The 144,179-nt window shown below is 35.8% G+C and overlaps 4 protein-coding genes across 5 annotated transcripts; 3 read left to right on the top strand and 1 right to left on the bottom strand.

The window, feature by feature from the left end:
* The first annotated feature begins 37,646 nt into the window (after positions 1-37,646).
* LOC117403387 (ATP-dependent RNA helicase DDX18-like) lies at positions 37,647-47,972 on the top strand. Its single transcript, XM_034005504.3, has 14 exons — positions 37,647-37,812; positions 38,200-38,382; positions 39,162-39,335; positions 39,685-39,820; positions 40,044-40,144; positions 40,704-40,903; positions 41,090-41,204; positions 41,397-41,536; positions 42,440-42,601; positions 43,601-43,753; positions 44,098-44,211; positions 44,311-44,367; positions 46,370-46,547; positions 47,251-47,972. The coding sequence occupies exons 1-14, from the start codon at positions 37,707-37,709 to the stop codon at positions 47,394-47,396; spliced, it is 1,965 nt and encodes a 654-aa protein (XP_033861395.1). The 5' UTR covers positions 37,647-37,706; the 3' UTR covers positions 47,397-47,972.
* A 1,212-nt stretch (positions 47,973-49,184) lies between these two features.
* LOC117406599 (5-hydroxytryptamine receptor 5A-like) lies at positions 49,185-54,375 on the top strand. The gene is made up of 2 exons (XM_034010747.3): positions 49,185-49,889; positions 52,850-54,375. The coding sequence occupies exons 1-2, from the start codon at positions 49,185-49,187 to the stop codon at positions 53,180-53,182; spliced, it is 1,038 nt and encodes a 345-aa protein (XP_033866638.3). The 3' UTR covers positions 53,183-54,375.
* A 109-nt stretch (positions 54,376-54,484) lies between these two features.
* On the bottom strand, positions 54,485-75,114 carry LOC117414202 (coiled-coil domain-containing protein 93-like). 2 transcript variants are annotated; one of them, XM_034024007.3, is made up of 24 exons: positions 74,986-75,114; positions 73,497-73,610; positions 72,730-72,824; positions 71,179-71,290; positions 70,968-71,066; positions 70,629-70,685; positions 70,265-70,365; positions 69,535-69,552; positions 68,075-68,111; positions 67,678-67,767; positions 67,484-67,534; positions 66,960-67,046; positions 65,069-65,185; positions 64,510-64,572; positions 62,713-62,786; positions 60,659-60,740; positions 60,415-60,489; positions 60,199-60,270; positions 59,891-59,999; positions 58,242-58,324; positions 57,656-57,693; positions 57,233-57,317; positions 55,968-56,081; positions 54,485-55,202 (listed from the first exon to the last, which is right to left on the bottom strand). In XM_034024007.3, exons 1-24 carry the CDS (start codon positions 75,067-75,069, stop codon positions 55,146-55,148), a joined length of 1,914 nt encoding a protein of 637 aa, XP_033879898.3. In that variant the 5' UTR covers positions 75,070-75,114; the 3' UTR covers positions 54,485-55,145. The 2 variants fall into 2 exon arrangements, with proteins under 2 accessions (XP_033879898.3, XP_033879907.3); XM_034024016.3 differs by lacking the exon at positions 69,535-69,552.
* A 12,029-nt stretch (positions 75,115-87,143) lies between these two features.
* LOC117400217 (insulin-induced gene 2 protein-like) lies at positions 87,144-96,111 on the top strand. The gene is made up of 6 exons (XM_033999815.3): positions 87,144-87,356; positions 89,978-90,327; positions 93,555-93,679; positions 93,986-94,152; positions 94,355-94,454; positions 94,623-96,111. Exons 2-6 carry the CDS (start codon positions 90,075-90,077, stop codon positions 94,662-94,664), a joined length of 687 nt encoding a protein of 228 aa, XP_033855706.3. The 5' UTR covers positions 87,144-87,356; positions 89,978-90,074; the 3' UTR covers positions 94,665-96,111.
* Positions 96,112-144,179: the final 48,068 nt, after the last annotated feature.

The following is a 144,179-nucleotide window of genomic DNA, read 5'->3' as shown; positions in this document are numbered from 1 at the left end:
AACCAGCACGCTTATTTGTTTGTTTATTTGTTTGGCCAACGTGCCCTTTTGTTTTGTTGTTTGTTTAAATCTTTTGTTTATTATTTAATAAATACACTGAGCGCCGTAGCGTTCAGCTTCACCCGCCCATCCATTGTTTTGTTTCTAGTACTTCCTTGTCCATGACGTCACCATACACACGCCACTCATCTGCTGCTCGAACATTGTCATATTTGATTCCAAATTCCCTGTTCCCCCTAAAAATATATATTTGAGAGACATTCAAGTCTTTAGAAGTATACACTCCATGCAGTTTTTAAATTAGTAATCTATACAAGAAGCAGGACTAAATAGTAGGTGGTAAACAGGTCAGGGTTGAGACACGCTTGCAGTACTATGTTGAGGGAAAGCCCCGTGCCATTATCACCCCCCTGAAATAAAAATAAATCCTTTAAACACTGGGGCCTGAGATTAACAGCTGTGGTTATCAACATGGGCAGTTGATTACCTAAGATGTCTGTAGGCACATTTCACGTTTTGTCTACACAGAGCTGTCAGATAAGAAGCTCTCATCTCTGTGCAATTAAAAAAAGCCAGAAGGTATGACTTCTGCCCAGCCCTCAGTTTCCAGTGATATTAACCTGTAATCACTACTGTAGAAGGCAAAGTTACACCTCTGAGCCACCGAGACTGTGACACTGCCATTTCAAATATGCTCTGAACGAGATGGGAATAATGAATCACACTCCTGCCAAGTTTCACTGTATAACACAAGGCCATAACATAAGTACAACGCTACTGGGAGTGAAGGTACAGTAAATAAAAAAAAAAAAGAGCAAATAGTGAGTAGCGGGAGAAGTGGGAGTCGTGTTCATGGTAGACTTTTGTTTCTAATTGTGTTTTCAGTGTTTTGTTTTACTTTTTGTACAATTTGTATATGCACCCATGATCTACCACTGCTGTTAGTGTCACATGTACTTTTTACTGTAAATTTAAAAAAAATGTATTTACTGTAAATAAATCAAGCTTGCATGTGCGGCGTGTCAACGTCAATATCCGTCTGTCAGCAGATAACCCAGCCCCCTATGACACTACTCTTTACTTAGACACAAGGCTTTGTATTTACAGTGTAATTACTACATAACTATTCCATTGATCTAAATAGTGACAGTGAAGGTTTTGTTGAAGTCCACAACTTTAAATCCACTATTGTTTAGATAAACTGACTCCTTAATATTTGTCGGCACTACCTAGAGTAGGTCGACTTCACCATCTGTACATGAAGAGACCGTACATGAGGTTATACAATTCTGACTCATGAAAACACTTTCTGTTGTGTACATTAATCATTATCTTTTTGACATTTCAGTAAAGTCTTCAGTCTACTGTAATCTCACAGTATACATGACAGGTAATGCAGTGTTCTACTGTTTAAAAAGGCTCTTCATATAGAGGTGATTCTGACTGCACACAGATCACGTATTATTACTTTCATGAAGTTTCCAAGGCTGGTAATCATAGATGACAGAAGTTTAATAACTCTGTACTTCGTTAAGACTAAAATAATTTAGCATATATAATTCATGTAAATTACATTATTTCTTATGAGATCTAATTAACCATCAAAGGAAACAATTATGCAAAATATGCAGCTTCTGAAAAGATACACATCTTTGATTTATCGGTAAATGCATTAGAAAGCTTTTGACATCTAGGTTTTAGACCAGAACAAAGCAGTGACTGCATTGTGCAGAATAGGTATGTATCTCCTTCTAAACTGAAATAGTCAATTGATCATGGCATCCAGCTGGACAACTCTGGAGACACATGCTATGCTGCTGGGCACATGTGAGTTTTTGACAATGTGAGTCTCCTTTGCTAACTGTTACAGCCGGAATTGGTTTGCCTCTGGCCTCTATTTTGGGCTTTTGGCTTCCAGAATCTGTCCTTTTGTCAGACAGTATGAGGAATTCTACTTTCTAATTGGAATCTCAGTGAAAATGTAACTGCTTACTGAATATTTCCTTATTATGATATATTGTCAGCATACCATTGACATAATTTAAACAAATACACATGGTTTTATTATTTGCATTTTGTTAAGATATTTACTGAATATCTTACAGTGGCAACTATTTTGCACAACTACAGTATGATGACTGACAAACTGCCAATCTCCTTTCATACAACAAGAAACCTTTTCATGAGTCTGAATATAAAAGTTCCACTTTACATTCAATCATATTTTCTTGGCAGCAATTCAAAGCAGAATGCAAATATATCATAATGACATACTTAACAAGCACCTGAGCCCCCCCATACCAGAATATATTACAAAGCACTTCCTTCAGTCCAGCACAAAGGAATGCAATATACATTTAACACCTGAAAAGAATACTTTGCGTCAATACTATGACCTTGAAAACTGATACTGAATACATTTTTTTTTATTCCATTAATATCAATGTCAATAAATAGTACTTTGCAATTACTTCCTAATGGTACATCAATTAAAGTGAACACATTTTGTAAATGCTGAATTTTTATTTTCTCTCCATGAAATAATGAATCCTATATCTTAGTTTAAGGCATTCCACATCTGAAAATGAATGTTATTTAAGAGAAAAAGGAAAATGTAAAAACAGGGGAGTGTGGTTATTGAATCATTTATGTGCTCTTATAAAATTAGCTAGTCAAGCTTTATCATTCCAGCACAGTGTGAAATAGGGCCCTATGTGAAGCCGGCTCCACACCTTGTGATCAGTTGTGCAGCGTATCGCTCATCAATCAGCATGGCTCCCTCTAATTTACTCGAGTGTACACAATTCTGACCCCTATTACCTGTCAAGGAATACTCCTCAAATATGATTAAACAACAGAACATGACTTGGGTTTCGTATTTTTGTTATCACTACTTTCACATTTTTTATGCACTTGCAAAAACATATCCACATGTCATATTTTATATACAACAATGAAAAACAGAATAGGACTTTTGCTTTAGGTTGTCCATATAGATGGCAGTGACACAATTTCACTGTACTGATTGTAAACAATTACATTTTCTTTTATCTTTATTCCTCGGTGGACATTATTATTATTATTATTATTATTATTATTATTATTATTATTATTATTATTAATACATTTATTTCTTTTGTATTTTCTGTACCCCTGTTGCTTTTCTAATTATAACTTCATAGTCAGACAGGTGTCAAGGCACAATGTCACATTATTTATTCCAAATCATGATGAGCAATTAAGCAGCAGGAGCCCGGTATGGAGTGTCTACTAATCCCTACTCTTACACAGCCTCAGGTTGGAGTCAGGAGAGGATGACCAAGCATAGTTTTTGGCATATAATCAAGATCAATATTAAGTGAACAATGGAGGCTGTGTGGTCCAGTGGTTAAAGAAACAGGCTTGTAATCAGAAGGTCCCCGGTTCAAATCCCACCTCAGCCACTGACTCACTATGTGACCCTGAGCAAGTCACTTAACCTCCTTGTGCTCCGTCTTTCGGGTGAGACGTAGTTGTAAGTGACTCTGCAGCTGATGCATAGTTCACACACCCTAGTCTCTGTAAATCGCCTTGGATAAAGGCGTCTACTAAATAAACAATCCATCCAGATTTTAGAAATGAATGACGCAATGCTCTTCCCTGTTGTAATATAACAAAGTACCAGACATCTCCACAAATGAAAACTTATACCACCAGGAAGACTTGTCATAGAATATATTATATTATTTATAATTATATATATTATTATTATTTGTTTATTTAGCAGACGCCTTTACCCAAGGCGACTTACAGAGACTAGGGTGTGTGAACTATGCATCAGCTGCAGAGTCACTTACAACTACGTCTCACCCGAAAGACGGAGCACAAGGAGGTTAAGTGACTTGCTCAGGGTCACACAATGAGTCAGTGGCTGAGGTGGACTTTGAACCAAGGACCTCCTGGTTACAAGCCCTTTTCTTTAACCACTGGACCACACAACCTAATATAATGATGTATTGGTTGTGCATATAGCATCTAAAACTGGATTGAAACAAGATAATCAAACCATGTATCTTTCTTCAGAAAGATATTGTGTGAAACATGGCCACCAGTTTCAATAAGAAGCAAATAGCTTGAAAAGACAGTTTAACAGTGATCTTACCAGCCTTCTACTGATGCTTGCAATTACTCTGAGTACTGGTAGGTCAGAATGCCGTTGCTTAAGCCTCTAGCTGTTTTGAAATTCCCATCTTGGTCCCATGTTGAAGTTAATTGTCTTTCCTATTCCGGTAAAAGGTGTATGAGGTCACAGACTTCTGTATGAGACCAACGGATTAAAGACCATAAGCCCTGGAAGTTTATTTCTAATATATTTGAGTTTTTTATATATATATATATAAATAAGCACATTCCACCTGGCTGTTCTTCAGGAGATTTTCCACAAATGTTGTTGACACCTGATTTCAAATAGTTCCACTGTAACTGACCATGGTACACTGCAGTATCAGTTCCCATGCCTCCTGCGGTACTGGGAACATTTTCCATGGAACCCTCTGTACCTGACCTGTACATTTGTGCACCCACCTACAGCAAATCATATTAGTTCTTAAATAACAACACAGGCAGTCTGCATATCGAAACCAACCGAGCCTATCATTGAGTCATGATGTATTACGGTATACTTTTTTTTCTCTTGTCTGAGGAATGCTTTGAAACCCAGCATCCTTGGTGAAGCTGGCTGTACTGTGCTGCTCTTTCTCTCTACTCCTGCTGGATTTCATAAGCTGTTGTATATTGTCTGCAGATATTACTCCATTCTATGTACTGACATGTATATTGATTCCAGATACTACACTGTTCTTTGAGAATACTCTGTTTTATTTGTTTGTTTGTTTGTTTTTATCACTGCAAGACTGCAGTTCAATTAAGATCACTGTCAATTAGAGATGCAAAATGTTGTTACAGAAGTAACCATGCAAGGAGGGAATCTATGTAGAATTCTGTTGTTTATCTATTTATTTATTTTTATTTTTGTTTTGTTTTTTATTGTAACTATAGCAACACTGAGTATGAAAAGTCTGGGCATCTAAAACAAAGCACAGGCTTAAATGGTAAAAACAAAGACAGACATTGCTGGTGAATTCTACAAAGGAGAAACATTTGTGGAAAGATGGACACTATACAGTAAATAAATTGTGCCGTACACTCCCTGTACCTGTCAGCTGCTCACAATAGCCACAGTCATCTGCATCAGTGCCCTTCTGCCAGGCATCAAAGAGGGTGTCAAGGTCCTTTTCTCAGCACTAACACATGGCCTTAGCAGCTGCTCCTCCCTCCATCTGTATGAATTAGAGCAGCGGAAGAAGAAGTGGCAAATGGCCACACAACATTGTTATTTCTGTATATTATCACTGGGATTTTTTATTCTGTACCACTTTCATTTAATTGGGCTTCAGTCCACTTCAAACAGGACAAAGACATATTTTACCATGCCAGCCACCAACATTTAAAAAACAAAACAAAAAATAATATCCTGGAACGGCCGTTGTCAAGGTAACAGAGAATTTGACCAGGAAGTCAATGTGCAATATATACTATGTCAAATATTATTAAGGTTTATGTTAATAGTAATTGTAGTTTATTTTGAGTGACAAGTCGATGAACCAGTTACTTATTTTGTTGCTGATCCCTAAGCTGTGTAATGGCTGAAAAAAGATGGCTCTCTGAATGTGTAGAAGGATATAATAAAGCAGTTTACATTTCCTTTAACTCATTTTCTTTTATTTTGTAATTCAGAAAATTAAAACCAATACACTCCTGCCTTGTGAATCTACAGACGATGATCTCTATAATAAATAAAATAAAAACATAAAAGAGTTATCTTTAAAACTGAAATTGGATGATGTTTTATCTATTTCCATTTTCTTCAACATATTTCCCATTAGGTTACTTATCAGAGAGAGTAAGTTCTCATTGCCTGTCAGGGAATTGTGCAATAAAGCAGTTCCTTTCAGCTGTGGATGTTTTATTAGAAACAAGTTCAGAATGATAAAATAAGAAGTGTATGTACTGGCTTATTCTACAGCCTCCCCAGAGCACAATTAAAACAATCCTACACACTTATCTGCCAGATGGTTTATTATATAATAAACTATACTCCTTTAAGGTGCAAAATTAATCAATAAACATTTCCAATACATACTCAACTGTACATCTAATCTATTTGAATAGTCAAAGAAGGTGAGATTTGTATGCAGTCTCTTTAAAAATTGATTCAAAGCAAATGCATTTAAAAAACCATGACTAGAAAATCTTCATACCTGACTAATAGCAGCAGCAAAAAAAAACATTTGATGTTTTATGAGTTGGGACATTATTAAACCGATTAATATGATAAGTGCAGTACATGGTTGATCTTACAAACCACAACAGTGTCCTCCCATGCCATTAACACTCATAAAACATTTTCACTGCAATCTTACAGTTTCATGCAGCTTTTTGTCCCACAATTACAGCTCAAAGAATGTCTACTTCTAGTTAGTTTTATATTCAATCAATCAATATTGTTCATGTAAAGTATTTCGTCACATGAGGCTATTCCAGATGCATGAGGCCAACACTATAGGCAAGTAATATTGTTATACAATACGATATATTTACTCTAAATGTATGCAAAACAACAGTGGGTAGAACCATGCTGTGAAAGCTTGAGTAACATACTCGGCCAACGTGGAAGGGGCACTCACCAACCCGCCTGGCCAGCATGGTGACCCATCAGGAAATGGACATGGAGAGGACCCAACCGAGTGATGAATGAAATTGATTACATACTTACCAACAAGAAACACACTGTACAAGATGTCTCAATACTAAACAATGTTAACACAGGAAGTGACAACAGACTTGTAAGATGCAAAATACACCAAAACACAGCATTGGAGAGAGTGAAACTCGTGATGACGAAATCCAACACAATCCATGTATAAATGTTTCAGAAGCAAAGCCTGGTGTTTCAACTGGAACTGAAGAATAGATCCAGCGCTCTTCAAGATCTGCAAAAAGATGAAGCAATCGAGGTAAACAAAATCTATGAGGAAGTGACGCAAGTAATTGCAGAAACAGCATAAAAAAAACGCTGGAGCACAAAGTACAAAATGCAACCAGAATATCACACAAGAGACAAAAGACCTCATGAAGAAAAGAAGGGAAATGAAACAAACAGCAGCTCTGAAGTCAAAGATTGAATACATTGAGCTCTGCAAGCAGTAAGAAAGCGCATTACTGAGGATATACAGTCATTCAACTGTAGGTTGGTAGAGAAAACTATTGAAAATAACCGAAGCATGAAGAAAGCAAAACAAAGACTAATCGTTGGGAAAAAACAGATTTTAGCAATCAAACAAGAGGACAGGACTGTCATCAAGAACCGCAAATTGATTTTGAAGACAGTCGAAGACTTTTACAGAAAATTATATCAAGATGAAAAGAGCAATGTAGCAGATGAAAAAACACAACCCGAGGAAGAAGATCCAGACGTTCTACCCGAAGAAGTGAAGCATGCTATCAAACATATGAAGACAGAAAAGGAACCTGGAGAAGACGGCATAACAATTGACATCGTGAAAGAAGGAGGTGCAGAAATGACAAAAATTCTGTCGCATATTTTTACAGATTGTATTAAGCAAAATAAAGTGCCAAACAACTGGACCAACACATTGGTGATACTTTTACATAAGAAAAGAGAAAGGAAGACCTGAAGAACTACAGACCTATTAGCTTACTTCCTATAATCTACACAATTCTTACCAAGATACTCACCAACAGACTTCAAAATAAATCTGACTCGGCACAATCAAATGAGCAAGCAGGATTCAGGAGTGGATTTAGCACAATGGATCATCTTCAAGTTGTACAGCAAGTGATTCAAACCAGCAACGAGTACGAACTATCACTTTGCTTGGGATTCATCAACTATGAAAAAGCCATTGACTCTGTTTACAAGATCTGTATTAAGCTCTCTGAAAAAACAAGGAATAGACTTGATCAGTACCATATATAAGAATGCAACATCCACAGTAAGACTCCAAAACAACAGCGACAAAATCAAGATTGAAAAAGGAGATCGAAAAGGAGATACAATTTCCCCAAAGCTCTTCACAGCCACCCTAGAAGATATTTTAAAAACACTGGATTGGGAAAATAAACAGCTGAAGATCAATGGAGCCTACTTGAATCACCTGCGATTTGCTGATGACATCCTCATATTTACAACGTCCCCAGAAGAATTACAAACAAGAATACAAGAATTACACAAGGCTAGCATCAGAGCGGGTTTGAAAATGAACCTGAAGAAGACTGAAGTAATGTTCAATAAAAATACCACTCCACAGGCAATTGAAGTCAATGCGATCAAGCTTGAAGAAGTCAATAATTACGTATACTTAGGACAGTTAGTTTCGGCAACGGAGAACCAAATGTGCAAAATCAGCAGAAGGGCAAAAATGGGCTGGAGTGCCTTTGGAAGATTAAGCACGGTTCTGAAAGGGAAGCTACCCTTATGCCTCAAGAGAAAAGTCTTCGACCAATGTGTGCTGCCTCTGCTAACTTACGGATGTGAAACCTGGACCCTCAATGCAAAAATGACAAAAAAATTACAAAGGACTCAACAAAAAAAGGAAGGAATGGATAAGAGTGCAAATAAAAGTATGCAATGTTATTAGATGAGCAAAAGAACTGAAATGGCAGTGGGCCGGACATATAGCAAGTACAGGCCATCGCTGCACTAAAGAGATACTAGACTGGATCCCAAGCAATATAAAGTGACCAAGAAGAAGACCTCCAGGAAGATGGCAAGATGAAATTAGGTAACACGCCAGAGCAACATGGATGAGGGACGCAGCAGACAGGCTTTTGTGGAAGAATCTTGAGGAGGCCTTCATCCAGCTGTTGATTGAACAAGGCTGAAGATGATGATGATGATTACACCGTGTAACAATTTTTTTTTTTTTTTGGTTCCTGGGTAGTAAGTGTTATTTCCTAATTGCTTATGCCTCAAAAGTATAGAAAATGGCTATTATTCCCCACAAACTTTGCTTTTGTGACCAGGACAGTGATATTTTGAAATTTACCTATTTTCCAGAACATTCCAGATAGATTCAGTGCTGAGTAAACTTGGAGTAACTTCTAGAACTTTCTAGAACTTTCCAGTAATATAAATAGTAGTATAAATACAGGGGCCTTAAGCCCACCAGTTCAGTTTAGTTCCAGCTGCCTAAGTGGATACATATCTGTATTTTTCTGAGATGGCATCAAGGTCATAGGAGACTTCAAAATGGTGGCATTCCTGATGGGTCTCCAAGGCGGTTTTACCAAGTTTCCCTGCTATCTTTGCCTTTGGGACAGCAGGGACACCAAGGCGCACTACCACAGGCGGGACTGGCCACAGCGGACCGAGTTCTCTGAGGGGAGGAAAAACGTCAAGTGGAAGCCACTGGTGGACCACCGGAAGGTGCTGATGCCACCACTGCACATCAAATTGGGCCTTATGAAACAATTTGTCAGAGCTCTAGATAAGGAGTCGGCAGCCTTCAAGTACCTTCAAGACTTCTTCCCTAAGCTGTCTGAGGCAAAGGCCAAAGCCGGTGTCTTCGTCGGACCACAGATAAAGAAGATCCTGGAGTGCAGTGAATTCCCCAAGAATCTCACTAGTAAGGAGAAAGCGGCTTGGAACAGCTTTGTTGCAGTGGTTTGGGGCTTCCTGGGCAATCACAAGGCCGAAAATTATGAATTAATAGTGTTATGAGATCTTTTCAGCAGTGTTTCAATTAACCAAATTAACTGAAATCAATTCATTGGTTTACATATTTGAGACTAGAATGTTTTCATGAAATAGACAGCAATTTCTATTAAGGTATTTATCAAAACGTGATCAGCCTTTCTTTGCAGATTCTTATACAAGAACATACAGAATAGTACATAAATACAGAAAGAATAACAAAGAGTCAATATGAAGAATATGAAGACATAGTCGGTTTTTTGGTCATAGGACCATTTGAACAATTTTACCCTTTTAAGCATTGTAGCAACCCGTTACAGTTCTTCTCCATAAATGGTATTTTCAACAAAGAAGAATGCAATAATTGGCCACTGTAGATAAAACCTCTTTTGAGACTTTAGCAGCTTGCATTTTGTTTGTACCTTTTTATATTCAGCAAACGGTGATATAGTTAGCTATCTAAAAAATACAAAAGGAATTTGATACAATTGTTTGTTTTTCAACTATTTATTTCAAAAATAAATAAATAGTCTGCTAAACATTAAGGTATTTGACAAAACACACACATATATTTTATATAATTAAAGCCCCAAATCATTGGTACTCCTGTGACACTTGGACACTTGGAATCAGAAGCAAAAGCATGATTACTTTCAATTAAAACCATAAACTAGGACCCTAGACCTCACTTGCTTTGTTAAACCTCATTATAAAATATTATACGAAATGAATTTACATCATGTAGTGTGGTAGATTGGATTGAAGGAGCCACAAGTGAGTTAATATGTCCTATAAATGTTTAAACCAAGGCACGGCTACCTATACCTACCAGTCTAGGTCTTTGTTCAAACCCTGTATGCCAAGTAATACACATTTAAACTCGAGAAACAACAAGAATTAAAAAATACTGAACACTGCATTTTAGAAATAGGACACTTTGGTCCTGGAGTGGCCATCCATTTAAGTTTAATTGGTTTAATAAATGATTAGGTGCTAATTAAGTGTCTGGAAGCTTTGACATTGCATCCCCATGTGCTACATCAGCTCATACACTTTGAATTTCTACAAATTAAATCTTGTTGTTTTAATAACCTGCTGATCTCAAATACTCTTTCTGCTACTGCAACATTATGCACTCATTTACAGACCTTTCAGATCCCTTTATAGTCTTTTCCCCCTCCACTTTTTAATCATTCACCTCAATGAACACTTATAAAGGTAGCTGTGATGCATCATTAAGATGAGCTAGTTTACATTCTAGTTTATAAAAAGGAAGGAACGCTCAATGTTCTAAGGTGGATGATGAAACCTCTAATAGCCCAAACAAATCAGACAGTATACTTCATATATGAATAGGCTGTGTTGTATATGCAGATGGAGCAATTCCTCATTCATTAGTGATAAGTCAACAAGTCACACTGGTCTACTGTAAGTGTGCAGACGCCTGGGGGAATAAATAACCTGAAAATACATTTTAATGCAAGACGGACATTTTAATAAATAGATTTATTAATAGCATGTTAAATTATACCAAATCTTTTTATTTATAATGAAGGGAATACATAATACATGTTTTCATTATAAGCATTTGGGCGACACAGTACCCTTCATTGCAAATAAAAACATGATTTGGTATAATTTAATTAACACACTATAATAAATGAACCATGGTTGTAGAAGCACTTTTTAAGTATTCTTTAAATATTTCGTCTAATAGTTAAAAAGTACAATGCTTATGCTGTCAGGGTTTTCCAAACATGTTGGCACAGACATTGTATACAAACAATGGAATGTCGTGTGTGTGTGTGTGTGTGTCTATATATATTGTAAACCGCCGTCACTCACGGTCGTTCGTTTGCCCCTTTCAAAGCAGACCCAGGACACCAGAAATGGATTTTCAAGCGCGGTTGCTCTAATTTTTTAATCAACACACAAATAAACAAAACACAAAACAAAACCTAACTCCGTTTTGGAGCACTTACTACACAGGTTATTCCCCTGACTGACTTGCAGGACGGCTAAGCCGTTTACCTGTCACCACAAACAAAACACTAACACAGCACATACTTCATATATGACTGCTCGGAAGCAGAGCACTTCTCTTCTGCTTCCTTCTACTCAGCAGCCATGTGCAGCCTGACTGCACATCTGAAATACCCCTGCACCTAGTACTAATTGATAATAACTACCAGGTGCGGGTGACAACTAAACAAATAAAACAATTAATTTAAACAAAATGTGCATTTGCACATGTTTTTGGCAGGGAAGATTTTAACCCCCTCCCTGCCGTGTTACAATATATATATATATAGTCCGCACTCTTATATATGACACTCTAGATACATGTCAGTCGAGTTTTACCGTCCTTGTATGAAGAAACAAATTAATTCCCATTATATATATGTAACCAATTAAGGCACTTACCTGTCACACTCGATTTCCGACTCCGTCACCAGTTTTCTGATACAAAACCCATCTCTTCAATTTATTTGCTTATCCGTCACTGCCCGTGTTTTTTTTTCTTGTATGCCAAATCAGTCTGCGCTTCTTTCAATTTCACCTGACGAAAATGCAGCAAAAACTAAGTGAACGAGACAAGCTATGGTAATGAAAAACAGTTAATATACTGTATTTTTTTTAAATCTGTGATCTTTAGTTGCTTTTCTGCATTTTCATTTGCAAGTGAACTGTGACATTAGGGTCTTATCGAGAACTATATTCTGCAATTTTGAATACTGACAGCGCCAAGTGTAAAAAAAAAATATATAATATTTTAACAATTATTTTTTTCCCAGATTTAGCTTAAATCTTGTACTTTTTCACAGATTTAAACATTTATAAATCTCGTGAAAACCATTTTAATAAATGTTTACATGTGGACTTTGAAATATAATTTATAAATCTGAAAACATTTAGCAACATTTCAACATTTAAATCCAGGATGTGAAATAAATGAGAGAATAAAGCTCCAGTTTGTTTACACTTGGCGAGTAGAGATTTAGCTAGCTAAATCTTTGCTGCTAGCAAATAAATCAGTTTTCTGTAAAATAAATATGTAATTTCAAAATAAATAAGTTGACTGCTAAATCCGGACGCACAGGTTTTCAGATTTATAAATCTCTTAAATAAAGGGCACTGTGTTCCGGGCTTAACTGAGAAAGGTTGTGAGTCTGTTACAGCAGAACAGAGGTGCATTGAAACACTGCTTCACATCTACTTCCCTTGATACAGTGATATGTAAGAAAGATTTTCTTTGGTTTATTATTTACACAATCATTATTTCTGTAAAGTTTCAGATTTAATTTCCAGTGTTCTGATAGATCAAAATAAAACACTTAATATTTCATTTTAAAATACATTCTACAGTACAGTATATATATATATATATATATATATATATATATATATATATATATATATATATAGATAGATAGATAGATAGATATTGTAGCATGTACGGGAGTAGGGGTCAGGGCTGGTAGGTGACACAATCTAAAAATGAACACATAAGCCTGATATCTGCTCCTGCAAGGGAGCTGGCTCTTTTGTACAGCGGTATCGGCACTATATAGCATTTGACCCATATGGACTCCCACATTAAACAGCTTTACAAGTATTGTATCTTCTGTTGGGAGAAGGTGACATCATGGTTGCAATACTAATTTTAATATTATAAACCAGATGGAAAGCATTTAGAATAAATAAGACTTTGACACTGAGGAATGGAGAGGGCTGGTATTTGGGTGGGGTTTATCTTGCCTTGGATTTATATATATAAATAAGATGCACATTTTGATGAATAAGCATGAATAAGCGTGAAAGACCATTTCAGTTTAAATAGATTAGAAGTCTCTCAACCTATGTAAATAACAAAAAATAAATGATATATACTGTTACTGCAGCTTCCCAGTTTCTGGTGCCAAATGTACAGCATGGATTTTCTTGTGGAAATTTGGCCGAGTGCCTTGATAGAACAGCATTTCTCTTCAGGGTAATGGTTTAGACTAAGAACTCCAAGAAAAATACGATCAATAGTAAGCCATTTGTATAAATGTTCAGTGACTCAGTTGCTGTGTGACCACTGTGATTTTTTCCACTTTACACAGTCCATATACTATCTTTTACCATCAACTTGAAGTGGCACCAAACCCAATGAGTGTGTAAAGTGTTTCTGTTGAGCTAAGGTAACAATTGCAAACCTCTTACCTATTTAAAAAATTTAGGAGCTGTTGAAAGCATCTATTTTCCGAACAATGTGGCCTCATTTAACATCATTTCCTGAAATGAATGGTACACGTAAGTGGATGTCACCATATGCAGAGGAAGTGTTTTAAAAAAAGTAATGAGCAATTTAATTAAATGTATCTCAAGAAAAATGTGTGGTACATGTTGTATTTCAGGAAAAGTTAGTTGAGGAAAATAGTGGAAATGTTTCGAAGACTTTATCATCTGTGCTATCAAAAATACAAAATTCATGATATGTGTTCTTAATCATCATTAATTACTGTTACTGGACTATTACTGGATAGTGGGGATGTTTATCACCTGTGAAGTTTCTAAATGGAATATGTGGTGGGATACCAGTATAACTTCTTCAACCCCTAAAACCAGTGTCTGTTAAAAGTTTGCGATGGTAAAATTCTATTACCGCAGCTTACCCCCAGTGGACGTTTTTAAACTGGCCTCATTACACAATTCAACCTTGCTCAGGCTTGCTCAGAGACTTGCTCAGTGAATATCCTGCACTGTGAATTGCTACTATGGCTAACAAGATATATGGATTATGGATTCTGTAACAAATCACATTCAGATTTCATGTCAGTAAATGGAACAATAGAACTGTTTTAACACACCCTGTAAAGATAGTGAGAATGCCAATTATTCAAATAGCATTTTTTGCAGAGAAAAAAGGTCTTAATATCCTATGTGCCTTAAGCTGCAGACAATTAAATATATTTAACAATGTACTTCAGATGAACTGGGTTGATTTACCGTAATGAGCTTTTAGCAAAAAATCTGTGGGCCTTTAATAACTAATATAACTAAAATTCAAGCAAAGTCTTATTGTAATGACTACAGAATCCTGTTGCCCATTGTTTCTAATAAGGTACAATGAGAGTCCTTCAGTATGAGGTACAGCTACACCATGAAGTGAATAGTTTAATTCCAATGTTAAACCACAGCATTAAAGACTTTTGAGATCATAAAATACAAAGTGCTTATCAGGAAAGGGAAATATTTTCATATGTGTAACCCGAGAACAAAACACTGGTGTTTTTAGCCCACGATTTCACTGTCCATTAACCTCTTAATACTGTATGATATATCATATACAGAATAGCTCATGCCCCCCACACTTATATTTTATGATGGGAGGAATTCAATTGGTATTGTGAATTAATTCCTAATTGATTTACTCCAGTACAGGTGCGATATAATTTTTCAGATTACAGCAACAGACAACAACGCATGGAAAATAACCACCTTTTGGACACAAGGATAGATTTTATTGTATAACTGTATCGTAGTTTGAGTTTTGAATATGACACGTGGCAGGTATAATGGAGAGGCCTATAGGCTAATACAGTAAAAGATGGTGTTTCCAGGTTCATTCATTGTTGAGGTACAAGTTTCAGACTTGTTGTATGATATATCATATGATAGTCTTTCATGGGTGTGCAATGGCCTCAATTTACAAGCACCTTGACTTGTATAGCCAGCTTCTTCACCTCAGCTTGTTACCATTATATATTATTATTATCTCTAAACTAGTTTTGCATCTCCTTTGGGGGTGTCATCCAATGTGATCGCTTGTTTCCCACTCTTTGAAGCAATTCATTCCAGGAAAGCCTATATGGTTTGGCCTCAGGTTCTGGTGTCTTTGTCGTCCAGGTGGTTATGGCATGAAGCTCAAGTTGAATAAGGGCAGAGAGCAGCAAGCAGGTCACACTCTTGGAAGTCCTGTCACCCAGCAAATGGTCATTGGCTTTGTACCTCCAAAGAGCCAGGGGTTTCCTTCTCAGAACATCAGAATCACTGGAAAAACAACAGCTGATTGTCTGAAGAAAGCTCCACTAAAGGAGGATATTCCTTTGTGCTGCAAAACAAAACTGCTGGAATAACTTCAGTAAGATGGCATGGTAATAGCCAGATGACCTTGCTTAACAACCAGGTCATCATACTGATAGAGATTCAGAGTGGCATTGAAACAACAGATGGATGTGCCTCGGCCCTCCATTGTTGGTACAATAAGGGAATCAGTGGAGTTGACCTGTTTGATCACAACATTGATGTTTTTCAATCTGTTTGATTTTCATATTCACCCCATAAATATTCAAGGAAAAATCATAAAAGGGAATCCTAGGTAAAACATATCTGCCTTTGCCTCCCACCTCTCGCTCGATTTCCTTGCTCTCACTGAAACCTGGCTGTCCCCTGATAACACTGTCCTCTCTCTACGTCCTGTCCCATACCCCGCGTCTCACTGGACGGGGAGATGGAAAGGGTCTTCTCCTCTCTCCCTCCTTACTCTTTTCTGTCCCCTCCGATCTCTCCTCACTCTCTGTCAATACCTTTGAATTTCATGCAGTCCAACTAACCTCTCCCTGTCAACTCCTGCTCATTGTTCTGTATCGCCCCCCTGGGCCTCTCACTCACTTTCAACATCCATCTCTCCAACCCCAGCCACTCTGCTGGATTCCTCCCTCTCCTCCACTCCTTCGACTTCTGTCTCTCTCCGTCCCCTCCTACCCACAAAGCTGGCCGTCAACTGGACCTCACCTTCTCCAGGGCCTGCTGCCCCTCCACCCTCTCTGTCACCCTCCTGGACCTCTCTGATCACTATTTCATCTCTTTTTCTCTGTCTCTCCCCCCTCTCCCTGCTCCTCCTACCCCCACTGTCACCTCTCGCCGTAACCTCCGATCTCTCTCCCCCTCTGTCCTTGCCTCCACTGCTCTCTCTCACCTCCCTCCTATCGACTCCTTTTCACAACTCTCCGTAGACTCTGCTACCTCCACCCTCTTCTCCTCACTCACCTCCTCCCTTGACTCCCTCTGTCCCCTCACCTCCCGACCTGCTCGCCCCTCCCCTCCCCATCCCTGGCTCTCCTTGGCGCTCCGCTCGGCAAGAATCACACTGCGATCTGCTGAAAAGAAATGGAAGAGAACCAAACTCCCTGCTGCCCTAGACCTTTACCGCACTCTCCTCTCCTCCTTCTCCTCTACTCTCTCCTCTGCTAAATGTGCTTATTTCCAATCTGTAATCCAAGCCTCCACTAACAACCCACTTAAACTATTCTCTACCTTCTCCTCCCTCCTAAACCCTCCCCCCTCCTCCTCCCTCCTCTATCTCCCCTGATGACTTCGCCTCCTTCTTCTCTTCTAAAATCTCAGATATCCGCAAACTCTTTAACACCTCTCCCTCCCCCGCACCCCCTCCTGCTCCAACCCCTACACCCACTATATCCCCTACTAACTCGCCCTCCTTCTCCACCTTCTTGCCCCTCTCAGACTCTGACCTCTCCTCCCTGCTCCAGGGTCACAAACCCACCACGTGTGCCTTGGACCCCCTCCCCACTCACCTCTTTCAAGCTGCTGCTCCTGCTCTACTCCCCTTCATCTCCTTCCTCCTCAACACCTCTCTACTTTCTGGTATCTTTCCCTCTGCCTTCAAAAAAGCCTCCATCACTCCCCTCCTCAAAAAACCTACCCTCGACCCCACCTCCCTCCAGAGCTACCGTCCTGTCTCCCTCCTACCCTTCCTCTCCAAAACCCTCGAGCGGACTATACACTGCCAGCTCTCTGCTTTCCTGTCCAACCACTCTCTGCTTGACCCTCTCCAATCTGGCTTCCGCTCTGCTCACTCCACTGAAACCGCCCTCCTGTCTGTCACCAACTCACTAAAGTGTGCCCGAGCTGCCTCTCTCTCCTCTGTCCTAATTCTCCTCGACCTCTCTGCTGCCTTTGACACTGTTGATCACTCTATTCTACTATCATCTCTCGCTGACCTGGGGATCTCTGGCACTGCTCTGGCCTGGTTCTCCTCCTACCTCTCCAACCGCACTTACCAGGTAACCTGGCGTGGAGCAACCTCCACACCTCACCCTCTCTTAACTGGAGTCCCCCAAGGGTCAGTCTTGGGTCCTCTCCTATTCTCTCTCAACACCCGCTCCCTGGGCCCCCTCATCGCATCCTATGGTTTCTCATACCATTTCTATGCTGATGATGCTCAGATTTTCCTCTCCTTCCCCACCTCTGACTCCACCATCTCCTCCCGTATCTCTGTCTGTCTGCTATTTCCTCCTGGATGCACTCGCATTACCTCAAACTCAACCTCTCTAAATCTGACCTCCTTTTCTTTCACTCCTCCTCCCCCTTCTCTGATCTCTCTATCTCTGTTCCTCTGGAATCTACCACACTCTCTCCCTCTTCCTCCGCTAAGAACCTCGGAGTCACCCTGGACCCCTGCCTCTCTTATTCCCAGCACATCTCCACTCTGGCACGCACTTGCCGATTCTTCCTGAGCAACATCCGAAGAATCCGACCCTTCCTCACCAACTACGCTACCCAGCTCCTGGTCCAGGCCCTGGTACTCTCCCGCCTAGACTACTGCAACTCCCTCCTGGCTGGCCTCCCTGCATCCGCCACCCGTCCGCTCCAGCTCATCCAGAACTCTGCTGCCCGCCTGGTGTTCTCTCTGCCTCGCTTCGCCCACGCTACTCCACTACTCCGCTCACTCCACTGGCTCCCGATCACCGCTCGCATCCAGTTCAAGACTTGTACTAGCCTACAGATGCCTTGACCAGACTGCACCCAGCTACCTCCAGACCCTCGACCTCTCCGCTCCGCCTGCACTAGAAGACTGGCTCTACCTCCGCTAAGCTCCCCTGTCTCCAGAGCCCGCTCCTTCTCCACCCTTGCTCTGCAGTGGTGGAATGACCTTCCTACAGATGTCAGGACTGCCCAGTCCCTGACCACATTCCGGTGCCTCCTTAAGACTCACCTCTTCAAACAGCACCTGTAGAACTCTTCTGTTTGTATCCTGGGACACTATCACCCTTCATTTAAATGTGCTTTATTTTGCTCTTATCTGCCCCCTATTTTACTGCATTTAATCCTGTACTTCAGAATACTGTAATCTGCCAAGTGTTTAACCTGTAGTATTTTGTATTTAATCATATCCTGATGTAACTATCACTATTATCTGCTGTATTATAGAATTGTGGTTTATCACACTTGTACTTTGCTTGAACAATAGTTATTGTATTTCTTGCTCTTATTGTATTACTTGTATTGTAACACTTAATGTATTTGCTTACGATTGTAAGTCGCCCTGGATAAGGGCGTCTGCTAAGAAATAAATAATAATAATAATAATAATAATAAAACAACAGCATGTTTTCAATCCCCACAAAGGACTATCATGTGATCTATTATAAGTTAAAAAGCTAGGTTGTAGTTACCGTACAATACTTTTTTGTTGATGTCTTCAAAAATATATAAAATATGTAAAAAGGAACTGTCTGTCACAGCTTAGCCTTTATGGGTTTAGAGCCATGTATCTTCTAATAGCATTTAATCTAATGAATATCTAAAATCTCAAAACACTGGAATGCACTTACTGAAACAGCTGTATGTCTTTTTCTCGTGTTTCAGAGCTTAGTTTGACATGAGTCTAACTTGAGTCCGGATCTGAGTCATGCAACTCTGACGCACACAACCCTAAAAGGTACTGCTGAATCTATTTCTGAGCTCATGAATGGTACAGTAAATCCTGCATTTCTCCAGGAGGGTGTTCATGTAATAGTGTGATTGGTCTATTCTCTGTGGATTGTGTTGTTATACAGACCCAGAACGGCTGGTTCAGATCACTAAATCCCTCTGGCTCCCCTCCACTATGTCCTCAGCTGTAACTTGCCAGGAATTCTGGTTTGTGAGTAACGCAAATTCAAATAGTCCAATAACCCAATACTCGTCTCTAGTGTTCAGTCAATTATGTTGAAAGTGAATTTATTATGTATATACTGTATTTAGATAGTGCGGTTCTTTTTTTTTTTTTTAATCTACAGAGGTTTATAATTGCAGTTGACTGGTGATCTTTTCATTTTGGTTGCCTATTTTGACTTGTACAAAGGGGTTGCTGACAGATTTTAAAATGATCCCTTTTAAAAAAAAAAAAAAACATAACACAAAAAAAAAAAATGACTTAAATCAACTCCAAAACTCAAATATGAGGTTTCTGTAATCTGCCGAGCTTTTTCAAAATCAAATGACAGCTAAAGAAAAGACATGGATCCCGTTCACCCAGGCCCAGCTGTTCAGGGTTACACATCATTGTGTCTAGATATTGATCACACAGTGGGTTATCAGTCACCCTTGACAAGTCCACCACAGGTATTTGATTTAATCATTTTAAAATCATCAATCTTTGTTTTTTGCTTCCACTTCATCCTGAGAATCCTCTGAGGGCCTCTGTGACTCACACTATCCTCCCTCTGCTCATGCGTGACAGGAAAATGCCAGGTCTCTGAACTACAATTCTGTGCTGCACACACATGTTTTTGATTGACTGGTTCTGTTCCATTTTTAAAGTGCTTTCCTTTTTTACAAACAGCTTTATCCAGTTTTTTTTCTTTTTTAATTTTGTTGTATTATTAACATTGTATTTTGTTATATATTATTATAATTAACATTGTATTGTGTCTTTACATATATTTGAAATATGCATTGTTGTCATGTTTATTGTTATGTATTTTTGCAATCCAGTCAGTTTTCAGGCAAACATAAATCCTCACATAAAAAACAACTAATCAAACCTCGAAATTAATTACTTCTTTCATTGTCTATATCTATTGTACAGCTATGGCCAAAACTTTTGCATCCCCATATAGAATTAACAAATTTTGCTTCATAAAGTCGAATGAAACCTGCTGAATAATGTTACGTTAGCATATTGAATTACACACTGCTTTGTAGCTTTCCATGTACTCAATGAAAAAGTGACAAAAAATTAAAAAATGTGACATTTCAAAATCTAACATGAAATACTGTAGTACTATTGTGGCTTCTGGTAGACTTTTGCAATATAATTTTGTAGTTAATTTGCTTACATGATGTTAAATAAAGTATGTATATATTTTTTTCAATTATGTATCAATCCTAAAATTCTAGGTGATGCTAAACTTTTGGCCATACCTGTAGATGGACACAAAACATGTCACTTGTAAAAAGTAGACAAACAGCACCACCTACTGGGGAGCATTGAAAAATATTTATCCCATGAAGTTAACCTGGTAGCTCCTGTACATCTACACAAAAGCAACTGTAAGTGATTAATTGTGCAGTTTAATCCAGTGATGTGTCAATAAATTTGCAGCTTGTCTAATTTTCCTGGAAATTAAGTATCAAAGTACCACATTTATCAATACCAGGTATATCACTTTATCATCATGTCGTGATTAGATGAATCACTTGTATTTGTATTATAAATCAAAACAGATACTGGTAGGTTTTCTGTATTCATGTGATGTTAAGTAATTTCTGCTTACTTTAGAAATCTGTTAATAAATATTGGTGACATATTTCCCTTCAGGTGATTTATATTACCTGCCAAAAATACCCAGTAATTACAGAGTAATTGTCTGAGATTGTCACTGTTATGCAATAATAATATTTAGGGGCTGAGGCTAGGGTTAGGTTAATAAAATAAAAGAATACAAACATGTTTTTTTTTTTTGTTTTTTTTTTTGCCTGGAAACCAAAATATCCAAATTTCATTTATTATGAAACAAAATATAATTTTACTTCTCACCTGCTTAAACACGATGTATATCTGCTGTACTCTGCTGTCCCTCTCTCTCTCTCTCTCTCTCTCTCTATATATATATATATATATAGTATGAATAATATAATTGGAGTAAATACATCTTTATAAAAGTACAGCAGATATACATTGTGTTCTGTAAGCCTCATTTAAAATGTGAACCTTTATGCACTGATCATGCCTGTCTGTCTGTCTGTCTGTCTGTCTGTCTGTCTGTGTGTATGTACTGTATGTCTGTCTGTCTGTCTGTTACAATCTACATGGTGACCATGACAGCGGCCTTGAATTTTCATTAATCTTCTCCAAACTTATACCCTTCTATAGATATTTTGGATTGCATTTGTGTATAATTTCCATACATTAAAGAAAAACGGTTTGGATTAATGTGTGTGTTCAGTGCACTGTTTAATATTTGTTTTGGTTCTCTACTACCTGCCATTTCTATTTAAATGCATCAGCCTTGAGAATAGAAACTGTTTATCCATTTTCTGGATGTGCACACAACTTGTTGCAGATCATTTGAGAAACGATGTTGTGTTCATTAGTTTTGTCAGCACACCACAGCAAGACAGATTGATTTACCAAATACCGGTATATTGAGATATATTGTTAACATGTCTCTGTCCAGGAAAAATACATTTGTCCCTGGGACCAGTATATAATCAGTTGCATAAACAATTCCTTTTGCTTCTGTGGGTTAATTGCTTGCTTTGCATGCTTTAGTGGGCTCTTGATCGGAAGGCAAAAGTCCAGTAGTTTACTTCCCTAAAATGACTCCCGGCCATTTGGCTTTCTGACAAGTGGATCCCTCAGAGACAGCCCAGGTCAATAAACCCTGCTTGTTCATTTCTGTCACCCCTTTAAGGGTTTCGGTGTTGTCCATTACACATGACTGCTCACAGTGCAAAAAGTTCCATTTGAGTCTGTGTCAAGTTTTCCCGTTGCATGATATGTGTCAAAGGACAGAATCTTATGATATCTGAGACTCTCGGAACAAATCTAGAAGTCAGGTCATTGTTGGATATAACACAAGTGTATTGTTCAGCCTAGACCTGTTGATTTTAGATCATATCAGAACACCCTGGGTGTGTTATTGCACTTATAAAATGGTTGTCAAGTGAATTAGGCAGAGTGGTTCCATGCTCTGCTAGTATGCACAGGTTCCAGCATATATTAGCCCTGAGATTGCTTGCTCTATTCTTGCAATTTTAAGAAATATATTTAAATAAAAACACCTAAATGTTTTCAGAATCCTCCCACGGAAGTTGTGAATTAATTAGAACCAGGCATTCATTTTTCTAGGGTGACAGGCAGGAAATGTTATCTGGACTGAGTGAACGTTTTCATTTTCCCAATATTCCAAAGCATCCTTTATTAAAAAAAAACACAGCCTTATAACTGCTCTGCTGTAAGGTATGAGAAACCATTAATCATACTTCTACCACTCGAGTTTGAAATGGCCAATTCAAGTAATGTCAAATTAATCAATCGAACAGGATTCAAGATATAAAAAGATGTTCCTAAAAGGATTTTACTTTAGCACTTGTTCGTTATGGCATGTCTGGTTACAAAATGTCATAACTGACAGTGTCCCAATCTCTCTGTAGTCACTGATTTAGAAAAGCTGCGATTGGCATGTGTTAACCTGGTTCCATACTGTTAGGGACCCAGTGCCCTGCCAATGATAGTGCATCTGTGGCACACAGCGTTTGTGTTACCACTGGCAGGAAGAATGCATCGTGTAAGTGTGTAAATACATACCAAGATGTGATGTTTAAAATTGTTAATACAGATTTTAATTTAAGGAAACTAAGCTTGTTTATAGCAGGTATTGGGTATAATATTTATTTTGCTGTTTGGTTATAGCTTACAGTTTACAAGAAATGCTAATGTTAGGCTTAACACACTGAGTGCAGACACACTGAGTGACTGTTCCTTATTTAGATTACTGTTTGTCTTACATTCTGGGCAAAAACATATGAAAATTATATTACTGTATATGCGGTAAAACTGTTCTATAAACTGAATTTGCCAAGAGGAAGAAATAAGACATATGCTCTCTAGACAGCATGTAGGTTATTTGTCTTGCAGCTGTCCTACATATACTGTAAACAGACAGCAAGCACCATCTGCAGCTGATCTCTGAAATGGCTGCTAAACTATGTGTACTTGATCCACAATATGAATAATTTACATTACAATTCCCACAATATTACCTCCCACCAGACCAGCAAGCCAGCTAACCAGCCCCAACAATTCCAGACCTCAATATACACACTTAACATTATTTCTAACACATTTAGGCCATTTACAACAATTCAATATAAGTTCAGCGGTCTCCATAACCACAATCCATTGACTCAGGGAGTATTCATCACCCCTGAAACAATGCAGTACGGATGTATTTAGAATCAAGCCTTTTTATAAATGAAAATGGCTGGATTGTTTATGTCAGTGCTATAAAAAATGAATTATAAAAAGTGTACATTCATACAGTATCAAGGGATAATATACTGTAATGGTAAGATTCATTAAACATGAATGGTGTTTTCCCCATAAATTAGAAGCAGAATCATTTTCCTGGTCCTAAAGTTTTTTCAGTTATTTTCTGACAGACATTTACAAGCCTTCCTTTTGTCAGAATCACTTAATGACAGTAATTAATGATTTTGAGATCGCCAAACAGGAATGCATACATTCTTACTAATAAATAGACACTTTTAGTTTTAAATGTTGGAGACGAAAGAGAAGTAAAGGAAATTCACATTTATGAATGAGTTACCAGCTTACAGCGTGTAAGGTTTATGAATGAAAGTAAACATGGAATTAACTTTTAACAATGTATTAGTTCCAAATAGCCACATTACATTCTACATTGAACGTTACTGATTCGATACAATACGTATTAACAGAGATAGGCAATTGATCAGATGACCTGAACCCCTGGAGAGACAGCCTCAGACGTTACACCGATGGTCCACGATGATTCTGGAGGTATTGAAAACTTTCTCTATCTGCCTCCATGCCTTATACTAGTCTGGGATCAGGACATGCGTGACTACAGTCTGTTTTTGTTATCTTACTAATTTACAATAGAAATTAACCATTCAGCTGTTACTCCATTGAAGTGCAACCAACCCCTATCTACTCTCCTTTACCAGGCTACTGTGGTGTATATATATATATATATATATATATATATATATATATATATATATATATATATATATATATATATATATATATATATATACACACTGAAAAATAACTAGAGTTTCAAATTAAATCATCAAAGGAGAATATTCTTTATGATAATAGGGGTGTGGGTGGAAATTAATTATTTTTACTAGAAAATGTAAATGTTATCACAATGCTTGCTCAATCTTATGAGCAATTCCCATATAACCTTTTAATATGGGACACTGCTAATAAGAATCAGCACAAGATAGTGTGACATTGCACTCAATTATGAGATTATTTGATTTGCAAGTGTGCTGAAATTCAATTGTTTTTTAAGCCTGGTGGGGATAGTTTATACTTGATGGGTTTACAGTGTTTTCTTAAACCTCTTCAGTGCAGTACTACTGAGGCTGCTGTTGAGTTTCTGCACATTTTCCTGGCAGGTTTTCTAAGGATCCGTTTGTCTGGTCCCCAACACATTAATATGGCCTGACAACACCAGATTGACACCTTTTAATACAAACAGTCAGACCACCTATAGCAACATTTAGCAACCTGGATAAGGGCGTCTGCTAAGAAATAAATAATAATAATAATAATAATAATAATAATAATAATAATAATAATAATAATAATAATAATAATAATAATAATAATAATTCATTACAGTCAGACCACCTATAGCAATATTTCATTCATCTTTGCTCCTGAGCAAACTAAAAACTGCTAGGGTCCCCATTTTCTTCACAATAAATGGTATCAGCAAAGCTGAGGCAACACAAAACCACTTGTTCAGGACAGTGGCTTGATACCTGGTTCCAGGAGACTGGGAGACCTAGTTTGAGGTGACTTTGCTGCATCAAACCCCATGTCTCCCATGGTGTGCCAGACAGTGGCCTGAAACCTAGTCTCCTGAAACCAAGTTTCAAGCCACACAGTGTCTTCATGGTCCCTTAGCTTAAGTTGCAATACATTTTTTTCCAGAACTAAAGCAGGGTTTCACTTTCTATCCAAATTTTTTTTTTGTTGTTGTTGTAAATATTTGCCTTTTATTTTTTAAAAGTGAAATGAAGCATCACTGCCTGGTTCATGTTGACAGACCACTCTGTCCCGTATACCTTTATGATAAAAGGGGGGGGTAAGAGCTTTCTTTTTATTTTTAAAAATAAAACCAAAGTTCAGGCTCTTGTGGGATTGTGTGGGAAACCTTTTATTTTATAAAATATTTATAAGCCAAAGACTAAGCGAAGCCATGTGTTCTTTCAAGCTTTCAAACTCATACTTTGAAGTGAGATGACTGTGCATGAATGGAGAACCAACAGTAACAGAGGTCTTGGTTTTGTCTGATGATCAATTCTTGCAGACAGACAAGTTGTTCTTTAAGGTCCATGTCTGGGCTTTGTGAAAACCGGGCAGATGCTGTAGTGTGTTGACTGTCAATGCACCTGTTATTCTGGCAGTGGGACAGAAGCATTCTTCCTGAAGTACAGAAGATACTTTTAAAACTCTTCTCTAACCGAACTTGGTTCGGTTGGGCAGTGAGAAGAACGTTAGATGTGTTTTGTGAGGAGATCAGTGGTAAGCAGCAGCTATGTTAAAATAAACTGTAAGGTTGAGGATATGGTGATTGTGTCATGGCACAATCTGAACAAGATCTCTTGTTGAATATCAGTGAATTACATCTGTGGTTAGGAACCCATATGGAAAGAAAATATATTTTACATATTGCTTTATAGTAGGTTTGGCGAACCAATTATATGAAACACATATAAACATATATGTTATATTACTTAAAGATGATATTCTTATTCAGTGTCTCTAATTACTGTGTATTTACTTAGTAAATACATGTGTACTTACACATCATTACATTGTTATTGTGCCTAGTTATGCATGCTTAATGTGTATTGTTTTACACAATATAACCCTCACACTAACCCTAACCCTGTCCCATTTTCTGATTTTCTGATGCTCTTACATATATAGTGCAACAATATTTACACATTAAGTACATTGTAACTGTGCATAACAACATTTAAATTATGTGTAAGTACACATGTATTTTCTAAGTAACTACTATGTAAATACACAGTAATTAGATACACAATGTTAACAAGTCCATTTCAATCCCCTCTAATTGTACAGATGTTGAAAAGAGCACTTGTCAAACAAGTCTGCACCACAAAAAAGTATTCTATGGGTATGAGCTTATAATTCTTCAAAGATATATTTTCATCCTCATTATATACATAATGCAAGACAGAGTGCAGATGATTCTGTGAGTGCTGGCGTTTTACCAGTTATGATGTACGGCAGATACATTTGTCTCTGCACTTTGGCCAGATTACTGAAACCTGGAAGATTCTGTAAGAAGAGACTTTATATTAAAATATGACTGTAATCCAGTATAGCAGTTATCCTCTACCAATATATATTCGCCTTTTTCAAATGATTCAGCCACCCCCTCAAGCACAGGGCAATTTGAAAGGAGAAAGATTTTTTTAAACAGATATGTCATAACCAATAACATCAAACGCTAGTCTTTCACATTCACTCACTCTTGGAAAATGCTCTATGCATCAGCACACAATATGAAGTGTCTGCAAGAATACCCATCACCGTGTCCTATATAGCTTCTTTTGAAAACTGTACTACTCTCTGGAAATACCTCCGCTATCTTCTTTTTAAATCAAAGCCTTTAATCCTTTATCCTCTCCTCTGCCACTGATTTTTGTCAAGAATTGTTAAAGAAACCATGCCCACTTCTGTCATTTCTCCTCCAAGTTCCCATTTTGTACAACAAATTTGACAGTAAAAAAAAAAAGAAATTGCAGCGTATTCTCGTTTCACACTTGGGTAACAGAACCACTCAGCTTTGCTTTACAGTCCTCTTGCCTCTAGTGCTCACGGGAAGAAACACTAAAACCAGACAGGGTCCACTGTACATATTAACTGTTTAAAAATATATTTATGCACTGCTGAGCAAGTGAGTTCACTAAGCTAGTGTGGCACATTATTAAAGTATAGAGGTTTTAGTGAAAATGTGCGTCCATTAATAATAGATTTCAAGGAGACAGCTGGGTTATGTAAGGCCCAGAGCCTAAAATAGGATTCAGTAGTGACATTAAGTTATGTTTTTCTGAAAACCTACAATTACCTAGGTCATTCATGCTGCAGCAATCCGACTCTACTAATGTCCATTATTCTGACTTTAACCAGTTTTGGCGCTTTTATCCTTTCATGACTTATCATGTAAGTCATGTAAATCATTGTGAGCAAAAGCCTTTCATTAGAATTTATTTTTAAATTCCCCCCAAAAGTGACTGTCATTAAATATATTAATGAATTAGAGCAATCAGAAGTAACATGCAACTTACTCTACAAAGATCAGATATCCAATAAGAACCTTTGCTGGCACTCTCTGCATTGGAATTTAAGAGATCCTGACATACCATCAGTGACTACACCCAATAATGTTACTAGTGCTTATGTCACTGACCACCATACTAGCAAATATATAGAGAGCAGCAGCCAAGAAAATCTATCTGTGACCTGCTTTTAAAGTAAAAAATCCCAAGTCATGTAAGCTTGAAGCTCTTTATAAATTACCAGAGGGACCCAGCATTATAACATTGCCGCCAACAGCTTAAGGGACGAGCCCGAGACACAGCATGCCTTACTGCCTCACCTCAGACATCATCATCGATCAGCTATTCATTTCTGAGCTGAGCGAAGAAGCAAACTCTGAACGCAAGCAGCAACAAACGTCTCAGGATATGTAAGAAGGAAGAAATGTGGTTTGTTTTTAATGGTCACAGCGTGAGATTTCCAGGCATAATGAAACACTCAAATAAAGGGCAACAATAGTTATACATTTGTCATGCAGTTTTTATTATTTTTATACACAACAGCTCTCTGGGGTACACAGTATAACTATCAAACATAGCAGTTGGATAGTCTATTTTTTTTATAATACAACGAAATTACAATCATTAGATAGCAAATAGATAACTGAAAAAAGTTTTAAAGATGTAAAGTTCTAATTCAAATCTGAAATCTTTCTGCAGGTGATACACAATACACAAGCTATGCCATGTACAGGCCCTTACCTATGAAAGAAATAGGAAGATCTCACCATATCAAGTGGTTTGTGTTTAACAGAATTGTTGGCAGAGCACAAGTAAATACTTGCATTTGCAGCTTATAAATTGGCAACTGCAGTGGCTCGAGTTTTGATAATAACTCTCGTACCTTGGGTAGGTGATGTGTGATGCACACAGCCTTACTTCAGAAGAACCGATGGGGACCAACATCTACATGCATCTACATGTGGCGTGCTGTATATCAAAATCAAATGCTATTAACTAGATGGCAATAACAAGCTTGACACTACTTCCACTATCTTTTGAGTAGGAGACTATAGATGTTATGGACTGGGCAGCAAGATGTCAAGACATTAATTTAATACCATAGGGACCTTCTAGGATGTCCTGTATGAAAAATTGATCTCCAGAGACCAAGTCTATAGGCATTTTGATTTCCATGAGTCTTGTGTTCAGATGCATGTCACTGATATTGCACACATAATAAAATGACTTGACCTGTTAATTTCAGTGTGTAAAGAGTGCTCCCTTGAAATACTCAAATTTGATTCTTGTTGTTAATTGTGCTTTGGAGAAATTCAAGTTTGAAATGCTGTTCCTTTAATTTGAAATAGTATAAAATGGCATACATTAATCAATTTTCCAATAACAAAAGAGATCAAGTATACTCTGATTAATTCTCAAAAAAAGTCTTCTTTATCTTCCCTCTTTTCCCAGGTCACTGTGAATAAAAACATGTTCTTAGTCTGTCCTTCCAGGTTAATGAATAACCTCATAATGTAAAACATCTTATTATGAAAAATGACCAGAATCAAGCTGACTTCCTATGAATAAATCCAAATCTGACACTTTAGTATTTACAACAAGCAGCACAGACTGTAGAATTTGCGCAGACAACCACATTACTTTTGTTGTAATAGCATTCCGGACTCATTTATTTTGAACACGGCCTGTGCAGTTGATTAATCTGATTTGAGTTTAACTTAAAGCTGTGGAACAGATGGACCACTGGTATAAGCTATTGCATGGCATACAGAATCATCACTCACTGGAAACACAAGAGTATCACATAAATCATCAAAATAAAAGCAGAAATTCCAGTCTATGAATTAACATGGAAGATAATGACCTTTCCCTCAGTATAATCTGACATACACTGTAATCTAAACACAAGAAGCAGTTGGGAATAATATAACTGACAGGATATCAATGTTTTACAGAAAACAATAACACTGCGAGAGGCAAGTACACCTGAATAATAATAACTGCGATGACTATTTTCAGGAAGTAAATTGGAAACAAAACAACAGGGCTCTACAGTGCGACTAATTTGGTCGCATATGCGACAAAAAATGTGCTTGTGTGAACGTAAATTTTAAATTAGGCGCACGTGTGCCACTAGAAATTCCTAAAGGTTGACTATGAAAAATATACGTGATTTTGTTTTCTAGCTGACACTGTCCACAGGCCACTGTTAATCACACATTAAAAACTACAAATCGCACACCCCGCCAATTTCACTGATTTATCAGTGCGATGTCTACTAGTTTCCAGACAGTCTGAAAACTTGCCAAACGAAAGATGAGGAAAATAACAAATTATTTTCATGTGATGGAGAAGTTTCAAAAGAAAACCGCGACAAACAAAATTCAGATATGTTGGCATCTTTACAAGAAATGAGTAATGAAGGTATTTTATTATTATTATTATTATTATTATTATTATTATTTCGATATTTCCAGTACTAAAAAGGGTTACACAAGTCTACAGATCTGAAGGAACTAAATATCGAAATGTTAAATATGTATAGTACAAGGCACTTAAAACATTAATATATGTGATTTATTTTTTTTTAATCATTACCCAAAAAAGATCCGGATACCCGAGTATTTTTCACAGAGGGTGCCCGGTTCCGGATTCGACTCGTGCCGACCTCTAATTATTATTATTATTTATTTATTAGTAGACACCCTTATCCAGGGCGACTTACAATTGTTACAAGATATCACATTATTTTTACATACAATTACATTATATATATATATATATATATATATATATATATATATTACAATTTGGAATTTGTAATAAAAAAAAACTACGTACACAAAGAAAATAGCTGTGCCACCTCCAATTGGTAACTACTGTGTAATTACATTGAAATTGACTTGTTAACAGCATACCATGTGTAATTACATGGTAATGCCATGGTAAATGCAATTGCCATGTAATTACACACATATTCCACCAGTAGTTACGAGCAGGAACAATTGGTAGTTATTACTGTGTTATTACATAGTTAAAGTAAGCTAACATGCTACCACAAGACTTTAACATAATGTTTCCATCGTCCTAGCACATAGTACTATACTAAAGTGACAGTGCACCTGAAAAAGAATACTGGCCCTGTAAGTCAGAATGCGTCAGAGCACTGAAAGATTGTAGTGTCAGTTTGTATGCAGCACTGCAAACTCCCTATGTTGTCTTTACCTCTTGTCTTCAGTCCTTTAGCTTTTTCGTGCAACCTTTCGTGTGCATTGTTTCATAGCTATGGGAATCTGGAAGAACAATCTAAGAGATGCAATAACAGTGGCATGTATGATTGCAGTATATTATAAAAATGAAATTGTATACCATGTGAGATTTTTTTTTTTGTCGTGTATCCAGCTAATGCATGATCTATGCCAAAAAAATGTTACCTATTGAAACTAAGAACAATAAAACTCTTCGGTTCTTTTGTATACTGGTTTTGTGTCATGCACTCAGTTAAGACGTATGATTTATGTTTCCAATTTAAAAATGAAATATGAGGACCTTCAAACAGATAACAATTGTGTCTGGATTTGAATCAATGTCTATTTGCTACGTATGCAGAAAGTTCATGAAACAATGAATGAATTCCAATTGACCAGCAGTCACCAGCCACTGAGATAATCCATGTCAGAGCAAATTTAATTTAAATAGGAAGTGTAACAAATAACAAAATGAATGAGGAAAGAAGGAATTAAAAAAAAAAGACATTAATCAATCAATCAATCAATGACTAGCAGGCTGAGGATCGACTCTGCAGTTATTTTCAATTTATATTCCACCACTGCAAATTGTATATAAAAAGTAACATGAAATCATAGAAAAAAAGATACCTTGAGGAACCAGGTGAAGTGAAAATGTCTCTATAGTCGAGTTGTTACAGTACGTAGTCTGGCTGTAATTCTGACCTCATCCATTACCAGGGTTGAGAATTATTCTTCAGTATATTGATAATTACTTAACTAGATGACTATTGTATATTGTATGTTGTATTTTACAAAGCTCAACCTAGTTGTCAAGTAATGAGCATCAACACAAGAGGATAGACCCGAGCAATTGTTTCTGCACAAAAACCATGTTATTTTAATGCACTGTGTTACTTGAGCTATTTGGATGGTGTGGCAAGATGGCGCCGGTGGTGGACGGTAAACAAACAGGTCAGAGACACAAAACAGTACATTTAAATACTACTAATACAAAATAATACAAACACATAATACAAATACACAGGGGCAGGGTGTACCCCGTTGCAGATGGATACCCCTTACAGTATTCATATGTTAGGATCATTTCTTTAGATCAGGGCAAACTGTCGTAGATGTCCCCTCTTAACCTAGGATACTTTACAAGACTAACTGCCACCTTTCTTCTGTGTTAGACAAACACTCAAATGAATACAATGCAATAGTGTGAATGGCTGTTACTGTCTCTGTTACCTGCATTGTATAAGCAGCTTGCCTGGTATAAAACAATGAAATGCACAATGGTTTGGGACAGGCACTAAAACTAAACATGCATTAAGCACACACTGATTCATTGTACTCATTATTATCACAGCAGGTATTCACTTGATGATGATACTGCTAACAGTAACCAGAAGCACTTAATTACACGAAGATCACATCAGACAAAGTGAAGTGAGCTGGGATCATTCACACACATTAAACAGAAATTACAGTGAACATTCAAAAATACTGATGGTAGAAAGTATTTCTTTAATAAGATTATTGGTTTGCCACGCTCTGAAAGTGAAAAGTTTCTCCTGTAAAGTTTGTAGTTTCAGCTGTTTGCAGCAAGACTTGTTTGTCTCTGTGTCTGATGTGTTTGAAAGACAGGGTATGATTAGCTCATTAGCATGCAGCCGTTAGTACCTTGGGGATTCACAGACCCAAGGAGGACCTCTGAGAATTCATCAAAAAAGAATCTGGCAATGCTGCCATGTATGTAAGTAACAGACGTTTCACCTGTGCTCCTTGCTGCACTCAGTCCACTGTACTTAGATCTGAAGGTTCCCTGCCACTGCCTCCAGTTGTTTGTCTATGTGAGATGAAAATGAGACCTGCTTGTTAGTTGCTGGGATAATCGATTCTTCTGTAATTGTGACAGGAGTAAGAGAAATAGCCCAAGCAGACAACGAGAAAGCAGGACAAAGGTCCCAGCAGTGCCATTAACCACCATACCTGCTTAGAGAATGGAATCAACCGCACCTACAGTGTTAAAGCAAAGTAAGCACACGTGTATCATACATTGTGTAATTTAACAGCACAGCTTAATCTGGGTCTAGCTAATTCAACATCTTACCTGCAATGTGCTTCAATTCATTAAGCAGGTCCCATATTACCTGCATCTTACCTGCCAAGCACTTCAATTCCTTAAGCAGATCCCATATGGGCAGTTTTGAAACAAGACAAACATGTATTTTATGAAACATCAGGGTTTTCTTTCACCAATCTAGGTTAAATAAATTGCAGTTTACATTCCTGGCTTCCACATACAGTAGTTTTGTACTTGTGAAACTGAGCCCACCTCTTCAATGTCTTCTCTTCCGTCATTAACTGACCTGCTGCTTCCCCTAAAGACTGACATGCTTTGCAGCCGGTGAAATGACCTAGGAATTTAAACAGCAACAGACTAACTGCAGCATGTAAACTGTGCGCTTGCTTATTTATTTATTTATTTATTTATTTATTTAATGATTTATTTTAAATCTAATATTATGGTACAAGATTTTTTTTTACAAACTGCACATATGACATCTGTATTGTGAATTCATGAAATTATTGCATTAACTATGACCACCTTAAAAGCTTTAAAAGCTACAACCACTTTGAAATAAAAGCTTTGAAACCAAAAGCCAAGAAATATATCAAAACTAGGTGTGAAAGGCTTCAAATGATATAAATCAATTCAAAGATGTTTTATAACATTACAATACAACAGTGATCTATAACTAAAGGACTTGCAGTCAACAACTTGAACATGGTTCATAATGGTACTACAATATGTATTATTAACGTCAACTAATGAAGCTCAAACATGAGTAGAAAGGTCTATCTACAGTCTCTCCCCTAATAATGTGCACCACAAGTATTACAAACTTAAAACAGATTTTTAAATATAGTGGTTCTGCCTCTTCCATACGTGGCATCATTCAATGTATTTTGATAATCTTTGTTTTATGTTTTACCATACGACTGGCTTTTCAATGCTTACCTATGCTTTATTACACATTGACATGCTTTTAATACGGAAAACCTTTTAAGGGATAAGAGGTTCTCTTTCTCAGAAGGCAGTATTGTGAATCTTGAAAGTGAAAGATATAAAAGGGAAACTTTAAGAGAAACTATTTTTGACTCAGGCAGGGTTTAAAGGATTTCCTGCATGTTTTATAAACAATTGAAACAAAAGCGGAACATGTGATCTGGTCCAAGATACAAATAAAGTACTGCTGCAGCATAACTGAATGCTATGTATTTGTGTTTGCTTTCTTAAGGAGTAATTTAGTGTAGAGCAATATCAATAAACCACAAAAAGTTGAGCTAACGCTTGTTTGTAAAAAGGTTACAGTCTTACAAATTATATATTTTATTATGTATGAGCTGAAAACAGTTATAGGAGGCTGTGTGGTCCAGTGGTTAAAGAAAAGGGCTTGTAACCACAAGGTCCCCGGTTCAAATCCCACCTCAGCCAGTAACTCATTGTGTGACCCTGAGCAAGTCACTTAACCTCCTTGTGCTCCGTCTTTCAGGTGAGACGTAATTGTAAGTGACTCTGCAGCTGAAGCATAATTCACACAACCTAGTTTCTGTATGTCGCCTTGGATAAAGGCGTCTGCTAAATAAACAAATAATAATAATATAGAATGTTGCTTCCCTCTGGTGGTTGAGTTGTACAACTACACATTGTATATAGTTTATATTAAAGTTCCTTTATTATATTTTATATTAAATGCATTATTGTTTATTAACTGTTTTCAGATTTTAGTAAATATATGCTGCTGTTATTTAGCTCAGTGTAAAGCTATACAGTATACAGTTTAACAACTATGCACAATGTGTCAGCTTTCAACTAAATCGTTTTATGATAAATGAAAAACTGGTATGACAAAGCATCAGAAGTTACAGTGTGCTGAATTTTATTTACTCAATATCAGTTTTTGTGTGTCTTTGTCAGTAGGTAACTGTGGACATTGTTTGATCCACATTTCATTTATTCATTCTGTGCAACAAGGTAAATGCAATACCCAGTCCAATTAGAGAGGTCCTGTAGAGCTCCCATTGTGTCCTTGAAAGATTCCCATTGTTTAAGACTAGATTGTCTTTAGTCCTGAGATGTCAGTTTTATCATAGAATAAACCCTGCAAATGTGTGTAAGTCCAGCTATAATATGAAACAAGTCTAGGATACATAATACAATTGAACTGACCTTGGTTTTCAAAAAATGTTATTACATAATGTAAACTAGATTATGATTAAAAACTAAAATGGGCACCTCTGTTTGAATGAAGACTCTTAAGTCTGTTTCAAAGCTCTTTTCTGGTGGACTGGGGTTTGAGATCTGTCCTCTAAATCACTGCAGGGAGAGCAATTTAATAAAAAAAAAAAAAAAAAAAAAACCTTTCAACAAATGCTCTGGCTTTTCCGTTCCGTACCACATCATGGATCGTTATTGCTGTGTTACCTGTTTGACAATGTGGGAAACAATCCTTACACTATCAGGAGGCTGTGTGGTCCAGTGGTTAAACAAAAGGGTTTGTAACCTGGAGGCTCCTGGTTCAAATCCCAGCTCAACCACTGACTCACTGTGTAACCCTGAGCAAGTCACTTAACCTCCTTGTGCTCCGTCTTTCGGGTGAGACGTGGTTGTAAGTGACTCTGCAGCTGATGCATAGTTCACACATCCTAGTCTCTGTAAATCGCCTTGGATAAAAGCGTCTGCTAAATAAACAAATAATAATATCAGTGTACTGAGTTCAAATTAATCCACCGCTAGGCCACCCTGCCAACTTGAGAATGTGAAGCAATATATTTCAGTGGCTAAAATACTTGATTCAGTTTCAAATGAAAGGCATAAGGCATTACTTTTCCGCAAGACAACAGGTACATGAAAAATGCATTGACTAAAGGGAAGTTAAAGTTAATTTGCACAGCTTTTGAAGTACTGTGTTTTTTTAATAATACATTTTAATTGAATGATATTTAGAAATAAACATAATTGTTACATATAAAGAATTTAGAGGGTTTCTCAATTTCACTTTGTATGGAGTCTTTAATAAATCAAGGTGGTAAGGCAATTTCATGCTTGAGCCACTGAGCTAAACGATACATGTGTGACACATCAATGATAATAAGAAGTGGGCTTTTGAATAAAAATACATATCAGAAAGCCAAGTATTCTTTCACATTGATACAGTACTTTAAAGTACTAGCATCCATGACTATTAAACACTCAATAGTGCTGAATTAAGACATAAATGTACTTCAGAAAGGACTTTTACAAACTAGGGTCATTCCTCAAATTGCATTGCAGCATATGTGCACTTTTCAGTCCATTAACCTAATCCTGCTGTGTGATGAAACAGCAGAAATAGATTTACCAACTGAAGTGTTAACATTAGCTTACCCTCATTAAAGCACCGCTTGCCAGTCTGCATTGCTGCTGAGATGAATGACTGTTTTCATTTAAAAGACTGAATACTGATGCAGTCAGAAACCTTAAGACTAGTCTTGCAGATGACAAATAAAAAAGTATACCCTTTCTTTGTTGTAGTTTATGAGATAATCCCTTGCCATGCACTTTTATAGGTCTCATGTGTACAGCTTGTTACTGTTTCAAATCCTAGGCATGTTCGTAACTTTATTTAAATATAGATGCTCGGAAATCATATCCTGCGAATGAGTAAATTACAAAAAAAAAAAAAAAAAAAAAACTGCAGTGGAGCTTTGAGAGAGTAGCTCATACCTAAACGGCAATGAACAGTAGTAACCCTAGCATCCATTGACGATTATCAAATTCAGAATAACAAACGTCCACTAATACAGAGTAACACTGTTTAATGTAATTTAAGGTAGTTTACTGGGTCCGGGTTCTTTGCGCTCCTGGTTGTTTGAATGCGTGAGTTATTTAACGTTGCGCTACCTTTCTCTCCCTGTCTGCACACTGAACGCACAAGTTATACTCAATTTTGCGTGCAGCTTCGTAGCCAGTTTCAAAGCCACGATTCTGACTCAGTCCGCCAGAAATACGCATTTGTGAAGTATTATAGTGTTATAAAAGCTGCATGAAGTATGCGCAGAAATCCTGCGAGTGCGCTCTGTAGCACTGGCAACTGGTAATAAAGAAAGGGAAATGCATTAATGAATCTCATTTGTCATGATATTACTAAGTTAGTGATACGGGCATTGCGAGAGACAGACGTTTTGTTACTATTCGGAATTACTCCGATGGGGGTCCTGAATAATCCGGCAGTTTGAGAGGACACCTTTTTGGGGCCTTTAAGTCCTGACGTGAGGGCGACACGTGTGTGAAATCTGCCAAGATGTCTGATTTGCAGATGAGACTTCTGCGGAAGAAAATCCAGAAAAGGAACGACAAAATCAAGAAACGAAATCTTCAGGTCAAACAAAAGCAAGAGAATGATGATGGTAACGATCAATAACTGTTTTAATTTCTAGTTGTTAGTATTTTGTCACGCAGAACAGACATGTGTTTTCTGTCCGACTCAGGTGTGTGTTTTTGTATATAAAAATAGTGAACCATTTAAACATACTTTTTTTTTTTTAATAAGTAAAGGTTGTAAATAATTGCTATGGTAAACTTGTGTTACTACGACATTTTAGTTAATGTTGACGAGTATTTGTAGTATTGTAGTCCAAATAACTACAGACAGTAGATCTTGTTGATAATAGTAAGGTCAGTGTAGTCCGGGAGTTGTGTAAGGTACCAGTTTCAAACACCATAACTGAGCCATTACCAGTAATTTAACTTAATATTGAGTTAAATCACAGTCGTACTAACATATTTTTTTACAGAAAGCAATATTTTGGCAGAGACAACCCCTGAAGTGAGCGACGTTGCAGTGGAGTCGACTCGGGAGACAGTGGCTGTAAAGAAGCATAAAAAGTTGAACAAAAACAAGCCTAGTGTATCTGCAGATCCCCAAACGCAGAAAGTAAAAAATAAAAGAAAATGTAATAATGGTTTGGATGAAGCTGGTAAGCTGTTTTGATATTTGTATTATATATTATTATAGTAAATATAAATGCCGTGTGGTCCAGTGGTTAAATTCCAGGCTTGTAACCAGGTGGTCACCGGTTCAAATCACACCTCACTGACTGACTCGCTGTGTAACCCTGAGCAAGTCACTTAACCTCCTTGTGCTCCATCCTGCGGATGAGATGTTAAATCAGTGTCCTATTGTAAGTTACTCTGCATATAATGCACAGTTCACAGCCTATCTCTGTAAAGCACTTTGTGATGGTGGTCCACTATGAAAGGTGCTATGTAAAAAATATAGTATTAAATATGCACCGACTCTCCTTAAATATTTACTGTAGTTCATTCAATGCCAAAACAGTGAATCCTAACATATTTTTCAAGTTTTCCACAATTATGGTTATAGTATGATGGCTTTATTTCCAAATCATGATTTTGTATGGGGACCCAGGAGCCATTCTGCTGGTTTGACATGGAATGACGCAGTGCTTATAATGTTCAGGTTGAATTTAACAAGGCTGTAGTTTTTTGGTGACCATCTTTTCGCTCTAAACATTGGTGTTCAGCAAAGCCATGCAATTGCCATGTCAATCAACCAGTGGCATATTTGAACATTGAATTGCTTTTTGTGCTCACATGGCAAGCCTGTTTTGCCAACTTTCTGCCCCAAATATATCCTGTTTGTTAAAACCATAGTGCATGTTGACCAGTATGGCATCATGTTTGATTGAGATTAATTTTAAACACCCCTTGAACACACTTGTGTATTTCATTCCAGAAACAAAAAAGGCTAAAAAGGAGGAGGAGGAGGAGGCGGCAATGAACACGGGAGATGCGCATGAAGATTCAGTAGAAGCAGAACCTCAGACAGGAGCAGAAGGGAACTCTGACAAGGAAGAGAAATCAGAAGATGAAGAGGAGGATCAGCCGCAGCTACCATTAGGGCTAACGGGTACATGTGCAGCATTTACATATTTCATATTGAGGTTTGAAAAATGTAAAATAGGCATGAGATTGTTGGATAAAAGCTACTTCAATTATGTTGATACAGTTCATAACTGATTAATCATTGCATGCACTGTTAGATTTGAAATAATCTTTGTTTTATTGGGGGGACCGACCGTCCGACTGAAAATAACATAGCTATAACTCGAAGCCTTTCCACATTAAGTAATGCATTACTGCAATTGTAGGTTTGGTATCCCTGTTCTATGAACTTTGATATTTGTGACCCCACATCAGTTACTATATATTTTTCTAATACTGTCTTTTAACGTAGTTTTATTTTGTTCCCCCTTCAGGTGCTTTTGAAGACACATCATTTGTCTCCCTCAGTAGCGTTGTCAGTGAACACACACTGAAGGGAGTTAAAGATATGGGTTTTGAACATATGACTGAAATACAGCACAAAAGTATTAGACCACTGTTGGAAGGCAGGTGAGTTCTGAAAAATGCTTTATTTACCAATAATTTATTGGTATGTGTCATATGATCTATTAGACCTATGTAGGTTTAGTTATGGTTTTTTGTTCACCAGGGGTATGATGTTGGGTGGTCATGCAAACATCTCTCCCTCAAAGCAATGGCTGCATTGACCATCGTGTCCATGCTAAAATCTTGGCAAGACAATGTGTATAATTGTTTTTCTGTTTTAATGCAGAGATGTTTTGGCAGCTGCTAGAACGGGAAGCGGAAAAACTTTGGCATTTCTTATACCTGCCATTGAATTGATCTATAAATTGAAGTTTATGCCTAGAAATGGTAAGATATTTCTTTACAGGTACTTATTTGACAGATGGTTTAAGGTCCTGTCATGAGTCTGCTTTAAATTTTGAGATTAAGTTATTTATTGCCAGTGCTGAAATTAAACGCTGGTATATGATAGTCAAACTCTCGATTTATGCTATAAATTGTGTTAGAGAAGAAACTTGATTTGCTCCCTTTTTAATTAGAAGTATTTTCCATTTTGTTGAGGAAATACATTATTGAAGTGGCTGTCTCCCCATATCCCCTAGGGATGGAAATAAAACTCCCATTGCAGAGCAATTTCTTTCATTCTGGGTTTTACTGGATAAATAAGTTAAAATGTGTCCAACTTGGCACATGGTAAAACCTGCATGCTATCTCGCCATCACCTGTCATACAGTTAAGATGTATTATCTGTTATTAGATTTGACTACTTAATGTTACCTTAGATAAGAGAGTCTGAAACCTGACTTAATACATTAATGTATTTGTAAGATATCCCACAGTCATCTATATATATGCGTGTGTTTATGTAATATCTATCTATCTGTCATTGTATTTCTTTATTGTACAGGCACTGGGGTCCTCATCCTTTCACCGACTCGTGAGTTGGCAATGCAGACCTATGGGGTATTGAAGGAATTGATGACACACCACGTTTACACCTATGGCTTGATTATGGGAGGCAGCAACAGATCAGCTGAAGCACAGAAACTTGCAAATGGAACCAATATTCTCGTAGCAACTCCAGGCAGGCTGCTGGACCATATGCAGGTACGATACCTCGGAATGTGTGTCGGGGCATGACCATGTGTACTTGCTAACAGGATTTAAAACAACTCTTCACCTCTAGCATATATATTTACACTGCCCCAGCACCTTGTAAATGTAACTTGACTTCAAAGTAACACTTCATTGGTTTGCATTGATTTTGTAAAGTGAAAATGTTTTCCCCTCTAGAACACACCAGGTTTTATGTTCAAGAACCTGCAGTGCCTGATCATCGATGAAGCAGATCGTATTCTAGATGTTGGATTTGAAGAAGAACTGAAGCAGATTATTAAACTTTTGCCAAGTAAGTATATCAAGCTCTTGTGTTGCTACATAAAGTGTTTAACTAATTGTGGCACAGCTGCAACTTTTAAAATGAAAACATTTGAGTACTGTGTTGCATTTGCCATTTTTTGTATGGAAGTTATGTCCAATTGTCAAGTGTTTCCAAGTAATCATCTTTTAACAGTTAATTTATAACTGATTTTCATTTTAGAACGGAGACAAACTATGCTTTTTTCTGCCACACAAACTCGCAAAGTGGAAGATCTAGCCCGGATCTCCCTGAAGAAAGAGCCTTTGTATGTCGGAGTTGATGACAACAAAGATACAGCAACCGTTGATGGGCTGGAGCAGGTGAGGGCTTTGGGATAACCATCATAAAATCTGAGCAATTGTGTGTGGTTTTTTATTTATATATTTTTTGCAGGAGAAAATTATTTATATTAACGTTTAAAAATGGGGGCTGGAGGGGGTCCGCCCGAGTGGCTCATCCAGTTAAAGCGCTGCCGCTGGGAGTGCAGGATGAGTCCCACAGCTTGGACGGCGCCGGTTCACGTCCGGGCTATGGAAAAAGGCCGAACTTTGCTGGGGACTCCGAAGGGGCATTACATTGGCTCTGATGCTCCCGAGGTGGGACAACCAGCAGGGACTCTTTCTCCTGATCGCACAACAGCGAACCTCACTGGCCAGACACCAAGCACATTCACAATAGATAAAAAGCAGGGCTAATGTCTGTTCTCTGAGATCAGTAGCCCGCCCACCTCTTCTCTGGATTGCTCAGCGTAAAAGCAATTCTGGCTTTAGGCTTGCGAGATCGGAGGACACTCGCACGCCCTCAGAACATCTGTGCTTTGTGGGGACTCACTGCAGAGAGGAGAAAAAGCATAATTGTACATTCTAAATTGGGGCGGGGGGGATAAAAAATAATTGCTCACTCTAAATTAAAAAAAAAATTATAATAATAAAAGAGAAAAATGGCAAATGCCAGAATGTAGTAATGTGGTCGTTTTCTTGTGTTTTGGCTGGAAAATGAAAAATTTGTCAGTTCCATGTCGTTCATGGAAAGTAATAATGTGATGCTTGTCTACAGCTTTCCTATAGCATTGGAATTGAAACCAGGCATGCATGGATTGGCTGCCAGTTTTATACATGCAGTACATTTTCTGTTAAGGGGTAAATTGTGAGCAAACAATTGATAGAAAATATAGTTTAAAAAGGCCTTATTGACACTCTCTTCCTTTTGGATATCTGTTTCAGGGCTATGTAGTGTGTCCATCAGAAAAAAGATTAATGCTGCTTTTTACCTTCCTGAAGAAGAATCGCAAGAAGAAGCTCATGGTGTTTTTTTCCTCCTGCATGTCTGTGAAATTTCATTATGAGCTGCTGAATTACATTGACCTGCCAGTAATGGCAATTCATGTGAGTAAACGTGTTTTCACTTAAACGGTTTGGGGTTATTTCTTGCTATCATTCGGACAAATCTCGCTTGGTGCATGATGGAACTGGAAAGAATATCCAACTATGGGAATGTAATTAACCCGGCACTACTAAATCCTTATTCATATAAAAGATGGATGATAAGAACCTTGAATAATGGTGTTTATTCTGTGTTACTTTTCTACTTTGATTACATAATAAAATATTTTAGTATAGTTTCTATTCTGTATTGTACACCATCACAACCTTTACAGCCAGTCAGATCACTCTGTTGCTGTGGGCTATGTCAAGATACACTACAGCTTTTTATTTGAGTAGAGAACAAAGCAAAAATGTCTACATTTACTCAGGTATCCAAGGGGGGAAATAACTATTTTGCTTTAACACTTTTTTTTTTTTTTTTTTTTTTTTTTGGAGATGTTTTTTATAAAATATTGATGTATAACAGTGATTTGTTTTTAAGTAAAGTGAACTCGGAAGTAATTTTCCAAATTCTAAAATAAACAAATTATTGCTTAAGTGTAACTTGCATCATGATAAAATCTGCCTTTCACAAGATATAGTTAAGTTGCATTTCTACTGGACACTGTGGCTGGTCATTCAGTGAATGTCATGTTTTGTTATGGTCATATATACTAGACACCTGGAAAACCAATACTTTGATGTACTGGGATACACCCATCACCATGGAAATATTGGGCTTAGGCATTGGTGTGATATCAATGACTTGACAATCTTTATGGAATGAGCGTGAAGCAGCATTGCTTGGAATATACTAATTGTATTTGGTGTTGTGTGCTACGTGTTTAAAGCCTAGACTGGCATTGGAAGGATAATTGTCAAACTGAAAGGAATGTGTGTACACCCAAATTTGTAAATGTACTGTTAGGAATTTTAAAGCGAAAAGATTAGAGCATACTTGGTATGTTTTTTTTAAGAAAGTACAGTAGATATTCAAATGTATTCTTGTCTGTTTTTCAGGGAAAGCAGAAGCAAACTAAGCGAACCACCACGTTTTTCCAGTTCTGCAACGCTGATTCTGGAATATTGCTATGTACGGATGTAGCTGCCAGAGGCCTTGATATTCCTGAAGTGGACTGGATAGTTCAGTATGACCCTACTGATGATCCTAAGGTATGGAATGGAATTGGCAGTGATACAACATGACAAACAGCCTGCCTAAGCATCATTAGTACGTGGGGGTAGTTAGGTGTATCATGAATGTGTTTTTCTTGTGTAATAACCATTTAATTTACATAACATTGCTAACTGCATCATAGTGACGCTCATCCTGCTCAGTGGAGTGGTTGCCTAAAGTGTAAGCATTATGTAGATTAAGGCAATGTTCATTCATGCTATTTCTACTGTAGATTGTAATAACCCATTAAAAAAAGGCTAGGGCTGAGATGATCCCTATTTCATTTAGCTTTGTAATAAACTGCTCACCTCGGTATGTAAAGTTATGATTTTGTTTACAGGAATACATTCATCGTGTCGGTAGGACAGCCAGAGGTATTAATGGCAAAGGACATGCCCTTTTGATTCTTCGACCCGAAGAACTGGGTTTCCTGCGGTACCTCAAGCAGGCTAAGGTAATCATGAAGCTCTTCAAATCTATATTGATACTGTAACTATGTTTGAACCGTTTCTGTGTGTTGTTGATGTGGTGATGTTTTTAATGTTTTTTGCAGGTACCGCTAAGCGAATTTGAATTTTCCTGGAGCAAGATTTCTGACATCCAATCACAGGTTAACCTTTGTATACTTTATTTTTTTTCCATTTAATTATTGGAGGTTTGTTTTGTTATTTTTCTAAGCTCTCATATGGATTGGTAGAATCCTATTTCCAGCACCACTATATTGTAAGTGTGCTATTGGCTGGCCTTATTTTAAATATTGAAATAAATATTAGGTGTAGGCAACATTAGTGATGATGCAGTTTTGCTTTTAAAATGGTGGTGTGGTTACATAGCACGGGATTAGCAATCCCTTGAGTAAGTTTAGTTCTCACCTGTCACACAGTTGTGATAAGTATATGAGGCTTGTTTAATGCTACAGTAGGGCAAGTAGGACACCTTGTTTTCTAATTTGCAGTTTTTGTTATTTTAGCTGATAGTGTACACCGATATTCAAGCTTGAATTTCTTCCAGCACAGAATTTAATGTTTGGTTAGGCGCACTTACTAATGACACAACAACACGAAGACACTTATTTTCCCAGTGCTGTGTAGCATGCGACCAAAATGCAGTAAATACCTCTCAAAATAGCGGTGTTTTTAGTATCTGAAGACAACAATAGGATAGCGAGTTGTGTGCAGAACAGACCTACATTATTTATTTCTTAGCAGATGCCCTTATCCAGGGCGACTTACAATTGTTACAAGATATCACATTATTTTTACATACAATTACCCGTTTATACAGTTGGGGTTTTACTGGAGCAATCTAGGTAAAATACCTTGCTCAAGGGTACAGCAGCAGTGTCCCTCACCTGGGATTGAACCCACAACCCTCCGGTCAAGAGTCCAGAGTCCAGAGCCCTGACCACTACTCCACGCTGCTGCTGCCGATGAATTGCGAGGAAAATTATTATTCTGATGCTCAAAAAAAAAAGTCAAATCCTAAATAACATTGATTGTTTAACCCTTTTGCTGCTAGGGGTTTTTCCACCCCCAGTGCTAGAGGTTTTTCTTGAATTTGGGATTGAATTGTTTTAAAAGTCAAATTTCTCACAGGTCTCTAAAGGAAACAAAGGAAACCTATATATTGTTTTTTTTCAGCACACTCTGAACTTTTAATGATATAATTTACTTGGGCATACCTACTCAACCGACAGAAATATTGCAAATTAAATGGGTGGGGGGGGGGGGGGGGGGGGGAATGAAAAATTACAATTTCTGTGCCACTTTAAAGCCCTAAAAAAGTAATTTCTTAACATGGTAATTAGACAAATTGCACGTGTCTTGCATTGCTAATATGTTAACTATCTATGGAGAAACAAAAATAGGAGTTAGTATGTTTGTCATGGCTGCGTCAACATTTGTATTAATAAATAAAAAACATTTAAAACCGAACAGTCGGGTCAATATGTAAACTATACATATTTTTAAATGTATACAAAAACTAAATTCAAAATATAATTTAGAAAGACTAAATCCCCCTACACATGCCCTAAAATTTTGTAAGCGATTACTCACTTGCAGCCTTTTGAAATTTGACAAACACCTTCTGTGAGTCTGCTAAATGTTGTAGCCACCAGCATTTGTTCAAATCAAACCACGATCCGAAATATCAAACCACGATACGAACTTTGTTTATTTGACTAACTAGATTCCAGACTGAACAACACGGAAAAACCCTATAGGCCAGTTTAGGCATCAATCATTCACCGTTTTGAGTGACATGATCAATCCACCATTCACATGTTTTGAGAGACTAAACCCTCCCCCACATCTCCTTAAATGTCAGAAGCAATTGGTCAAACACAGCATGACCAAGCACTGAGTTACTACCGCATACGCCAGGGTACAACAGAGACAGTAATCAATAGCGATCGATCAGTTCTGAAAAGAAGTAGTGAAAGTAAGGTTGTTTGCAAAAAATAGGTCCTTGGATCCCCTAAATGTTGTATCCAACATGGGTATTGCAGGTGAAAGATTAAGCAATATTAGGTGGAACAGTGGTTGAGTTTTATGGAGGCTTAATAGTTTGTATTGTGATTAACAATGTGAATCATTTTTTTTTTCTTTTAGCTTGAGAAACTGATTGAGAAGAACTACTACCTGCATAAATCTGCTCAGGAAGCTTATAAAGCCTACATCCGAGCGTATGATTCACATTCACTCAAACAGATCTACAGCGTCGGCACACTGGACCTGCCTAAAGTTGCCATTTCCTTTGGGTTCAAAGTACCTCCATATGTGGATCTCAGTATCCTTTTCACTGTGACAATAATTGTACATACATGTGTGTTCAGATTTGTTATTTTATTTAGTGCTGGGACTAACATGGAATTTAATATTTAGATATTTGTTCATTTGCAAAAGGTAATAAAAGCCATTATGTTTAACACATTTATTTAACGTAGAAAAATATCCCAGGTGTAAGAGTTGGCCTTATGTCTGTTATCCCCCTAAATTACAAAAGGTGCCATACAGTTTAAGTTGAGCATTTTGCTTATTCACAAAATAGTACATTTGTGTGTGTGTGTATAATATATATATATATATATATATATATTATAGGTGTGTGTGTGTGTGTGTGTGTATGTATATATATATATATATATATATATATATATATATATATATATATATATATATGCATATATGCAGTAAAACTACAGTTTTGAACTATGTGCAGCATCAGGGATAGTCATGAAGGCACGATTTAAGGTTTAATGAAACATAACTTTGGGTAGACTCTCTTTTTGGAACAGATGCAGATTTTAGATGCGAGTTGTTCAAATTACTGATCGCAGTAGGTACAAAAAGCAGAATCCTAATTGGGTCATGTTTTTAACCCACTAACAATTTTGATTTCATCAGAGGTTTCTGTGTTTTGTCTGTGCTCTGTGTTAAGGTTTTTTTTGTAGTTTTACATTTTGCAGTCTTCCTTAACCAATTGTTTTCAGATGTAAACAGCAGCCAGGGGAAGAAAATGCAGAAAAGGGGAGGTGGTGGTGGATTCGGTTACCAGAAATCCAAGAACGTGCACAAATCCAAGATCTTCAAACACGTGAACAAGAACAGATCAGACAAGAGGCAGTTTTCTCGTTGATATGAAACTGGAAATTTTAAGCAAACACTTAATGCTACACTTTTCAGAATGAAGCTTACCTTGCTATTGATTTTTTTGTACCCTTTATCATATTAGAAACACCTCTTGGATATAATATCAGCAACTTATAAATAACAGGATCATTCCCATTGTCTTAATGTATACATTTGTGATGGGTAACTGCTGATAACTTTTTTTTTTTTTTTTTTTTTGTTCCTCATATATGTGTATTTGATTAAACATACAATCTTGGCAAAAAAATGAATTTGTATCATTGTCTCAGCACTTATTTCAACTGGTACTTCAACCATTTGAGATGCACTCATATCTACAGTGTTTTGAAAAATATTGTGTACATATCTGCCATACTGGCATTCTGTAACTTTGTTTTCTGTACAGACCAGATACTTTGAGAAATTGGCTTTGTATTTGTTGCACAGCTGTATTCAGCAATTCTTTAGCTCAAGTTCAGATGACGGTGTCGTACGATAACACTTGGTACAAGGCTGTTTTGTGTCGATCAACTTACAGTATCTTTGTCGTCCAGTGAGTTACACTTCAATCACAAATTTAACGTTTGGCTGAATGAATGGTGTAAACTACACACTGAGATGCTGTCTTCAGTTGGCACACGTCTCTCTTCTGATTCTCCTGTCATTGTTTTAACCAGGCCTTTTCGAGAACATCTGTGTTGTATGATTTTCTTAAAGTTCCCTTACAGGTGGTGGTGTCCAGTAAAAATTAACTTGTCATTCCCCTTATGCCTCCTGGGATACTTTGTTATTCACAAAAACACCCATTTCTAGTTTGAAATGCTAGGCAAGATGGTGAAAAGCATAGGGAATTACTCATGTAGTTTCAGCCCTAGGTCATTGGATTCTGGCAGATTTAAACAGGTATTCTTGACGTTCTTTAACCATATCCTTGCTAGTAAGAGGGCTGCCATATTGCACGTGGTTTGGTCATTGTTATTTGCTGTGTCATTCAAGGCAAAAACAGCTTAAAGAAGAATTAGAAAGCCAGTAGTCCATAACCACAAATTGTAAACGTAGGTAATTACATCTGGTGGATGTTGACAATCCTCTCGGCACAATAATTTGCACCATAGGGAACTAACCTGCTCTTCCTTGAGTCCATATTGTATAAATTGTTGTCCTCACCTGGCGTATATCCAAAACAATGAAAAATAGAATTCTAAAAGCTCCCAAATTGATATGCAAACACTTTACTTACGTTTTAAACGGTGCACGTATTTATAGCTCATTTTTGATCTGCCACTGGACACAATTAGCTGACTCCAGCTGTGAAATAAATAATTTGCTTTCTGCTCAAAACGTGTCAGAGCCACGACAGCTCATAGGCGTTCATGGATATTGCGAAAAAAAGGAGCTATTATCTCGCAACTCTTGCCCGCTTTAATAGGATTTCCATTATGTATGGGTGATAGCTTTCCCCTACTCAGTATAGCGTATCCTTTTCAAACTGGACGGCTTTGAAATGTAAATTAAAGAGAAGATGCATGCTGTCAGACCAATATGGGTACAGATGTGATCCAGAACAGACGCAGATGAAGGTGAGAAAGCTGACAGGGGCTTCAGTAAGTGTGTTGAAGATTTAATAGAGAAGCAATGAATACTATTTACAACTTCATTAAATAAGTTAAGATGTAAATGTATCGACTTTCTTGCACTTACACTGGAAGAAGTTTTAAAGACATGGCAAACTAATCGAGTTTATCCACCAAAAAGGAGCTTTCATGCTTAAGTGGCAGATAGTGAGTTTGTCATAATGGGCTTTGACATTAACGTTTCTCTGGGGGTAAACGGGAGCTCTGAAGAGGAAATGCTTGAAAGACGGACGTTCACCATCTTCAGCATTCTCATGCTGACTTTCCTGGTCATCTTGATCATCGCTACGTTCTTGTGGAACCTTTTGGTGCTGCTAACGATCTTCCGGGTGAAGACGTTCCACAGAGTTCCTCACAATCTGGTGGCTTCTATGGCTGTGTCTGATGTGATGGTGGCAGCGCTTGTGATGCCCCTCAGTCTTGTCAACGAGCTTTCTGGTCGAAGATGGCGACTGGGGAGACTGCTTTGTGATGTGTGGATCTCCTTTGATGTTCTCTGTTGCACAGCAAGCATCTGGAATGTGACTGCCATAGCTGTCGACAGGTACTGGTCTATCACCAGACATCTGGAGTACACACCGAAAACAAGGAAACACATATCCAGCATCATGATCGCATTGACCTGGGTTCTGTCAGCGGTGATTTCCTTGTCCCCACTTTTTGGATGGGGAGAAGCTTACACGGCAGACGACGAGAATTGTCAGGTTAGCCAGGAGCTGTCTTACACAATCTTCTCAACTTTTGGTGCATTTTACCTGCCCCTGTCTGTAGTTCTTTTTGTTTACTGGAAAATTTATAAAGCTGCCAAATTCAGCATTGGAAGTCGCAGAAGGAACGCTGTTATGCCAGTGCCAGGGGTAGTACAGGTAAGATTACTCAATCATTTGTATTTTTTTTTTTCTAACACATGCTTAGTTTCTTTTCGATGTTGTCTTTTGAAAACTTACATTTGACAATTTTGGGAAATTACACGTGCGTGTCAGTCTGCATATGAACCCGTTCCTTATCAAATAGGCTTGCCATGTCGTGTATAAGAAACATCTGCAACTACTTAGTACTTGGTAAGAGCATGCTCAATTGGTTATGGAATAAAATAAGACGTGTGGGTAGTTTGTACTGTTCTTGCAAACAAATTGTTGATTTTATTTTCATTCCAGCTTTCCCTTGCTCCTCCTAGTTGTCTTTGAAAATGAGCCCTCTAAATAGACTTTGACATGTTCGCATCTAAATAGTAAAACGAAATGGAAGCATTTGTCATGATACAAATGTGCCATTCGTTTTTGTTTTTATATTTTAAAGTAGAGTACAACATTTTTTTGTAATGATATAATATTCTCATAAAAAAAAAAAATATATATATATTTTACTTAATCATTTTTAATAGCAGAAAGTAGAAAGTAAGTGTATATGAATATTACACAGGATACCCAACCCCCCTCGCCACTGTTGTGTTTTTGTCACTAATTATTCACACTACCATCACTAAATTAAAGATTATACAGTAAAACCTAAAGCAGACGAAGTCTGACCAGTATCTTCAGCAATAATAATAAAAAAAATAAAAAAAATACACCCCATCCCTTCATATGAAAGGTAGGGAAACAGTTTTGGTTAATTTGGTAGCTGAAGGTAAAGCTGCTGGCTTTCCTTATGCTCAAGGGTAATGGGAACCGCAAGCATCTTTTAAATACATTCAGGCTATGAAATCCTACATTCACTTTGCAACAGTAGCTTAAAAAAACATAAGTATTACAGACAGTAAATGTATCTCACACACACATATATATATATATCTATATACAGACGTGCTCAAATTTGTTGGTACCCTTACAGCTCATTGAAATAATGCTTCATCCCTCCTGAAAAGTGATGAAATTAAAAGCTATTTTATCATGTATACTTGCATGCCTTTGGTATGTCATAGAATAAAGCAAAGAAGCTGTGAAAAGAGATGAATTATTGCTTATTCTACAAAGATATTCTAAAATGGCCTGGACACATTTGTTGGTACCCCTTAGAAAAGATAATAAAGAATTGGATTATAGTGATATTTCAAACTAATTAGTTTCCTTAATTAGTATCACACATGTCTCCAATCTTGTAATCAGTCATTCAGCCTATTTAAGTGCAGCAGTGTGGAGTAGTGGTTAGGGCTCTGGACTCTTGACCGGAGGGTTGTGGGTTCAATCCCCAGTGGGGGACACTGCTGTTGTACCCTTGAGCAAGGTACTTTACCTAGATTGCTCCAGTAAAAAACCCAACTGTATAAATGGGTAATTGTATGTAAAAATATCTTGTAACAATTGTAAGTCGCCCTGGATAAGGGCGTCTGCTAAGAAATAAATAATAATAATAATAATAAAATGGAGAAAAGTAGTCACTGTGCTGTTTGGTACCATTGTGTGCACCACACTGAACATGGACCAGAGAAAGCAAAGGAGAGAGTTGTCTGAGGAGATCAGAAAGAAAATAATAGACGAGCATGGTAAAGGTAAAGGCTACAAGACCATCTCCAAGCAGCTTGATGTTCCTGTGACAACAGTTGCAAATATTATTAAGAAGTTTAAGGTCCATGGAACTGTAGCCAACCTCCCTGGGCGCGGCCGCAAGAGGAAAATCGACCCCAGAGTGAACAGAAGGATAGTGCGAATGGTAGAAAAAGAACCAAGGATAACTGCCAAAGAGATACAAGCTGAACTCCAAGGTGAAGGTACGTCAGTTTCTGAACGCACCATCCGTCGCTTTTTGAGCGAAAGTGGGCTCCATGGAAGAAGACCCAGGAGGACTCCACTTTTGAAAGAAAAACATAAAAAAGCCAGACTGGAATTTGCTAAAATGCATATTGACAAGCCACAATCCTTCTGGGAGAATGTCCTTTGGACAGATGAGTCAAAACTGGAGCTTTTTGGCAAGTCACATCAGCTCTATGTTCACAGACGAAAAAATGAAGCTTTCAAAGAAAAGAACACCATACCTACAGTGAAACATGGAGGAGGCTCGGTTATGTTTTGGGGCTGCTTTGCTGCGCCTGGCACAGGGTGCCTTGAATCTGTGCAGGGCACAATGAAATCTCAAGACTATCAAGGCATTCTGGAGCGAAACGTACTGCCCAGTGTCAGAAAGCTCTGTCTCAGTCGCAGGTCATGGGTCCTCCAACAGGATAATGACCCAAAACACACAGCTAAAAGCACCCAAGAATGGATAAGAACAAAACATTGGACTATTCTGAAGTGGCCTTCTATGACTCCTGATCTGAATCCTATCGAACATCTATGGAAAGAGCTGAAACTTGCAGTCTGGAGAAGGCACCCATCAAACCTGAGACAGCTGGAGCAGTTTGCTCAGGATGAGTGGGCCAAACTACCTGTTAACAGGTGCAGAAGTCTCATTGAGAGTTACAGAAAACGTTTGATTGCAGTGATTGCCTCTAAAGGTTGTGCAACAAAATATTAGGTTAGCGGTCCCATCATTTTTGTCCATGCCATTTTCATTTGTTTTATTATTTACAATATTATGTTGAATAAAAAATCAAAAGCAATAAATATGGAATAAACAATGGTGGATGCCAATTACTTTTGTCAGTTTGAAGTTATTTCAGAGAAAATTGTGCATTCTTCGTTTTTTGTGGAGGGGTACCAACAAATTTGAGCACATCTGTGTATATATATATATATATATATATATATATATATATATATATATATATATATATATATATAGGAATGGGAGTAATTTAAAAAAAACTAATTATGGGTGAAAGGTGATTAGTGAACTGAAAATCCACTTCCTTCATTTCATATTATTTTGTTTTTTGTTATATCTTTAGGTGAAGGAAGCGTCTCTGGAACCACAGATGGTGTTTACCGTGCGCCACGCCACCATCACGTTCCAGACAGATGGAGAGACGTGGAGGGAACAGAAAGAGAGGAAAGCTGCCGTGATGGTGGGCATCCTGATCGGGGTGTTTGTACTGTGCTGGATCCCCTTCTTCATTACGGAGCTCATCAGCCCTCTCTGCTCCTGTAACATCCCTGCGGTGTTGAAGAGCATCTTCCTGTGGCTCGGCTACTCCAACTCTTTCTTCAATCCACTCATTTACACCGCCTTTAACAAGAACTACAACAATGCCTTCAAAAACCTGTTTTCTAAACAGAGATAAGTCAGTCGGTGTACCTTTCATCTTTGTGTATGTAAAACTGAAAACATAACAGCAAACTGTTGAAAAGCGGCTGCCAGTTTAGCAACTGCTGTCTGTCTGTCCCCTGGACTAATCTGAAAGCACTGTGAAATCTGACCAGTTTGTTTTCTTCAGCCGCATAACAAACTGGGAGACGTTGCCTTTTAAACTCTATTAGTTTCTCACATTGCTTTATATTTACAGAATCTCTCTCAATAAATGTCCATAGAATGTTTAATCACAGCAATTTTGCTTAAGAGCAGATAGTTTTTTTTTTTCTTTCCATCAGTAGTTATGATTAAAAACATACCAAACAAATAGGCTCCTTGCTCCAAAGAACATAATGAAAATTAATAGACGCTACTCAACATAAAATAACATTTGTATTCATGTTATGCCATTCATTAGCATGCTGAACATTGCACCAAGCACTCAGCATATGAATTTATAATGGTACACAGAAAAGCTCAAAAGTATACTCTTTTATTCCTGTCGTACTATTTGGATCTCAAATGCTGCAGCAACAAGTCTTTGTGGTTTTAGAATAGGAGGGCTCAGGTGGACAATGCAGCAGTGTAGGGTCCTAAATGAATGCCAGGACAATAGTGTCCTTTGTGAGAGCTAGCTTTTAAGCAAAATATACAGAAGAGAGAATAGCACTCTAGCTTAACTTTGATCTAAGTTACATTCATCGGCAAGATCAGCATATGTTCAAAAAGTATCAGAGTTTTAGATCAAAACAAGACGCAATAACAAAATGGTTCCTGCTTTTTTCTATTAGATGTTTTGATTATGAGACCGATTTTAAAAAAAAACAACACAGAACTGTTATTGAATATACAGGTTTTTAGCGTCTAAAATATATTATGCTTTGTAATAGAATAATTTAAAATAAAGCTGTTGAATAGAGAACATCGTTTAGTAGATTTGGAAATGATTCTGTTTGATAGCATATTACAGATATTTAGTGTGTAGTATCTGTGTAGAGCTCTTGTTACTTAAATACAACAGTTACTACTCAGGAACACACCTTAGAATAATAATAATAAAAAACATTATCAGTATTATACTACAACCTTTCAGATTTTATTTTAGATTCATTATGTGCAATTTACTGAGTTACTGAGGGGTGTGTCTTGGGATATAAAAATCTATGGAAAGTAGAAGTGGGAGACAGGGATATTGCGAAAAAGGACAACAAACTAAAAGCAAGAAAAGTAATCCTTGGGTGAAAATGTTCTATAGAACAACGTACAATTCTCCATTGAGTAAATAATGAATCAATGCATTCCAACCTTGTTTATTCAGATTTGTACTTGTCGGTTCACAACGGTTTTAACATATTAATGTGTCAGGATTATCTACAGCTGCAAAGGATGTGAAAATCATACAGTATATAAAGAGTTAAATAAGACATATAGTACACTACAATATAATTAAATGCCAATGTGCATATACCTTTCTGACATTTACTATGTAAAAGTAATGAAAAATACAAACATTACTTATAAAAAGAAGTTTCCTTGATATATTTGGGTTTAGTATATTCATAAATGTATAGTACTACACATATAGATTAATGGTAAATGAGAGATATGGTAAATGAGAGATGGACAGACAGAAACTTAATCCATTAAGTTTAAACACTGTTAAATGGGTTCTCGTCAAAAGTTTGTCTAATGTTTTTTAACCACATTTTGTTTTGTTTCAGTGTAAAACATACATGTATTTTGAAATCATTAGTGTAAGATCATATATTGAAATACCCCTTTTGCAAATATTTTAAAATTTCTCTCACGTAGCTTAAACTGCAAAAATGTGGATAAACTTGGCTTAGATGCAACACATAAGGCTTTCCATTTACGATTAGTAGGTCTTGATTAGACAAAAAAATGTATTTCAATTGTTAAAAAAAAAAAAGTAGATTTTGATTTCACAATGGTGTCTAGGGTGCCCCCTTAGCTCTCAACTTTGAAAGCAGCATTTCATTCTTCCGGCACTCCTATGAAAACAATCACATAGGTTATTAAAAATTCTGTGCTGTGAAAACTTCTATTAATTGCTATATAGTCTCAGATCAGTCTCCTACAGTTCTCCGATTGCTAAAATATGCAGCTGGATAAGTTTGAGATTACTGTAATTAAGCCTGAACACCACTTCCTTATAAACAATGATTAGAACCAAGGGTGGAGTGAAAAAAAAGTCATCTGTCATGCAGTACCACACACAGACTTACTAATGTTAAAACCCTTTAAAATAAAAAATAAAATCTTCAGGTAACTCAGAGATATACAACTATAACCTTGCTTGTTTGTTTGATTGATTGATTGACTGAATAGACCTACATATTTCTTAATTCCCAGTTTAGAACTAGGAATCAGTGATTTGTGACCATTTCTGTATGTTGAAACACAGTTATATGGCAGAGCTGAGCCAACGCCTCAACATGCAGTGAGGAGACTACAAGCCTTGGTTTAGTTTACACTGTGGATAACGATTCTATTGCACTCTTTACAAGAACAGGGCTGTAAACCCTGGAGTCCTATTCAAATCCCACTGCAGATCAATACAACTCGTTCCTAGCTTACAACTATTCAGTCTTATTGCTCCTCACTGGATCCCCAGGTAACCGAAATAAAGGAGAGTGTTTTCAGTTCATTATACCAGCTTAAATAAAAGGATTTGATATAGAATAAAACAAACATTCTACTGTTATTACACAGACAATACGGAAAGTGATATCCACTTAATATAAAAGTGATCTTACCTCTTTAAAGTCTTTCACTGTTTTAAAGTACAGCCTTTGTTTCTCTAATAATTCCAGATACTCATCATTTAACTGATCTCTCCTCATTTTGTTTTCTTGTTTCTTTTTCTCCATCTGGAAGAATTAATAAACAAACACATTTTATTTTAGCCTGAAGACGTAAACTGAAATAATTCAAAGAAGCCTTGTTTCGATTCTGAGTTGTTGTGCTGTTAGAATAAAGATTTATCCTGCAATATATATTAAAGTCTTACACATTTTCCACAATGAATTGTATGTATAATCTTTTTTTGTCGTCTTTTTTTTTTAAGAGAGTACATTCTGGCAAGATCGAGAGTGTTAAAATGCAATTTTATTTGTAACAATCTAAATATAATTCAGTTTTTTTTTTTTTTTTTCACATGACAGTTACTGGATGCTTCATTTAAGAATCCACAAGTCTCTTTTTCTCCAATATTTATGCATTCCTTTCACAGCTTTAAATCATCCATAAACATCGAAGGGACAAGGAAGCCCAAATGCAACCTAGTTTCTTGCCTGTAGGCAGCACTGCACTTTTTCTATGAAGGACAGAAATTGCAATTATAAAATTAGAAGTCAAGTGGAGCCATATAGAATGTTGTAAGTTTTTTAAGTGATATGCACCATTGGGCCAAATGCATAAGCTGCTTAATGTTGTCTGAAGTTAAAAACCTGCACTACATTTTCAAATGACATTTACAAACTTTAAATACTGACTCTTAATGAACCTGCCAAATCCAACAAAGCAAAACTCAAATTAAACATTTAATTTCAATAAGACTTCCATGCTGGGTGAGGTCCTGTGTTGAACTGCATGCCCGAAACCCCCTCCGTGTCATATATACTATCCATGAACTGAGAACAGGACATACAAATATGTCCACTGCTTTGATCATTCAGAGTTCACTGCCAACGTTACCCAACGTTCTTTAAAATGGGATTCTGGATATTGCATACAAGTAGAAGGATCAGGCTTAGTATCTAAGAGTAAATGAATATGCATCACAGATTCGTTACGGTCTTCAGTCAAGCACCAACACTCTGCTGCCCGCCTTGTCTTTTCCCTTCCAGTATTATATATAAATGCTTTTGACAGTTTCAGTCAAAATGAGCAAGACAGCAGATCTGAAAAAATGTAGGGGGCATATACTGTATATATATATATATATATATATATATATATATATATATATATATATATATATATATATATATATATAAATTTAAAAAAAAAGATTACTTGCCTTAATTCTGTTCTGTTTGATTCCTTCAACAATTTGTTCCATCTGTCGCAGAAATTGCTCTCGGGCTCCAGAAGATGCCATAGCTCTGGAACACAGCATGCATTACGGCTTGCATAAGGGGCAGAAATTACTGACCCAGACACATCATTTGCAGAAGGAATCACAATATAGCACTCTACAGCTCCCACTGGTATGACTGGCTCAGCACACCCAGATGGACACATTATTACAAAATATGCAGAGAATTAAGGAAGTGGATTACATTGTGTTTTCAGCTGTATAGGTTTAACTGCACAACTATGCCCATTTGAATAATACAAATAATGAAACACTCAAACCACTTAATCTATCCTTATTGTCTAACAAAAAGTGTTTTCTAGCTTGGCTGTAAGGAATATAGTTAAGCATAATGCCAATACGTACTGAAGAAAGTTGTCATGAATGGAATTCAGCAAATTAACCTATGGGGGGAAAAAGCAATTCATTTAGCACCATTAGCATAGTTGCCCTCTTACAGTATTTACTAGCAGTATTTCTGATCATGTAAATTGTCTACCACGGGGGAAGCGATAGGTCATATTTAAACTTTCATTTCCACCACAGCTGTACCATCCTCTGATGGGTTTAAAATCAACAAGCCAAACTCAAGGTCAAAGTCAGCTGAGCGAAGTCATTGAAATGCTTCTGGTAGATTATACAATGTGGGAAATCCAATTTCTGCTGTAGTATCAATAAACAGCAATAACAACATGTCACTGGCATTTCAAATTTAAATATGTAATTACATTATGATAAAGAATTATATATTTGAGTGTCGTTACAAATAGACGATAAACATAAAATCCCCATGTGAATCAATGACACTAGTTCCGCATTATTATTATTATTATTATTCTTTTAAATAAACAAAAGGTTCAGCAGAAGAAACTATTAAATACCCATTACTTTTTAAAGAAAACTCTTGCCCATGGACAAATTACAACCCTTTCTAATTCATTTCCCTAGTTACCTCTTTTTCTAGAAACACTTTTTTGTCATCCAGTGTATTATAGAGGGTGAAGAACTGTTTGGTTTCTTTGTGGGTTGCTGCAACTAAAAGAGAATATTTTAGTTCAATGGCACTGTAAATCATGTTCAAGATAATGTTTCTTGTACCCAAATGCATTAAAACAGACAGCCGTAGGACAAAATGTAGATTAAAAAAAAGTAATATAAAACTAACAAAGACTTGCTAATTTAAAAGTAAAAAGCAGCAAGGCTGTTCAGCACAAGGGCAGTGCACATTCCATAATTCAACAGTAACACTGGACGAAGCAATTTATCAGCAAGTAATGACTACTGTTATAAATGCAAACTGAAAAATGGGAGTAATGTGCTTGAAACAAAAAGTCTTTTTTTAAATTGCGAGTTATGTTTAAGCATCTAGTAACTAAATCGAGTGGGGAAAAACAACTGCCTTGTTAGAAATGTACTGTAAAATGAACACTCATCTCTTTCAGGAATACACTGTTACCATGAGGTAATAATCTAGTTGTCATGGCAAACATGTGGTGAAAGTATTAGCTTCCACTTCACAGTGAAGTTCCACAATGGAAAAAACAATGTGCGGTACTATTGCTACTGAACAGGATAAACCTGCAGTCCACAAAATATATATGCATATATACGAATACTGTCTATTCCAACTAGCTTGATAATAGAGGGGGAAATATATTCTGATTTACAGGATATGTACATATTTAAAAAAAAAATGTTTTCACGCCTCTTTTACCAAGAAATGACATACAATTATTTCGGATATATGTGAAGCTGATGTAACATTACATACAGGATTGCTGGTGGAAAAAAACTAAATTAAAATCATTACATTTTCAACTGTTTTGCACTTTTTTATTTAAGCAGTAATTAACATTCGTGTGATATGTACTTTTATTTGTACCCATTTTTATTTTTCATAGAGATTTAACTCCTGTGTGTGCACCTTCTGCTGGACCATCATTATCTTAATGCAAATACATTCACTCCTCTGCACAACTGTCAGTCTCTGCAGAGTTTCATCAAAACCTTTCCAAAGCCCAGAAGTCATGCAAAACAAGCTCACCACGACATACATTATGAAAACCTCAAGAAGGCCTGTACCAAGTTTCATCACAATTAAGTGATTCTTAAAACAAATGTTAACATTTATGCACAGTATATACAAAGAGGAATTTCCCTTCCATGTTAATTTTCATACAAAGACAAATGGGCGAAAGCATTTCTTGCGGAGTGGGACCAATGAATCATACTTTGTAATCTTTGCCTACTTAATGAGCCAGCAAACAGAATGTGCCAATAAGCCAAACCTTTTCTCAGAACCATATTCTTCCACAGATCATACTGATTTACATTATAAAAGCATATTGGTTTTAAATTACACTTCTAGTTCAAAATGTATCTTTTTTAAGAAGTCACCCTGTCAAAGAATGGGTTTATGTAATGTTACATACGTTTTATTAGATTACAATGACACTAGATAAAGATATTCTTATTAACTTCTATGTCTGTATACATTTAACCCAAAAATGCTGATACAATTTGACGGCATGCTACAGTACCCAAACCAGCAATTCAAACAAGAAAATGGAATATACAGAAAGCAGATGCCTAAATACATACCCTGACCATAGAGTTCAATAAATCTCTTCTGATACTGGGTTAGTTCAGCTCTGCTCGGTACTTCATCAATCTTTCTCTGCAGTATAGCAATTTCTCTATTCCTCCGGGCCTAAAGGCAAAAAGAAACATGCACTAAAATGTATTATTGTATTGGATTTAAAAAGTAAACAAACTATCCCATAAATAGCAAATGCACAGTATACGTGGATTGGTGGGGAACGTCTTAAAAGAAAGATAACAATATCTTTATAACAGTAGTACGAGGGACTCATTTTAAAACAGATACTCTGGTTTGTCAGTTTATTTACCAGCAACAGCCTGATCTTCTGGAGCTTCTCTCTGTCTGTATTATACTGTTTGTCTATCAGTTGGTTTCGTTCCTAAAAAAAAAAAAAAAAAAGCACATTTATCACTTGCCATAAAACCAAAAACATTTCTGAATTTTTTTAATTTTTTTTGAAGTGACTATTTTGTTGAAAATAACTACTATACATAAATTAACTACTGAACTTTTTATCACTTACCTTTTGTTCACCATCATCATCTCCTGATTCAATTTTGAGGTTTTCAATACTCTGCTGCAAACGAGTCATTTCCTCCTTTAAAACGCACACACAAAAAAAACAACACATTCACAAAGATAAAGCAGATATCACAGTAATGCAATAGTAAGTAACGAGGGGTCAGATGTATAAAAAGATGAATGTTCTGTACTAAATATTTAAGATACAGGCGGTATGTCTTTTAAAAGTAAAATATTCTTCTTACCCGGCAATGAGTACGGAACTCTTGTTCTTGATTCTTAAGGTTTTCATTCATAGCAACCAACGCTCTCAGCTTCTGAAGGACACTAGCACGCACACACACACACACACGCACGCACACGATGACATAAAAAAGACAAGTCAGTTGTTTAAAGAAATGATTGCCATCCTTGTAGACAGACTGTAGTTATGGATCCAAGGCCATTCACATCAGATCCCCACAAATGTTCAATTGATAGTTATTTTCCTGAGACGTGCGTCTAATGCACACACCTGGCCTAGCTTAACTGTTCCTTGCTACTTCTGATGTTGAAAGACAATGTCCCACGCACACACTGCCTGTTCCCACATCACTGCATTATTTAGGGTCAGATTATAGACACCCTGGTCATAACTGATGGATGCCCACTACCAAACCGGTCACACAGTTCTTGTGGTATCATTGCCACATTCTGCCCTGTACTGACTGACACAGTTTTCTGCCAACATTGTGGTTTTCTGAATCGTTCTGATGGCCATTGTTCTTTTGTATAACTAATTTGTTCTGGAGAGACGTGCAAAATATCCCTCAGGATTAAAGCAAACTTTCTGTTCTATAAGAAGAGCACTTGAATTCTGTCTCCTGGGAGGTCTGTTTCCTTACTGTACATTCCAGAGGACAAACTCTTACGAACATTGCCAAAACCCATCTGTCACTGGTGTTAGCTTTCCAGCTGTCCAGACACAGTCAATAGCGATTCTCAAAGATTAATAGTCTCTCAACTGCTCCCTGGGTTTGCCAGGATCAGATTTAGAAGTTGGAGAAATGCCAATGACTGGGGCAGAAAGTTTCTTAAAACTCACCAGTCTGAACACTCCAGTGCTGATATGTAGACTGTTGATGTGAGGGCAGCTGCCTCATTTGTTAAGTTGACCCTTTGCAATATTAGGGGTTATATTGCATAGGTCTCTTTTTTGTCAACTACAAGCTACAAGACCTGAGCATCCTTTCCTATTTACTTACTCTTTTGACACCAACTTAAAAGAGTAAGTAGCGGGGCTCTGAAAAATATAGCGTTACACATCCCCATGTGTTGCAACAACTGTTTAAATAAGGTCCCTATAAAGTCTAAAGCTGTCAGGATTTTGACAATGAAAATAAAAATTACAGGTATGTTATTTAAACTGTTGTAGCAACATGTAGGGACGTATAACACTATATTTTTCGGAACCCCACTACTTACTCTTTATAGCTTACAAAAATAGACTTGTGGGTGTATATATATATATATTTTTTTTTTCTTCAAATTATTAATACCAGTATCATTCACCCACCAAGAATATTAGCTATCTTTAGTCGCTTGGTTTCTATCTGACTGTGAATGACTTTGCACTTTAAATTCTGAGGCCTTAACAACTCTCACTTGGGACCACGTTGGTATATATTTTATGTCAAAGGAAAATTAGCTTTTAATGTCCACCAAGCATCTCTGGCTTCCAATTAGGACCAAATACACACAATTATATCAACACAGGGCAAGAAAACATGTTAATCCAGAACTATTCTTGTAATTAGCACCCACAACTATCAGTGTGTTTTCTTGAAAAGGCTGATTTTGGTGGGGTTTCATTCCCACAGGGCATTACATCACTTACACAGATACATACAGAATACAGCCTTTAAGTATAGTTTTGACATACCATTTCAAATTAATCCAAGTAAGTATTTAAACAGAAGAATACATTTTTTACCTTTTGATATTTACAAAAAGTGCTAACCAGGTCAATTTCAGCACCACTTTATAGCACCTGCAACATTGGAACCACTCCCTCTTTAATTCACTTCTGAATGTGAATATTTAAAAGACAAGACTGACTATAAAAGAAAAAAGTAGCAGCAATTTCCCAGTAACAAATTACTCCAATGGTCTACCTGCAATCATACCATGTGACCAACCGCATAAGAAGTGATTATATACCAAGAAGAAAGAAAAAAATGTACAGTAATTAAGGCATTGCATAATGATCCCAGTGTAAACATTTGGAAAATGTTACGCTCTGTGTAAGAGTTAAACATACCTTGAATCAGCATGACATTCAAGTTCTTCTAAAGCAGAAAGTTCCTTATGCAACTTCTCAGTAAAGTTCACAGCCTACAAAAACATGAAATACAATTCATGTTAGATCACTAAACTAGACACAGCTCATTTAAATTTCAGGACTGCAGCAAGAAACACCCCATCACAACCCTGGTCGAAGAAAGATAATAGCACTCAAAACTGCAATCTGCTTTTATTGTAAAGGAAAGAAATCTTAGCAGACAAGATTTATTATCCAGTATAAGCCACTAAAACTATTTAAATTAACAGCTGTATTCTGCAAGTATTTTACATGACTGGTGAATCGTTCAAGATCGCTACAACCACAGATCACTGGTTGATACTATCCAGGCTGATTTCCTGATGCTGTAAAATGCTCCAAAGAATTTAAGCTGTGGCTTATCCCAGCTCTGTATAAAGTAGGTGGATCAAATTGACCCCTTATTATAAAAAGAGTTAAGGATTGTATGGGTAGCAGCAGAATTTCTGAAGAAATTCAAAATGCCAAGTAGAAGGACTAATTTTACCGAAGGACAAGGTTCTTCAAACAGACTGTTCTCCCAAGCTGTGCCTATACCAATCACAGTAATGTAGGTGGAGATTTATTCCTAGTCATGCAGTAAGGGATTTCATAGCAATCCAAACTGCGGCCAATTCTTCTGAAGCATTCTTGCTTTGTTTTTTGCTTTTTTATTTAACTTAATATTCCTCTCCTCCAGGACATACACAGATACCCTCCCCAGATAAATACATTATTGCAAAAAAAAAATTAATACAAAAGATTTCCACTATATGCAAGTTTATGATTATGTTGTATAAATATAATTACAACAAACCACATTTTAAATTCCCCCTGTAAATAACTCTGGACAAGTATAATTGGTTTTACATTCTACCAATGTTGAATGGGTTGCCACATATATTCACAAGTACAAATCAGCTGAATTTGACTGAGCTCTTACAAAAAATGATATCCAGGAGACACTAAAAAAAAAAAAAGGCTTCTATGATTATTATCAAAGCATAATTTAATCATCCATGCCCAGACAATGCAGTGATCGAAGCCAAGACCCACTGTTGCAATCACTCGCATGAATAACATTTCTGTTACCCATCAGTTTGGATCCTTTGCCTTGATCTTTACAGTGTATTCTATTGAAATAAATGGTTAAATATGACTTTTTTATTCAATGCATAACAGAAGTCCTTGAACCACCACTACATGTTTCCTTGTGTTAAGACAGCCTGGACTATAAGATAATAATATATTCATGTTCATCAGTACATAACGTGCTGTGTTACTTCCAAACCTGCTAATGCATCTTTTTTTTAGAAACCATCTGTGCTCATTTCCAAGCCTCTCTGTTAATTAGCCCTGCAGTGTTCTTGATATTTTTTTTTATCCATCCAATAAGATTCAGCTTTTAACAGACTTCATGATGAGAAGTACAGGTACACACTGTGGCAGGGAAAACCACCAAAAACACAAGACACTCAGTTTGTAATTACAACAGCAGTTTTCACATGACAGAGATTCATAAATATATATATAAAAAAAACAGCTACATCTAAGAAAATGACAAGCCTTTGCATTGTATCATATTTTAAAATATAATCGATGAAACTTTTTAGTTCAATCAGAATCAGGTTTTCTATAAATACTTTTGCCCCTCAATTTGCATTGGATTAATCTGGGGTTGAACATGCCAGTATTAAACAAGAATGCACTTTTAGTTTTAGAATATTTTCAAAAATAAACTGTGCTGGTGTTTCTTACCTCCATCAATTTACTCTTGGCTTCTTCATATTCCGATTGGACCTCCAAATGTTTAGCTTGTAGCTGGTATTTAATAAAAAACAAAACATGAAGATTTGTAACAATCTGGTAGGGCAAAGGTAGACTTTGAGAGGAATAAGAAAAAAAAAGTGAATTCATGAAACTACTAAGAAACAATTTAGTTACAGCAATAGGAATTATTGTTCAGAGAAAGTTCTTTAGTTTTATACCATTTACTCCTCTCTAAAATGCTTTTGCTCTTTCACTTGCTTTACAACACAGCCCTAAATGTACAAAGATGCAGTTGTTCAGTTGACTAGTTCAGAATTGCATAAATTCTTCCATGCTTTTGAACTCTATACCAGTTCATGTTCACTAACAAAATAAGAAATGGATACAAGTTGTGACGAACATTTATGCCAAATCAGTTATATAGTGAGAAATGAATTCTGTTTTTGTTTCTTCCTATATTGTACATTTTCTGCATGGTAGTAGAATTCAGATAATCTCACCTACTTTACATTTTTTTTTTTTTGACAATGAATATGAGCTGTTCTACCTCTTCCACTTGTTTGGATTTTTGAGCAATCTGTTTGTTGAGAGATGCCACCAGTCTGCGATGCTGCTGGGCTGCTCCAAACCTCTCGGGCCGGTCTTCTGCAGAGCGCTCTGACTGCTGCAAACAAAGAAACAAGGTGGCATCTGAACTACTGAACACAGCGGGGGCTGCAAAATGGATTCAGGGTGAGTGCAGCACATGCACAAATATTCTCTCAAACGACCCTCACACCTCATTGATTTGTCCGCCAAGTCGGGGGGATGGGAAGATAAATGTATTTACATGAACACTGCTGTTAGGTGATTGAGATTTCCCCATTTTGAAGGCAACATGTTTAATACTCTGAATCCTCATTTCTTATGCCTGCGCTCAGTACCATTATACAATAAAGCGGGGGGGGGGATTGTAAGGACAACATGTAAATTTGGGGGATTCATTGGTTGGGGAAGCTCAACCAGAGGGGTTTGAGCCAACCCAAAATTGACAAATATTCTTTGATGCTAAGAGCTCATTAAGCATATGAATGGTTGGAAAAATGCACATACTGAAAAGATAACTTGTAACACAAACTCTTCTTTATATTATGGAGATAAAGACATTGAGAACTTGTCACTTCCACAGTTAGCATGGGGAGGTTAAATGTAATGCATTTGTGGGATTTAAAACAGTAACCTTTTCAAATACAGTGTCCATTATGTAGAAAGAACAATACTCAAGTCGCATACAGAGACATCCTCTACCTGGCAAGTCAAAGACTATGGACTCTGAGCTTGTCTCATAGTATTGATCAATTAAACAAAGGAAGCAGAAAGTTTACAGAAGCTGGACTAAGAATAATTTGTGGATAACAAATGAAAATACCTTTACAAATTTTACTTGAGAAAAAAATGTGTGAGATGTAATCACTGTACAAGACAACTCAACACAATAAGCAAATGCTAGCCTATTATGGAAAAAATATGCTGATTAGCCTTAAAAATACATAATTGCTTAACTACAAATTTAGCGAGGATTCTCATACTAAACAGTAGCCTTTATTAATGAATATATTTTTAAAGAATACTACATTTTCTAGCATGGTTAATATTCAAAGTAAAAACCTATAGATTTTGCATGGAAGCAATTAACCCTAACAATGACATGGATACACTTACGCATTCAGAAGAGTGTGTTGTATTAATCTTGGTACAGCCTCAGCTATCATCATCAAAAAATGTAAGATGACACAGGCAAAAAAGTGATTAAATCAAAATAAAACATGCATGCTGGTATTTTCATAAATCGTTTTTCTATAACCACTAGTTAACTTCAAATAATCAAAAGAAAAGCAAATCAAAGGGTACATAAGGACCCTTTATTTTATTGTGTTACATGTTCCCATGTGTTGTTACAACTGCTTACGTAAGGTGTGTGTATTGTTCTCATTTTTGTTTTTTACATTTTTACCACTTTTTTAAACTTTTAAATTGCATTCCCTGCCTCAAGATGGCTTCACATGTACCCGCATGGACCTCTCAGAACTACCTTTCCCATCATCCTCTTCTCACATATGTAACTGAGATGGATTTACCAGTAAGCAGGAGGATGATGAAATGTAGTTCTGAGAGGTCCATGCAGGTACATATGAAGTCATCTTGAGGCAGGGAATGCAATTTAAAAAAGTGGTCAAAATGTAAAAAAAAAAAAAAAAAAACATAATTAAAACAACACACACATCTTGCTTAAACAGTTGTAGCAACACATGGGAACATGTAACAATAAAATAAAAACGTCTTTATATACCCTTCAAATCTAGGCCACATCTTTAAATATTAACCAAAAAAAAAAAAAAAACTAATACAGAATACATAGCTGACAGCATGTAAAACAGATGCATCAAGTTAACACTTACTTTTTCTGCATATTCAGATGCAATTTGCTTGATCTCTTCAGACTGAAGCCCTACTATCTGGCCAACTGTGCTTGCAGTCAGTTTCCCCTTAAAAACAAATGAGAGAGATATTATAACAAAATCTCTGTTTGTGGAATATTTAAATATTTGAACATCCAACACATTACAACAGTTTCAGGTGAGTTTATTGATTATTTTATTAACCTCTAAAAAAAATTGGGGAAGTAGGGTCATTCTGGAGAACAGAATTTAGATTACAGATCTCTTTTTCAAGGTTAACCTAATCAGATGACAACCTTAAAGTAGAAGCAACTCTTAACATTCAGATCTTCATTACACTTGATGCTGTATCTAACGAACAATGAAATCAATAAATAATTGACCCTGCAGTCTTAATTGCATACAGGACATTATAAAATGTATTAAATATCAAAAAAAGCTAATTCAGGATATTAGCCAATCATTATAAAAGTACTTTATTAGAAAGCCTTAAAATGCAGGCACAGTAGGCTAGCATGTTTTACCTCTTCATTTGCCATGACAGCCATTCCAGTCATCAACGTTTTAATGCGAAGCTGAGAAAAAACAAAGCAAAGAAGTTAAACATTTCCAGAGTATGTCACAGCAGTGACTAGACACATACAATTAAATATGTTTATATCTTGTTCCACATAATTACTTTATTTGTTTTTAATGCACTCTGTTATATCATTAGTACCTCTTCAGCAGCTTGCAGATCTTCCTCTTCTGACACCTCAGACATGCCATGCGGCAGCCCTGGTGTCACAAACGCTTTCTTATCTTCAGCCTATAGGACAAACAAGAGGGATAAGATCAATAGGTGTGTGTCACAAAGAAACTGCCACAGCACAGCTTTACAATGCAGTGATCTCGCGGGCTAGAAAACGGTTGTTAAACAGACATCTGTCCGTGATTTATGTGCATCCGAGACTGAAATGAAATATTTCTGAAGGGAAATGTTGAGGTGGCAAAAGCAGCCTCTCAAGAGAGATAATCATAGTTTAATTAAAGTTATTATCTAAAAGTTATTACGTCTACAGTTTTGAGACATTTCTAATAGCGTTTTGAAAAGTAAAGCTTCATACAGTTCTTACCTTGTCTTGTTTAGCTTGCCTGCTAAATCCATATCGCCTACAATAAATACAATTAAGTTAAGAAACAGCTTGGTTATCTTGTAAATATTTCAGTAAACAGATGCTTGTTTGCATTTTAGCATGACTGAACCATTCCAATAAAGAGTGTTCAGTAATAGATTATGAATTGGTAAACTGGGTGCAAAACCTTGAATTTGTATATATATATATATATATATATATATATATATATATATATATATATATATATATATAATACACACATATATACATACATGTATATATACACACACACACACAATATTAACTCTTTCAGCACAAACTTGCAGTCTGCTATTTCTAGACCTCTATACAGTTTTGCATGAAGACTGTCACAGCAATGCAGTTGAAGTGAAAACTGAATAATGAATTCAGCCAAAACAATGACTGTTTTCTCACTCAGTATACCAGTGTGTATGTGTGTGTGATGGCTATGGATCAAAATATCATAAGGTTCAGTACCTAATTTGATTTTATCTTGTAGTGACTGATAAGCTTAAAACATATATACAAGTATGTTACTAAGTCACAATCTCAAATTAGATCACCATGACCTACATGCACTGTATGTTCATGTAAAAACTTAACTTTGATATAAGCACAGGCACCTTCACTATATACTGTAATTAGAGACACCCATGCTTGATTACACTGTGATTTTACGGATTATAATCCTGGGATTAACAAGCATGAAAACAAAACCTGCCAATTTTATTATTATTATTATTATTATTATTATTATTATTATTATTATTATTATTTATTTTTTTCACCATAAATGCTTATCAGTATTAAAACAGTAAATATAATAATTATGTTCTGAAATTGTCTCATCAAAGCATAGCAAGATAGCTCCTCAGTCTTTTTTCTTTTATTCAGGACTATTGACTGTAAAATCAGCTTAGTTGTCCAGTGTGATAGTTAAGAAGAATTCACCCAAATTAGGTTTTAGGTTTTAGGTGGGAATTAGGTTTTTGTTTTCATTTTCTTTTATTTCTGTAATAATAAAAACCGGCACGAAAGTGCTATTTAAACTTAAATTCTAGTGTCTGGATCTGTTAAAAGGGGCTACAAACCTTCAAAATAAGTGAAATATCTCTCTCTCTCTCAGACTAACATATTCATAATATAATTACGAATACGTTAGTCCAATATATATATATATATATATATATATATATATATATATATATATATAAACTAAGGGTAACTGTACATACATACATACAGTATAATCACAACTGTAAAGGTTCTCACAAGAAAAGCACAACTGCAGTTCTCAAGTGTTAGTTCTCCTAGGCATTGAACCAGCAATGCTTCTAACTTCAATTTGCATGCTTTCACAGTTCTAAATTAGTGGCAATAACACAGTAAGCTCAGAAAATATTGTAAACTAGAATCAGCGAATAATATATACTCACAGTATGTAATCAGGGAGTCTAAGTAATAAAATGAATGGAAAAGTAAAAGGTAAGAGAAGAAGGAAGAAGAAAATGCAAGAAAATAAAGCAGGAAATAAAACAAGCACTAAAGAAAAAAGAAAACAGCTGAAGAATTTTAAAAATAGAAACAAATATTCTGTAGGTTTAAACTGAATATAAAATGCATTTTCTTCTGGCAATAACTGAAATTCTAATACTTATAAAATAAATGATTGTTCCTCAATGTGGTCTACTTTTGGTTTGTTGTAACATGTAAATCCGCTATCATTTTCAGAGAGCGATATTGAAAACGGATTTGTACATTATAATAAGACATGGTTATTGCTTTTAAGAATATGAACTGTCTACAATAGTACCCACAACAAGAATATATGGGGTGTTCTAATTCAGTATAAATAATTACTGAAAAACATGACATTGCTTTGTTTTTAAATCCTGGACACCTCTTCAGTATAAGTTAGGCTTGACCATCTGAAGAAATGTACCTGATAGCATACGTACTATTTGCTACATCTGTGCTGTATATCCTACATTGAAGTATACAATAAATAAATAAATATAAAAAGAAAGAAAACAAGGAAAAGACACTACACAAGTGAAAATGTTGTAAAGTGCTAATAGGTATCAAGACAATGGATTTCATTAGTGGAATTGTTTCTTAGCACTCCTTTAAGGTTGGAGCCTGTACATCTAAAAAGTGTGTCTTTACCTTCCATACTCCAGCAAAGTGGAGTGGACTCTGGATTCTTCATCAGCTAGCTCCTCAGCATCAACCTGCCTCTTGTATTTTCGCAGAGGTTTATAAACCTCCTGTATCAGAAATACAAAGAATAATGAATGAAAATGCTCAAATGGACATCTGCCAATCCCACAGTGAGGGATAAAACAGAGGTGACTTAGAGCAATAGAATGCAATCATTATCTATTACTTAACATTTCCAACAGTGGAAGTACTCTGTGACTACTGGAAAGCACTATTGAAAGGGGTTGTTGGTAAATTAAACAGTTTTGTTAAATTACATCTGTTTAAATGGCAATTAAATATGCAAAATGTTTGAATCGTTTATACTTACAGAAACATCCATTACTGTTTTAATAGCCTTCTCTTTTCTCTGCATGAAGTCATTATCCTGACAAAGATGAACAGAAAACAAATGTTACCGACTTTAAACTAAAAGCTGGCAGTTAGCAAAATGAAAATCAATTAGTACAATTTGACCTAGTGCAATAGGCTCTGAGTTATAATAATAATAATAATAATAATAATAATAATAATAATAATAATAATAATAATAATAATAAATAATAATAAATAATTATTATTATTACTATTACTATTCAATATTTTTCTAATCAACATCACACCGGCCCTATTTCTATGAAGTTGCAAGTGAAATTTCATTAAGCCTTACCTCTGGAATGCTATGTGTTTTCTGAAACTGTGACACAGAGTATGCCCGAATGTAATCTCCCATTTCTTCTCTGGTTTCAATGGCACGTTTAACCAGCCACTGAAAAAAATAATGTTTTTGAAGCCGACACCCTGGGATCCTTCAAGAAGCTGCTTGATGAGATTCTGGGATCAATAAGCTACTAACAACCATATATATATGAGTTAGTTACCTGTACAACAGGAAAAATGTGAATGAAATCAAGACCCTGGATCTGGTGTGGCTCTAGACGATGAGGGCATTTCATTTTTGGCAAGACAGACACAATTTTTTCAGTAAGCGCTCTGAATAGAAAAAAGAAAGGAACAATAAATATCCATAAATAGCTTTTGTTTACCAGCCGAATGTGTCAGCTCACATACTGTGTTAATACAAAGTGTTCCCTCCCCTTCCAATTTAAATTTATGTACAGAAAATCACTGAAATTATGCAAATCAGAGGTGAGTGCTTCCAATTCCCTGAATCCCCAGCTCTGTTAAGATTAATATTTTAACTAACCCTTTGGAAAAAAAGCAGCCTGTTACCTCATTAAAAAGTAATCTGGTGGGGGCTCCCGAGTGGCGCATCCAGTAAAGGCGCTCCTCGCAGGATGTGCCCTATAGCCTGGAGATCGCAGGTTCGAATCCAGGCTATGTCACAGCTGACCGTGACCGAGAGTTCCTAGAGGGCGAGGCACAATTGGCTGAGCGCTGCCCGGGTAGGGAGGGCTTAGGTCGGCAGGGGAATCCACGGCTCACGGCGCATCAGCGACCCCTGTGGCCGATAGGGCGCCTGTGGCTCTGCAGCGGAGCCGCCAGATCTGTGTTGTCCTCCGGCACTATAGGTCTGGTGGCGTTGCTGTGGATCTGCAGTGCGAAAAATGACGGCTTGGAAGGAGCACGTTTCGGAGGACGCGTGTTCCAGCCTCCGTTTCCCGAGTCGGCGGGGGGGTTGCGAGCGGTGAGCCGGGGATACAGATAATAATTGGGCATGCTAAATTGGGGTGAAAACCGGGGTAAAAATAATTGGCGACGACTAAATTTAAAAAAAAAAAAAAAAAAAAGTAATCTGGTTCTATGTAAATACATTGTGAAAAAACAAATAAAGGAGAGAAAAAAGCATAATGACTCTCAAATCTATTTTCATACAAAACACTAGCCATGCACATATTTTGTAAACCACACACAGCATTAAATACAATGCTTTCTATCATACTTTGAGAAATTATTTGATCCATTCTGTGGTGAAAACAGGTACTGCAGGCATGTTATACTGTAGCTATATAGCTATATAGCTGTCACAACAGTAATTTATATATATATATATATATATATATATATATATATATACACACACACACACACACACACACACACACACACACACACATATGTCGCAATTAAAATTAAAGGAATTTCTGTTTTTCCAATTTTGACAAAACTTGGTTACGATAATCTTTAGCACAGGTTATTGTGTACTCCTTTAAGGTAAGTATACAAATCCATAAGGAAATGCCTGTCTCTGTAATTATTTTACTGATTTTGCTGTAATTTGTATGTGTGCATACATTACTAACATTTGCCTTGCATCCAAACTGCGTGAATTTAACTGCTGATGTTAATCAGAATTTTTAAAAAATCCAATCTTCATATGCAAATGCGGACATAGCCCAATATTTTACAGCATACATTACGATACAATTTGGCATCACTTCCCATGCTTTTGGATTTTTTGTTACACTTACATTTTCTGACCAATTGTAGAGTTTTCTTGAAAAAGTAAATCTACATCTATGTCAAAGTTGCAGGTTGTAATACACCAGGTCATTCCACCCACAACCTGTAATAACAAGAAGGATCAAACAAATATATTGCAGTATACATAATGACAATTACACCCAGCTTAAGTACTGTTTAATTTACATTTTTTTTTATGTAGCCATGTATAGATGGATCTTTTGAACAAACTACATAAGGAACAATGGACACTACATTACTGAGATCATATGATCAGCACATAATTCCTCCAAATCACTTCTGTGATTTGTTTAATTTGAGGGAGCAACCAAGCATAAGCAAAGATATCTGAACAGATATAGGATAGCTGTCACACATGTAATTAGATTAAAGGAATTTTGCACAGACACTGTAGAAAGGAGAACATACCACTGCACATACCATGACAGGAACGGCACTTTAGTCACACCGTTGTTGGTACAAAATGATAAATGATGTCAAGAGTATGCAGAAAATTTATATAATACAGTCTACAACATTGTTTTGGAAATAAATAAATATATCAATATCCATATGCATCTGCATAAACTCTTAAGAACAGTTATAGCATACTCTTAAAAAAAAAAAACTGTTCGTTTGCAGGGGTCTCAATTTAGAATCTTTCACATGTTCTGTTTTACAGAATGTCGTGCTTGCTTGTCAAAAAAGCGCCGAGGTAGGTGCAATACTGGCCTTTCAACAACACGTAATACTCTATGTTTAACTTTATTTTCACCTTGTCAAATGGAGAAAGCCCTTTGATCCGAGCCCTGAAGTATCCTGCTGCCACCAACAGCTCCAGGATTTCTGCCAATTTAACATTCTGTTCCTCATCTTCACGAGTTTCAACCTAAATAAAAAAAAGGAAAGATTAACTTTCAAGTGCACGCATCAAAAAAACTGCAATATTCCCTTACACTTCACACACCACTCCAAAGAAAAATGTAAAGACTTAGCTCTTTCAATACTGCATACCTATTACATTGAAAAACTATTTACCCAGAATTTGCCATTTCAATCATACCTTTTAAATAAGAAAAAGGTGTAAACTGTATATTTAAAACTGGAAATTAAACCATTAACTGAGACAAAGTGGACATGTCAGGGTATGTTGTATTCTCCACTAGATGTCCCTGTTGGCTAGGTTTTATTTATTTATTTATTTATTTTTCTTTCTCCAGTTAATTCAACAGCACTATTATTTTCACCTGATGATTTTGCAGCCTAAATCCTGTTCCAACGAGCTCCATTAGAAAGAAAGTGCAGCTGCAATACAGGATCCTGGCAAAGTTAGCGGACAAGATGAACCAATCAAAACTGTGATTTTGCTAAACCGCTACTGATTTCCACTACAGTAATGTGTGGCTGTGGGAGGAGTCGGGATTAGACTGTACTTGGCTGAGTACATTCAACTCAATCATATCGGTTTTATTATCACAATTCTCCAAAAAGGACCAGGGGGCTCATAATAGTAAATCAGAAAGACTTAAGTATTAGATCATATAGGTCCCTGTGCTTCGCTATAAGAAAGTTAGTCTTAACTGTCAATGGCAGTCTTTGTGACATCGCAGGACTACATGACAGAATCCCCCAGTGAAGGTGCAGAGAGGTCCACTTCACCTATAGGGTATCTAACAATTGAAATTCAGAACGAATGCAAACTATTACAGTTACCAATAAACTGCTAGAATTCAGGATTAACGGTTTTAACGTCTTTTGAAAACAACATTCCTGTTATGTCTCTCAAGGGCAGGTCATTAGTCTAGGGACACGCCGTGTAAACTCTGTAAATAATCTGAAGCCGAAACACATATTTTTGCAGCTGTTTCAATTTTATTTTTACTTTCAAATTGCACTTGCATCACAAATGTTGTGCATGTGAAGTACCTTTCAAAATATGTATTACATCAGGACATTTAATCAAATGGGCGTAACTGTTTACAATACACAATTATTTAACGTACATAAATATTACTATTAAAAAATACCATGTGCATTTAAAAAGTGTTACTTAAAAAAAAAAAACTAAAAACATGTTTTGTTTGTTTGTTTGTTTTGTTTTAATTCGTGTTCAGTTTCGTTATTTTGTTTATTATCCTTCAAAAAGTCCGTGGCCAGCATTTGAGGCATAGCTCTTGAAATTGAATGTAAACGCTTACACTTTTCACCAATCCATGCCAAAAAATCTACGGCATGGTTTCTATTTAAGGCTAGGTCCGTCATACCTGAATAAGGTTGCCTTCCTGGTCATACTGCGCTCCCAATTTAGATCCAGTTCTCAGCCTCTGAAACATTGAGGTGGCCGCCATGATGGCTATGGAGTTTGTCGTCACGTGGGAGTCATATGACCGTCAGTTCAGAGCTGTTGTCTGTTTTAAATCCACGTAAGCCTGTTGTTACTTGTTTCAGTCTTGCTAGCTTTTCTTTTTAGTTCAGTGGTTTATTTTTCGAACAGGTTTGCAAGTTATTTTTCTGTGCTATTAAATGTTATGAATTTAGATGTAAAGCCGTACAGAATACAGTACAACATTTGAACAATATGTTGTAATGACATGATTCTTAACTGTTAACGTTTATACTTTGGTTCCTCGGAAAATATTACAATATAACTCGCTTAAAAATAACTTTGGTGTGTTTTGCTGTCATTACTGCTTATTGTATTCCTTTTAAATGAACTATAGATTAAAAATATATGAACATTCAGTTTTGTTTTATTTTTTTCGCCTTGCCAAATAACAACATGACTGTACCTGTTTTGCCCGCAGGCATTCTGTGTATTAAATCACTATTTACGATTCACCGTTGCTTGGGGCCTGAGCAACACTTACTTGTAATGACTGGCATTTTAAAGTATCTGTCAGTCTGATGTACTGTTATTTTCAGCTAAATGCTTGGGGACATTTTGGTGCAGTTTTTAATGATATGTTTGCAATGACAAAAATTAGTTTCAGACTTTTCATTGAATTGCAAATATGGGTAACACACAAAAGATTACCACCTTGGTTGGACACCCACTCTAAATTAGTCAGTTTGGTGTAATGGAGTCATCTGTTTTATTGAAGATGTGCATAGACCAGGTATGCAAAACTAGCAATGACTGCCAGTCCCAGACAGCTACACTATGTTCATGGAGAGGAAGTAAACACCATGCTTAGCTAATGGTCAGAATGGCTCAGAGCCGATTCTGTTATTTAGCTTAATTCTCTTATTTAGAGGTTCGTAAATAACTGAAGTTGACATTTGCAAGCTGTTGTAGGCAACCACTTGGTAGTAACACGCTCGACTGGTAACAGACTCGACCCACATGTTTTTGATATCCCAGAGAGATACAAGCTTTGTAGGTGTGTCATTGGGTTTGAGTTGGGTTTATGCTACAACTCCCATTAGCAGTACGTTAATCATTCTTTCTTACTTTAGCAAAAACTTGATTACAATAATATTATTTTCATTTTCTGTCGAACGATTCCCTTCTATTTTTCTGATAACATTTTTTTTTAACTAGTTAACAAAAAGTGGTTACAAAACAGATATTCATATTTCCATATATTAATGTAATACAATTATAATAGTGTAATAATGATTAATGGTTCTAAAGATTATGATAAAGATTCTACTGAAACTGACATTTGGTTGTTTTTACTTGTTGTCCAGTAGATGGCAGTAGTGCTGGTAATGTAAATACTAGTGTGTGGAAATCTGGAGTCACTGCAATGAATCCGACCTAGTATACTGTATATACTTCCGGTCCTTGAAAATCATTTAGCAGAAGCTTTTATCCAAAGCAATTTACAGAGCCTAACTATGTATCATACAATTGGAAGGGCAAGCACAGGATTACACACAATGAGTCAGTGGCTGAGCCAAGATTTCTTGAACTGGGAACCTCCTAGTATCAAGCCCCTTTCTTTAACCACTGGACCACCAAGCCTAATAATTGTCTCTTCATGGGAATGCCACATCAGACTTCGCCTGGGACTCCCCAGCACAGCCATAGCCTGCAGTATCTCTTGTCCCTCAGATTACTATTCTTTAGAGCATCTGTGATATTCACTTCTGATTACTTCCACGTGTTGTTTTATACAATTCCAAATATACATACTTCTTGTGCATGGTTTTTTTTTTTTTTTTTTTAAATCAGAGGTCCTTCTTATGTAGGACCAGCTTTTCAGTTGAAATATTTGACCTATTTTTTCAAGGTTTCCCTCCTCGGCGCATTGTCTTTAGAATGCCCAGTTAATAGCATAGCAATGTTTATAGCTTTAATATTCATAGGCCTATCAACATGTATTTAAAATACACTACACATATTTAAAATAAATCACAACAATACCTTTGTTGAAAGCTGAATTGAAAATATTAGTTTAAAGTATACATGCAGACCTTTTCAGTAGTCTGCATAACCCCTCAACAGTACATCTGCTAAACACGAGTAACTCCCATAATGACATTTCATTTAACAATGTCCTTTCTCCTCTTCAGTTCGTCAGCTGCCCAAATTGGGTAATGAATGGCATCCCTTTCATTCTTTCCGATCCTTCATTAAAAGCTGGCTTCACCTACTGTCAAAGGGCAAAGCTATTATCCAGTTATCCAGATGCAGACAAAAGATATTAAGCAGAGACATCATGACTGTTATTTACATGCAAATTGAATTTGCAGGTTAAAGAAAACATATATTGATACACTAGGATCTCTGCCACCTACCTTATAGTCTTATACAACCACAACAAAACAACAGCAACAACAAACATGAAGCACACAATGTTAAAAACAACAACAAATAAGGGATTTATTCTGTTTACAACAGAAACCAGAATAGTAATTGTTTTTAGATATTTTTTTGTTATTGCCTTTGTTTGTATTTAAGAAATACTTTTTTCCCCCTTTCAGAAATTAAGTGTAAATAACAGACTAAACAAATTTGAGAAAAATATATCCCAATCCTGGTTAGTGAAATTCCACTAACTAACTAACCCTAGCTAAACCCTTTAAATATTGCAAACTATGCTGATAATGTGGAAAACCATGCCCTGTCTCTCCATGGGTTTGAAATGGTTTCTAAATTAAATCCGTAGTTGACAGAGGCACAGTTACATGCCTGATGTGTCTGTATTACAGAAGATAGACATTCTATTAAAATCTAAGCTCCCATAATGGACTATGAATCACTGCAGGTAATAGAGATGCCAGGTTGAATGACTGAAAAGCACTACTGAATTCCATTACAGCCCTTTGTTTTTAAATCAGTCATTTTCTTCCTTATATTGAGCTACTTTCTTCTTGATCTGGCTAGAATGCAATTATCACAGCATCAAAATCTACTGCTCAAGTTATCTACCAATCAATTGGTACAAGAGCTGGGAGCTACTCAGCAGACCATAGCAGGCTTTGATAGTGTATTCCATTTGGTACATCCAAAGTATCTTCAATAAATCAGTTATATTTACAGGTTTAATACAATCAGTTTCTCCATGTTTAACAAACGGCACCTCTAAAATACACATTTTAATTCCAGCACAATTTCTGTTGTTAAATGCATGCAGCATTCCATTCCATAACTGGTATCACCATTAGTTCAGGAGACTACATTATATAAAATATATATTAAAGAAATGCATTCAAGAAATTATGTTATTTTTATTTACTAGAAATATGTTGGGAGCCCCTTTATTGTTTTAATATTATGTCACTGTCAGTATGCAGTATTTTACTCTTTTGCGAGTTGATTACTCTATGGATCAGTGCTTTGGCATTAAAATGTTAATTGTGATAAAAGCTGTATCTTTTTAATCATGCAATTACATGACTTTGTTCAGGTTATCAGAATCATCAAGGGAAAAGTATTGCATCCTTATTGCTGTGTAAATGAGGTGTCTCAGTTCCTCCATCGTCAACTAACAGAAAACGATCCCTCGCAGCTCTGTCACAACTCACTCAATTCCTTGCAAACTGTGAGTTAATTTAACTTTCAAGCGCAAAATCTCTTTTACTATCAATCAACCCTCAATTTCAGTGGTAACTTTCAGAAAATATTATGCATATGGGCTTCAAAATGTTCCACTGTGAATTTTTGAAGCCTGGGTGGGTTTTTACACTCGCCTTTTACCCTTTATAGTCTGGGTTCCAATTCAGCCATAAGAACGATGAGATTGGGCATCTCATTTAGGCATCGGTAGAAAAATAAATAGAAGAGAAACTAGAATAGACAGTGGAAAGCAAGAAACTGGTTACCAGGAGGACGGCACAGCCAGTGGACCATACTGATTTCAAACACAGTGACATTTGCAGCTGGAATATGGTGACAGAGCTTTAAACGACGGTGCTTCTGAGTTCCCAGGAGTGGTTAGTGAATGGCTTTCAGTGAATGGTAAATTAATAATAGATATGGTTCCCAAGTCAAATAAATAATGCATCAGTCTTTAATATGCTATAAATTACAATAGGCAACATTAACTGCCACATCTACAGAGTAATGTAGAACTCACATTCTGCCCACTTACCGCCTATTTTCACACCACAGTAGAATAAGCACTATAATCAGGCTGTGATGGAGGGTCTGTTGCTGCACAAAATGAGGTGCTCCTTAATGCTGTAGTGACAGGTGTAAGATTAACTTTGGTGCATGTCTACTCATTCATGCAAACCAAATTAAATTAATGGAACAAATTTCCCCCGTAATTAAGATAAAAATTCATGTCAGCTGTAACCTTGCTGTACACTAATTGTGTATAAATGATTTATCATCTGTTTCGCCCAGAATATTAATCCTCACCTCATTGATAACTGCAGCCAGTGTTAAGAGATGAGAGTTGATTAACAATGACAGAATGAGCAACCGAAGAGTTCCGAGCCAACAGTCAATCGAAGCAGTAGGGCCCATCTAGCATCTCCTGTTTTATGAGATTAGTCTACATAGAAGTACATGCAGTTTAATGAGGAGTACTGAGCTTTTTTTTATTGTATTACAATAGTTACCAATATCTGAACAGACCAGGGATTCATAAATCACACTGCAATACAATTGCAGTTAAAAGGCTGCGTTTTATCCTCTGTGCATATGAACCGTTTTACTCGCTGAACCCAGTTAGTATGCAAGCCTGATGTTTTGTCCTAGACCGTGTTCAGCCATGCATAACACATTTGTTGACCTCTATCATTGTTCACGAGAATGTAATTACCGCTAAAGCTGTTTCCATCTGTGATTGTGTTGGTTTGAAACCCCCTGTTTACACATCATACATAATCCCATAGGCTAAGGATATACTATACTCATTTATATAATACATAATACATATTAAAGGGCTTTTTATTTATTGATTAATTTCACTGTGCATCTCTTTGGAAAGCATGTTAATCCTGCCACCACATTAGAGCCTCCCTTCCTGGGTAGCTGCTATTAGGAAGCCACCTGCTTCACATGAAGTGAATCTACTGGGTGGTGACAGGATACATGAGGTAATATGCTCTTATATATCAAAACTGTTCATTTTCAACTTCTTTTTTTTGTTATCATTTTACCTGCATTCATATATTTTGTAATAATAATAATACCATAAAACAGACAGCAATTAAAAAGATGACTATACATTTTTTTTTTTTTTTGTTGGTTGGATTGAAGTTTTAGGTTACAGTACTCAGCTTTAAAAGCAACGGCATGTTTCATTTAAAAAAGATACCACCAGATGGCGCAGCTAGATCAGCTGAAAATGGAAAAAGCACCATAATACTAAAGTACAGGCCTGACTTTTAAAATCTGTTTTGATGAATGTAAAAATATGGGTGATATTTTATTCTGTATGATTGCTTAATAATAAAATATACTTCATTACTATTTTTTTAAATGTGCAGTTTATGTGTATAGCGGCTGAGCAAAAATGATAAACACATGCCATAACACTGGCCTGATAGTCTTATAAATTGTTCTGGATAGACTCATTGATTACTGGCTTTAATTCCTTCAGGGAAATCTGCAGTAAAGTCTGCATTGTAGACATGGCATGGATACCAATAGAGCCATCCCTTCTGAGGGTGTTTCTTGTGAAACAACAGTAATTTGTGGAGTCTTTGATACTAAAACCCCTGCCAACTGAGCGACAAATCTCAGACATGCTGTCTGAGATTTACTGATTGTGACTGAAACCTAGTAAGTACAGAATGTATGTATGTATGTATGTATGTATGTATGTGTACATTTTTAATAGTTCCTTCATCTCTCCACCTTTTGGTGTGAACAAATCATTATCTCTTTAATTATAATTTTACAGTTGTACATATCAAACAACAACACTGATTAATCATTAACAAAAAATATTTTACAAATCTTACAAAAAAGGAGAAATGTTTTACTTAAGTTTATACTGATAAATGAAAGAGGACATTTACTATGAGCTTTTGAAAGATCAAATAGAGACAATAAAATTATCTGATACATTTTACAATGTATCAAGCTTCATTATACTTGAAATATTTTCACTACAAAAACAAAACACGTGCACTGTATAATCATTGTAATGTCTCATGAAAATCAAATTTATAGGAAACGTGTTTTCTAGTCTGCCTGGCTTTCTCTATTTCCACCAAGAAAGGGTTTAGATGAAAGCAGGCACTTTCGAACAAGATAGTAACTCCACAGATCAGGTTTGTGCATATCTTTAGGTTTCCCTTGAGAGGCTGGGAGAAATGAACCTATTACTCATATTTCTCTATTAATTTCTGCCTTGTCTTTTCTCCTTCATTGACTCCATTTAGGCAGTCACATCGCAAAGCTTAGCAGATGTTTAGCAGTGTTACAGAACTTGTCAAAAGTAGTTAGAGCTATTTCTTGATCTGCCCTTGCACTATAAAATTGGGGGCATGCTGGGCCATGTTTCTCTTGTATTGCATTTTAAATGTATTTAGCAATGCTCTTGCAAAGTAAGAATGCTGGACTGAAAAATAGAAACTGGCATTTGCAGTTTTCAACTAGTAATTGAATCCATAGAGGCATAATGAAATAAAACCAATTTATTACCGTATGATACAGATACATCTTTACACAAAATAAATACTCAAATGAAAACATGCTGGAGCTGGAGCTTATACAGCAAAGGAGAATGCTAATAAATCTACAACTCTATTAGGAAGGGAAACATGCTAAAAATGTGAGAGTACTAACAGATGTATGAATGGCTGTTTGAATTTAATGGCAATGAGTTTTTCAGTTTTCAACAATAATGTACATATAAGTATTTTAATCTGGCAGTCAAAGTCACATGTTGATTTGAATTTTCCTGAAATGTTTACTCTATGGCAAAAATATGAATTGAATTAGATCAGTGTGTGTATGTACAGCATCTGTAGAGGTAGTACTGTTAGTTACAAAAGATTGAATATATGATTCTAGAATGGTATAACTCTAGCAGTATGGGCCTTGATGTTATTAGATTTGAGAGTTGGCATTCCTTCTAATGCTAAACAAGACAGATGGCATGTCACTAGTAAGAGTCGTGTAATACGTACATTTATTGGCATGCAGTATTTGAATCTACTAGAGCCTACATGCTTGAGGTCAGAGGTTAATTAAAGACATCCAAAGATCGGGTAGTGATTATATGAGAGCAGTGGTTGTAATGGGGCTCGGGAACTCACTTTAGCAGGAGCTGTGACAGGAGATTTATACCAGAGGTTATGACATTGGTACAAATAGTGCTGATAAAAGGTCCCTCAATATTGGACTGAACAGAATGATGAATGGGGTGCATGACTACTCGTACTTCTCATTAGAAGTCTTTTCCCTCTATGAGGTACCTTGGACTTAAGAGTGTAGGACATCCTTCAGATTTTGAGTGCTAGCAATAAGGGTGTATTAACTGATAAGAACTGACCATTGAGTGGTCTAATTTACAAGTGAAAAAAGTCAATGTGAAGAGACTGCTGTATCCTTGTTGCCCTTCATACACTCAAAGCTGTGAATCTATTTCATTTTGTCAAAAAAAAAAGCATTAGATCACTGCAGAACATACTGATGTATTACCATTTTCTTGTCATTCCCTCCAGATGTTATATAGGTATTGCAGCAACGGCTGGATATTGAGTTGATGAGTTAGTATAATTATTTTTGATGTTAATTGAATCAACATTATTGTAACAAATACTGTTGATACATAAATTGCACATTATTTTTTCTTACCTAATTATCTCATTGATGAATGGGTTCACTTTTGATAATACCATGCAAGCTGAGAACTAAAAGCTTTTTTAGTAAAACGTTTAAGTCTAATCAATCTCATAATCGCATAGTAATATGGTTCAAATGAGTCCATGCCATGTATACACATTGAATTATAGTAACTGTCATAGTGGTATGAAATCATATGTCTTCAGATTGCACATGATTGATTATTATTATTATTATTTCAAGTTATTCATCTGATTACTTTAAAAAAAAAAAAAAAAACTCCAGTTTGTGGTCTGCTAATGCTCCTATACATTTAAACTGGATTGTTGAAATCCAAGTCTTCGTGTTTTAAGTGTAGTAGTAAACGTATTAAATCTACAGCGTTTTGCCTATATTTGCTGAATCACTCTCGTCGCTGTATCTTCATTTTAATTCACACATATTTCTTAATCAGGCTTGAAGGTTTAATGCCTGCAGTGAATTAGTATATGGAATTAATTATTATACAATAGCTCAGCAGATAAGAAAACGAGTTAATTACCTAATTTGGAGTGATGCAGTAGGAAGCAATTAATATTGATCATGTTATCACCTGATTTAGCAATACATTGATGAATGCTATACTTTGTAGCTTCATTTTCTCCATCACAATAATTTCACCATCACCAATGTTAACAAGGATTCACTTCCCGTTTTACTCCCAGAAGTGTTATTATAATGTAATATATGTTTAAATCAATCTTGTCAATCTTGTGAATTCCTTTCAACGACTTCTAATGAGGAACACTTTTCAGTTTGTATCTCCATTGTTTTCAGGTTGCTAGTAAGAGATACATTGAATTCCTCTAACCTCCTATGTCCTATATAGAAAATCATGGTGACATTTTAATATCATTTAAAAGTGTTTAGTCCTTGAACCCAAGTGTACTAATGGAATGGTGAGGATGTATATTCAACAGGAAAAATGATATATTGTTTAACTAATGTATACATACAGTACTAATTTAAATAACATTATTCAGACAATGTAATTATTAAATACTGAAATGCCTTAATAGCAAAATGTAATTACCCAGAGTATAATGAGTTAATCGGCTACTAATTAGAATCAACAGCACAACAATCACTTGTCATTTGACATGATAGTAGTGTTAAAATTAGCTCAATGACTGGCAAGAATGTTACAACAAAATTATTATTCAACCATGTGCCAATACATTACATTAACCATTTGTTGCATGGGAGGACAGATGTCACAGTTTTTTTTGTGTGGTATGTGCTTAAGACATACAGTAAAATGGTCTTTAATGATCTTGACATACATTTCTTGTCCCAGGATCAATAGAGTACAGCATTACAACTGGTATTTGTTTCACCATAAATATGTAATAGACATGTTATAAATCCTAATCTGGTAATTATCCTAATGCACATATTCTGATCATGAAAGGCTTACACGATTTCAGGAATACTCTTGCCATATTTAATGTAACTGGAAAATAATTCTGTAAATATCTGAAATAGGAGAACTTGCAGCATCTCAATATGTCCCCTTTTTTTTATCCTTGGGTGATTTTTTTATGGAATAGCATTTGATAGCCAAGTGATGCAGAACATATTGATTATTTTTCATGTTATAGATCAAAGTCCAGTGTTTCTTGTATATTTGCGACTGCAAATGTATGTTTGAGTGGAAATGAAGAATATGATTATTACAAAATAAAATAAACTTGAACTGTATGTTAAGTGCCTTTTTGTCCCTTTTTCACAAAAGATTTAAGGTGGGGGTTTAACTTTACCTTTAAGATGATTAAATTGTTTATTGGGAAAATATGCATTATTTATTTGGACCAAACCAAAACATTTCATTAACAATAAACACACTTCAATGTGAAGCTTATTTTTAGGTTAAATGAAGAAGTAACCATAAGTCTACATAGAAGTGACAAACACTTAGCATACATTACATTTAAACATGTACTACTTACAATCTTAAATGTGAGTGTATCATTTAAGGAACAGGGGAAATTGTTTTAATATGTTACATCTCAGATTAAAAGGAAGCTATAAAAAAATAGAAGAAATATGGAATGGAATTTTTCTTTGTCTTTCAAAAACAACAATTCAGATGAACTGACACATACTGTACTTGCACATTTATTTCTTACAATTGCTACAAGATATCACATTATTTTTACATACAATTACATTATTTTTTTGACATACAATTACCCATTTATACAGTTGGGTTTTTACTGGAGCAATCTAGGGAAAGTACCTTGCTCAAGGGTACAACAGCAGTGTCCCCCACTGGGGATTGAACCCACAACCCTCCGGTCAAGAGTCCAGAGTCCTAACCACTACTCCACACTGCTGTCCTATTCTCTAGGCAAGAAATGTGTGTTAATTGGCTAATCAAACAATGTCTGAAATTCCATTTAACAATAATTACCTATTCACTTCTGAAACTCCACAGTATAATGGAAATGTTTTTGCTGTCTACCAAGACAAAAATCCATTCTCTGAACACAAGATCATGAAAGGTTCAGTACTAAATGTTAAATTACCCTAAGAATGATGTTTATTTAGTATGTGTGCTTGTTTCAAAACCAACACACATACTAAAGAACCATAATGCTGTTTCTGTGTGACATTCATACAGATGGACGGCTGCCTCCACTCCCCTCGCCATTCAGGCGATAATGAGAGATCATCTTGGTAGGAAGCATTGCCAGCATGATAAATCGATGTTCAAAGACTGTGATTAGCACTGATCTTGTACTACCTAATGTTACCTAAGGTAATCCAAAATTATCAACACTCAATTACCAATTACAAAAACAGCTAAACTCATAACTGCTTAGGCAATAGCTGACACATTTGTCTACTTGACTGCTTATGTAAACCTTACAAGCTGAGATCCAGAAAAAAACAGCTTCCTTACAGTGTCATAGAATTATATTCTTCTTGGCACTGTCTGTACCACTCAAGAAATATTTTACTCTAGACTCACATACTGAGTCAATTCTACCCCTTAGTAATGAATTATTTCTACAGGCAAATGTAGCAAGTCTTGTTTTTCCTCTATTGATGACCAGTGTCAGTTCCTACTTTCTCCTGATCGTACTTCCTATTGGACAGAGCACATCAAAGAAATGGTCTCCAGTGTTGCTTTACTGTAGATACATAACAGGCTATCTGATCAGGTCACCTGATAAACAGAGAGTCCAGCTACTGTCTCTGTGCTGATCGCTGTATGTATTATATAAAGTGAATAAGTAACACTACACTTAACAGGGGAAAATAGCAATCTCATGCTTGTCCCTTTTACCACCCTCTTTGCCAAGTAGTCTTGGCACAGCTGTGCTGGAATAATGTGCTAAAATCCCATATATTACCATGCTAACAAGTTGCAGACTGACAGTGTTGCCAACTTCACAAAGCATGAAAATCTCAATATATAATATATTATCCCATATAATGACTTTGTGAGAAACAACACTGGTAGGCAGTGTAAAACATTGTTTAAAGCTGAGGAGTGGAGAGAAAAATGATGCTTTTGAACACCAGCTCAAAATGTGACTTATAGCTTCATGCTGGCAGACAATTCACTCCTTGCGGACCACTCCCTAGGGGTAACTCCAAAAACTGGATAGAAAATGAGAGAGAGAGCGAGAGAGAAATGAACAGCTTTGTCCACACTTTAATAAAGGACATACATACAGATAGTCATGGCATATTAAAACCTATTCCTTAATAATGTTTTTAACCCAGTAATATCCAAGTTCACTTTTCTGTCACGCTGCTTCTTTTGGCAGTTATTTATTTTATCTTGAAAAATACACAAAAATAAATAAATAAATACATAAATAAAACCTTTTTTTAATAGAAAAATATTTTTTATGTTAAAACAAATGTAATAAACGCTTATTTTACATTAAAAAAAGGAGACAAGACAGTTAAATATATAACCCAGGATTTGCATAACACGACACCCACTCGTGTGTACACGTAACTTAGTAATGCTACTTAGTAATGCCTTAGTAATTTCGATTCCAACTCAGCAGTAGCCAGCCACAAAAACTGTTTCACAAACAAATACACCACTGAAAAAAAAACGTAATAAACATGAACAATCACAATGAAATTAAACCATTTAGTTTGCTGTTTACTTGTATTTTTAGTGGGGGAGAGGGCGTAGGCTTAACTCAACAAGTACGCTTGCGATCTTGCGCTAGAAAACGACGTCAGTGAGCTGGCCTGTCATTGGACGTTCAGCTCACGTAACTGCAGTGAGTGGCAGGGAAGTGATGCGAGAGTGAAATGAAGTAATTGAGTGTCTTAAAACTTAGCGTATTTCAACTTTTAATTAGTGTTTGGCTTAGAAAGTGTACGCGGAGTCAGGCGGCTATATTTTGTATTTGTGAGAGACGAAATAAGGTAAGAAATGGAATATGTGTGTTTTTATATTGACGATACGGTTTTGCAGCAGCAGACTGCTTTACAATAATAATAATAATAATAATAATAATAATAATAATAATAATAAAGTGTGGTCGTTTATTGTGAACTTAGCGACGATTCACATTTAATTCATAGTACGTGCAACCAGTTAAATTGTGTTAAAGGGTGGCATGTTCTGGTAAAGCGAAGGATGTTGAGATATACTAATAATTAAAGAGTAGGCCAAGCTAGTAAATATGGCCAGTTTTGTTTGTTTACAAAATAATGGACGTTGGAAAAGTCCGTGACTACGGTATTTTACAATGTTTTGCGTGTTTGTGTGCGTTGTTAAATTCATCAGTGCTGTGAATCGAGTCGGAAGTGACATCACTTGGTGCTCATCGGTGCGGGAATTTACCAACAGTTTGGTGAATCAACATAGCTGCTGATAATAATAATAATAATAATAATAATAATAATAATAATAATAATAATAATAGAAAGGTTGCTGCTGCGGCATGCAAGGCTGTGGCTGACCTGTGCGAGCTGAGAGCTTATTGGGACGAAGGTTTAGTTATCTTTAACCGACTAATTAGGAGCTAGCTTGTTGTTGCATTAAAATGTAGAAAGCAGCTATCCTGCAACTGTAAATATTAATAAATGTGAACATATTAATGGATACACTTTCAAATACATTTCGCCCACTTTTTGTAACTCTGTAACATATGTTTGAAGTATAAAAGGACAAATAACATACGATAAAATAATAATAATAATTGTATACTCTCGCATACCGAATTATTGTACGTCACCAGCTCAGTCAGCTACTCTGGATACGTTGGAAAATGTGATATTGTTTACCAATATGTTTATTAGTGCTGTTATATATTTATTTAATACATAATTCCATACCCATTTTCAAAAGCTTTGGCGTCTCTGACTCTACAATTACATTGATAATAGTATCTCCGTACAAGACAAACTTCCAGTGGGAGCGGCCATTTTGGTTTTTCTGCAGTTCACGGACTCTCAACTCTGGTGAACCCGCTGCTTTTGCGATGACGCACCGGTGAATTTAATAACGGTTTTGTGAATCCGCTTTACGTCGGTGCATGCAGCGGTGAATTTAACAACGCACGCTTTTTTATAAACATCAAACATACCCAATTAAGTGTTCAATATTTAACTGTTTAATTGTCAGGCTGTTAGCATGTAGGAAACAATACGTAATAAGAACGTTTTCTACTCGCCTATTTTATTTTGCATACATCTTTACATCCAACACTACACTATTTTTTAATCATAAACTAACAGGTTTAATCACTAACCCTACCAGGATTCCCCAATTCTGCGATCACAGAAATTATTACCGAATTCACAGTTCTGCACAGACATTTGCAGAAATTGTCTCACATAGGAAACCGTTTTTTTTTTTTTTTTAATATTATTATTTTTAAATCAGAAAATACAGGCATGTTGATTTGCTGTAGTTTATTTTGGTGCCCGCAGCAGCACTCAACAGCTTCCATCTTAAACGATTATGAATCGTGCACTCAGAATATAACTGCAAATGTTTGTGCTGAATAGTACCCCAAAACCTTCCATGAAAACATGCCTCGTACCAGCCTCCAGGGGGAAAAGTTAGGACAATTAATACCGATAAACTGTTGAAATGAGGGAAGATACAATCTGAATTACTGGCACTGGACACCGGCATCTACAGTGATACAAATTTATAACATCTGCAAATATAAATGCGAAGGACATCATCATTGTTAAAATAAATAAATCAATAAATCAAAACTTTCGAACCCCTCTGAGCGTGTGGGCCCGAGCACAGTTGCCAATAAATTGCTTATAATACACACTCAGTGTTACACATTAAAATATTTATTTTTGGAAAAAGATGATGCAAACTTTGCACTGGTTTCTATTGTTGTAGTCTGTGAGATATGCCCATTTATCTCTTAATAAAACTGCTGATGGGGACTTTCTGAATCAGAACTACAAATGCACCCTTGAAATGAACACATCTGCAGTGAAACACAAACCACTGCTCTGATACCTGGGAGTATCCTTCTATGACAGCAGTTAGATCCAAGAATAACCAGTCTACTGCTCAATACATTTTTTTCCCCCACATATGAAATTCTTTAGCATATTATGTTATCACTATTAACATTCACACACATCTTCCTTTTTAAAAAATGCATGTAAATGTTTATACATATTACAAAGTGTGAAATTTATCATTTTTTTCAGGCATCACATTTTTCAGAGGGTGGCCAATAAAATTTAACATGCCATATTAAAAAATTACATACATGTACTTGGAGATTTCGGTTGTAATTCTGCACCTGTTTAGATAGCATAGAACATTTTTTATATAGGCACATAGTGTAATGAATTGGATCCGATTGCCTTGTTCCCTACTGTATTTTGGATACCAGTATTTATTATCCATTCTTTATCTCACTATATTTACATATAAAGCTGCTTATCCAATTGTGGTTAAACTTTCTAAGCATATTCTTTTAGTATATGTTTTGAAAATTCTGTGTAGTTAATTCCCTGCAGTAGTTGGTTGGTATTCTAATATTTTTTTCTTTATCTTCTAGGTTTACTGTAATGTATGATGAGGTCAACTGTGCTGGTGGCTAGAAGAGGAACACTGTGCTCATCTATCATTAACAAATAGAATAGTTTTTGGCAGTCATGGTGGAAGCTACAAAGTTGAAAAGTCTACCACCTGTGCAGAAGATGCATGGTCCCTACATTTCAGTCATAACAAATCGCAAAATTAATTTGACAATACGAGGAGTGGTCCTGTTTTCTATTGGGGTTTTCCTAGCTTTAGTGTTAAACTTGCTACAAGTTCAACGAAATGTTACTCTCTTTCCTCCAGATGTAATAGCCAGCATCTTCTCCTCTGCATGGTGGGTTCCACCATGCATTGGCACAGCTTCAGGTAGGTTCTGAAATAATGTTTGTGATTGATTTAAGGGATTAATAGTGGTCCTCAAAGCTGTGTCTGGGCAAAGTTTAAGCTCACGAGAATGTCTTGTCCACACTCCCTCCAACAGTCTTGAATACTGCATTACTAATCTTGCACAGTGGGGCAGGTATTGTATTCTACTCCCCTGCGCTCAGTCTCTGCTTTTGTGTCATTTGGGAAAGCTGTATTGTAGTATCTTTGAATTATTATATTTTGGGATAGGTTTGAGTAATACAGAGAGAGAGAAAATGTAATGCCCTCGACCCTAAGAGAATTACACATCTGGTGCAAAAAGATGGACTGAAGGTTAATGGTTTGCAGTGACTTGCAAGGATATTATTTGAATCCAGGGGTTCTGGAGACATTATAAATCACAAGAAATGAGTACTGTAAATGATGTGTTGTTTTACACTGGCGACTGCAAAAATCAGGTGCTATTCATGTCTTGGATCATTTATTCAAACATGAAATCTGATTTGCTGAAATATAAGTGCACATTATAGTATAATGTGGTCTGACTATGCAGGCTACTGTACCTGGTTAATAGAAAGCTTAAATTTAAGACTTTTGCCAACACACAAGTACAATAAAGGCAATATTACGATGTAAGTTGTCTTTAGTACAGAAGCAATTATTTGTGCTTCTAATCAATCTCCTAATGAAACCCAAGCCCTTACTGTGTCTTCACAGATGTCTTTCAAAGTAAGTGGTTAATTTAATTATTTGTAAAACAGTTACACAAGTACATTTTATAATGTTACAAAAAGTTTGACAAAAGTATCCAAAAGTTGCTATTTCAACATTTTCCATTGTTGATATTATGCATAAACTAGACAAATTCCTAAACCTTTAGAGACAAGCTCCAGCGTGTTTCATTTTGGCTGAAGGTTTTTATTCACTGTGAAGTTCCACCATAAATGTGCACCTGTTTGTGCCAAACAGCTGGAACTTAGTTTGCTCAAACAAAAGCGCTTTCCGCTCTTCAGACCGCTTATGAAACAGATTGACTGATTTTAGTCATTTTGCATAATACATTGCAATATATCTTGTTTGTCAGTTTATAAACAATAGTATTGTCACAATTTTCCTGGCTGTAGTATAAGATGCACATAAAATATTAGACACTTGAAATGTATCTCGGGGATTATTAGGTAAGTTTCTTACCTCTTTAATAGCACAACACATTATTACTGGGCCCCTGTACTTCTGGTGTGCTGTGTAGTGGACAAAATGTTTTTTTTTGTTTTTTTTTAAGGGGCATCCAAAGAAGTCTTGGAAGAAGTATGGCCTGATAGTGTTATCCGTATATTCATGAATGGTTTCAAAACTTTCAAAACCCAGTGCAAAGTTGGGAGTCTAAAATTCTGTGTTGCAGTGCACTCTGACATTTACTGCATTGACATTCATCAAACAAAATATAGAATTTTTGCAGCCTATAGCAAGTTTGAAAAAATTCTGAATATTCTTGTATATTACCTACACATGCATTTGTTGTTTCTGTTTGTAGAAGTTGGTATAAGTAACAATAAATGTTACATAAACTCTAAATAACTGATTTTTGTTTACTGTATAATGACATTTGTGTAATCAAAACATTCCACAAAGTTGAGTGTGAAACACAGTATTATTCAATTCAGTAGGAGTGTTTGTCGTATAGGCTACATGTTTTTATGCTGGTTGTCTAAGTTATCTCCGTAAAACAGGTTCAGGTTGCCAAGTACATGCTATGTTTTCTGTTTTCTATGCTGTGAACATTTTTTTTGAAACATAGTCCCGTGGAATGTTATTCCAAATGTCCAAACAAGACCTCACACAGCTTTGCAAGACATGTAGATGCCCTTTTCACTTTCACCTGATCCATATAATCCGTACTTTCCTCAATGATACTCATTTCGTGACTTGGAGTGGGCTATTAAGCTCATTGCTTGCATTATTACACATGTACAGTGTGCATGTTTTCATTCCAGATACACAAGATTAGAAGTGTGCTTTGGATCGTAGTCTTGTTGGAATGCAGTGTTACTGTACTAGACCAGGGAGTTGGGCTCCAGATGGCAGAGTACAATAAGGCAATTTGTTTGGACCCTTCAGCTGTCCCATTGATATAAGATTCCTAAACTATTCAGCGATACAGACCACACTTGAACTGTACATATGCAATACCATGCTTGAAATGTGGTGCTCTGCATTGCTTTCATCATCATTCACATTACATTTTAAGCACAAATTACTGTCATTGATTATTGACCATTCATTTGGACTAAAGTATGACATACCAGTAACCCCATTTACAAATTCATTTTTATTCTCCTTTTAAATTCAGATGCATTTATTTTACATGCTTTGCAAGCAGAGATGTCTAACTTCCTGTAGTACCAGATAGCGTATGTGTTATATATAAAATAAAAAACATGTTTACTAAAACTAAATAGTCCATTCACTGTTTAATAATATGTGTATGATGTGGCAAATTTATGGAATTATTGTTAGCTACATTGCCATTTAAGGATACTGTACATAATGGTTTAAAATGGGGTATGAAGAGCTGCTCCAACTTCTCTCTTAATCTGTTATTCAGTTTTCATATTTTACAGCATTATATAACTAATAGACTTAATGCACATGTGTATGTAATCCTATTTTAGTGGGCAGTCTGTTCATGCTTTAGTGCAAGGAGTAAAATATTTACTGTACTTTACTACGGTAGTAGTGTAGCTATACTGTAGTTTTGTCATATACTTAGTATCTTCTTGGCTTGTTTTGTTTATTAAAACTTTAGAAAGTTCGTTTTTCCTGGTTGGTAAAATAAATGTTTGACATTGCTGCCTGTAAATTATGTAAATCCTAGATTTAACTAGGTCTGATAATGTGTATGGTAAGTGGATTGGGTTTAATTAGCTTAATAGATTGCCTCTATAAACTTTATCTCCAAATCCCTCCTTGTGAATGTTAGGCACTCTGTATTGTGAAGATAAACATGTTTACGGATTCCCGACAGTCTTTTCTTTGCCCTTTGTACAGAAATGGCCAGTGCTGCACATTGAAAGACTAAGCAGCCAGTCCTGATCAACAATGATTGAACTGTTAAACCTTTGTTTGCACTGAAAGTCAGGGTGCAGTTGAACTGGAGTAACCCTAGGGGTGTGTAAAGAACAGTTATTATGGGTCATTTAAAACATGTTTTGTTTTTTCCCCTGTAGCTGTGATTGGATTGATGTACCCGTGTATTGACCGTCACCTTGGGGAGCCTCACAGATTTAAACGAGAGTGGTCCAGCGTCATGCGATGTGTGGCAGTCTTTGTGGGGATTAACCACGCAAGTGCTGTATCCTTCTCTTCATGTTGGTGTACTGTTTCAACAAAAGGGATAGGCAGAGGATTGAGTTTATTATATATGCTAGACTAATATTTAAAAAAAGTACTGATATACTAATGTCTACTTACACATTTTAAACACTCACACAATTCATGCTATTAATCTAAAATAACCAAAACATGACCAAAACATATCAACAGGCCAAAGTACTGAGAGGAGGTTAGAACATACAGTAAGAACATGCACGTTTGTTATTCCAACTTGCTTAAATAGTTAGCAGGACAGTACTTTTGCTCCTTAACACTTTTCTTGCAGAAAATAGATTTTGCAAACAATATGCAGCTGTCTCTTACACTTGCAGCACTGTCCATTGGATTGTGGTGGACATTTGACAGATCTCGAAGTGGATTTGGCCTTGGATTAGGCATTGCTTTCTTTGCAACCTTGGTGACCCAGCTGTTGGTATATAAAGGTGTTTTTCAGTAAGTATGTACTTCTAAATCATCCTCCTTGAAGGGAAAAAAAAGTGTTGCCTTTCCTAAACAAACAAATTGTAATTACTGTATACCTTAAACTCCTAGTTATCTTGATTTTCTGAATTGCAGATTTTGAATTACGCAAACTAATATTCTAACCAGCCAGCTTTGTTTAGTTGTCTGTAAGTATTCTGCTTTCCTCCTACAGGTATACCTCCCCTGACTTCCTCTATGTACGTTCCTGGTTACCTTGTATATTTTTTGCTGGAGGAATTACCATGGGAAATATAGGCCGTCAACTAGCAATGGTAAGACTGATCTGTACGTTTTTTATTTTTTATTTATTTTAAATTCCGAACACATGCATAAATTAAGATCTGTATTTGCTTACACCTGAAAACACATTTCTAATTAAACATGCTAATGCTGCAGTATTATTCTGAAACAATTTATTTATTATTATATTTTTTTAACAGTATGAATGCAAGGTTGTTCAAGAAAAGGCACATGAAGACTGAAGCCAGAAGTTTTGCTGGGTGATTTTTATTTTTAGAAGAGAAAAACAAATGGCTGTACATTGATCGAATAACATGCCAAAAGTGAAAGTATGTAGAATTGTAAATAAGGATTTAATTTGAATGTAGAATTGCAACTACTGTTTTGTTTTGTTTTTTTATTGTTACTGTACAGTGCAATCTGTGATTGCTATTTTGTATAGGTAGTCTGGTGACAGTGCGTCGGTATGAAATACAACTTTTCACATTAAGAGTTAATGCCTATTGAAAGATCCTGAAATATAGACTTTAGCTTTAGACCTTTGGCTGTGTTGTGCCAAACTGATGTTTGGGTTAATTAAATTAATCTAAACATTGGCAGATATAAATACACCTGCTGTTTAGGCCTAAATTATATGCATTTAAGACCTCTCCTGTTTAAGGTCAGTTGAATAGACACCAATGTGTTTTACTGGGGGTTTCTACAGTAGATATATATATATTTTTTTGCAGAAGGAAGTATTCACTTTTTTTTTTTCTGCTCTAAACGTACACATCTCTGCTAGTGCTGTACCTTGTGTGTATCCGACACCGATTCCAATATTAGGTAGTTGATCCCTGGAGGATCAGGATACATTTGGTTTAATCAAATATCTGGCAGAAGAATAGAAAAACAAACAAACCAAAAGAAAATCTTTTTTATACTTTGTGCTGAGTATTGTGCACTATTTACACTCATTGCAATCGAAGGCTTATTCTTAGCTGAATGTTAGATGATACATGGCATTGTGTCTAATTTCTGCTCTTGATCACGTTGTTTCAGTTCTTCATCCTAACTTCAAAACCAAGACAGAAGTGTTCAACACAAAACGATCTAGTGCCACACTACCAGTAATGTGAAATGTGGCTGTCTCTTGTAATAAGCATTGGTTTTGCATGGAGTTCCTGAAGAAATGTAAATCCGTATTTGCTTTTGTATTCCTTAATTTATTTTTTTAAATAGAAATAGTAGTGCAATATAAAAAGTGAAATAGAATTATTGGAAAAGGCCAGAGGTTCACATGCACGCACACATAATTATGTGTGTTAAAACTAGATCGAGAAAATAAAAATGCTCGACAAACATACATATTCTATTAAAGAAGTGACGGGTGGCAAAAGATAATAGTCTTTGGTTTAAGTCATAATCCCATTTTCCACTTGTTATGGACAATGCTCAGTATACATATTTTATATTGATTGAATTAAATGTTGTTTTGTTTTTCTTCACTTATTGTTTTCATAGCTTCATGTTTGCAACCAATTAGAATGTGCCTCAACTTTCAGCATAGACACAAACAAGCTTTGTTATTACAATTTACTGCATTTTTGTGGTTTGATGGGTGGGTAGAGACCCATCTGTTGTAACTTCCCATATGTAAATGGAAGTGTTCAAACATGAAGCCCTTATTAAACAATGACTTTTAAAATATTTTGCCTTGATCAACATTACTACCCTATAACAAGTACTTTATCATATGTACAGACTACCACTACAGAGCATTTAATGCCTTAGCAGTCAGTTATTACTCTGAGAAAAGGAACAGTCTTGCTTTATTTTATTTTTTCCTTTTAGTACATCATTCATACAGTGCTGAAAGAGATCTTCAGCTTGTCATGTTTTGGTGCCACCTGGAGGATGTAACATTTCAAGGTTTTGTAATGCCAGGTATTTGCTCAGGGTGAGATTTGATTGTTGAAGCTGTAGGCCCTATAACTGCTTTGTTAAAGATACAGGAATGAAAATACAGTTTGAAAAGGGGATAGTTATGCATGCCTGGGCAAAATAAAATAAGGAATTCTTAGTAAGGTCAAATTGTTAGGCATTTGACAAATTAGTGGTGTATGTATGAAATACATGGTATAACCTAATTGATATACATTGTAGCCATCTTTCTTATTCCTTAAAACAAAAACATGATAGTATTTTGTCTGTTATATCACTAAATTAGGATAAGTGTACATTACTTTATTCGTCCCACTCGTTTTGTAGTTGGTATGTATGACAAGAATCTGACACACAATATAGCAAGGCTTTGAAGGAGAGGCAGCACATCACAGGAAACAGAAAGATGGGCATCTCCTTTTCCCAGGAGCCTTCATAACGACTTATCAAGAGAGATATGAGATTTCAAACATACATAGAGTTCAAGGGTTAGTTCTGTGGCATTTAATATAATGTAAAATATAAATGCATGCAATTTACTAAGAAATATAATCTTTATACTAACAATCAATATAGAAATGTTAAACTAAATGCCAATTAGAAAATTTAATTATACACAGTTTACTATACACATTAGCATTATGATTGGATTATATTGATTTAGGGAGGAACATTCCCTTTTTTTTTTTTTTTTTTTTTTTTTTTTTTAAATAAAGATGCACCAACTTTTTGGGAGTTGCTTTATTTATATATGATAAAGAGTACCTTCTTATCCCCCATGTCATCCAATCTAAATATTTATTCCTAATGCATCATTAGCATACAATCTAAAGCTGCTTAGAAATCTAGTAACAATGTCACTCTTTTGTTCATTCTATATATATATATTAACCTGTGAAGTAAAGAGAGTTCAATGTAATTCTAATGAAAACCTGCATATGTTTTAGGTAGTGGCAGGAAGGGAAATTCACGCTTTGCCTTCAAAGAGCTTATCACTCGCTTCATTGTAAGTGGCAGAGGATAATGATATTTTTGCTTTATCCTCCAGCAGTGATATGCAGATTGGACCCTCAGTCTGATTCCAGATGTAATTACCATGCTTACTCCTGCATGTACATGTGCAGGGACCAGGCAGACATGAATCAGCATAAACTATACCAAGCTTCTGCAGGTTTAATGTAGATTAATGTTACCTGCTTCCTACTGCATGCGCTTGTGGGTTGAAATAATTAAGATTAATAATCAATGGATTTAAATCCCCTTTGTGTGCATAATGCCATGCAATTCCCCTAAAGAGTTTTTTAATGGGTGAGAGCTGCCAGGTCAGTTTAGTCATTATTCATTTTACTATTATTTTTAATATTAGAGACTTAATTTGTTGTTTAAAGTTCAGTTCATCTAAGATAAATCTAATAACATCTAATGAAGATGCTGAAAAAGTGATTATTTAACTGATGCTACATTGAGTCATTTTGCAGTTTAACCAAGATTCAAATAATATACACAACCATAGTCTCTAACAGTTAGATTAATCAATTATTACTTTATTCACTGCCAACTCTCCAGTTAGCCCAAATAAAATGAAAGTGTATAATAATGCTACACCAATCTTAAGAGAAAAGCAATAGCTCGGAATTTTGGGTAGAGATCTACTGTCGTTATAGAGTACCATAAATAAGCTCTAGTCTAATTCTGTTTATCAGAGCTACAGAGCTTCACAACACCCCCAGGCTCACCTCCAAACCCTCACAGCCTGAGTTGTCAAGAGTTCCAATAAAACCCCAAAGCCTGCAACCCAACACTTATACACAACAATATGCTTGTGTTTTACACACAGAAGTAATTATACCCTGGTAGAAGATCTGGGATTCCAGTCCTTTGCAAAGGATTTGCAAATCTGTCTGAACAATAAAGCGAGTCTTCAGACAGGTGAAAAGTTACAGGAGGCATCAAAGTAGTAATGACAAGCCTAGTGCAGTGGTTGAATCTTTAAAAAAAAATAATAATAAAAAAAAGAAATCACCTAACCTCCATCTTTATTAGTATAACAAACACATCTGCTATACTATCGTTATGTTATTATTCTTATTTTATTTATTTATTTAATTTAGATTGCTGTACCCGATTTCAAAAATCCAGTCCTATGAATTGTAGTTAAGTTTTGGTCCAGGGAGCATTGGATCTGGGAATTCATGGGTTAATTAAATTAGTCAGGGAGGAGGCAGTTCTTCCTGACCAGAAACATGTTCTGTATTACCCTCCTATAGTCAGAAGAAATGGCATTTTACAGGACATTGGTTTTAACAGCACAGTACACCCAAACATAACGCTGGAGAGTGTTTGATTTGTATCCAAGAAAAATGAATACCTTCTCCTGAATAACCCATTCACTGCTATTGCCTGTCATCTGAAACTCTAATCCAAGGTAATACGGCTGTGGGCAACACCTGGTCAACACATACATTTTTAGTCACAGTCTATGCTTTGAAATAGGATATCACTAGCAAGACATCGACAGAGTAGTGTATTACAACAAAGACTAGGAAATCCACCCAACTATTTCAGATGCAGGCACACAGTAATTAAATATCAAACTTGTCACCTGGGCCAATTAAAATGAAAGTATTCAAAGAATATTCATGAATACAGAAATCTATTTTTAATAGCAGTTGTACAGTACCTAATAATCTACACACCACAGGTGAGGGCAAACATATGGGCAAACCTTTGAGAAGACAACAGATTTCACAGCTGTTTATTCTATTTCTGCCAGTCAGTGACAGATATAGAGGCACGTTCTTCCTTCAGGCTTACATACACCAGAAGAACAGTGATAGAAGGGGTCTGCAGGGATAGGGGGTGCGGAGGAGGGCTTGTCCTTGACGGGAACTACAAGTGATAAAGCACTTGCGATGGAGCACAAGAAATTGCTTCCTGTGATGCCCTGTACTCACAATTACCTCCACGGCATGTGTTTGATGCACAGGACATTTTTCACAGCAGCCTTTGACAGACCTTACAATTATTATCCAAAATTGCTTTAGCAACGAAAACAACAGAACTGGTGTGTCTGGCAAAATTTTAATAATGTAACATTATCTCTCCTGAATATGCTGTGTGTCATTGTTTACTTATGAACAATTTACAGCTATAAAACTCCCCAGAAGCATATCCAATTACATAGTCAGGGTTTACAGACAGTCATATTTTACCTCATTATGTTTCATGATATTATTTCTGTCTTGATTTAAAAAATATACATAAACAGATTACAGTATTAAAACATGCTTAAACAGGTAGGAGAGGGTTAAGCTCAATATTTCTATGAGAAAAGTAAACATTTACAGAGGGCTTTTCACACAATGCATACACCATGCAGTGAGTAGTTCTAGAAGTATGTTTGTCCTATCTCAGCAGAATTTTCACACTCTGCAGGACACAAAATCTCTATAAAGTGACATTAAAATAAGAGAAGATTGGTAAATCTCGTTGCCTCTCTTCTCTCTCTCACATTCCCTCTCTATGAAGTGTGAAGAATGATCCTCTAAATGAAATCAGGAAGGAACTCGACAGAATCTTGTTTAATGGGGTGACAAAATGAATCACAACTTTTCCAGGCATCCATCACAGCTAAAAGGTGACCACAAATGATCTGTGAACCACTATATATTGATTACTCATGTACTGCAAGTGTCGGATTTAATGTTCACACACCGCAAAAAGGCGGCAGAGACAGCTGGTGCTTTAACTCTTCTTTGATAGATTTTAATGGTGAAATATTGATTTCTGTCTGGCCAAGGTCTGCTGTTAAGGGCCAAAGTCATTTATTGGGTAATGCCGGACATTCAGTTCGCTAGTCACGATCAATCATTTTGGCAAAGCATACTGAAAAAAAAAAAAAAAATCCCAAGCAAAGCACCTTGGACCTCAAATTGTGAGACTGTGGTGAATAATACAAACCTCAGTGAAATTCTGCTTATAATAACTCAATAAACATGTCTTATCATTCATATATATATATATATATATATATATATATATATATATATATATATATATATATGAATGATAAGACATGTTTATTGAGTGGAGAATCACAGCAAATCACACTTGACATGAAATAGTCTGAGCACCACAGCGAGAAAATGAGCATCTTGGTAAAATGGTCTATATTTTATTTAAACATCCGTCTAGGGCTGGAAACGCAGGTAATCTGTTGTGTTACAACTCAGTGGCTGTTCTTTCCATCCAGAGAGATAACACCAAGGAGCTAATAGGAACACATCAATCACAATCAGCATCCAATTCCACCAGTGGCTCTTATACCCAGCTACTGTTTAAGCTTCCTAATAATGGTGATAACATAGTTCTATGGTTCGGATAGTGCTTCGCCTCTCTGAGGGTCATATTCACAAACTGATTGAGCAGCTGCAAAGTCAGCATCTCACTCCCATGGAAATGAATATGGGGAATGTGACAACCTGTGCATTACCCACCTGGAACTGTAGCTGGTTCTTCAGAGACCCCGGATTTGTCAGTGTGTAGCGTACACAGATGTGCTGTGGATAATGGTTGATTTCGTTTTGATTAGCTTGCTTACCTAATGATTTTTGCTTCACTGCCCAGCTCAATTGTGTTCATTGGGATAGCATTCTATTAGAATGTCAAGGCACACTGAATCATTATCAAAGAGGACCTACCAAATCAACTTGCCTTTCCAAGCTTGCATAAACAGAGGATTTGAAAGAGACTTTCAGAGTGAAATAGATTTGATGTGGCTTGCAGTGCAGTAATTAAAATGCCAAGCTTTCAACACACATTGGACATTTCTAATCAAAGCCACAAACCAGGATGGAAAGCGAAAATATATTCATTCTAGCTACCCAAGATTACTGAGGAGATAGGAAACATATCTGAATCCAATTTGTACCTGACAAAAACATTGCCTTTTTCAAAGCTTTGAAATAAAATGTTACCCTGTTTGAATCTCATCAAAATATGATTTGTATTTAATAAAACCTTCTAATACTATATTTTTAAGTGGTTGGGATGATGTAAGATATGTAATGGTTATTTGTATACTAATTTAGTTTGACTGTGGTGCTTTATTGTATTTAAGTGAAATAGATTATATATATATATATATATATATATATATATATATATATATATATATATATATATATATATATATATATATAGGCATTTTCAAGTACAATATTGAATTTTAAAGCCAAAAGGTTAAAATATAAAAACTGTACACCTGTATATTACCAATATAATTTAATGTTGATGAAGCTGACACCCTGGCATCCTTCAAGAAGTTGTTTGATGAGATTCTGGGATCAATAAGCTACTAACAACCAAACGAGCAAGATGGGCTGAATGGCCTCCTCTCGTTTGTAAATTTTCTTATGTTCTTATAAAAAAGCACTTCAAACACAATAAATATGTAGCACATATGCCTATGCATATTGTTTGATTTTTGTCAAAAATAATTCACTAGTCCATGGAAAACCAATGGTAATAGCATTTTGAAATATTTTTAATAACCGGTACACAAAAGATAATGTTACAATTAATTTACAGTTAGGCCTACACTTTTAAATGACTTGGAAGTTAACAGTCTGGTATATCCTAATATCCTACCGATATTAGTGTTTCTTGCATCTGATGTAAACAAGAAAATACACAAGACTGTTCTTTTATTTTTATTTTTTTTGCTTTGTTTTGTTTGTATTTGATACCGCACTCTTGTATTGAGTGATTTTATGCTGTAATATCTTTAATGACCACAAGGTGGTGCAAAGCTACTGCGGTTATGTCAATAGCACCACAGACGATCGAGGAACCAATTTGTAGACAAACTTTAAAACGAAATAAGGGTAGGTTACAGTAGCACGTGGATGCCATTGCACTTAATAGAACCTAAATTTTACATTGAAAGAACATAATTAATTGTTGTTATTCGTTATAATAATAATAATAATAATAATAATAATAATAATAATAATAATAATAATAATTAGTAGTAGTAGTACTATTATTATTATTAGCAGTAATAGTATTATTATTAGTATTATTATTAACTACATTTTATTCAATAAAAGTATTCTCTCTACAGAGGTTTGAATTAAATAAACTATTGGGTAATTTACTACAACAAAATGAGTAACGGCAAATACGGTTAATAATCACATATTGAGCTTTTAATTTTAGAGGTATTTGTACCATTTTGAGGCCGGATCGTGGCGGCGGTATCCAGAATAGTGAGTATTTCTGTGGTAGGATTTTGAGCAGTATTAAGCCAGAATATAAAAGTAAAATGCATGTTCTGTTGTTGCCTGTAATAAATTAAACGAATATATATATATTTGCTATTTTCTGTAATAGCACAGTTCAGGATAACAAATGCTCATGCTGCCTACCGGCTAAAGGTCGGTGGTTATTGATATCTGTTGACCTGTCACCTGGGGGTCATTTTAGGAGCACACGATACAAGTTAAAACTATTTCACAATATCCAAAGAGTCGTGTAGAGAAAACTCTGTTGTATAAAATAAATAAATACATACATAAATAATATATTCAAAGATATGTGGGTGTAAACATTAAATTTTAAGTATAAGTGTGGCTTATATTTTAGCGCCATTATTCCGTAGTTTGGTGCGTGTCGGCGGTGTATCGTTCCAGCGTTGTGAGTATTTCTGTTCAAAATAAATACATACAAAAAATAAATAAATAAATAAATAAATAAATAAATGGCAAGCAAAACAGTTGTAGACTATTTCAATTACGATATAATATTGGACAAACTAAGCTAGACAAACTAAGGTAGAGCTAAATACACTTTCTGTTGTTGCCTGCAGGCCGATAAACTAAATAATATATATTTGCTATTTTCTGTAATGGCACATGTCAGGAATCAGGATAACAAATCCTCATGCTTCCTACAAAAGGTCTGTGGGTTGTTGAAATCCGTTGCTGGTGTCAGCTGGAGGTAATTTTAGGAACGCAAGATTCAAGACTTTCACAATGTCCCAAGATTCTTATCAACATGGAGAGCAAATATTTGCTGTATGCAAAATATGTTCTCTACACAGTGTAATATATTTATAGAATATATTTGCATCTACACTAAACAGCGTATTATTATCCCAATTAAATATATATATATATATATATATATATATATATATATATATATATATATATATATATATTACAAAATATATTTATTTCCTGAGAAACTACCTAACTAACTCATTTTTTTTTTGTTAAGCATTTAACAAATAAATAATTTGGAAACTTTTGAATTCAAGTTGTGTGTTCTATAGTGAGCTATATCTCCATAGAAGTATTTAATTAATTATTTTATTTATTTATTTTTGGGGCGTGACAACAATAACACATTATAAAAAAAGATACAATAAACAAACACATATGTTAATTTGTTGTTGTTGTTCTTCTTCTTCTTCTTCTTCGTCTTCTTCTTTGCCGCCTTCTTCGTCGTCTTCTTAAAGCTATTAATCTTTTAAGAATGTCTCTTATTAAATCATCTGTCCAAAGGGTGTCCCAACAATGCAGACTTGTAGATGTCATTTCCTACGTCACATTCATTTGTGTAATAGATTTGCTATCCACAGGCACTGGCATTGTTGATGTCCTCTTCTGTTCACCTTGTGGACCTAGCTCCCGTCTGAAATCACAGCTTTTACAACATGATGCCAGGCTTAATTTCACACATTAATTACATTATCTGTATCCTGAAATAGAAAACTGCAAAAATCATATGCATACATATTGGGGTTTTTTTTGTTGTTATTTTTTTCAAAAGTACAATTCTTTAAAACATATTTTCACATCCAAACCCTACAGTACGAGTCGACTATAGTAACTACTCAATGCCTTTGTAGTTGCAATCAATTTCAGCAGAACTCGTGGGGATCAGGGATCGCTTCAATTTCATGTTATTATGAGTGATTATGAAGACTGGAAAACTGGGCGACCCAAATAAACCTGCAGCTACAAGAGAAAAGTGCTGCAATGTTTTTTATTTATGAAGAGAGGTTGAGAAAAGTACAGTTTCCACACAGCATATAAACCGGCATTCAAAATCCTTTAATAAAATATTCTTGCGACATTTTAAGTCTAATTCATGTGTTTGGTTTGAGTAAAAAAAAAGTAGTTTAATAATTATTAACATAACACTATTTGTTCTGAGTTCCTGAGATAGTCATAGACAGGCTTCAGCAAGACCGCAGCGACCATGTTTAAGATTCCAACAAAGCTTGAAAAATCTTGCCGCCTATATTAACTAAACACTGCATTCACCTAAACAAATGTTATTCAAATTAAAATAGAACCAAATATATAACTCGTAATCGTTCTGGCATTTTTCAAATCTCTTTCTTTATCAGTTACAGCTAACTCTGTCATGAGACATACAGCGCGGTTTATGCAGCCCTGACACACAAAACTACAGCTAATTTTGAAGTGTCAGTGATCCTTGGTTGGTTTGTCCATTCTGCCATGCAGAATATTGTTATCGGTCCACGCAGCTCCTCTCAATCGCAAAACTGATGACTATGATATATGAAATAAGACTTTTAGACATGGGTTTGCATATTCAAATACGAGTACAATTGGCCCTATCTCACTGTGGTGCGTATCAGTTAACCTACTTTGCACATTAACCCAGCATGCAGTCAGGATTACACAGGGACGTATTGACCAGGTAAAAGGTTAAGAAGCATCAGCATTCGAAATAGAAGCCAACTTCCTCTTTATTTGGTCTTCCTTTGTGCTAGATGGAAGGGCAAGAGAAATCTGCCAATCAGAATCATCCCCTTTCCATGTTCTAAAAGACCTAGTAGTCACAGCAACAAGGCAATTATAAGCTGGTATCCAAGCAGCACTCTAAAAGGGGCCTAATAGGATTGACCAAAAACATCAACTGAACAGTTTCCTGTTTTAGCTATCTAATAAGCACCCCAGAGCTATGCATACAATAATTGTTCTATCTGCATTGCTGTTTTTATTTAAACGTTTTTTTTAATGAGTGTAAATAAGGCTTTATACTCACATAGCATTTTTAGTTGCTCAGTCCGAGTCTGGACCTATTGCTAATAGAGCACACATACTTTAAAGCTGCTGATTCATTTCACAGGCCCAATGTTCCACATCAAAGTGAAGACTTTGTTTCTTAGGAACAATTGTGCTGTCACACTCTTGAGGTTTGCTCATCTCTCCAAACTCGGATGTCTGCTACCCAGATCCCATCAGAAACATCATCTCTGGATTATTAAATCAGCAGATGCCACTAACTTTTAGGAGAAAGAATATGCTGTTTGCATTTTATTATCTTCTACAGTTGCCAGGAAAAGTCTAGTACTCATCTCTATGTACACAATTCTGGCTACAGGATATACAGTACATCAAAGGACTCTCAACTGTGTACTTTAAAACAACAAAATGAAAAGCATCGATTGGCAATTAGAAATGTTACATATTTGCATTAAATGTTAAAAACATTATTTTGTTTTTTTTTTGTAACAATTTATGGAAGTTAGAACCTGGCCCTTGATATTAAATTCCCCCAGACCCTAGTAAACATTTGTATCATAATTTGCATGGACCTAGTCTTATTTTCTAATGTGTTTTAACCTTTACTACTTATCTTTAGTCCTTCATGAGCCCAAAAAGAAGGATTCCTTGTTGTCTTGAACTGTTTTAAAAGGCATCCTTTATTGAACACTGTTAAAAAAAAAAAAAAAAAAACAGACTGGAGGAATCTGAAGACAATTATTTTTGATCATGCATTGTAAAAAGCAAAGTTTATTTGCTGTAACATATGGGGTTGTGATTATAATGTGGTTTGCAGTCCCATTCTCATAACCTTTGTAATCCTTCAGTCGTGGTGATCTAAAAGATTACGTAAAATTACTTTTTTTTTTGCAGTACAATGTTTAAACATGCATTTTCTTATCTGTGCAGATATTAATCGTAAATTATGATATTCTACAATTCAGCAACTGACTACAACAAACATTGTTTAATTTGCAGTGGTTTATATATGCGATGAATTGCTGCAGTTTGAATTCAGTTCAAAGCACAAATCCAGCCCAGCCCAGGGTGATCTGAACTTATTGAGATCTGATTGCTGTGCAACTCAAATGGTCTCAATCTAGTCATAAACCTACCACACTTGGCAACCTAAGTTGTTCAAAAGGGTCATGGATCAATGTGGCATTAAAACAAAGTTAGCCTGTCGTTTCCAAGACAGCGTTGAACAAGTTTGCAGGAGTAGTCTGTCTGGGTGCCTGTCTGTAACTATGAATATCCCTCACCTATCATGAGTATTAGGCTTTCACCGCAGTAAAAAGAAAACTGCATCGCCAAAAAGATAGATGGTAAACCAGCTTCAGCTAACCGGTACACAGTTATAATCATTTTGTCATCATATTTGATGCTTCAGAAACAAACATGTACCTGTTTAATGAAGCATCGAATATTCATCTGATCAAATTATATAATGATATCAGAAAATTCCCTGGCACATTTTAGGTTTCTGAACACCATATTTATAGTTACCACATCAATCAATCACCAATGATTTTTAACAGCATTTATGCTGAGATTTAAGACCTTTTCATAAACATTAGGTAAAAAACCAGTAGTATCCAAACACCTTCACATCAGCCCATGTAATGAGGACCTGCTTTGAATGTAATGTCATTGATCTGAGACCTGTTAATGTGACTCATTATTGAATTAATGAACCCTAAGTTAGTTGAAACAGGAGAGAGAAAGCAAGAGGTTCATTAAACTGCTGGCTCTTGAGAACTGTAGCAGTAAGAAGAAGGGAGTGATATTAAGCATGACCTTTTCCAATTGGCATGTTTCTGTTAAAAAAAAACCCAGTATTATCCCGTTAGTATAGGATTGCTGGTTCACTTCTTACTACAATTATTTTATACCTTCCAAATAAAAAATAACAAATAATGTTAATAATTAATGGGTATATTTAATCAATCTGAACAATCTGAATCAATCAAAGTGATGTTAAGATAATTACAATCTTTAGTGTGTTTTTTTTTTTTTTACTGCAAAAATGTGGGGAAAGGATTGTATTTATGATCATTCAAAGCTCAGAACAAAGAGTTTCCAGTGGGCTGTGGTCAGTTGGGACAGAACATTTTTAACATCTGTCTTTTGGTGTCATTGCCCTTTAAAAGACTTATTGATAAAAAAACATTTGTGTGTGTGTGTGTGTGTGTGTGTGTGTGTGCAAGTAACAGTATTCCAACTGCAGTTATTTATTTCTGTTTATTTTTTTAATAGTGGTGCTGTGAGATTCTGCGTCCGTCCACTGTCCTGTCATTATGGATTGGGAGCCTTCCAGCATAAAAATGTCCATTTCCAGATAGGTGGGTGTTTTGGTTTTTTTTCTTGACACCTGAATATGAATAAAATATTCCAGTTTCCTAGTTATTTGTTTTATAGGCAATTGGACAAAATTCCACCTAGAGGGAAATCAATCCCATCTTTTACCAGCTCTAGATAAGTCTTATAGATCCATATAGGTAATAAAATAAAAATGGCTTATTGAAATGTTGTAAAGTTTTTATAATTCTGTTATTCATCTGATTTCACAGTCTCAACAAAAGTCAGCTTTATTTGAGGCAGATGCCATATCCTAGGAATCCTTGAGTATTTTACATCGTAGACAAGGAGAGGTGTTACCTTTTATTGGTCTAACTAAAGAACAACTAAAGAACTTGGTTGGCATGTGTTTTTCAATATATGGAGAAATATGAAGTAATAATATGGTAGTTTATTATAGATGCAATTTGGTAGTTTAGGGGGTCAATTTATCTATATGCTTATTTGGTATTTAAATATTTTCAGTTGGCAATTTGATGTTGCTTTAGTATTAATGTAGAAACAGGACCATCAAGTTACGGGAGGCATCAGTTTTTGTTTGCCACTTAATCAACCAACATATAGTAATTTAAGCAAAGCATATTCTTAACTGGTAGAAGCTATCTTTTGAGTCATATTTTAAAAAGTGCTGTCTTCTCTTCTGGGAATATTAATTACATTTTTATATCAAATCACAATGCTGCCATTAGATTAAATATTATAATAATGAATATTAATATGTTTCAGCGTATATAAAAACGAGGCTGGCCAAAACAGTGTTTAAGAATATTATATTACATGATGTAGTATACTATAGTAAACTATAGTTTAATCTTTGCATTAAATCATTATTTCATTATGCTGAGATTTAAGACCTGTTTTTCTTTTTTTTTTTCTCATACTGGGAATTACAACAAACTGAACCCAATATACACCATATATTTTCATTTATAACTGAAGCGTTGTGGGCACAGCAGTGTTTAAAATAGTATCCCTTTGCCGTTCTCGCCCACACGATGACCTTTAAAACCCTACTAAATATTTAGTTTTGGCAAAATGTCATCTCTGTCTGCCATGCTGGAGTGAGTAGCAAGCTTGAGCAGTGCTGAAACACCAGTCAATTCTTAAACACTTATTAAGCTAACTTACAGACACTGACACCGTTCTTAAGATGTAAGCATTCTTTCTCATGCTGTCAAGGAACTGGTTCCCACCTGCTGGGTGAAAAAAGGGCACAGGGAGCATGTAGCCCAATCACCTTCAATTCATTTCACTGTGCTATGGAAGCTTTTAAAGGACACACTGTATATCATACACAAACTCCTGACTGCTTTTCACTCCCACGTCAGAAGACTTGCAAAATCTGATTTTGTGTCTGGTTAGTTCCTCCCCACCCTTCTTTTTAACCCTTCCCTACCATTGCTGTAAGTAATAAGAAGTGAACAATACAGTATATAATAATACAAGTCGATGCATTATGTTTATTGTTGCTACAGTATGTACTTTTTGCATATAGATGCTATGAAAGATTGTTAAATAACCTTATTATTATTATTTTAATTTTTACAGTAGCATTTTCTTAAGGGGTGAAAAACACTGTTTACATATACACATGATGACTACTGTGACAGACTCCAAGTAAATTGATTAGAAGGTAAGATCTGATTAGTGGGCTTGCCTTTATGTTTTATGTAATGAATATTAAGGTATTTGAACACTGGGTTAATCCCTTAATCCTTAGAAGAAAAAAAATATACACACATGAAAGGGGGTCAGTTAACTTCTTCTCATTAATTTTCTGCCTTGAACATGCTGTGATGGTGAAGATTAGATTCAATAAACACTATATTGTCTGGATGGGCCTGGCTATGTCATGGATACCAAGTCATTACACGAGGACAGTGATATGCTTGTGCTGAGGTTAAATCCCACCCCCAACAGTTCAAATCAACTGAATTAAAAGTAATTTAACCTTTAAAGACAGCTGTCTTTCTTTTCCAAAACACAGTTTATTTTAGGGACCAAACAATAAAATAATAATAATAATATATGTATTGTACCATATTTATTTATTTATTGTTGGTGCTCCTTATCAAACAGATTTGGTATGTATTTATTTACTTATTATTTTTAACATTATTTAGAGAAAAACCTATTTCTTTAAAGAGAAAATGCTTAGATTAATTCAGTAATTAATTTGTAGAAAACTGAATAATTTTCTGACATTAGGCAGCTTAATTATACCCATAAGGAGAAAAAAAATGAATAAGATGATTTAGCTCCAAATACTTGCTAATTTTTAAATTAATAAAGCCTTAGATGAATCTGAAAGGCTTCTTAAATCTCCACAGGCAATCTGAGATGGAGGGCTTGGGAGGGAGAAGAAATGTACACTTCTTTAATATTCTATATTAATTACATCAAGACATAATCAACAATGTCAGATTCATTGAATATCCCCCTTTTTAAGGAAATAAAACCAATGGGCTTTTACTGGTAAAAATAAGTATTTGGGAGGGAACACAAAGTAGTACAAATTTTTTTTTTTTTTTTCAGATAAGTAATAATGAATATTGAAGAGGTAAAAAAAGACTAAATCCAGCTAAAACTTTGCTTTGGTTATCTGGGCTAATTTCACTAGAAATGATTGCCTTATTTAGGCTGACTGCTAAACTATTTTTTCTCTCTCTTTTCAGCATTGAATGAACTACATTGAAAAATGTAGAGCACAGATACAAATCCTAAAATATTTTTTGAGTGAATCTCCCTGGAATGAGTTCAGTGTATCTCAGTCTCTCGGCTATGCATGAAAATGAACCTGAACTGTGACTTATAAACAGTACACTGTGATCAAAACAGGCTAGACTGAATCAAATAAACATGGAAACTCAGCCACCTTCTAATCCTAGTATATGGTCCCCATAGACTGTAAGAAGCTGCAAAAGCTTGGCCAGCTGTCACAGTTGCGGTACGGTCTATAGACAGGGCTTCTCTTCAGATTTCCGACACACAGATAAACCTGAACATAGGAGTCACTAGAAAACATATAATGTATACCACAGTTTGTCCACATTAGCTTTGGAAAACCACAATATTTATACAGTATAGGGACACCCTGGTGAAGGAAGTCAGTGACAATAAAATGATAAGCAAAATAAAACAGTTTAAAGCTTCTATAATTAAATCAGGTGGAAACAGACCCCTCATTACGAGGTCTTATCACAACCACTGGCTGCAGAGAGGAGGTGACGGTTCCAGTCAAAAGGTTTTGATACAAAGGAGATATGTGCAGTATGAGAATGGCAGTACACTCAATAGGATGAAACGTGAAATATGTCACCAAGGAGATGGGCCCAGAGTGGATCTCCTTATGGTGAGTAGCAAACAGCAAAGAATACAAATTAAAATAATATTAGACAGAGCCAGAGAGCAAGAGAGATAAGGCTTAATGAGAAGAGCCTGGGAGACCGAGAGGACATGGGGATTACAGCAGGAAAGGTACGGCCGATAGACTCAAATAAGAGTTGGAATACATTTCAAAGCAAGCTAGGGAAACAGTTTCATTCCATCTCTTTGCAACAAAGAAAACTAGGCTTTGTCTGACCTGATACGATTGTGCATAAACAATGAAAAGGGTCTCTGATCAAATCTTTCTTAGGTCTTTAGTAGCAAAAAAGATGAGATGATTTATCAAACGGGATTGTTGGTCATCTTTGTGGGTTTGCACATGAATCCCATTACATTAATGCTATTTTTTAGTAATGTAATGGATTTGTGCACTCTAACAGAAAATGGCTTTTAAACTACCTACAATTAAGAAAGAGTTAGAAATCATAGCCATAGCAACATAATGGGAAATGGCTAAGGTTTTTAAATGCATCTGTTCAAGTTAGAAAACAAATGTATACAAACTTTTATGCTCTGATTTATTGTGTCTTGGGTAAACATTAATCAAATATTGAACAGAACATTATTATATTGATACATTTTTTTTATCCCTAAGCTAAATTTTCCATATGTAGTTATTTTTTCCATGAGATTTGTGGAGAAAAGGGTAAGCAGATGACAATACACATACACATCTTTAATGTTTTTTTTTTAATTTCTGTATAGGCTTTGTTTGTTGGCTTATTGACACAAATGTATATGTAAAACAACGGAGTCCATGTTTTCATTGAATAACATATCAACTACTACTACTACTACAATGTACTATTAATGATTAAAAAATAAATACACTTTACAGTTAAAAATGACATTTCTGCTGTAATGTATAGGGCATATAGGCTTCAGGAAATCAAGGTGAGGTACCCATGGTGACAGACAAATTTAAAACACTGGGGGCTATATGTTTAGTCCACTCTTTAATTAACTCCGATTTATTTTTGAATGGGGGAAAAAACACCTGTTAATATAACAAAGCTGGAAAGAGCTAAGGAATATAATACAAAGTCTCCCAAGCACGCTCAAGTTGTTTGTTTCTCATTTGGTAACATATGAATTTTAAAAATAGGGATTAATAAAGACTGTAGAGTAACGCTTTGAAAATACGGACCTGGGTCTTTTATTAACGTTTTATAAAAACTACAACTACAACTAGTACTACTATTGCTAACAATAATAATAATAATAATAATAATAATAATAATTATACTACTACTACTACTACTACTACTACTACTACTACTACTACTAGTAATAATAATAATAATAATAATAATAATAATAATAATAATAATAATAATAATAATAAGCAGGAATTTAATGTACATGTTTCCCTCTAGATTCAAAATCATCAGAAGCAACACATTATGTATTAAAGATATTGAGCACGGAGCTGAAATATTAGCAGCAGCAGAAGCAGTGTTCCTTTCTCAACACTACCCCTTCCTTGCTTGAATAGGCCTGTTAATCTCACAGACAGTGAATTACAACCTATGGTTGAGAAAGGGCACATCTAAGGAGATGATCGTATTAAGTGAAAGTGAGAATAGAGGTGTTGGATAAACCTTGGGGACCTATTGAATCCTTAACATTAGGTGACCTGTACTTTCTACATGACCTTAATGTAGCAAGCTAGTTGTAGCTGACCTTGTAATCCGAGTCCATGTTGCTGTGTGTAATGTAAAACCCCTATTCCTAAATTCATTGAGTACTCATATTATTATTATTATTATTATTCATTTCTTAGCAGACGCCCTTATCCAGGGCGACTTACAATTGTTACAAGATATCACATTATACATTATTTCACATTATACAGTTATCACATTATTTTTACATACAATTGCCCATTTATACAGTTGGGTTTTTACTGGAGCAATCTAGGTAAAGTACCTTGCTCAAGGGTACAACAGCAGTGTCCCCCACTGGGGATTGAACCCACAACCCTCCGGTCAAGAGTCCAGTGCCCTAACCACTGCTCCACACTGCTGCCATATGCACTCAGCAAAAAAAATCTATTTTTCCTTGAAAGGTCAAAAGGTCATAAAAACATATACTTTATACAAAGTTGTTAACCTGTATTAAAGTAGAACTGCCAGCTAATAAAGGGCTCAAGCTCTTTTTTGTCTGGCATCATGTTTAAATGGATTGTTTGTAAACTTCATGCCACTTCAACAGGATTACTAGTCTCTCACATTATAAAAATTAAACATAATCTGGTCAATTACATTATCAAATGTATACTTTAAAAAGTAGTTTTCAGCAATAATAGTAGATCAGATGTTGATGGGAGGACTACGGTATAAGAGATATGTATATATCAGTATCCATTGTACTTTCCTGTTTTCTTTCCTTTCAAAGACCATTACAGAGAGCCTGTTAATCTGTGACACATCATTCATACAATCCAACACTGAATAAAGTCTCTCATTCCACGACCATGACCTAATGCTTTCTACTGATGTGTGCAGGTTAATCTTTTTTTCTCAAAAAAGAAAAAACACAAAACAAAACAAAAAAAACATTTAAAACAAATGTCATTCTCCCTTGAGCGGTAGCCAATGGCTTTGGGAGTTTGGAAGATGACATCATTCAGAAGCCCACAATACTTAATGCACCAAATACAACTTCAGCTTCTGAGATCATAGAAATAACATCCCAGTCCAAACTGCCAGAAAAAGAACAGCTGAAATGGGTGGTAGAAGTAATAATTATGATATTGTGCAGTACATCACTTTTGTAACAATAGATAAATACATAAATAAATAAATAAATAAATCCGCCATTGTGTCACCATTTTATTTCTTTATAAAATGTATCTCCTCTTTGTTGAAAATGAACTAATATGAAACTGAAACCTTTCAATTGGAGTAATGAAGTGCATTTGAATATTTGTAGATTTTTTGTCTTTAATTCATGAGTTGCTGTTTTTAAAAATGGGTTGTCATGCAAAAAAGACGTAAGAGAATATCAGAGTCAGATATAGACTATTAGAAACACAATAAATATGTTTAAGGATTCATTTGTAAAACAAGCATTTTGAGGAACTGCGAATAGAACAATGTATGTTCTTTTTTTAAACAAAATAAATAAAAAATATATTCTAATTCATCTGTGTGCTGTCATGGTTGATATGTCTTGGATAGCGGTCAGTATTGTGGCCATGCTGCTACTGCTGGTTTTGAAAAGAGTTTATGTTTTGCTTACAGAGTTGAACCCCAAACCCTTCTGGCCCAATATGTGTAAAATATCCACACTGGCTGAGAATGGCTCTTTGAGTCTATAAAGCTCTGTAGCAGCTCGATATTCCATTTATTTTATTCATAAAGAAATTCAAAACCTGAAAAGATGAAGTAATTGATTTACAGGAATGACAGTTAAGCCCACTAAATTTAATCTTATCCTCTCAAGTACAACATATCTTGCTTACAAATTATCACCCTGCCACAGACAGGCCTGGTCTTTTCACCTAATCCAGATGGAAATGAGATCCTCTGTTATTGTATTATCTGACTTTACCATCAGCATTAATCCGGCTTAGCTCACTTAATGATGCCACTTGTGGCACTATGAACTCAACAGAGAAGTCAATAAACTACTTCCATTAAAATGCAAATCTGTCCCACAGAGAAAATAAAGTGACACAAAAGTAGGAGAATTCGGCCATACACACTGTATTAGCTTCTTGCCGCAGTGAGCTGATACAAGCATAATAACTGATGCTGTGATTATTATTCGAGTTGCACATCTACCATAGAACAGCAGAAACTGCTCCAACAAGCCAGGCTATTTAATTTCTGAAGAGATTTATATTTTTTTGTTGTCAGGAAATGAACAAATGGTTATCAATGTAAAGGTGGATATCTTGAATCTCCTTGCCAGGTTTTCCTTACTGATATTATTTGCTCAATATAACACAGGAAATGTTTTTTTTTTTTTGTGTGTGTGTGCAGTGCCTTTTCACATCTTTTACTATATCTATAAATCCACAAACAACAGAGTCTTCATTTCTTATAAAATATAAAGTGTGTGTCAAACAATAAAATGCAGCAGACATATGAAGTAAGACCAGCTCTGGAGCACTACAGTAGTTTGGATTTGTAGTATTGCTTTTTCTATTTCTTTTTTTTTTTACAAGGATTACACTACATCTTTCGAATCTTTATTGTGTCAATGAAATATAAAAAAGAAAACTCAATGGTAATTTGAATGTATTTTCAATTTACCAGCATACGTATAAAAAGTGTGAACTATTTTTACAGGGCAGGTAAGCTATAGGTATACTGTAGACTTACCTTCCAAACTGCATTATCATAAACACTGAGGGAACAGCTTGCACCATGCTTGGCATTTACAGCTATTTAACCTGTTAAAACCTCTGTTGGTCAGCGGTGTAGTCCTGAAACTGAAGGTACCGGAACACCACTAGAATATTGCTTTTTTTTTTTAAACAATACAAATGAATTCTATTTGTATACTGAACTTCTAGTAACACATATATAGTTATTGCAATTTTCTAATTTTGGCCATGATGCCAAAAATGTTGACAGAGTGAACATTTTTAAAAACTGGAGTCTTCCATTTGTAAAAGACATGAGCTAAACAGTTTGATCAATGGCATGCCAAACTTCAAGCAGAATGTGACAATGACATCATCAAACACGTGTTTTTTTATTATTTCCATATGCTGCATCGCCCCAATGTATGATTTTAACATTGATATTTTTAAACAAGTTTATAGACTTTTAATGTGGTACACATGAAACAACAAAATATCCCTTTAAATAAGACCCTATATTACACAGTAGGTAACTATCTATAAAAAACGGTGAGTAATTTTTTCAATAGGCTCATTCAGTTGATATTTACCGTACCGGTTATTACGGGAAACATGCACTGATGAACACCAGCAACAGAGTGCGACCCCAGTGCAGGCTGTCAAACTGAAAGGAAGTAGAGTAAGCAACCCCCCCCCCCCCCCCAACAAGGGGAACAGAACTTTAGAACTAGCAGGAAAAAAATGCTTAGCAAGACGACAAAAAATACCTCATGAGGTAATGTGTGATAAATGAGAATTGAATGCCCACCCTCGGGATGGCATGCTTGGATACACCCCTCAGGCCACTGGGGTGGGCATTACATTCTCAATATCCCAATGCATTATTCTCTTTATAATTAATATAGTATTGTTCAAGTGAGTGTAAATATTGGGGGTTTGTGTCAGGGAGTCTGACACAAACCTTCCAATTGGCATCTTTATTCTACACACACAACACATACATTAAGCCAATCACTGCTCTATGAATTACTTAACATAGCAACGATAACTTAAGAATTCTTGATTTAAATTCCAACAAAGTGTATTCAAATATCGTTACTCAAGTCTGCATAATATGAAGTCATGTCTTCCATTATGTTGTTATGAGATATACAGTCTAGACGACTCGTTCCCTTTTTATATAGTTAATTGGTATTTTTAATTGAGTAAGAAAAAAGCCGCAGTTGAAACATCTCTCTTTTTTTGAAGCTGCTACAAATGACAGATGAATCCAATAACGCTTCTATCTTTGACAAACATGTTTTCAATAAGCACACCCACGTGTTATAAACACCAGCAAGGACAACATACATTTTGAAAGCTCTTTATTTTTCTTTTTGAAAATATATACTGTGCTAATTCAACTGTATACATATTATAACCCCTAAAGAGTAACATCTGCCTTGCAGCCAAGTAATTCCATAAAGTTAATGGCAGTTTGACTTGTGATCATATTGAAAACCACTGCAGCATAGCAGCAAGATGTTTTATCACTAAATAGTACTTTTCCATTTTGTAATAGGTTAGTGTATAAATTGTTTGTAAAGGGTTAAGCTCTTAATGTGCTTCTACTGTTCAGCAGAGACTTTGACAAGTTTATGTCAGTCCATTTTTATTATGATTTTTTAAAAACAATACAAAGAACCCTCACCTGTTCTACACAACCTAGAGGTTTCTGTCACAACTAAAAAGTTCTGCAGAGAGAATGTTTGACCATTTTGAATGAAAAATAACAGTATTATTTTCAAAATTGAAAATACAATGTTGCATGTTGAACAATGCCTTTACAACCACACACACATACATGTGTGTATGTTTACACTGTGCCCAATCCCAGTCTAAACATACAGCTTGATTGTATAGGAAGGTCTGAGCTATCTTTATTTATTTAACAGGAAATCAAGCTCCACAAAATGTTCCAAACAAAAATATTGAACAGATTACTGCTACCCTTGTGGTGCATTTATTAAGGAGGAATACGAGCATGAGATTTTTAAACAAAAAACAAACAAAAACAAAACAAACAAAAATAAATTTGTGTAAGCCATAATGAATAAACAATATTTATTAAAAATATGTATTATTACTATGAACAGCCACCCACCTGCATACAGTCTGGGTATGATTCATCAACCATTCTAAAACGAACTGTGATACATATGATATAATATTTGAAGGTTTAGTCATTAAAATGTAGTGCCCAAGACTTCCCTGAGGTGTAATTTCTGATAAAAAGCAAAAATGTGTTATAGCAATATTCCCTGGATCTGTAACAGATTATGGGTATTTGGCAATGCTCCACTTCAAGAATACTTTTCACAAGATTCTGGAGGTAGTACATTTGTTCTTTAATTGTTTTAAAATCACAACATGCTCGATAAACACGGTTTCAATAGAGAGAAAAAAAAAATCCCAGACTACTTTTTTTTGTACAATACCAGTTTATTTTGGCTTTGCCTTAAGCACAATCATGAAGTTATTTATACTATAACTGCATTTGCTGGTCATAAAAAAATAGCCTTGACAATGAAACAAAATACAGCTTGTCATGTGCTATCATAGTATAAAACATTGAATATGTGTGTTTATAATGTTCTTCCCCTGGGTGTGTAAGTGGTTTTTCTGGGAAATTGAAATAAAAGTAATCAGTATCAGATAGGACCACACACTTCAGAAGAGTACTTGGTCATATGGAGGAGAGAAGACCCTATTTGATGGCCATGTGAGTGTCTAAATAAAACATCTTAACCCCTGCCTGTAAAGTTCAAATGAAAGTTTATGTGTGCATATATGTATGCTAGGTTGCAGATATTCCTTTGGATAGACTTCTTCTGAAAGGCCCTGTATAATGTTTTTTTTCTTCTTTAGCATGATGAAAGCTTATTTTGAATAATACCGTGTGCACTGGTCCCAGGAGGTTTCCTTTCTGTATTTCTGAACACATATCAAGGCTGACATCAACTAAACACAATTACAGCAGATTTAGCGAGCAAGGTTATTTCATCTCTCTACAGGAAACACACTCCGAAAGATTTCGCCCTTCTGGTGTACAAAATTGTTCACAACATAGAGGGGTGCCTTTATTTATTATTAAGGGTGCAGAAAGTGAGTAAAAAAAAAATACAGAGCATCTGCTTCTTGAAGTCATGGTGAATTCTGTTTTATATCGGCTTCCCCTCTTTGAAAGCAAATGGATAAAAACTTGGCAGAATGCCACTCGTTCCTTCATTTCTCATCTGCTACATTCATCATATCTCTGTGTAGCTTCTTTTCTTTACCACCCTGTATGTTAGCTTTCAGGGGGCTCACAAGAAAGACCCATTTATGTGCAGGGAAATAAATAAATAGTAATCGTAGTATTTAAAAAAAAAAAACTCAAGAATGAAGCATTTCTCTAAGAATTGTTATAGCCTTTAAATGTTGGGATTAAGCCCAGGCCTAGATTATTACTTTCCCGTTTTCCAATTCAAGTCAAACTTTGTACTCTTATTTCTATCTCAAGAGATGGCCAGTATCATATTGAATAGCTTCTGAACTCAAACATATTTTCTTTTAAAATATATTTAGTTTGAAAAATTGCAAAACCGATTAACCACTGTATGTCATTATTTAAAAAAAAGAAGTATAGAAAGTATAGAATTTATCATTTTATTTTTAGAGAAATGCCAAAACCCTTAACTACTCTTTGACACTGAGAAAGGCTCTGTCTTCATAATATTACTAGTCCAAACCACTCACATGTAGCCATTCTCTAAAAAAGTAAAAAGACAGATGTGCGCTGAGTTTTAAATACAATTTAAAAAATATGTATTAAAATACTACTAATCCAAATGTGTGATGTTAAAAATATATATATGTATATTCCAGTTGATTTGATCACACAATTCCTCCAGGGCAGCTCGTGCAAAAGCAACTTTGGCTCTGTACACCAATAACCGATAACATGTCAGTTAGCTTATGTCCTTCAAATCCCCAATGGGAAATCCACTATAAACAAATAAGAGTTTGAATCAATCAGGCTGATTAACTTGTACATTAATGCATTCTTAAAAAGAAAAAGTGTCCATTAAAAAGATAAAATGACAGCATGCAATTAAGAAACAAGAGGTACAGTGTGTGATTTCTTTCAACTAAGATTTCCAGAGGTGCAGTATTTATGTGTTTTATATCAAAGGACTATTAGATTTTCACAAACGTTTTATGATTTTTGGTAAATTGGTGGTGTGCTCAAGGCATGTGTCCTGTGCCTAGAAGTTTGATTGAATTGCACAGTATATAATACAACATATAACGTGAAGCTGTTTTTTTTTATTTTTTTTATTGGCTGAATCTGAGGTTAATGTATAAGGGAGTTTAGCTTTAAACAAAGTTATCCCAAAGTGCATGGCACTGTATGTCAAACCTGAGAGGACAGATTCTGAATACAGCATGTGAGATATTGGAGTCTTATCCTTACTCTTGATTGTGCATTCCTAAAAAAAATGGTCCAGGCAGTATAATTATGTTGCATAAATCATCACAAAGAGTGTCCAGGTAGCCAGACAGAGTAACACCCACTAAAGGGTGTGACTCATACTGCATCTGGTGGTTCTGATACCTGGAGTTTTCAATGACAGTATAAGTATACGGTTACTCTCTTTCACAGCCATTATATCTTTGGTACAGTCAACAAAATTAGGTGTACATGAGTTGCATATTTGCAGCATTCCTCCCTTCACTGCCAGTGAATATAATTTCCACATGGCCAAAAACAGCAAGGAAAACATTTCCTGTTCAAAATAATGAAAGGTCACTGCCCTATACAATCATTTATACTTTACACTCAAAGAAGATTATCTGTATAAATAGCTCAGGCCTAAGGTCAACAGGAAACGTGTTAGAGGAAAGATTTATAGATCCAGGCCTCCAACTTTGAGAGGAACACAAATAGAAGAAACAACAATGGTGGCAGAATGCATGTTAAAAAAAAAAAATCACCCATTGCATCATTCATCTAGCAGTAGATTTTACAAATATGCTTGTAGTTAAGAGGTGGAGTAAGGCCAATCTCTATCAAATCACTGGAAGCTTCTATTTAATCCCGGTTCCAAGCCTTTCTTACATGTCTGTGATGAGAAAGGTCAGTCCATGCTTACTATATTCAGAACAGACAAGGACCCCCCAGACAAGTTTCAAATACACTCCAGACCCTTAGGAGTGAGTATGCCGAGGCAGGGACTCTAATCCAGTCCATTTTTCAAATTGTAATTAAATGTAATTACAATGTAGTTAAAAGCCAATTCATATACAGTGTTACTGATTACACTATAATTTAGCATATCTCTTGAGATCTGCTCGTGCTACTTGGATGAAACTAGCTAAGGATCTTCTTTACTGTTCTGTTTATACTGGTAAAAACCTCTATTTGCATCTCTACTGGTAGGATTTGAAATTCTGCCAGTAGAGATCCCTAACGAGGTTCCAATTTGGATGTCTATTGGTAGAATTTCTGGATTTTTTTTGGATTGTAAAAGCCAGGACAGGAAGTTATATGACACATGCCAAGAAAGACTGTTGTTTCAGAAAAAAAACAACAAAACAAAATACAATGAGATTATTTCACACTTTTTCTTAGTGTTTCTACAAGCCTATTATAGGCTCCTGCTTTCTTTTCTAATATAATTAGGAAATGGAAGACAATGGCGCACTGTTTTCATTTTAAAGAGATGTTTTCTGATAAGGGCAGTGTTCCGAGGCTGCAGCGATGGTTTTGTTTCTCTCTCAGAGAGTAGCAGTTTCGGGACAGAGCCCTCAATGTCGTGGAGGTGATAAATCTGGTTGTAATTTGGCATTGTGCTTCAGTTTCTGATGCACAGCTTTGTGTAACGGGCTGCCAGTTTTGCAGACTGACTCTGGCCACTAGCTACCAAATGCCTTTCAGAGGTCTTTTGTTAGCAGAACACTCCCCCCGGAGCCAGACCTGCCAGACTGTGCCTCTTCAGAATGAAAAATTCACTGTTAAAATAGATTCACATATGCCTTACTACATAATAATAATAATAATAATAATAATAATAATAATAATAATAATAATAATAATAATAATAATAATAGCTACAAAGCATAGAACGTGTTATGATATTTTTATGTTACAGTTTATGTCATTTAGGTAAAGTGCTCTTGAAGTAATGGATTTTAACAACCCCATAACAGGAAAATCCAAATGATTTTTGTGGGAACAATATAGAGCTGAAAACACTACTGTCGATATGAAAACACTACTGTATGCTTACCCATCCTTTCAATGTTCTGAATATAGTTATATTAACATTACTGTCCTCTTATAATGACAGGTGCATGTTATTACTGCCATGCTTTAATGTTGTTAGATTTGTGCCCATTGGCAAATGCGCTGAAAGCCAAGCAGTTTGTTATTAACATTTCCACGTCTTTTAGGTTTTATCCTGGTTGAACAACATCAATTTTGCCAAGAAAACAAAAAAGAAATGCAATTATAAAACCAGCATCTTCAATTTCTGCTCTCATGCTGGTTACAATGGTGTGTTCCTCCTGCCTGCTTTCCAAAGGTTGTTATATCATAGTTGTGGGGTAACCAGTTCATTCTGAACATGGCTGTTAAAATCTCCTTGTCTCTTGCACATTTGCATGAGCTCATATGCCCTTGTTACAGTGTTAGGTATTTTAAATTTTCCAGCATAGCAAATATATATATATATATATATATATATATATATATATATATATATATATATATATATATTGTAAGATAGCAGGGAGGGGGTTAAAATCCTCCCTGCGTAGGACATGTGCGCAGGCACATTTTTGTTAGTTTATTTAAGTGTTTTGCTGTATTGTTTAATTTAATTTGTTAATTGTTTTATTGTTTAATTATCCCCTGCACCTGGGCGGTAATTGTAAATTAGGACCAGGTGCAGGGTATAAAAGAGAGACAGTTAGTTTGCTCAGGGCTGCTTAGGAGAAGGAGTGCTCTGCGTCCAAGCAGTCACTAAAAGGACAAAGAAGTAAGTGTAAAGAACAGAGTGTTTTTGGTGTTTAGTAGGTAAAAGGCTTAGTCATCCTGCTGTTTAGTTGAGGTTCCTGCGGGTTCAGTTAGTGCTCAATAGAGCTAGGTGTTTATTTTGTGTTTTGTTTATTAAAAATATAGAGCGTCAGCGCATGAAAAATCCATTCTTGCGTCCTAGGTCTATTCTTAAAGGGGCAAAGAACCGTGAGTGGTGCGATTCGTGTTACTATATATATATATATATATATATATATATATATATATATATATAAAGCCCTTTTTATTTATTATTTTGACAATTTACCTGTATTCTACAGTATTATATTATCAAGGCTTATAGTTTTAGTTGAAGCACTGATAAAAACAAGCCTCTCTTAAACACAGAGGGAACATCAGAGATGATTACTTGTCTTCACTAGCTTCTGGGCTGTCCAATTGTAGGCACAGTGATGCAATGGGAACACACAGCATGCCCTGTGATTCCTGTATATACTGTCCTCAAGATGCCTCAACCCATCTAAACCCGAAAGAAATGTCTCAATTCTTTTTTTCAGCTGTAATTAACATCATTGGAATAGGAAGGGACTTGATTCCTCTTTATGGCACCAAGCTAATGCCTTGATAATATCTGAGATGCTGTAGGCTATGACCTGGAAACAATATTTCTGTGACAATGGCTTAGCCTGTCTACAGTACATACGTGAACTGCTCTTGTTTCGATTGCGGCCATTCATTAAAATGCAAACGGCACCTTTTTTCAAAGACAGTTAATCATTTATGGGTAGGAAGGTTAAAGTAATTAGAGTTTATATGACAAAATATTGATGTTCTCTACCCAAAGTAAACACTATATTTATAAACTAGAAACACCTAATAGCACTGTGCATCAGGCAGACCACATGACACCAATGGTATCTGATTTGAAGAGTTTAACGAATATTAATCCCAGTGTTTTCCTCCAGAGGAAATGTAATATCATAACAAAATAAAATAAATATACAATGGAAAGAGCTCCATGTTCAAGTGGGTTTATGAGATGAATGGCAGAGGCATTTAGATCTGCCGCAGTTTAGATCATTAAAATAGTCTCAAGGTCTTTCCTGCTTTTACAATTCAATATACAATTCTTTTGATATGATGAAGTTTTGGACATTTGGATATAATTAAAATGGAATAACACAAAAATAAAGGATCAACTATATGTCCTTCCTTGAAAATTATCACGGGATGCTTGTCTGCAGCTCTCTGTAGAAAACAGTATTTCAAACTTGGCTTGGCAACCTGGCTTTAGCATTGGTTCTATGGGGAGTTAACAAAAAAATCTTATTGACATATCCTTTGTACAAGAGATATAAATGTATTTGCATTTTAAAAAAATATAATATATCTATCTATTTATCTGTCGGCCTATAGTTTTCCTATTTTAGAATAACCTACTGTAAGCAGTGTTCAATCTCGTGATGCATAAAAAGGACACTATGCATTATTATTTTAGAAGGTGAGATATGTTAAACCACAGCTCTTTTGAATGTATAATGTCAGCATTTACTCTACTCTTTCCCTTAATTACCACACCCTTAATGTAGCCTCATGAATCTGGTTTGGATATTCTCCTAAAATGAAGCTGTTCCAAACTCTGATTTGGGCTAAAACCTTTAAATGAGCCTTTCATAGCTCATCTTGTAGAATTGTGTCAAAAAGCCTACTCACTTGGAAATATAAAAAGAAAAGTGTAATAAAATGAGTGTTATATCCATATGAAAGCCCCCACCCCCAGCCCTCTTAACACAAAGCATGCAGGAGAGTAGACATTTATAACCTTTAAGGTCTAATCTCACACTGTCATCTCTGAGCAGGGCAAAACTGTCATCCAGGAGAGTGCTGCTCACTGGCCATTCACACTGTGACTGATGGCTGCTTCAAGGTCTTTCACAATATGTAAAACATTCAATGACAAAGGCTGGGTAATGTAAAACAAAAACATTCTAATTGTCTCATCAAACTGGCTTGTGTCAGCCTACGGAACATTCTCAGCATTCCCCCTCAGCTGGGTTTGTTCTCTTCAAGTCTGGAGCAGGATCCAACACACGATGATAGATTGGGGACACACTGGTGGCCTGGAGTGGACAGTGACATGGGATTGATTTGTTCTCTTTGTTGTTATTTTCTGTTAGTTCCTCGTCACCATGGGGGTCAGTAATTGGCACTTGACAGAAATGAGTATAATGGTTCACCATTCAACAGACTGAATAAATGAATGAGTGAACAAATTAACAGGTACATACATTCATAAATGCATACATACTGTATGTGGATTGTATAGTTGTGCTCTACCTTCGAAAATATGGCTGTAGATCAAAGTCTAGAAGTCATTCTGTTATGTCTTCTGAAGACATAATACAATTTTTACAGACACAAATTGGCAGCAGAAGATGAGCTACAGCACTTCTGCTGTTGCTGAAGCCTGTTCACAACCTTTCCAGAAAGTGGTCATTTACAGATGCACCAGACCTGAATTCTAAGCGCTTAGCTCCAATAGCCCCCCTGCCCCCCGCCCTTGCTCCCTTTTTATTTTGTAAAAGAAACTAAAAAACAAAAATGTTAATTTTCCATAACTATTAAGAAAGAACTTTCGGGTGAGAATTTTTGTTTCTAAAGTAATATGTTCCTTTTTCTTTAAAAAGGGGAAAAAAATAAAGGTGACTAAATTTACCACTGGAGCAAACGCTTCATGCCCAATATGGGAGTTGTGGAAGACATAAAAAAAAAAACAACAACAATGCTTGGGGCCTGTTTTAAGTTCAATACCACTTTTTAGAGAAATAAAGTAAGTAGTTGTTGGTAAATTGAAGGCATGTAAAAATGTTATCAAAAAAGTTTTGAAGTAAGCTTTCAGTTTTAAAAGGAATACATTTACACAACATAAAACCAGGCACTCAGCATTTAAAGCTGAATACCATTAAGGACTGTAATAAGTGGCAGCATGCCCTTTCATTTGAACTGATGTTAAGTTGAAAACAGCAGTAAATCAGACACAAATCTGACTGAGCAGTAACAGTGGGGAATGAATCAACGGAAAGAAATGTATTTGAGATTTAAGTGTACTTTTGGACTCCTGCACCCTAATTATTATTATAAGCATTCAAAACAATGAAAACCTCAAATAGGAGCAAGAGGTTTTTATGTCATGGTTTATAGGCTATATTGGGTTATTGGACTATTTCCAGTGTGTTTTACTGACCGCCTACAAGTGCACCTCCGTGGTTAGGTTTGTAAAGTGTCATATTTGGAAAATGACCCCAGAGTGCCATGTTTATTTGATAACAGTATGGTTTTGAATGCTGTTGTGCTCTATTACATGACAAGTGGACTCTCTCTGCTATTCACTTTCATTGGAATTCTAAATCTTGTTATCCAGGTGAGAAATGGACATGGTACAGTTTCAATACACAAACATCACAAAGGTACTCAAAACAGCCTGACACCCAATGACTGATCAGATGAGGCTCTGCCCTGAAACAGCATGTAAGTGACTTTGTTTTAGTACTTGTAGTTATATAACCCGAGGATGCACAAAGAGAAAACCTGTAGTTATCGTTTATGGTTAATGAAGGCAAGAAATGCTGCAATGCGATTGAATCACTATCAACATTGTATAACGGAAGGCCTGAGACGACCATGAAATTATGTCTATGCTGTTTAACATGGCAAAACAACTCTAATTCCAATACTAAAATTCCTTATTAAAAAAGTATACTTTTTGAAGTTTCATTATTTAATATAATATAAATAGAGATAAATGCAGTTTGTATTTTTTTTTCTGTAAGATTTACCTTACGTTAAAACGCAATAGCATTTAATCATATTAAAGTCCACTGCTGCAATATGAAGGAATAGATAGCATTATACAGTGCTGTTGCTGTGCTTTTTGAAACCACTAGAAAGTGCTCTTGAACAGATTATATGGAGGGATTCTCTGAACTCAGCTGAAGAGCTTGGCTATAGCTCTGGTTCTAATTTGTGAAAGAGGCAGAAAGAATGCAATTTATAACTGTGAAAGCAGTATACCACCAACACAGCCAGTAAAAACACAAATAGTATAAATCATACTGTATCCCTGGACATTCAGGGGGAAAAAAGGAAAAACCATTGAAGGACTTACCATGAATTAGGAACACTTGTGCTGTCAGTTGGTAATTTTATTTTCTGATCAATATCCATATTAAATACACTTTTTTTTTTTTAAAGCAGTGAGACATTTATAAAGAATACAACCTGTACCTATACTTTAGTAATAGTTCTTTATGTATGTATTTATGTTTCTATGTACAGCAGGGAGTTGTTTTCAGCGCTTATTGAGGTTAATAACTGAAAGTGTGCCTGGTGCTTTTATTATTATTCAGGCAATCATTAAGGAGATACTGTACGGTAGCAGTAATAACAGAGGAGGACCACAAAGATCAATGTGTTCTCTGAGTCGGGACCAATGTGACCCCAGGCTGGAGAATCTCTCCTGGCATAGGTGAGAGGTTTGTACTGTTTACTTGCAATCCTCTATGCCTTTTAGGACTCAGACTACCAAGTAGAGAGAAAATCTGGGACAATTTCATACTGTAGGCTACATGCTATGCAGTAGTCTAAGCAGGGTGAGCCAACATTTTGTTTTTTCCCAGCAGTATCTTAATGTATTAGATATGGAGTGGAAATTAAAAAGAGGCAATTTAAAGAACCTAACAAAACCATGATTTATTGGTTTATTTGAGTATTTATATAACACACATTATATATATATATATATATATATATATATATATATATATATAACAAAATGAAAAGGTGTCATTGTCCGTCCATCACCAGTCCAAGGCACCTATGACCATTGTCCCACAGTCTGGTTTCTGTGTTCTTGTGCATATTTTAGCATTTTAGTCTTGTTCCCCTTTCTTAACAGAGGTATTCTTACTGCAACACATCCTTTAAGTCCTGAATTCAAGAGTGACCTTCATACTGTTGATTTTATGGACAATGACACCTATGATGATTAAACAATTATACCAAACAGGTGCTAATGATCATCAATTCAATATGTAGGTTGAAACACAAACATTAACTGAAACAGAAACAGCTGTGTAGGAGGAATAAAACTGGGTGAGGAACAGCCAAACTCAGCTAACAAGATGAGGTTGCTGAAGACAGTTTACTGTCAAAAGTCATACACCATGGCAAGACTGAGCACAGCAACAAGACACAAGGTAGTTATACTGCATCAGCAAGGTCTCTCCCAGGCAGAAATTTCAAGGCAGACAGGGGTTTCCAGATCTGCTGTCCAAGCTCTTTTGAAGAAGCACAAAGAAACGGGCAACGTTGAGGACCGTAGACGCAGTGGTCGGCCAAGGAAACTTACTGCAGCAGATGAAAGACACATCATGCTTAGTTCCCTTCGCAATCGGAAGATGTCCAGCAGTGCCATCAGCTCACAATTGGCAGAAAACAGTGGGACCCTGGTACACCCATCTACTGTCCGGAGAAGGCTGGTCAGAAATGGCCTTCATGGAAGACTTGCGGCCAAAAAGCCATACCTCCGACGTGGAAACAAGGCCAAGCGACTCAACTATGCATGAAAACACAAGAACTGGGGTGCAGAAAAATGGCAGCAGGTGCTCTGGACTGATGAGTCAAAATTTGAAATATTTAGCTGTAACAGAAGGCAGTTTGTTCCCCGAAGGGCTGGAGAGCGGTACACGAATGAGTGTCTGCAGGCAACAGTGAAGCATGGTGGAGGTTCCTTGCAAGTTTGGGGCTGCATTTCTGCAAATGGAGTTGGGGATTTGGTCAGAATTAATGGTCTCCTCAATGCTGAGAAGTAGAGGCAGATACTTATCCATCATGCAATACAATCAGGGAGGCATCTGATTGGCCCCAAATTTATTCTGCAGCATGACAACGACCCAAACATACAGCAAAAGTTATTAAGAACTATCTTCAGCGTAAAGAAGAACAAGGAGTCCTGGAAGTGATGGTATGGCCCCCACAGAGCCCTGATCTCAACATCATCGAGTCTGTCTGGGATTACATGAAGAGAGAGAAGCAACTGAGGCTGCCTAAATCCACAGAAGAACTGTGGTTAGTTCTCCAAGATGTTTGGGCCAACCTACCTGCCGAGTTCCTTCAAAAACTGTGTGCAAGTGTACCTAGAAGAATTGATGCTGTTTTGAAGGCAAAGGGTGGTCACACCAAATATTGATTTGATGTAGATTTTTCTTCTGTTCACTCACTTTGCATTTTGTTAATTGATAAATATAAACTATTAACATGTCTATTTTTGAAAGCATTCTTACTTTACAGCATTTTTGCACACCTGCCTAAAACCTTTGCACAATACTGTATATATATGTATATTTTTATATATATATATATATATATATATATATATATATATATATATATATATATATATATATATATATATATATAATGTTCCACTGTACAAAGGCTCTGTGTATTTTCATAACACCACTTGAAGTTAACAATATTTCCATTCATATTTAATGGATTTCTACTGTTAAAATGTTTGTGCTCCCTTTTCTTTTATGAACAGTAATGTCTACAGAGTACAATGAAGTGAGTCTTTTCATAGACCTATTTAAAACTATAAATACAGTTTCTCTTTTTTTCACGCTGCGATAATCTCTTTAAAAGGTTTACTAACATCTAAATCCAGACAGACACACTGGTGTCGATGGCTACTTATAAAAGTAAATGCTGCAGCAGCAGGACATTACAGCCTCTAAGCGTTATGGAAGACTGCACTGGCAATTGAAAGTTGCAGATGAGGAAAACCAAAGCACCAAATGTTTAGCAGCCTTTTATTCTGCTTTAAATGACCAATCTATTTAAATTAATTACCAGCTTTAAATGAGCAGCCTGATCTAATTATTGTTAGCCCCTAGTGGGTTAAAGAATGAAAAGGAGACACTGGGCAGATCTGATATCCCACAGGGAAATGTTTGAGTGACCACAGCAACACAATGAACCCCCTGAAGGATGGTGGGCCTTATAAGTGCTTTATCAAGCAGAAGAGTACAAAACACCAGAAAACAGGCTTAGAAAAGCTTTGGTTTACTCCTTGTTGTTCAGCTAAAAGCTCAAGAAGGCATAGTCAACTATTTAAATGTATACTTGATTACCATGCACTGGGAAAGGGATCACAAACCAGGGGTTCTGGTCTTAAACTATAGTATTAATAATAATTAATACATCTGTTTACTGTAATATATACATCTAATTCTGGATTTGTTTTTTAAATGTAAATGGTAAAGGTGTTTTTTTTTTTTTGTTTTTTTTTTACTACACATTGAATTCTGAATATATTGCAATATGATTTTTATTTTCTTTTTACCTGACAGTAACATTGTTGATTTCATACTATTCCATTGTCAACTTTTACCTAAATGTCGTATGTTGCACAGCATGAGTCATAAAATGTACAACCATAGATCTTTATCTAGCATCTGTACACAACAAAGAGCAGATAACAAATAAAGATAAAAACAAAAACACTTCACACATTATAATGAAAAACTAATGAATGTTGGGGTTAGGGTTATTTTAGGTGAAACAAAATGTTGCCTTTTTTGTTGCACAAAGCATGATTCTATATTAATGCATTATGAAGTAATCACACAGCTTGACATATTTTTTGTATTCTTATTACACACATAGTCCTCCCATTTTCTATTCACTTTGGGATGCTCTAAGCCAGTTGTATTGTAACATAGAATGCGTGTTGAGTTTGCCCTATGAACACCACGTAAATATTATGCAATCAACATGTTTTGAAAGCACAGTTTTGAATAACATTAATGGTAATCCCTTGGTTTATAAATGTAGTGTGAATATATTAAAAGAGAGCTACACGCAACTATATAAAACATCAATTGCATACATGTTATGATCTTAATGTGAAATACAACCTTATCGTGGTCATAGTGACCAAATCTCAATTCTGAAAATACAAAATATGGTTGTATTCTGCTTTGGGTTGTCGTCCTAATGCATTAATGGACAGAATTATGCTTTGAGATTTTACAATTGAAAATATTTAGTTTTCTATGTCATGCTTTGATTAAGCATATAGATTTGGACTCTTGAAGTAAAATAGGGTAGCTCTGATTGCTATGGAGTCCCATTTCAGTAGATCCTAACATATACAAGTTAAAACACTTGAATGAAATAAGCACATACAGAACCATCCCACTTAAAGCTTGACTGTATATAATAATAAAATACTATTGTAACTGTTATCACTTTGTTTTGCTAGACTGCGATACAGCAAATAACTCAAATGAATCGTATTTTAATGATCTCTCGAGTCATGCAGTGAAACCCATCTGTTTTATCCGACTGATGGACAAAAAAATATTTAGTCAAAATAAATGCTGCAATAAACTATTGTATTATATTTGATTGCAGAAAGACCAAAAAGCCAAATAGCTGAATGCAGAATAAAGACAAATCAGGCAGATCAATTATCTTTTCAAGTACGTCAAATTAAACCAAATTGAACATATTTAGTTAGAATAGTCGATTTGAGGTTGGACGCTATAAGAGCTGAATTACTGTAGGACTCAGTAAAGCAAGAAACACATTTAGTTAGTTGAGTTGCATAGATTGGAATAGAATCCAATTAGACCGAATAAGAAATGTACAAATTAGGGCAACTAAGCTTAAAAGAAATAGTAACGGATCAGTGGAAGTACTCAGGCCTTCCATCTCAAATACTGAGGAACTGTCTGAACCAAGTTTTTTGGAAGTGGAATTGTTTTGTCTTATTTTAGGGACAAGCTTGAGGGAGTTTAGCTTTAAGCTTAAACACCACTGTACCATAAATGGTACAACTTCAGAGTAGCAATGGGAAAACCACAGCCATGCATTTGACAGCTTACTCTATTGCATTTATTTTGTAATAGACTGACTTTTAAAAATAAATGCATATATTAGCAAAAGGAATGTACCGTAAAAATGAGCAGTTTCAGGATGACAAGACTAATCCTGACATTTTCAAACCTTCCAAACATTTAAGTGGGAAGTGGAGCGAGAGATACAGACATCAATACAGAGGATGGGATTAACAATGCATGTATAGCATGAGCGACAACAGTTCTTTCAGTATGTTGAGAAAATGTGTTTCACACATATATTTTACTGATATTGACCAGCCTTGTTTTGGACCATGAACACAGTGATCTGAATGTGGAATTGGGCTTGAAAGTTCCAGTTTCTGGGCGAAGGCCAAACCTGAATTTGTTAGCCAAATATTTAAATAGCGTCCAAAGAGAATGCATAAATATAAGGATTTTCAGCACAGTGTGACAGGGCAGCTCTTTAGCACAATGAATCATAAGCAGGAGAAAGAGCACTAGCACATTTAACATATGCATAGCTTGTCCCTTCTGTAATAGTCTTATATTCTTAATCATAATTATTTTCATTAAAACTTTACACAGTCAGAGAATGTAAATGAGCTTGTTTGAACACACATGCGGTTCACTTTGTGTCACTTAGAGATCCAAACTGAATAATGCATTTCATGGATCTGATTAATATCAGCACCTGTGCACAACCCCAGTACCTGCATTCTTCTCTTACATAACAAACAATTGCCAGGTGGGTTAACCTCACTAGGAAGATCATTGAACTTTTAAGCAATAGCTGTATTTATCCTTAGAAAACAAATACAAACATGGAAATACATTTTACAAAACATCCCTTGCCCAAGCAGTTTAGACCTCAAGATAGCATCCATGAAATGTGTACTTTCTTTGTTTTGTAATGAGCCTGTCTATAGCATTGCACAAAGTGGCTTAGGATGGTCTCTTAGGAACTCAGATAATATGTTTATAATCAGCTTATTTGCATGGTGTCAATGTCCCAGACACAGGTTGATGCTAGTCTCAATGGAACCCCAATGCTGCATCAGTTATTCTGATTTACATTCACATTAGCTGCTTAGACAACACTTGGGGGTTGTGTAGATTTGTATTGGCCTGTGTCAACTCTAATGACCAGCATCAATTAGTCTTCAGAAAAATTCTGTGATCAATATACAGAATTTTGTCAAACTCCATCTGTCATATATTCCTTATAACATGAATATTAGTGCTGAAATATACTTATATACAATTGACCATTTAAGCTGTTTAGATGGTTAGTCAGATAGTCTTTGTTTACTACGTATTCAGTTAATACACATTATCCATCACATCTGTGAGGGTAGAATGTGTATGTTAGACTGCTTTAAGCTTTAGGAGTGTTGATCCTGGTTTCCAAAGTTTTATTCTTCATATGAAGAAGAGCACCAATTTACTGCATGAAACTGGCAGCTAAAGATTGTCATTGTCCTAATCAATCATAGCAGTGAAAATAGGTTAAACGTGAACGAATCACAATGTCCGGGTATATAAATGGTGGATTATGTGTTTGTGCATGTGGTTCAGGACTCTTAACACTTAAGTTGTGGCTTATAAATGTTTTTTTAGTTTTTTTTTTTTTTTAAATACATAAGATGAAATTCCATTTTCACCAACTTCCACAGTACAGCATAGTTTCAAAAGCATTAACTTATAGTAATTATGAGACCAAAGAAGCAACTGAAGATATGTGTAACAGTCCATCCTATTATTTAAATACATCATTTCCTCTTTAATTTTGAATTAATTGGAATAAATGTATGCCACAATAGCTGCATAATATGTGCACCTAATCTTTGCCCATTTTAAAGAAAAAAAGATAACTTTTTTTTCTTTTGCAGGTTAAAGTTAATTAAATTCCTTTTAATTATATTTTATAAAAAGTCTCACATTTTACCACTATTATGCCTTTGCACGTTAAAAGCCAGAAAAAGACCTTAAATCAGTCTTTTTTTTAGAAGAACTGAACTGTCAGCGAATTCAGGCAAAATTAATTATTTCAGCTTGATAAACCTTTTCATCTATTTGACTCCTTTTCCAGAAAAGCCAATTAATAATGTCAAACATGCTTTGCCTCTTGGGACGGGTGCTGATGAGTCTGTTTACTGTAGAGGGGCTAGCAGAATGAGCTTCGTGTAAAAAATTCCTAATCATGCCACACCTGTCAAGCTCAAACTCATTATCTGTGTACAGAGGGCAAACCTTATTTTGTCAGCAGTGGTTTTCGAAGAACTAACAAATGCCTTTGGAAGCACATAGGACTGTCGGCCAGTAGATGATTCACTTAATTACCAACTCACACCAGCAGAAGTGGATTTCTAATGAACTGCTAGAGACTGCCTGGGTCAATGCCAATGGATGGGGAACGCAACCCCATTACATGGGTGGGAAAACTTTGTTGGTTTGGGGGTTGGGGGTTGGGGGGGGGGGGATGTCATATGCTGTCTTGAACAATGTTTGATATTATCTAAGTTTGCGTTGTCTGTGGTCTATATTTTGCATAAACCCTGTATGTCTGTATACTCTAAATAGCAATCTAGGATTTTTTTCATTAACCATCCTTATATCCAATCCCAAGTCAGGGAGGGAGGGGCAGAGGCTTCAGTGCAGATTGCTACACGTACAGTACATTGCAATAATTTTGCTTCCCCACTTCACTTCCCAACAATCAGACTTCAGGAATATTTTCAGAAAATATGATCTGTACAGAACCAACAACAGAGAATCATACCCACCCCCAGTGGTTCGTCATTCCTAGAACATTAACAGCAGTTGGGGTGCTCCTCTTGTGAGACTCATTTGCCTAGACTTGAACAGTGAGTGGATATCTAATGAGGATTACCAAGATATAGTGAGCAAGCAGTACGACCCTCAAGCACCACAGACCATGCTGTTTTTGAGTAACTTCTACAAATTCTATGAGACCAAGTGATAAAATGTGCAATCCATGTCCGTGGTTTCTGAGCATGTGGGATTAACCAAGCCTTAAGGCAGGTGTTCATCTTAACCAAGAAAATGCATTTGAGTCTTTCATCTCAGATGACTCAAATGCAGCAGGACGCTAAACCCAACCAAAGGCATGCATGCTAACCACTGAGCCATTTGTTTGATTGATTTTCACTAGGTTTTTTTAAATCTCAACTCATCATCTGAAGCACATTTGATCTTGACATCACTCATTTGCTTACTTCTTATATATCATTATTCTCAGCAAATGTTTAAATTCCAATTGCCTGCAGTATCTTGCTACTGCACCAAATCTATTTACAGGACATTGGCTCAAGTCAGCATTTTCTTTGTATCATTCCCTGCCTAAAACAGTGAGACCAAAAAAAAAAAAAACTGCTTGGATTGTTTTCTTGTTAATATTTTTTAAATACTTTATAAAAGATATATTTAGAAGTATGTTATATTGCTTCAAATTACAAGACGCTCCACAAAAACATATGTTTCATGGTTAATTATGTGCAAAAATAAAATGACAACCAAATACCTCTATAAGCAAATAACTTTGTTCAGAAAAAATGCTGATAATCCCCGACAAGTTAAGCAAGATGTACTCTGCTTGTGTTGCCACTAAATAACTTATCCAAATATCAAAGCTTTCATTTTCAATGTTAGCCTTTGCCTGTGTGCGATATACTTATAGAAACCATGTGAAACAAACTGTTGCTGACATTAAACTCATAGTCTCCTTCTAACTTTCCCACTCAAAACACTCAAATTTCATTTGGAAAACACTCTCTCACGGGATTCTTCAGCATATTGATAGCATTCATGAAAGCACTTTACAAGTATTTAAGGTTTTGTTTTTGTCATTTGCCTATCATGCAACTGTTTGGGAAAGAGAATATTTCCAAATGTAATAAATAAATAAATAAATGATATATCATTTTATGCATTATTACAATATGATGTTGTATACCTGTATAAGCATGGATCAACGGCATTGGGTACCTCTAAATGAACAAAGAAACTTCTATAGCTGGGGTTCAGATTTTTTTTTTTATTTAATTTTTTTTAAGTTTAAAATAATTGGGTTACATTTTGAACTGTATTTCTGCACATGCACACATATTAGGGGTTAATCAGGTTCTATTTTAATAAATAGCCACAGGTTTCAATAATATAATTCAATTTACTACACAAATATTGCATTCCTTATTGTTCATAAATAGCCAATCATCCCATAACCTTGAAGCCATCTGTAATTAGTTTTCCCAGTCCTTCTTTCATTTAAAAACTTTAACCTGCATTCTTTTTTTTCCATATGGAGGCTGTGTGGTCCAGTGGTTAAAGAAAAGGGCTTGTAACCAGGAGGTCCCCGGTTCAAATCCCACCTCAGCCACTGCCTCATTGTGTGACCCTGAGCTAGTCACTTAATCTCCTTGTGCTCTGTCTTTCGGGTGAGATGTAGTTGTAAGTGACTCTACAGCTGATGCATAGTTCACACCCTAGTCTCTGCAAGTCGCCTTGGATAAAGGCATCTGCTAAATAAACAAATAATAATAATAAACAACCCATTAAAATGAAAAAATGGAAAGCACTGTTAGAAACATATTAACTGATTTGGGAGCTGGCTGGCAGCACAAGAATCATTTTCACGTCAAGTGTGCAAAAAATGTGTGATGTGGACAACTTTCAGTGACACCTACAATGAAACGCTCAACTAATTTCATTTTTGACCTTGGCTGAATTCAAGCCTAGGCCTCTTGAGGTGATAAGGTAGTGCATTAACTCACTGAAGAACATACCCCTCTGGTTTTTAGTTTTGTATTCCCCTTCTGTTATTTCTCCATCTGAACTCTTCATCAACAATTCCAATCCAGGGGGGGCTCCCGAGTGGCGCATCCAGTAAAGGCACTCGGCTGACGGCACACGCTTCGGAGGACAGCGTGTGTTCGTCTTCGCCCTCCCAAATCAGTGCAGGGGTGGTAGCAGTGAGCTGAGCCTAAAAATAATTGGCCATTCTAAATTGAGGAGAAAATAATAATAATAAAAAAAAATTCCAATCCAACAGGAAATGCAATACTGTGGAAACAGACGAATGGGAGGAGCATCCACCAAACTGAATTTGCCTCCATATAGCCTCCAGTTCTGAACGCATGTTGTAATGACATGGGGAAGGCAGTGTTTTCAAGGACACACTACTCCTATGCAAAGTTGAGCTTGTTGTAACAGCAATAGTTAGCCTGTCTTCAATTGTGTTCTGTGTTACTCATATTCAAATTTTAAATGGGCATATATGATCTGTATAGAATAGAAATAACCTTGCTCCACCCACAGACTCAGGTATTGATTTTAATCATATTTAAACGGTGCTTTGCTTTGGTGATGTTTGTGTTTCTGTGTTGTTCAAACGGAAATCCTGTGCCACATAGATACTGACCCATTGTTTTCCAAACCTCCAGGGGGTGGGTTTGCCCCACTTTCTACTTTCCCATATACCTCTGATAGCTATAAGAAGGGTAAGGTGAGACAGAATTGACCTGCAGACACTGCAAAGTGATTTGCTTTGGAGCTCTGGGACATTGCTAAGATTTCAATTTAAACCATCAGCCAATGCAATTCATTTATAAAGTTAGCATGACTACAAATCCTTCTAATTAATCTCAGAAACACAATTTGCTCTTTGATATTGCTCCCATGAGCCACGTACATTTTCCAGGCAGTAGTAAATCTAACCCCATATGTGCAGATGTCTGTTCCTCAGCTACATATTTTATTTTTATTTTTTTTTAAATTTTTTTTTTTTTTTTTTACAGTTGGGAATGCTAGCACTGGGTGACGGCCAATGTTTCTGAAATAAATACAGGAATTTATTATCTTAATTAGGCATTTATTGAAGGGGTGGTTATTGTTTCTATAAATATGTTACATCTTCATCTCAGTTTCTGTGTAACCTAAAATAAATCTTCTATATGCAGTATAATACTTCTGTTCACTACAACATACTGTAAATAACAATGTATAAATGGAAACACGTTTTCATTATTTTGGAATAATGAAAACTTGTTCCTATATAGAGCACTGTCTTACTATCCAATGTCTGTTTCATATGGTCTTTGGGAATTCAAAACCTCAAAATAGATGTCATTGCCAAATGTGGTTGCATTGCGATGTGGACTCTTGAGTTCCTGAATGTCAGCTGAATTCACTTGATTTGTTGAAAATAACAAAGGGATATAAATTGTACTCCAACACTGAGTCCCTGCATTGCCTAACTGGTTATTTTAATGGTTGTTGATATTTCAGCTGTTTGAATGAAAAAACAACAACTTTTATGCTATTTATATTCTTACAGAGTTTCTTTTTTCTTCTGGTAAACAATATTTCTGTGCATATGGTAATGTTTTAGAGTCATATTTACCAAGAACAGTGTATCCGCCAACAAACATGCTTGAGTTTTTCTGGAGAGACTCCAGTGATTCATTGCTCAGATGCCCATAAATTTTACACAATAATAGAATCTTCTGCAGGAAAATATAATTGACATAAATAAATATTCTCATCCACTTGGAAAAGGTTTTCCAGATTAGACCCTTCCAATATAATTGTTAGAAATAGAAAACCATCAAGCCTTTGGGATTAGTAAAGCTCTGATAATGTTATTCTAGTTACACAGTTTGCCAACTTACAAAATAAGGAGGATTATTTTCTACACTAATTATTTTTATTGACAACAAAGACGAATAAGGACAACACATTGTCAATAACACAAGAAGAATATTGGGGTTTTAAAATGACAGAAGAAGAAGAAGAAGAAGAAGAAGAAGAAGAAGAAGAAGAAGAAGAAGAAGAAGAAGAAGAAGAGATGACCAGTTTTAATGAGGATCACAATTTTAGGTACCATAATCTTCACAATATAACATGCATGAAATCAGCATTACTTACATCCCTTGTATAATGCAACAATCCTAGTACCACAGCATACTATATGTAATACTTTGCACCTTGTATATAACACTGACGCCATTAATTGCACTCTATTAAATTCTACTAAAATTTGTAAAAGTGTGCACGTAATACTCTGAACATTACAGTATGTAAACAGTAGACTGTGTGTGACTTCTGTACCTGGATACATGTGTACCACTATTTCATAAATGCGAATGTTTTAATGTTTGGTTGATGAATGAATTTTAATTCGTAACGTGTCAGGTTTAATAATTCATGACAGTGAAGTGGCATTTTGATACAGTGAATCACCACTGTGTTGACTTTGAGATATTCTATTGTACCACATTAACTGTGAACATAAAAAGATAGTATTTCTGTTTTGCATTTTATTTGTTCAAACTATTTTAACTAGAGCAGCTGGTACAGACCAAATAGTTATTTCAAGATGACTGTTGCAAAATGACAAATGCCCATCAGAAGCTACAGTGGGTTTGCTGCCAGCAATGTATCCCATGTATTCAGTGTGAGAGAAACTTCACTTTCTCATCATAGAGTTTCAAGCTCCAGTATCAGCACTGTATTAAGAAAACACATGTAAAAGCCAAAAAAGGAAAATGTTATAGTACAATACCACAAAACAAACAACCCATATTTCTTCCTCATGTTGGTTCAATCAGATGGTTTCTCTTTCTTTACATTTCTCATTTGACCAAGTTATGATTGGCCATGACTTTTCACAGTCATCTGGATTTCATATCCAAGCTTGTTTTAGGCTCAGTACCTTTTACATTCTACTTAGTGGCCAAACCACAATGGCCTTCTTTTCTTAATTATCTTGAAACATCTTTATGAAATTCTTAATCTTCTTGTCTCTATCTGGGATTTGATATCGCCTGACTTTCTCTATTGCTCTGTTAACATCGTTATGGTTTCAAAGCCACTATAAACAGTGACAGGAGCATTGCTCATGTGCAAGTGGATTCCAATTTTTTGGCCAGCAGTGCACACTATGAGCTGCATAAAAAGTTTGGATTTATTTGCTGCCCTAACGGTTTCAAAATTCTATCCCATAATAGCAACAGCAATAAAGCAAAATATCTTATGATTTTACCATTTAAAAAAAAAAAAAAACCTCATACTTGTGCCAGCACTTTTTGTCTTGTCAAAATATCCCTTAGATGTGAGTCCAGTACTGGAGCTAGGATTTACTGGGCCCTGGAGCTAGACTGTGAAGTGGACAACCCACCCGCCCCCCCCCCCCCCCCCCAAAAAAAGCACACCACAACCAAAGACAACCTTTTGAAAATAAATACACCAGCAGTAAAATCTGAATCGGTCTAAATATATTTTTTATATTCCAACAAAACATTTTTCTAACGCTATTTTAAGATGACTGTGAACAAGACAGTAATCAATCAAGTAACAGTATAGCCAAACATTTTAATAAATCAATTATGTAACAAGATTAATCAATTTGATTAATTACTCGATTTAGTTAACATTGAAACATATTAATAGGTTCACATTAGTCACAAAATGCATTAATCAGAGGCATCAATTGGATTTTTAAATTAATGTTATCAAGTACAAAACAAAAGTTAGTATGAAAACGTTTCTGTAAAAAAACAAAACACATCTAGTTAAGGTGGAATTTCGTGAGACGGACACACTTGGACACGTTCAGCTTGTTAGATGTGGAAATGGAACAGGTTTTAGCCTTTTAGCTAAATCATTTAGTTCCATATCTGTTCTAGCATCATGGCTGACAGTGATTTGAGGATGCTGTTTGTGCATTGTGATGTTTTTTTTTTTTCAGACAGAAAGTTCCAAGCAGTAGTTATATCATATGTAATAAACTATAACATTAATATTATGGTCAAATATATAAAAAATCTCGCTATACAGACAGTGCAGACAATGTTTATTGTATTTTGCCAGTATTGCATGTACAGTTGTGTAATTTACCTATTGAATACAGTGAATTAGCAGTACAGCTATGACAAAAAGTTTTACATCTCCCTATATAATTAAACAATTTTGCTTCATAGTCGAACAAAGCCTGTTGAATAATGTTATTCAAGTGGTATGATTGAATTACAATCATACCACTTTGTAGTTCTCCATACTTAAAAAAAAAAAAGGACAATTAAAAAATGTGACATTTGGAAATCCAACATGAAATACTGTACTGCTATTATGCTGCCTCCGGTATACTTGTGTGATATCGTTCTGTAGTTTCTTTGATTACATGTTAAATAAAACATTTAAATGATGTTAATCTCAATCCAACAAAAAGAAAATGTAGGTGACGCAAAACTTTTGGCCATACTGTACCTGCGGGGCTTCACCGTGTTTCACTGTGTGCAGACTGCGCTGTTGGACCTAACAGCTTGTTCCATGTCAGGAAGGTGGAATGGTTTCGCCAAATCAGGTTGTTCAGTTCTGTTCAGTCTCACAAAATGACTCCTTTAGGATCACATCTCCCAACAGAGCAATCACATGATTTTAACACTGACCTACTGCCAGAGCACCTGCTGTGTCCCGCCTCCAGATAAGCAATCTGTCAGCTGTGATTTGCGAATTTGAGTTTTGATTGACAGTCTTGCTACAGTTTCTTTTTCTAATCGCAGTAGATTAGATGGCACCTCTATATTTTTTACATCTAGTCATTAAAGTGGGCTCAGAAAAATGGGCTCGGGTGCAGTTGCACCCCTTGCACCCCCCCTGACACCAGCCCTGTGTGAGCCTGGTCTCAGGGGATAACGCTAATAACGCTAATCTCCTTGTTGGAAAACGCACTTGATCTTCTTGATATTTGAATACAAACCTATTCCTTAGGAACCTGGCTATATTATTGTTGAATATCAAATGCGGGCACATCAAATATCATTTAAAGTGCTGTGCTGATTCACTTTTCAGTCAGCGATACTCTTGATTTAAAGCCAGCTTTGTATGAGGACTAAAGGCTGTAATCGCTTATGCATCATCCCAATCACTGAATACACACTGAAGTGGTGGATTCATTGCGACTCCAGCTCTTTCATCGTACAACGACTTACCAGCAAAGCCAAAAAAACATCTCAACTTTTGATTCTGTGTGTTTCAAAAATGAATAGGATGTAATGTCGGCAAATCAATTCCATAAGTATTTGAGTTACAGTACTAGTATTAATGTTAATTACGCATAAAAAGCTAAATTTAAGGATACATTTTTGTAAAGTTTATACAATGAAAAAGCTTGATTGAATTGCATATATATCTTTCCAAATCTACAATCAGTGTTATTATTAGCCCAATAAGTCCTTGCTAAGCATTATTTGATCTGGTGAAGATTTTCTTGAAAACATTCAACATTTCAAATTCTGTAAACTCTCTTAAGAGTATGCTGTTTTCCATTACCAAACCAAAATAATGATATGATTATTACTAAAAGAAAATAATATATAGAGAGAGAGTTTGGCCATTAAAAACAATACTATATATACTGTTGCTTCTTTACTGCTAAAATAAAATCAAGAAGGGAGACCTGTTTTGTTTGAAATCCCCTTGAAAAGTGTACAGTGGAAATATCACACAACTGACCACACATTTTACCAAATGAATCAACAATTTATTTTTAAATCCCTGGTAAAGACCTAATCATGTAGAGTGCAGAGTGGGTAGCATTCTGGGTAGCGTAGGGGTGTGTCATGCCTGTGCTATGTTAGGGAGGGACCCAATGACCTCAATCATACAAGGTTGGCCTTTGCTTCCTGGGTCCGATAGTCCACTAATATCTGCTATGAAGTTCCTGTATAGAGACAACTGGCTTCACATTGCCCATCTTCAGTTCTCCCGAGCTGTCGTGGGAGTTTCTACAGTATAGAACATAATTGAGCATTCAGAATTGGGTACAACATATTGGGCACTATAAAATGTCAACATGAACAAACAAAGATTTTCGGTACAGTATAAACATTTTGTTTTGCATAAAAGACCATACTGTAGAGTGTTTTCTTGTGGTTCACTTTTTTGTCATTATGCACTTTAAAAATCCTCTGACATCTGACATGAAACAGCAGTCTGTATATACAGCTCTGAAACATAGCAAACTGCACGATAGCATTGACCCATCTACAACATCAACTGTGCAAGCATAGACATCACCATACCTCATGGCTCCTCATTCCATGTCATCTTTAAGGGTATGATTTATTAATTCTAGACATGGTAATTGCAAATTATTAAGTCAAGACATTTTTTTGCTGCAAGATTTGACATGATTTCACCTATAAGCAATGAAATGTTGTACAAAGCTGAAAAATGAAGAAAGCAAAAAATAAAAAAAAGCTTTTTGGTTGTTTTGTAAATTGTCATTTTATGCTGAAAAAAGATTTGTTGTTCTGTCAATTGCAGTTCTTTTTTAAGTGCATATATCAATTAAATACAAAGTCCTTGATTCTCTCTGTCACATATCCAAATCTAACAATCCAGTGTGAGACCCTTTTTGTATCCAGTAATATTTCATGTTCTTAATTATTTTGTATTTTTTCTCTCCGTTTGAGATGTCACAAGTTTGAAAAAGAGTATGGCATGTAGATCAGTCCAGAATGCATTGCAGCTTTCTTTACATGACATCTGGAATATAAGATTTGAATAAGACTTTTATAAAAGGATTCAAAATACTTAGGGATTCTTGCATTCATCCCATTAACCTGTCTTGACTTAGCTTTCCTTTATAATTCTTTGGATCATGAAGCGAACAAGTGGCACTTGTAAATCTGTTTCACAAGAATACTCCCTGGGTTCAGGTTTAATGAATTATGAGATATGTCAACAGCTCACTTTATGGTCTTTTATTGAATAGTTGGTGCTAGAGCAATGAAGCAAACTAGAAAGAATGGGCTCTGTAATGTATATGCTACAGAAAGCAATTACTTTATGTCCTGTAAGCACCATAGCACTGTAGGCAAGTACGGAACACCACATTCGCTGGTCTTTGATGTTTACATCCTGGGTCCCAACTCACAAATAATCTGTGGCTTTCAGACTGGACTTACCTCAGTTTACTGCTTTTTGGAGAGCACAAACTGAAATGCAGATTCACTTTAGACTGTTATTATTTTTATATCTACAGGAGTATCTTGTTCTGTAAAATAAAATAATAAAAATTGAAACCATTATTATTATTATTATTATTATTATTATTATTATTATTATTATTATTATGATTTATTTCTTAGCAGACGCCCTTGGGGGACTCCTGTTGAGAGAGGGCGAGGTCTGGAGGTTGCTCCACGCGAGGTTACCTGGTAAGTGCGGTTGGAGAGGTAGGAGGAGAAACAGGCCAGAGCAGTGCCAGAGATTCCGTAAGTAAGTGGACATATTGGTAGGCATAGAACTGGAGTACAGTGATAACCTGTTAATGTTAATCTTCTATATGTCTTCATTTTGATCACACAAAGCAACTGATTCAATAAAATGTTTAGTATTGCATTGGTTTTCCCTGTATTTATGGTACCTAGTGAAACCAAAATCCTGTTTACCCATATTCCTATTACATAATCTGGATGTTAAAGTGCAATACTGTGTTTATAAAAAAGATGGATTGCACTGATCTATCTATCTATCTATATATATATATATATCTATATATATATATATATATATATATATATATATATATATATATATATATATATATATATATATATATTGTGCTTGGAGCATTTTGGTTACTTGTATCAAGATGAGAATCGGGGGTTTTGAAAATAAAT

Source organism: Acipenser ruthenus, chromosome 10, assembly GCF_902713425.1.
Source record: "Acipenser ruthenus chromosome 10, fAciRut3.2 maternal haplotype, whole genome shotgun sequence".
NCBI lineage: Eukaryota > Metazoa > Chordata > Actinopteri > Acipenseriformes > Acipenseridae > Acipenser > Acipenser ruthenus.
The sequence above is the reverse complement of the archived record's forward strand: the minus strand, read 5'-3'. Positions and strand labels throughout refer to the sequence as shown.

What these genes read in the sequence shown, in the direction of transcription:
- LOC117403387 (XM_034005504.3), top strand. Translation starts at nt 37,707, where the DNA reads ATGTCTGATTTGCAGATGAGACTTCTGCGGAAGAAAATCCAGAAAAGG. An exon ending in TGCCAGTAATGGCAATTCAT is followed by an intron (nt 42,602 to 43,600) that starts GTGAGTAAACGT and finishes TCTGTTTTTCAG; the next exon opens with GGAAAGCAGAAGCAAACTAA. An exon ending in TTTCTGACATCCAATCACAG is followed by an intron (nt 44,368 to 46,369) that starts GTTAACCTTTGT and finishes TTTTTCTTTTAG; the next exon opens with CTTGAGAAACTGATTGAGAA.
- LOC117406599 (XM_034010747.3), top strand. Translation starts at nt 49,185, where the DNA reads ATGGGCTTTGACATTAACGTTTCTCTGGGGGTAAACGGGAGCTCTGAA. An exon ending in CAGTGCCAGGGGTAGTACAG is followed by an intron (nt 49,890 to 52,849) that starts GTAAGATTACTC and finishes TTATATCTTTAG; the next exon opens with GTGAAGGAAGCGTCTCTGGA.
- LOC117414202 (XM_034024007.3), bottom strand. Translation starts at nt 75,069, where the DNA reads ATGGCGGCCACCTCAATGTTTCAGAGGCTGAGAACTGGATCTAAATTG. An exon ending in AGGAAGGCAACCTTATTCAG is followed by an intron (nt 73,611 to 74,985) that starts GTATGACGGACC and finishes TTTTTTATTTAG; the next exon opens with GTTGAAACTCGTGAAGATGA. An exon ending in ACATTTTTCCTGTTGTACAG is followed by an intron (nt 71,067 to 71,178) that starts GTAACTAACTCA and finishes TATTTTTTTCAG; the next exon opens with TGGCTGGTTAAACGTGCCAT.
- LOC117400217 (XM_033999815.3), top strand. Translation starts at nt 90,075, where the DNA reads ATGGTGGAAGCTACAAAGTTGAAAAGTCTACCACCTGTGCAGAAGATG. An exon ending in ATGCATTGGCACAGCTTCAG is followed by an intron (nt 90,328 to 93,554) that starts GTAGGTTCTGAA and finishes TTTCCCCTGTAG; the next exon opens with CTGTGATTGGATTGATGTAC. An exon ending in TAGGCCGTCAACTAGCAATG is followed by an intron (nt 94,455 to 94,622) that starts GTAAGACTGATC and finishes TTTTTTTAACAG; the next exon opens with TATGAATGCAAGGTTGTTCA.